The 110,865-nt window shown below is 41.1% G+C and overlaps 3 protein-coding genes across 6 annotated transcripts; 2 read left to right on the plus strand and 1 right to left on the minus strand.

Annotated features, from left to right (window-relative positions):
- The first annotated feature begins 864 nt into the window (after nt 1-864).
- RAG1 (recombination activating 1) lies at nt 865-12,791 on the plus strand. Its single transcript, XM_032359447.1, has 2 exons — nt 865-987; nt 6,262-12,791. The coding sequence occupies exon 2, from the start codon at nt 6,276-6,278 to the stop codon at nt 9,405-9,407; it is 3,132 nt and encodes a 1,043-aa protein (XP_032215338.1). The 5' UTR covers nt 865-987; nt 6,262-6,275; the 3' UTR covers nt 9,408-12,791.
- A 6,343-nt stretch (nt 12,792-19,134) lies between these two features.
- RAG2 (recombination activating 2) lies at nt 19,135-26,702 on the minus strand. 2 transcript variants are annotated; one of them, XM_032358598.1, is made up of 3 exons: nt 26,507-26,702; nt 22,987-23,196; nt 19,135-22,152 (listed from the first exon to the last, which is right to left on the minus strand). In XM_032358598.1, exon 3 carries the CDS (start codon nt 22,122-22,124, stop codon nt 20,541-20,543), a length of 1,584 nt encoding a protein of 527 aa, XP_032214489.1. In that variant the 5' UTR covers nt 22,125-22,152; nt 22,987-23,196; nt 26,507-26,702; the 3' UTR covers nt 19,135-20,540. The 2 variants fall into 2 exon arrangements, with proteins under 2 accessions (XP_032214489.1, XP_032214488.1); XM_032358597.1 differs by lacking the exon at nt 22,987-23,196.
- On the plus strand, nt 22,448-86,549 carry IFTAP (intraflagellar transport associated protein). Of its 3 annotated transcripts, XM_032358600.1 has the most exons (8): nt 22,448-22,591; nt 26,040-26,116; nt 39,336-39,491; nt 62,202-62,359; nt 64,189-64,260; nt 65,642-65,708; nt 77,578-77,717; nt 86,310-86,549. In XM_032358600.1, exons 3-8 carry the CDS (start codon nt 39,359-39,361, stop codon nt 86,451-86,453), a joined length of 714 nt encoding a protein of 237 aa, XP_032214491.1. In that variant the 5' UTR covers nt 22,448-22,591; nt 26,040-26,116; nt 39,336-39,358; the 3' UTR covers nt 86,454-86,549. The 3 variants fall into 3 exon arrangements, with proteins under 3 accessions (XP_032214491.1, XP_032214490.1, XP_032214492.1); XM_032358599.1 differs by lacking the exon at nt 26,040-26,116; XM_032358601.1 differs by lacking the exon at nt 26,040-26,116 and having other exon boundaries at nt 65,642-65,702.
- The last annotated feature ends 24,316 nt before the right edge of the window (nt 86,550-110,865 follow it).

Consider the following 110,865-nt stretch of genomic DNA (forward strand, 5'->3'; position numbering starts at 1 on the left):
CAGACTGGCTTTTATTATTCCTTTACAGTGGAGTGGAGTGCTTAAGGAACCTGCATTCACCAGCTAGTAGCTGTGTGACCCTGGATGGGTTCTCCATTGCTCTAAACGTGTACTGCTCCTCTTTAGAGATAATAATGTCAAATGTATAGATTGCTGGGACAATTAAATAATACGTAAAGCACTTAGAAGCCTAGCCTAATGCTCGGGGCTAAAATGATCAATCCAGTTCGTAGATGAGGAGATTCTGGCTCCCAAAATTTAAGTAACGTATTGAAGACCTGAGGCATGATTCAAATCCAGGCCTGTCGACTTCAAAACACGTTTAGTCTTGTTGAAACCCAGTGTTGTTGCAAGGAGCACAACCTTCCCTGACTGAGAATTGCCCAGGTAGGAGGATTCTGGGATGGGTTTGGATCTTATTTAAAAGTAAGAATAAAAATAATCAGAGTTAGTATGTGGTGAGTTTCTACTAAAGGCAGATTCCGTCCCCCACATTTTCCTGTGATAATTCTCACTGTATAATGTCGCTGACTCTGAGGTATATGCTGTTAGCCTTTCTATCTTACAGATGAGGAGACTGAGGCACAGGGCCATCGCTGCATCTTTTGGCAGAAGCCTGAACTTCTGTTGACAAGTTCATGTCCAACCCAGACAGGCTTGGGGAGTGAACTGGCAGCTCTGGCAATGTTCCAGCACACCCCCATGACACTCGGGTCCCCAGCGAAGCTTCCTGAAGAGCCAGGTGCCAGCTGGAGCTGGAGGCTCCTGGCCTGTGATTGGCTGCTGGCTTGTGTGGTTAGCCCTCTGTGGTGGGGGGAGGCTGGGAAGGGCAGTGGAAGCTGATAAATAATGCCGCTGTCTGCTCTGGGGGCGTTGAGAGAGCCAAGAGGGGGAGGAGAGCACACTTGGCCTTCTCTTTGGTTATCACGTCATATCAACCGAATTACAGACATCCCAACCCTTTGGCCAGGCAGCCTGCTGAGCAAGGTAACGCTTGTACTTTCATGCCCTGAGCCACAATATTTATTACATTTTTGTGTTTCCAATCAGAAGGTCTTGGGCTTCTTTTCTTTGCAGGGGATGAGGGGAGGGATCAAGGGAAGCTGACAACAATTTAATTTTTCTTTCTAATGCGTAAAAACTGGAAAGGGATAAGAAGCCAAGTTTAGAAAGACAGCGTAGGTTCATAGAGAAGATACAGATCTCCAAATTGCTGGAAAGGTGTATGGTGAGCAGAAGAAACCTTTAAGGAGTGCTTCTCAAATAAATGAGTAAATAAATTATCAGAAGGAAGGTGTGACTCTTGGGAAGAAATGTGTTTATCTAGGCATGGTAAGTAATCAGCAAACAGAATTTCAGGGTGGGAGGAAATGTAGTTTCCCAGGTACTCCCAGTATTGACAGCAATTTCCTGAACTCGATTGGAGTAAGTAGGACACCAGCTTTTCTCAAAGTGTGATCATGGACTACTCCTCACAGCAGAATCCCCGAAATGCTTAACAAATGCGATTTCTGGACTCCATGCTTGATAAGCTGAATCAGAACCTCTGGAGCCAGATGATCTGCATTATTATTATTATTATTATTATTATTATTTTACACAAGCTCCCCAGTGATTCTAACACATAATAATTTTTAGAATTGCCCCTGTAGAGATGCTATACCGAGATTATGTCCTTGAACTGGGATTCCAGACTAGGGTGTGTGACCGTGCCCTTTTCTTTCTGAAGTAGTTCAAGCAAGAGGTTGCCTGGAGGAAGGGAAAGAATCTGAGAGTCATTTTGTGGATGCCTGAGACTTCTAAAAAGGCTGCTGTTGCTGCTGACTTTTTGATGAACATGTTGGGCAGAAAGTAGAGATGGGTACTTATGGGGTGAATGGTTGGGTGCATGAATACATGAGTGGGATAGGTGTGACAATGAGGGGTCCCGCTTGGGCACACAGTGGCCACTTGGCCATTGTACACAGACCAAGTCGAGGATGTGAAGAGGGGAGACTGTGGGTCAAGGGCTTGGATGTAGGCGTGTGTAAGGCGGGAGCCGGGCTGGGAGTGGGAGGTGGTGCTGCTGTGTGACTCAGCCTCTGAAACCAGCTTGTCGCGCATTCACCACACTAAAGCTTTTATCCGGGCCACGCTATCCCAGCCTGCTTTGTCCAAATGAATCTGTGCCCTGTGTTGACAAAGACCCCACAGCTGTGATGGCAGGTGACAGCCACATTGAGATGGCAGTGCCTCAGGGGAACAGAGCTGAGCCTGTAAGCGAGGCTGGTCTGCCGCTGAGATCTTTCGTTAGAAGAGAGATCTGGCATTTGTAAGATTCCCGAGTGTCAAACGATGGCCACACAATGACTCTTACATAATCCCAACTTCGTGCTCTATCGAGGTCCATATTTTTGTTGGCTTTCTACTCGTTCACTAGAAAAGAAAAATGAGGTTGCTGATCAGATCTGAGGCTTAGCCAGGTCTTAAAACTTGGGGGGGATTTAGGAAGATATAAAGAAAAATGACAATGGGTACATATGAATCTCGTTTTTTTAAAAACATTTTATTTTTATTTATTTATTTGATAGAGAGAGATCACAAGTAGGCAGAGAGGCAGGCAGAGAGAGAGAGAGGAAGAAGCAGGCTCCCTGCTGAGCAGAGAGCCCGATGTGGGACTCAGTCCCAGGATCCTGAGATCATGACCTGAGCTGAACGTAGAGGCTTAACCCACTGAACCACCCAGGCGCCCCATAAATCTAGTTTTTAAAACATTTTTTCCCTAAAGTAAATTGATCACAAAACTTAAAAAATAATGCATATTTGTGATAAAAAATTAAAATGATGTAAGAATGAATAAAACAGAAAATTAAGGAGACCTTCTTACAGTATCTCTGTTTTTGGAGAATAAACATTGTTAAGATTTTAGGGCGTATCCTCCCAGAAAGTGTGTGCTTGTAGATGTGGGCAAATGTGCGTAAATGGAATCCTGCTAGCTCTTGTTATCCTGTTTCTGCATTGTCATGTGGGTATCTTTCCGCATCATTGATGCATAGAGAAATTGCACATATGCATTAAAGCATATGGCAGTGTTAAATGTCTGTGTTGTTTTCCATTGTATTTCTGGACCAGAGTTTACTTAATAATGTCCTATTGGTGATTATTTATGCCATTTCCTTGTTTTACAGTGGAGTGGAGTGGAGTGCTTAAGGTTTTTTTTTTAAAGTAACAAATAATTTTTTTTAATATAAATCTCTTTCTTTGTCTCCATCTCTCTCCATGCAATATTCACTGTGGGAATAACTTATGGAATATTTATTCCCACACAAGAAATGACCTGTGGGAATGTTTCTCTAGAATAACTTCCTAAAAGCAAGTTGATTGCATCAAAGATATAGTTAAACTTTTTAAAAAAATGGTTAAATTGTTCACTAGAGATATTATATCAATTTATAGTCCTCCCAAGAATGTATGAAGACACTTGCATTTCCCCATATCTTCATTAATGTTGAGTAGTAGTATTTTCAATCTTTGTTAACCAGATAGATAAAACATACCTCATTAGATCTAGTTATTAAAAGTTCTGTCTTCTGAAAGTAATACATGTTTATTTCAGAAAAAGTAGATATCATAGGTAAGATAAAAAACATAAAACATCTATAGCTGGGTTTGACTGGCTGGCTCAGTTGGTGGAGCATGTGACTCTTGATCTTGGGGTTGTGAGTTCGAACCCCACGTGGGGTGTAGAGATTACTTAAAAATAAAATCTTTAAAAAAAAAACGATAACATCCACAGATAATCACGATTAGCATCTTGGTGTATATTTCCCTCAAAACAAGAATAACACATCCCTTCTACCCCCTTCTTGCTTCTAGTTAGGATAAAGTTTTAGCAGTTGCGCTGAAAACAACAAATAAGTTTGATTTGGATGTCAATGGCTAATAATTGATTGGTGATGGCATGCTTTCTCTGGGAGTATTTAAATGAATGTATTTTGGCAGATTTGGACATAACAGTTCAGGCCAGTGGGAGTCAGAAGGAGAGTGGGTAGGGTAGGAAGAGAGTTCTAGAGATCCCTCCAACATGCCTGTGGTTGATTTACTCATTATGAAAGTTCATTATTTAACTCCAGTGATGGTGATGCAGTTTTTTGAAAATAAAAACTCAGAAGACTATCTTGGAAATCCAGAGAACAATCATGATACACAAAGACTGGGTAGGAAAAGTTTAATGGAATAAAAAGACATTTGAGAAGGAGTTCTAGCCAATGGGGCCGGGGAGACCTGGGAGGTCTTCACCCCTGACACAGGACAGAATTTAGGAACATAACTGAACCCTAAACAACAAGCCCAGTGTTTGCTGGGCTTCAGGTGAAATACTTTGGAGATTAATGAGACCTTGAAGATGATTGAAATTGTTTAGATTTGACACGGTCCTGCATATAGAACAATTGAACAGGATTTCCTTTTTAACCATGTCTTGGAAATTGGCTTATAGTTTTCATGAAGAACATCAGCCTCTGAAGCCTAGAGCATGCACGATGGACCAAACTGTAGTTTAAAGGGATGACTTGAAAAGAAGCTTTGGTAGAGCAGTCAGTATTTACCGCTGCACCTCCTTCCCCGCAAGCCCCAGCCCACCTAGCTGTTCATCGGATGATTAGCCTCCATGACCACGTGACTCTATAAAAACATCATCAGCTGCACCTGGGTGGCTCAGTCATTGAGTGTCTGCCTTCGGCTCAGGTCATGATCCCAGGGTCCTGGGATCTGGCCCCACACTGGGCTTCCTGCTCAGTGGGGAGCCTGCTTCTCCCACTCCCCCCGCTTGTGTTCCTTCTCTCACTGTGTCTCTCTCTGCCAAAATAAAATCTTAAAAAAAAAAAAATCAAGTTGGTTAGTTAATTTTTTTAAAAAGATTTTATTTATTTATTTATTTAAAGAGACAAAGAGTATGAGTCCGGGGTGGGAGCTGGGCAGAGGGGGAGAGAGAAGCTCAAGCAGTTTGTGCTAAGCACAAAGCCTGATGTGGGGCTGGATGTCACGACCCTGAGATCATGACCTCTGCCGAAATCAAGAGTCGGATGCCCAATAGACTGTGCCACCCAGGCTCCCCAATCTAGGTAGCTAATTAATTCAGGGGGAAAAAGTATTGCTTCACATAATTTGTGGGTCAAGAGTGTTAACCCCAACACATCTGGGATAAGTAGATTACGGATTGAAACACAGTTGCTGCTTTTCCAGTGATGTGTACTAAGGAATTTTGAAAATACTGGGCTAAAAGGATCAGGAGAGGACTCAAATGGCATTTGCAGATTTTTTTTCCGCAGCCCTACCCAGATTGGTAAGGTTTCCTGGCAGATGTAATTGCTAATATTTTTTATCAGAAGAAAAATATTACTCCTACCTCTTCTTATTACAAGCTATCAAGCTAATGACCATTGTCTAGTAATGACTTCCAGGATGACCTGTGTTATTTTTTACCTGACACTACTTGAATTTTTCATTTTAAAAGTCCTTGGGAATCTTTGTAGGTTCATACTATGGCAGCTTTAGAGAGTTCTGTGGTATTTTGTTTCTAATGTAGACACAGCCTTATAATTTACAGCAGTGTTCACTAATTAAAATTGTAAGCATAATTACTATCCATGATACTTATTATTAGTTAGCATTCATAAAGCCTCAAAATACACTTCATCCTTTCAAGTAGTGAGTAATTAGTTTCTTTGGGTTTGTAGCTTTATCATCCCTTTATGACCCGCTCGGAAGAAATAAACAAACAACCTCCTGGGAGACTGCTTTAAAAAGCTGGAAATATATTGTCCAGCTAGTGCAATGAGGCTAATACAATGCAGGAAATATGACTTTTCCATGGTTTTACTAGCCAGTTTTTCCTTGTATTTATTCCACAAATAAAAAAAATATTCAGCCCTAGTATGTACTAGGAATGTTGGAGAGATAGAGATGAATCACTCAGAGAGCCTGTCCTCAAAGACCTTAAGGTTTTGGTAGCAAGAAAATAAGATCATACAAATATACATAAAATGAACCACAGAGGTGCATGTTGGTAAAGATGACCATGGACATGGTCAAAGCAGAGAATGACTGTTCTCTGCTGTATACTCAGCACCTAACAGAGTATACTAAAATAAGAGGTTTAATAAGTAACTTTTTGGATCAATGAATGAATGAATAGTTGAATGTATTAATTTGCATTCCTTCTAAAATGCATCAGTGGGATATCGAATTTTTTCTTCATCTGACTTTTTTCATTGTTCTCAGGAATCTCAGCCAGCATGGCTGTCTCTTTGCCACCCACCCTGGGACTCGCTTCTGCCCCAGATGAAATTCAGCACCCGCATATTAAATTTTCAGAATGGAAATTTAAACTATTCAGGGTGCGATCTTTTGAAAAGGCACCCGAAGAGGCTCAGAAAGAAAAGAAAGTTTCCTCTGAGGGGAAACCCTCTCTGGAGCAATCTCCAGCAGTCCCGGACAAGGCTGATGGTCAGAAGCCAGCTCTGAGTCAACCAGCAGTAAACATTCACCCTAAGTTTCTGAAGAAATCCCATGATGACAGGAAAGAAAGAGACAAAGCCATCCACCAAGCCAACCTTCGACATCTCTGCCGTATCTGTGGGAATTCTTTTAAAACCGATGAGCACAATAGAAGATATCCAGTCCATGGGCCTGTGGATGGTAAAACCCAAGTCCTCTTACGAAAGAAGGAAAGGAGAGCTACATCCTGGCCAGACCTCATTGCCAAGGTCTTCCGGATGGATGTGAAAGCAGATGTTGACTCCATCCACCCCACTGAGTTCTGCCATAACTGCTGGCGCATCATGTACAAGAAGTTTAGCAGTGCTCCATGTGAGGTTTCCTTCCCAAGGAATGCAACCATGGAGTGGCACCCCCACACACCATCCTGTGACATCTGCCGCGCTGCCCGCCAGGGACTCAAGAGGAAGAGCCATCAGCCAAACATGCAGCTCAGCAAAAAACTCAAAACTGCGGTTCACCGAGCTAGAAGAGCCCGTCGGCACAAGAGAAGAGCAAAGGCAAGGATTAGCAGCAAAGAAGTGATGCAGAAAATTTCCAGCTGCAGTCATATACATCTTAGTACCAAGCTTCTTGCTGTGGACTTCCCGGCACACTTTGTGAAATCCATCTCCTGCCAGATTTGTGAACACATCCTGGCTGACCCCGTGGAGACCACTTGTAAGCACGTGTTTTGCAGGATCTGCATTCTCAGATGCCTGAAAGTCATGGGCAGCTACTGTCCCTGTTGCCAATATCCCTGCTTCCCTACCGACCTGGAGAGCCCAGTGAAGTCCTTTCTGAGCATCTTGAATTCCCTGATGGTGAAATGTCCAGCCAAAGAGTGCAACGAGGAGATCAGCTTGGAAAAATACAATCACCACGTGTCAAGCCACAAGGAATCCAAGGAGACTTTGGTGCATATTAACAAGGGGGGTCGGCCCCGCCAGCATCTCCTGTCCTTGACCCGAAGGGCTCAGAAGCACCGCCTGAGGGAGCTCAAGCTTCAAGTCAAGGCTTTCGCGGACAAAGAAGAAGGTGGAGATGTGAAATCGGTGTGTCTGACCTTGTTCCTGCTGGCGCTGAGGGCCAGGAATGAGCACAGGCAGGCGGACGAGCTGGAGGCCATCATGCAGGGACGCGGCTCTGGCCTGCAGCCAGCTGTCTGTCTGGCCATCCGTGTCAACACCTTCCTCAGCTGCAGTCAGTACCACAAGATGTACAGGACTGTGAAAGCCATCACTGGGAGGCAGATTTTTCAGCCTCTGCATGCCCTTCGGAATGCTGAGAAGGTCCTCCTGCCGGGATACCACCCCTTTGAGTGGCAGCCGCCTCTGAAGAACGTGTCCTCCAGCACCGACGTGGGCATTATTGATGGCCTGTCAGGGTTGTCCTCCTCTGTGGATGATTACCCCGTGGACACCATTGCGAAGCGGTTCCGCTACGATTCAGCTTTGGTGTCTGCTCTGATGGACATGGAGGAAGACATCCTGGAAGGCATGAGAGCCCAAGACCTTGATGACTACCTCAACGGCCCTTTCACCGTCGTGGTGAAGGAGTCTTGCGACGGAATGGGAGACGTGAGCGAGAAGCACGGCAGCGGGCCCGTGGTTCCAGAAAAGGCCGTTCGGTTTTCGTTCACGGTCATGAAAATTACGATAGCACGTGGCTCTGAACATGTGAAGGTGTTTGAAGAAGTCAAACCCAACTCTGAACTGTGCTGTAAGCCCCTGTGTCTCATGCTGGCGGATGAGTCTGACCACGAGACCCTGACGGCCATCTTGAGCCCTCTCATTGCTGAGCGGGAGGCCATGAAGAACAGTCAATTAATGCTTGAGATGGGAGGCATCCTTCGGAGTTTCAAGTTCATCTTCAGGGGCACCGGCTACGATGAGAAACTCGTGCGGGAAGTCGAAGGCCTCGAGGCTTCTGGCTCAGTCTACATTTGTACCCTTTGTGACGCCACCCGCCTAGAAGCGTCTCAAAATCTCGTCTTCCACTCCATCACCAGAAGCCACTCCGAGAACCTGGAGCGCTATGAGGTGTGGCGTTCTAACCCGTACCACGAGTCCGTGGAAGAGCTGCGGGACCGGGTGAAAGGGGTCTCATCAAAACCTTTCATCGAGACGGTCCCTTCCATTGATGCGCTCCACTGTGACATTGGCAATGCAGCCGAGTTCTACAAGATTTTCCAGCTAGAGATAGGGGAGGTGTACAAGAATCCCAACGCCTCCAAAGAGGAAAGGAAGAGATGGCAGGCTACGTTGGATAAGCATCTCCGGAAGAAGATGAACCTGAAACCGATCATGAGGATGAACGGCAACTTTGCCAGGAAGCTCATGACCAAAGAGACCGTTGAAGCAGTCTGTGAGTTAATTCCCTCTGAGGAGAGGCACGAAGCTCTGAGGGAGCTGATGGACCTTTACCTTAAGATGAAGCCTGTGTGGCGATCATCGTGTCCTGCCAAAGAGTGCCCCGAATCTCTCTGCCAGTATAGCTTCAATTCACAGCGTTTTGCTGAGCTCCTCTCTACCAAGTTCAAGTATAGATATGAGGGCAAAATCACCAATTATTTTCACAAAACCCTGGCACATGTCCCTGAAATTATTGAGAGAGATGGCTCCATTGGGGCATGGGCGAGCGAGGGAAATGAGTCTGGCAACAAATTGTTCAGGCGCTTCCGAAAAATGAACGCCAGACAGTCCAAGTGTTATGAGATGGAAGACGTCTTGAAACACCACTGGCTGTATACCTCCAAATACTTGCAGAAGTTTATGAATGCTCATAATGCATATAAAAACTCCGGGTTTACCTTAAGCTCGCAGGCAGGCGTAGGGGACCCCTTAGGCTTAGAGGACTCTCCGGAAACTCAAGATTCGATGGAATTTTAAGGAGGGCAGCTGCTTTTGAGTTGGTTTTGCAAATCAGTTTTCTTCTGGGTTGCACTGAGACCCCCTCCTCACATGCTTCAGTCCTGTGTGTAGGGTTTCGCCACCCAGGCAGTGGTAGACGGGAGAGGCCCGCGGTGCTACATGCATGTCAGGAATGGATAACTGATGAGCTGATTGCTGGAGCCGTTTAGGGAGTTCAGAAAAGCAACAGGAGAAATCAGTTATTTGAAAGCTCAGTAACTCAGAACAGGAGTAACTGCAGGGGACCAGAGATGAACAAAGATGTGCATTGTGTGTGACTGAGTGACATGGAAAATCATAGCCAAGGTTGTCAAAAAACAGCCCAGGAAGCCAGGAAAGGAATTTGTTTTGTGGTTTCCATTCTCTACCCCTTCAATTTATTATACTTTGTATTGAGATACACATGTTTGTTTGTTTGTTTTTTTATACCATTTCTGGAGAATTCTTTATTTTGTAAATTTTGCAGATCTGGGCTTATGCCACAAGATTAAAAAATCTTTAAAAGCTTTTCAGATTTCTTTAATAAGAACATCTTACACACTTGTATGACATGATGGCCTTCGCAGAGTGCCTCAGTGCGTTTTCTCACTTGGTACATTTATGCAGAAATACCCTACATCCAGGAAATTTTTGGAAAGTCAGCCCTCTTCTGGGTTTCAATGATGTCACCATGGAGTGACCTTAAGAGTTTAGGAGGTCATCTGTGACTATGACTTTTTTCAGGAATAAAGTTGGAAGAATAAAACTGTTATCTACAGTTATTTATTAAGTTTCTGATCATTCATTTTTACCTAGCTGTCGGTAGCCAAGTACGATTTTTATTTTTGTTTTTTAATTTCATTTAATTTAGCATCTCTGATGCTCGTTTAGAATCTTAAAGCCACAGAGGCTTTTAAGATCTGGGTTGACTCACTGTGTAAAAACAGGTTTAATGTTTTACCAAAAATTTCTGCCAGATTTTTCTCCATGTGAAACCTGAGTCAGTTTTACTAAATCCAGATTTCATGGAGTCCTTCCCTCTGAAGTGTGTTACTCTTTCTATTAAGATCAGTTTACTTTCAGTCCATTCAGATTTTTGGAGCAGGATACTTTTGTACTTTTCTCACCTGCTAAATTTAGACGAAGCCTGTTCATAGCACAGAGGAAGAGTTAACATTTGTTAGAGTGTTTTTTTCCTCATTTTTAAATATTTTCACATTCATTTTGCTTTGTTTCTCCTCACAACAACTCTGTGAGGGTAGACATTGTTACTATTCCCACTTGAGGGAGAGTTAAATAATCTGTCCAAAGTTACAGTGATAATAAATGTCTAATCTGGAATTTGAGCTCAGGCCTTTTGTCTCCAAATTCTATACTCTTTCTACTAAAAAAATTAACCACCATCTTTTTTTTTTTTTTTTAAATAAGGCAGTGTCATAATTCTCTTAGGATCCCCAACTAATCACTGCAGTTTACAATTCTTGGGAGTGGGGATGGTGGGTTGATAAGTCATTATTGTGCTTTGGGCCTTTTGATAGGAGAAAGTGATGGGAAAGCTCCTGAGAGCCCCCCCAAAGCTGGGGTGTCTCCAGTTATTTGGAGACTATTGTCTTCATCCTTAGAAATTTGGGAATTGCCAATTGCTGGCAATTTAGAGCAGGCATAGGATTTTATATGCTAGTGAGTCATAATGATATGTTAGTGTTAATTAGTTTTTTTTTCTTTCTTTGATTTTATTGGCCATAATTGCCACTATTCATACACAGTATATCAAAGAGCTGTGTAATTTAGTTGTCAAACGTGTGTCAGAGGCATTATCCTAAATGATATGCATTTGGTGCTTTTGCAGGGATTGAACCCCCCATTTTCCATTAAAAAATACAGCAGTTTCCCTTGCTTTTTATATACAACATATATAGAAATTACAAAGACATTTGTAATTTAGTTGTCAAAAATATATACACATTTTAATTGTATTTTTCTCGAAAATGTCAAGTTTTGTACTTGGCAAACTAATGGGCTTCTGGGCCACCCCTTCCTTTCCTCTCATTTAATCCTTACAACATGTCTCTGCACTAATAAACAGCTAAATTCATGTAATCACTCATTTCCCGAAGCATGCTGGTGCTGGTTATTTGTAGACCAACCCCCCCCCCCCCGCCCGCCCCATTTCCACTCTCTTGTCTGATTGGTAGCACTGTAAATACTTTCTGGTATTAAATTTTCCTTTTCTAGCATTGTAGGAACTATTTTGAATGCATATGGCACACTGTATGATTTATAAAACAACCTTCGCAATAATCTCTTAATCAAATGCCGTTTTGATAAGCCCCAGGAACATCTGGCCGCAAACATTTCAGGATGTCGAAATGCTGCCTATGGTTGTGTTAGCCCTCCTTGTTGAGATTGCAATATCCAAGGTCTGGTTTTATCCTCAGGTTTTATTTTTGACAATGCCCATTGTAAATGTGGTCACATACTCCAGGGAAATTAACCACACAGGATAGAGCTTTTTTTTTTTTTTTTTGGAGTATAGACTGGGGCTTCAGAAGGGCAATGCATTTTCCTCCTGTGAAACCTGATTCTACAAGTTTTCCTGCCAACCCATGGAGGCACACTGCAGGGACCCGTATAATGGCTGATGAAAACCGAGGAATGGTCCAGGGGAGGTCAGAGAGTGCTCTGGGATTCATTAACAAGCACTGAGATGCCAGAGCAGGAGAAAAGATACCTTTTTCCAGGTGAGCTGGAATGTAGTTTTTCCTCAATTTGTTTTCACACAATATAGATGAAGATAAAGATTTTGTTGGTTGAGTATGCAGGTCTCGCATTATATCAAACAGAATTCAAATTCTGCACAACCAGGAGACGGCACCAGTGGTGTTTGGGAGGAGCAAATCACCAAGTGATGGGAGGGATTGCTGAGTGCGGATAATGTATGTCTCTTCAGTTTTTGTGTGAGTGATGCTCCATTCTTGTACTGTTAAGACATTTTAAGTAAGGGTGGATATTTTGTTCTCTTTTATTTTATTTTATTTTTCTTTAACTATAGTAATCTACATAAATACACCTTGGAAATCATTTTTGGTAAGATTTTTTGTGCAGAAACCGCCCTACAGTTTGTTTTCTTAACAAATAATCATAAAGTTTGTTTAATGGCTCTCAAGAGCCTTCTTTTTTGTGTTTTAGGGAACGTTCAGGTGCCAGAATGCAATGGCATTTATTTGATGTTGGTGACCTGTGTTTCCATGTCAAATGTTTTGAAATTAAATAAAGTATGTGTTTCAATACTTGCTTTCATATTTTAATATTTTTTCTTCTTATTAATATTATGGTTATTGTTAACAATTTTATGCTTAAGTATTTGAAATAAAGGTTTAAAATTTGGAAATAAGTGTGTCTTGTGATTTATATTCAAATAATACTCTTGAGTGCAACGTTTGAAAAAATGAAGTAACGCATATTTCCTGAGGGAAATACAAAATAAATTTGGTGGCCTTTAGAATAAAGGGCAACAGAATAGTAATTAATAGATATCATTTACCCTAATATCAGCTGAGACCATTTGTTTCTGGATATTTGAAGTGAATAGTAAGCTTTTCGAAAACGTAGAATTTAGGGGCTCCTGAGTGGCTCAGTCGTTAAGCATCTGCTTTTGGCTCAGGTCATGATCCCAGGGTCCTGGGATCGAGCCCCACATTGGGCTCCCTGCTTGCAAGGAAGCCTGCTTCTCCCTCTCCCCTTCCACTGTTTGTGTTCCCTCTCTCACTGTGTCTCTCTGTCAAATAAATAAAATCTTAAAAAAGAAAAAAAAAAAGAAAAGAAAATGTAGAATTTGAAAATCAATAGTTTTTTATTTTATTTTATTTTATTTATTTGTCAGAGACAGAAGGAGAGAGAGCGAGCGAGCACAGGCAGACAGAGAGGCAGGCAGAGAAGCAGGCAGAAGCAGAGGGAGAAGCAGGCTCCCCGCCGAGCAAGGAACCCGATGTGGGACTCGATCCCAGGACCCTGGGATCATGGCCTGAGCCGAAGGCAGCCGCTTAACCAACTGAGCCACCCAGGCGTCCCAATAGTTTTTTTTTTTGTTTTTTTTTTAAAGATTTTATTTATTGGAGCACGTTGTGGCTCAGATGGTTAAGTGTCTGCCTTTGGTTTAGACACACATGGGGTTCCTTACTCAGCAGGGAGCCTACATCTCTCTCTGCCTGCCACTCCTCCTACTTGTGCTCTCTCTCTCTCTCTCTCTGACAAATAAATAAATAAAATCTTTAAAAAAAGAAAAATAACATCCTAGGATCATGACCGAAGACAGACGCTTATCCTAACGAGCCATCCAGACACTCTGAAAATCAATAGTTTCTGACTCTTTTTGAGAATCTGATAAAAATATGGGCCTGTTCCCCAGAAAATTCACATTTTTCATATACTCAAAATTTTGATCAGAGTGGTTGACTTGTCCATGGTCACAGAGAGAGTGGCAGTACAGAGCTGGATCCCAGGTTCTTTTGTCCCGTGGTGTTCCTGATGGCAATGATGCCGGTGATACTACTACTACTAAAACAACATCTGCCCCTTCGCGAACAGGGTCAAAGGAATTGCCATTGGTTTTCTCACAGATCCTCCCTGTCGTGTGCGTGGTCACTGAAGCTCCGCTCAGCCTGCGTGGGGGCAGAGCCACTGCTCCGGTTTCCCCATCCAGTCCTGCCTGTCTTACCGTCCCACGACTGGGTGCTCTCCTTGTCAACCATGAGTTTTCAAGCATCTCAGCACCACCTTTGCTGGAGAGCTCTGAGTTCTCTCCTGCTCAGAACAACGATTCAACCTGGTGCTTCTGTGCCACCGTGCCAGTTTTTAAAATACAGAAATATGTTTGTACTTGTAGGCAAATAGCTTGTGTCCCAAAGGCCCCAGGACCCTTCCCATTCTGGCAGCCTGCCCCATCCTCTACGAACTCCAGATCCAGCAAGTAACAGGTTAATCCTAGCACCTCAGGGAGCCTTCAGGATTGCTCCCTCACTGTTTTCTTGGCTTGGTTACTTGGTTTCTTTTTTACCTGTTATCCTTGCCTGGTTTTATTTTGTTTTTTCCATTTTCATTGAGACGTAATTGACAAACAGAATTGTATATCATATGTACGACATAATGATTTGATATGCATTGTAAAATATTTACCATAATCTAACTGATACATCCTCTCACATCATTACCTTTTATTTGGGTGTGGCGAGGGTGTTTAAGATCTACTCTATAGAATGTCAAGTGCATAATACAGTATTGTCAGCTGCAGTCAGGACACTGTTCTTTAGATACTCAGAACTCTCTCATCTTATCATTGAAAGTTTGTGTCCTTTCACTAAGTATTTGAATGTTACCACTGCATTTGAGAAGGAGGCATCTCTTTGCCCTTTAAGGCCCAGCTAAGTTCTATATTGTTCCTGGTACCCTTTCTAACTACTTCAGCCTTTATTTTATTTTAATTTTTTTTAGAGAGAGAGTGTGTGCATGAGTGGGGGGTAGGGCAGAGGGGGAGAGGGAGAATCTCAAGCAGGCTCCACACCCAGTGCAGAGCCGACATGGAGCTCCATCTCACGACCCTGAGATCATGATCTAAGCTCAAGTCAAGAGGCAGACACTTAACCAACAGAGCCACCCAGGCACCCTGGAGCCCCTCAGTCCATATTTTAAAGAAATATGTGGAGGATGTCTTCTACACCAGGCAGTGTGTGCTTGGCACTGGACATACAGTGGTGAACAACACAGTTTCTGCTCACAAAGAACTAGGTGGAAGTAGAAATTAAAACCACAGTAAGCCTAACAAATGCATCACAACACACTCTAGTAGGTCTGAGTACAGTAGGACAATGGAATTTAAACTGGGAGATCAGAGAAAGTGTCTAGGAAGAAGGAACCTTGAAGGAGAGATGGGTAGAGGGAGTGAGGTGGGGGCAGATGAGGGGGGATGGACCTGGAGCCAACTTAGCCTGTGGGAAGGCTCTGAGCTGAAGAGCAATCAGTGGGGTCTGGGAACAGAAGAAAGTTCCATCTGGCAGGGGCAGAAGGAGTGAAGGCAGGAAAGGAGTTGCATGTCTGGAGAATCAGGCAGAGGCCTTGTTATGCAGGATGCGTGGGCTGGGAGAAGACTTTGAACCCTACCCAGTGCAAATGGAAATCTTTGAAGAGTTTTAAGCAGACAATGGTTGTCATCCATGCCAAGTCAGGGATGGGACATGAGTGAAATGCTTTCGGAAGGTCTAACTGTGAGGGGATTTATCTGAGATTGAGAAGGGTCATGCATATATATTTAAATGACAAAATAGTAATTTCAAACTTTTTTTTTATGTCAATTATACATGGCCTGCTAATTCACATATCTCACTCCTTCAGACGACTGTGGCCAGCCCTAGGCAGGAGAGCACGAAGGGAGGTTTGGCTGTACCATCATCTTTTCATGAATTTAGCATTTCTTCCCATGACAGTTTTCCTTCTTCTTTGTGGGAAGTTCCTTTTCTCCTTGGCTTCTATACAATCCTTTCCCCCCTCCTGATAAGTGACAATGTATCTCTGCCCTTACAAAATACACACTGAGTTACTTGCAGGCCAAGTATGTGTATTTTTATGCTAAGGTCTGATCAAGGTCTAAATAAATACCTTGAGGTCTGTCACATATCTTTCCATTTTTGTCTTCGAGAAGTTCATTGACATGTTTTTACCCACAGTGATCAATTCTCCAATTCTCTAATACCTACTGGATGTCCCATAAGTCCATTCAATTATGACATTAACTATCCAGAGTTAGCCTAGACTCCCAGTTGAACGGCTCAGTCCCATAAGGCTGCCCCCCACCTTGATACCAGCCATAAATGCTGGTGCTCAGTCTGCCCATACTTCTGCCAGTCAGCTACAAATCTGGAGGACCCTATAACCCTTTTAAAAGGCTGATGAGGGAGACCTGAGTGGCTCAGTTGGTTAAGTGTCTGCCTTGGACTCAGGTCATGATCCTGGAGGAAACAGGGGATCCACAGAGCCTGCATTTTCCTTTTTATTCTAAAAATTATAATGTAAACCAATACACGTTTACTGGGTTGATATCTAGAGACAGAATAAGCTGTTAGCTCTCTTAGTAATAAATGTGCTTTATTAGATGTTTCCTGACAGAACTAGGTTTGGGGAAATGTGATATCATTTATGGTACATTCCAAGCCAAAAGGCAATATTCTATACTAGAGTGGAATTTGGTGGCATATACATAATGTGGAATTCTTGTCACTGTAGATTAGAATGGCTGCTTATTCAATCTAAATTTATCATGAAATGCTCAAGAGTGGTACAAAAACAGCTGAGTCCTAGGTGGCCTCACAGAGACAACTGTGGCCACGCTTGGAAAGGAAGGGGCAGAATGATCTCCTTATTATGTGAGCCCACTAGGGACCCAAAAGCAGCTAAGAGAGAACTAGATCTAATGATTTCTTGTGGTTAAGGCTGATACACAACTTAGGAGTCATCATTAAGCTGATATCCTCAGGCCCCGTGGGAGCGTGGATGTTGTAGTGGAAGCTAGTGAGAAGGATGATGACCTTAAGAATCAGACGCTTCACCCCCAATCATTCCTACTCCTGGCAACCAGGCATTATGTTTCTCCCTGGAACTCAGAAAAAAAGTTGGGTGAAGAGAGAGGACCCTAAATTTATTGAAATGTAATTTCCAACCCACAATAAAAAGGATGCATAGTACAATATAAGTTACAGAAAAATACAATTTTGTTTCTTGTACTTCTGAGTATATAAGCAGAGATTTGCTAGAGCCCTCAAGGAGGTGATGGGGTTCAGAGCAGTCTTCCCGGGAAGCAGGCATCTGAACTGAGATGTGGAGTGGGCAGGAATGGGCCAGCTGGACTAAATATTAGCCGGAGTGATAAAGCACAAGAGGAAAGGTATGCCCAGTAGAGAGGATGGATTTGTCAAAAACCCTGAGTACAGAGACAACTAGGGGTTCTCACTAGAAATGTTATCAGTTTAGCATTTCTAGAAATTGAACACAATAAAAGAAAGAAAGCAGTGAAAGAAGTAGTGAAACAGGAGGTACAGGGGACAGGGCAAATACTGTGAATGAAGTTGTATGTGACTTTGTTTTACTAAGGAAAACCACAGGGCCTGGCCCTTGCTTCTCTCTTTAGGCTCAGGACATTCCATACTCCCCTTGTTTACTATGTTTTAGCCAGACTTACCTTTCAGTTCCTCAAAGGTGATGACCTTCATCTCACCCCAGGGCCTTTAGCCTATTTCTTTTCCTTACACTTCCCTTCCTCCTGACACATTAAATTCACTTGTACTTGTAGACTAAAATGATCACCTTGGAAAGCCCTATACTTATTTATTGATACTATTCTGCGTAAACCATTTCCAGACTTATCTTTAGAACCTATTTATGTGCCCTATCAGAAAGCCCATCTTGTAGCTTGTACTCAGAATTTCTTTTTTTTTTTTTTACCTAAAGTGGTAATATAATACTGAGCATTAGACCCTACTAGGCTTTGGATGATGTTTGTCTGTTTCCAGAAACCAATTCCATCTCTAATGGTGGGAGAGGGGCAGTTATTAAATTTCTTCAAAGAAATGAACCATGAGGGGGCACCTGGGTGGCTCAGTCAGCTAAGCGTCTGTCTTCCTCTCAGGACATGATCCCAGGGTCCTGGGATTGAGCCTCACACTGAGTTCCCTGCTTAGTGGAGAGCCTGTTTCTCTGTCTCCTTCTGACTGCCGCTCTGCCTACTTGTGCTCTCTCTCTACCTCTCTGTCAAATAAAAAAAATAAAACCTTAAAAAAAAAGAGAGAGAGAGAAATAAACCATAGCCCTGAAGGTGACTGAAATGTGAGTCCTAGAAATGTTTTAACTATGGGGCGCCTGGATGGCTTAGTTGGTTAAGCTCAACTTGTTTGACCTTGGTTGAACTCTTGGTTTTGGCATAGGTCATGATCTCATGGCAGTCGTGGGACTGAATCCCACATTGGGCTCTGTGCTCCGTGTGGAATCTGCTTCAGATTCTTTCTCTCTCCTCTGCTACTCCTCCCACTCACTCTCACATGCTCTCTCTCTCAAAGAAATAAATAAAATCCAAAAAAATAGAGAAATGTTTTAAGCAAAAGCAGTACATCACTGAAGTGAGTACTCTTCTAATGTGATTCAGTTGAATGTTTGCATATGACTATTAGAACAGAAGTCTCATTATCTTTAATGTCACATTTGATGGACTCACTGGTGAGGTGACTTAAAAAGACCTATTTTTACTCAAATAGATGGTAAGCAAAACCAAAGTACTTGCTTTTGTAACATATATTCATATACCACACACACACACACACACACACACACACCCCACAGAAGGAGCTATGCTGGTGGGATCTGAGTTTAACTACAGAACCCAGTGGGCTCAGAATTAAATCACTTGGTTATCATATCTTCATCTCACTGACTACAAAACAAATGTGGTAATAATTCTTTAGGTGCTTAGTCACTATAGACAAGTCAAGATAATAGAATGTATCTACCTCTTGAGGAAGTAGCTCTTTTGAACTCTATGAAGGTTATTTCAGTTTTAACGTCTACCACTTCCTATTAACAGAAAAAAAGAAATCAAATAGAGTGATCCTGAGAAAATGAAATAGTAAAATTTTGTCTATAATTGGGAGAATTAATAACTGGAGGAAATCAATACCAATGGAAGACATTTTAATGTTCTATTAGTTTTACATAGGTGACAAAAACAACAAAAAATGAAACAGTGGTATAATAAATGGTTCAAAAGGAATATTCATTAAGCAACATTACTAAAATGAACTGAACGTGATTTAATTTATCCAAATTACTTTTAGTATCTAACACACAGAACTGGTGTAGATGAACTTGTGTTCCGGGGGTTTATCTCCTATATGGTCACGTTTCCCTAAATCTGGCCATAGTAATTCACACATACACTGTGGACTTTCAGTGAAGACTGATGAATAAGAAGCCACAGCTTCAGCTCTTAGGATAGGGTGAGAGGCTCTGCCAGAAAAATACTCCAAAAGGAACGACATTTCTTTAAGATCATCTGATTATCAGTTGATGTCTTGGACCCTCAAAATGAAGTCTTCTTAATTTTCTTTCAAGAAAGTATCTAAATGAACCATTGTAAGCACATTGATTTTATAATTTTCATTGGCAGCAAACTCCACATATCAACTAGATGCATACACACACAAATTTGGTTTTCCCCATTTAAAATCGTCTACCTATTAACTTTAGAAAATCTTCAAACTTTTTTTATTTGGGGGAAATAATACTGTTGCTCTTTATGAGATTTAATCAGTGGTCCTTTCTTAGTGTGCTCTCACTTTTATTCTCTTTTCCCAGAATTCTAAGTAGCAGTGGACTTCAGTTTTCATTAAATCTCTCAAAAAGAATTTGTTCAAGTGACTGGCCTTGGTTCATCTTCCATGCACCAGATGGTGGGGGGGATCCTCTGAAGAAAGTTCATGCAGGTAACTTGATAAAATGTAACAAATTTGCTGTAGATGCCTTTCTCTTTCTTCATGTCAATGGAGACTGTCTGTCTTATAGTTTAAATAAGCTATAGGGACCTTCTTCTGTTCACATGCATAACTAAGACGCCAGCTTACAGTTAGAGGTGTACAAAGAGCACTAGCGTGAGATATAAGTGATTTTGGTTTTAATTTTTGGCCAACCACCAAATTGTTATATTGTGCAAAATAATTTATTTAATTCCTTTGGGTGTTAGTTTCTTGAACAGTTTAACTTCGTCTTAAGTACCCTATAGCTTACTTGTAACCAAAAATCCTGTGTGGGATATAAGCAAATCTTGATTACTATTACTGCTTCTGATTTAAGATTCCCTGGATGAAAAAAATCAGGTTAGAAATTCTCATTTAAGATATCTTTGAGTAAATGATTTTCAAGTATTTAGCACTGTATTATGAGCACTTTTCCTTGGCACTTAATTCATAAAACTAAAAAAAAAAAAAAACCCAGACATTTTCAATTAAAAAAATAGAAATATAATTTTCATCATTGTTATGATTCTTTAAAATGGGTTTAAAATTTTGATGCATGTGAATTTGAAAGGCTTTTGTGAAACTAATCAAACAGCCTTCTAAGAAAAGATTTCTTGGCAGGAGTAATAATTTTCCCAGAACCTTTTTTGTGGAGAGATTTCAGTGGAGGCTTTTTTAAGGGTAGGACTCTTTTGGGGGTTTGCAGTGCTCTTGCTATCTTCACGTGCTCATTGCAGTAATATTTGTTGCTTCCTTCTGACAGTTGAATGAGCGTGCGTTCTGCCAGATCCATGCACTGGGCATGGACCCAGTGCCCATCTCCATGAGAGCAGTAGATCATGGCAGGTTTGTTGAGCTCAGTTGAATAAAATGGTACCCAAGTGTTGATATCCACATCGCAAGTAGGGCAGCATGTAATCCAGTAGCCTGTCTCAGACTCATCTTCCTCATCATCTTCATTGTAGGTGTCAAACTCATCGTCACCATCAAAACTACACGCTTCTGCACTGAAACAAAATTCTTCTGAGTCTTCAAAGGGAGTGGAGTCCCCTGGGTCTTCTGTTGATGTCTGAGTATTCGTGAGTGTTTTCTGATCTTCATTCACATCGTCTTCAGCACATTTCAACATATAGAAATAGAAAGCTTCTGAAGTAGCCTGTTTATTGTCTCCTGGTATGCCGAGGAATACAGTTCCATTTCCCATATTGCTCCCAAACCAGATCTTGCTGTGCTTAATATCTGGGGTCCAATCTGGGGTCTCCATCTCACGAATGTCTATCTTATTGTCCTCCAAAGAGACGATGTTGCATACCATTCTCTTTTGATTTTCAAGCTGATAGCCACCAACAATAACAAATTCATCACTGTTTGTTTGAGTCAGGATCGCACTGGAGACAGAGATTCCTCCTGGCAAGACTGTGCAGTTCACAGCTGGGCTACCCAGTGGGAGATCAACCTTTATTCTGTATAGGTTGGCAGGGCGCATGTTACTGGCAAGTGAATGTCCTCCTAAAATATAAATGGTATCATTTCTGGCAATGGAAACATGAAAAGACAGCCCATCCTGAAGTTCTGGAAGTAGGTATGATGTAGAGCACCCAAATTCAAAATCCACCAAGAAAACATGGGGCAGACAGTCAGCTACACTATTCCATTTTTCTGTGGTTCTTTGGGCAGACGGAATGTATGACCGTCCTCCAAAGAGAACACCCATACTTTTCCCTCGACTATACACCACATCGATGGAATGACCGTATCTGGCTTCAGGAACATCTCCCACCAAGTCTTTCTCTGTGCAGCGAAAAGTAACCTTTTTGTTGCTCTTGCCAACAAAGGACATGACATAAATCTTATCTGAAAGCTCATTGTTTGGTGTTTTCCCTCCATGGATGATGTACTGTTGCTTTTCAGATTCTATGCCGCTTCTGAATATGCAAGTGGCCGGGTAACGAAGAGGAGGAAGGTAGCAGGAATCCTTAGAGAAAACGACAGGCTTCAGTTTGAGATGGTTATGCTTTACATCAAAGTGGAAAACTCCAGTGGGGCAGGACCTCTTTGGCCAGCCTTTTTGGCCAAAGAAGAAAACTTGCCCATCAAAATTCATTAGTGAGAAGCCTGGTTGAATTAAGGCCATGTTATTACTGACTGTTACCATCTGTAGTGACATATTTTCTGATCCTGTGGAGATCTTTTATCTGAAAGAATTAAAAAAAAAATGACATATAGCTCTCCAAACAAATCACTGTTTGGATCACCTCACATGTTAAACTTGCTTAAAAAAAAAAAAAATTTCTTCAACAAGCTTGTAGTGGGACTAGCAAAACCCGGGCAGCTAGAAGCACAGAGCCACAGAACCTCTCTTCCTAAGAAGATCCAAGCAACTGGGACATGTTTTAGACATGGACTAGTCTCCCTTAGATTTCTGGGAATTGTAGTCCTTTTTCTCCTCACAGACTCACCGCTTGTTGGCAGAAAGAACTACATTTCCCAGGAATCCGTTGTCCTCGAGCTACGGAGCTACGATTGTTTTTGATGCTACAGGACGGGAGACTCCTAGGATGCCTCTCTGAATAAAGACGCTCAAAGTGCAAAGTGACTAGATGGGAGCTAAAGCGGAAAACTAGGGAATGGGAGGTGAGAGTGGCCGACGCACACCCAACATCCGGGTTCCCGGAAGGCCGCAACCCCAGGAGGGGCGTCAGGCAGCCCGCTGCGGGCTGTTGCCGGTTCCTCTCCGGGGTCTCTTAAACGGGTGACCCAGTAGGAGGCACAGCAGCTTCTGGCTCCAGTGGGGTTGCCTGGCAACCGCAGCCTGAAGGGACAGCCCGGCCGAGGCGTTTTTGCAGACCCCTCCCGCCGGGACGCTTTGGGGGACTGGACTCAGTTGCAGCTCTGAGTGTCCCTAGGTTGCTGGGACGGGGGGGTGGGGGGTGGGGGGTGGGGGAGGGCGTGGACGAGGGGGACACGGAGGTCACAAAGGCTGACTATTTTGACTATTTTACGGAGGCCAAGGACCAGTCTCTGTTTACCTGGAGTGCAGGGTAGAAGTGACCAGATAATGGTTTAGTAATGGAAACACTGTAATTCGATTTTAGCAAGCGTCGCGCCTTGCTAAGGCTCCTTGTTTTCCGCAGTCGCTCTTGCTCCGGTGTTTAGGATTCTTTTAGCGAAGCAGAGAAGACTCCTAAACACCTCCCTCCCTCCTCCATTCTTCTCTTCTTCCTTCTCCCACTCTCTCTCTCTTGGAAAAAAAAAAATAGTGGCTGTTATTTCAGATTTCTCTTTTCAGCCCAAGACATTTGAAATAATTCTTAAGTAATTCTGTAGTAAGCAGGCGCCAAGCAAAGAGGTGCCAGAATTATTTAGGATTAATACTAGTATTATAGTACTTTTTTTTAAAAAAAGATTTTATTTATTTGACACACAGGTCACAAGAAGGCAGAGAGGCAGGCAGAGAGAGAGAGGGGGAAGCAGGCTCCTCGCTGAACAGAGAGCCCCATGCGGGGCTCGATCCCAGGACCCTGAGATCATGACCTGAGCCGAAGGCAGAGGATTAACCCACTGAGCCACCCATGTGCCCCAGTATTATAGTACTTTTTAAAAAGGTATTTATTAGATGAAGGAAACCTAATTAAGTATTACTGTTACTTACCTTCAGAGATTCCAGGAGCTTTAAAAGTAAGCTCCCTGTTTGTAAAAGTGAAGTCCTAGACACCAAAGGTTAGAGGAAACAAAATAGTACAGATTCCTGACTGTTAAGAGTAAATTGTTAATATGCTTCAAAAACAGTTTGAAACAGTGTCTCTGAATATGGCTCTCAGTACTTCAGAGTCTGGACTCTGCAAGCTGGTGGACCGTATTCAAATCCTGTCTCTCACGACTAATGCTATGAGCTTGTAATTTTACATCTCACTATCTCAGTTTCTTCATCAGTAACATGAGGTAATTACTACATCCTTGGTCGGGGTTATTTATGGTTAGTAAATTAATACACGTAAAGCACTTAGAACAGGGCTTTGCACACTGTGATAGTTTTTATAATTATGCTTTAACTTACCAAAGGGAAGGTTGTTAGTACACAATTACCTGCAGTCACGGCAGATGATATAACGTTGGAGATGCTTAGAAGGGAGTTAGGATCTGGGATTTGGTCCATGGGTTTAGACTGATTAATTTTTTTGACTAATGAGAATTGGATAAGCATATCAGTGGAGCAGCTAGTGGTGAGTTCAGTTTAAATAACAGGAAATAATTCATTTATTTTTGTTACCCTTTCTCTAACCACTCATTAAATAGGCAGACTATGAAGTCGGAGTCCAAATCCGGGCTCTGAAACTTAGTTACTGTGTAACCATCTTGGGCAAGTTATTTTTCCTCTGTTCTTTCTTTCCTGTAAAATGGGAATCATATTAGTACGTATTCATTGGATTGTTTTGAAGGATAAACGGGATAACACATGTAAGTCACAAAGCACAGTGCCCGGTATATAATGAGCATTTAATAAATGTTAGTTGACACTGTATTTTTATTCTCCCTGCAAAGATTCCTTGGACCATTTAGAATCTATGATCAGTCTTCGTGACATCTTGGAGGGGGGTGCTTTTGCCTTGAAGCACTTCTGTAGATCAGATGTAATTAATTGCTAAATGTTCTCTTCTATTTAGTTTACTTAGGAGATTCCTCAAGATGTGATATTTTAATAATCATCTTGTGGGTTTTTTTTCCCCCCCATCTTGTTTGTTATTAAACCAAATGAGGACATGGTGAGTGAGAAGCATTATTACTAAAGTTGCAAAAGCAAGCCTGTCTCTTCTTTAGACCATGATGGTTTATAGGTTCAGCAACTTGGCCTACTTACAAAATAACATGGGTGTTTTCTTTATTTGGGGCCTATCCAAATATACAAAAGAGAAGACTTCTGGGAACTAAGAAAATGCTCTCCATAGGAATTAAAAAGAAATACTGTTAACCCTCAATTCAGTAAATGAAAACCATAAGTGATTACACTTAGCATGATATGTGATGATTGTCAGAGAGTTGTTTATTTTTTGGTGGAGTGAGCATTGAAGCCAAAGCCTGTTTATCTTAGATACCTCTGAAGACTGTTACTGGGATGTAGAGCAAGCCATACAGGGGTAATGCATTCTAGATCCCAAGGGATGAACATACACCAAGAGCACTTGCTTTTAAACAGCGAGGTTTTTTTTTTTTTTTGTTTTTGTTTTGTTTTTTAAAGTGTTCATTGTGGCCTATTGGCTTCATTCTAAGGTTGTCATAGGGAATTTGGCTTCTCATAAGTGAAAACATGATTACTATAGATTAACAGACACATTTTCTTAGGCAAGGCATAAAAAATAGTACCCATTTTTTGTAGCTTAGTTTGGGTCCCTAAAGATTTCTGACCTGTCCTTCTTTTGATGCCCCGCTCTTGGTATACCTCATGATTTTAGGGTCCTAAAAACAGTGGTGAGGCTTATTACTAGTAGGATGAATTATTTCCTCTGGTGACACACTTTAAGTATTTGTGCATTTAATTTTTAGAATATCCATTTTAAACCATGACCAGATGACTTAGGTATTGAAAGAGTAAATAGGAATATTGAAACACTGAAAGTGTTTTCATATTATTCTGCCATATTTATTTAGTTTTTCAAATTTGCTTTATTAACTTAAATATGTTTTCACTGGAGTAGACTATTGTATATTTCCCATGGTCTTAATATGACTATATTAATCACATCTTGGTTTTTAAGAGTTTTTGAAAGGTTATACTAGAGCTAAAATAATCTACTTTCTTTAAATAGGCTAGATAAAAAAGGTAGATTTTGAAAAAGAAGATACTGTTCTTCAACTGAAGGAAGTTTCAAAGTTGACACATGAAAGATTCTTTTTAAAAGACAGAAATAGAGGACCAATAAATTTATACAATTTTCCCAACCCCATGCTAACATTCCTCAGCAGGGAGGTTTTCATTTATTCACTGTGAAGCTGGGGCATAGTTGAGAATCAAAAGAGAACTAATGGTGTGAGGTCTGGGTTTGTAGTTTCCTGTGTCTGAACTAACTCTTTTTTCCTTCCAAAGAAAGGTACTGTACTCGGAGGCATTAAATCTTACTGATCGGTGTTGCCCATGTTTTCCTGATCACTCCAAAATAGCAGGTAACCTTATGTAACTGTAGTCATTCCGTCCATGAATTAACACTATCTTGCACAGCTAATCAGGTTCCAGGCATATATTATTTGATTTTTTTTTTTTTTTTTCCAGGCACTGAAACCAGGATTAGGTCTTTTTTCTGACACTTATGCCAGAGAAACATTTATGTACTAAGATTAGCACATGGACTCTGATGCCACAGGAATTAAATCCTTGCAGTAGCTTGACACCAGAAAGCCCCATAGTTCCGAATTTTGCAGCATCCCCTCCCCGTCTGGACACCCAGTCCATCTGTGACTAACAGACTGTACAGGGAAGCATCACCTTTCCCTGAAAGTTGACAAACGTGGGTGCCCATCTATTAGCTTTGGTAGAAATGAAGGTTTTGGACCTACCTGAAGGCCAGAAGGGCTGCTCACCCCTCTCTGAATCTTTGCCGCTAGACCAGGTATTAAATGTCAGCACTTGGGGAAGATTCACTGACTGACCACTCTGACTGTGGCAAGCAGGAGGCTCACAGTCAAGAGAGTGTGTAAATGTGCCTACAGATGTTCCAGTGAACACTGATCTAACGGGAGTAACTGACTGTGACCTTTTTTTTTCTTGTCTTTAGATGGTTGAGGGAGATATCCACCAGGGTATACATACGCTCAAGATTTAACTATTTCCTTACTGAGCAACAATAGAAACACAATCCACTAGTTGTAAAGACCAAAAAAAAAAAAAATAAAATAAAATAAAAAAATCCTGCCTGCAACCTGATTTATGTTTTTGTTAAAAACATTTTAGAAAAATATAGAAAAGAATAAATATAATTGCTGTGACTTTAATACTATTAGGAATACAGTGGTAAATTATTTTTCCTAAAGTAGAGACCACCAATACCAATGCCAATCATTTTGATTTTGAACTGCTCTTTAGTAGTCTCATTTTTTTTATTTTTTATTTTTTAAAATTTATTTGACAGAGATCACAAGTAGGCAGAGGCAGGCAGAGAGAGAGGAAGGAAAGCAGGCTCCCTGCTGAGCAGAGAGCCCTATGCAGGGCTCCATCCCAGGATCCTGGGATCATGACCCGAGCTCAAAGCAGAGGCTTTAACCCACTGAGCCACTGAGGAGCCCCAGTCTCATTTTGTTTAATGCAAAGCTCAGAGGTCATTCCAGTTATTGGAGGCCTCCTTTGTACAATTTTATATAGGAGCTGCGGTGTAATATTGTACAGCGGAATGATTACGAGAATGGGCTTTGGAATCAAAGTGATGTGGTTTTCTTTGCCAGCCTGCCATTTGCCTGTGGAGTCATCTTAATCTCAAAGCCTCTGTTTCTCTGTCTCTGAAATGGGGATAATAGAAGTAGTCACCTCAAAAGATTGTTAGAAAAAGATTAAGTCAGCTCATGTCTTTAAAGTGCTCAGTGCCCAGTAGCAATGAATGGGAGTTTCTGTTGCCGTACATCCTTGTCAGCATTTGGTGTTGCCAGTGTTCTGGATTCTGGTCATCCTAACAGCTGTGTAGTGGTATCTCATTGTTGTTTTAGTTTGTATTTCCCTGATGACGTATGATGTGGAGCATCTTTTCATGTCCCTTTTTTGTCATCTGTATATCTTCTTTGGTCAGTTGTCTGTTAAATTTCAGCTCATTTTTGTTTTGTTTTGTTTTTTAAGATTTTTATTTATTTATTTGACAGAGGGGGAAAGAGAGATCACCAGTAGGCAGAGAGGCCGGGGCGGGGTGGGGGGTGGGGAAGCAGGCTCCCTGCTGAGCAGAGACCCTGATGCGGGGCTCGATCTCAGGACCCTGAGATCATGACCTGAGCCAAAGGCAGAGGCTTTAACCCACTGAGCCAACCAGGCACCCCTTCAGCTCATTTTAAAATCAGATTGTTTGCTTATTTTTGAATTTTAAGAGTTCTTTGCATATTTTAGATAATCAGCTGGGTTTCTGGCAAATATTTCTGACAAATATTTTCTCCCAGTCTGTGGCTTTTCTTTTTATTCTCTTGTCAGTGTCTTTGGCAGAGCAGAAGTTTTTTAATTTTAGTAAGGCCATCTTACCAATTATTTCTTTTATGAATTATACGTTTGGTGTTGTATCTAAAAAGTTGTTGCCATTCCTGTGAACTCTGAACTTTATGGTTTTGCATTTTTTTGTTTATGTCTGTGGTCCATTTCAGCTAATTCTTGTGAAGGGTGTAGGTCTGTGGCTAGATTCATTTCTTACCTATGGAGATACAGTTGTTCCAGAATCTTTGTTGAAAAGACTATCTCTGTTGTACTGTGTTGCCTTTGCTCTTTTTTTTTTTTTAAAGATCAGTTGATTTTATTTATGTGGGTCTGTTTCATTGTTCTCTGTTCTGTTCTATTGATCAGTCTATACCACTCATTAGCCCATCAACTAATCATCAAATTTTTTTTTATTTGTTCTCTACTATGATGTTTATCTAAATATATATACATTTTACCTGGTTATAATGAGAGTACATTTAAATTTCATTTTATCTTTTTAATATAATATTTCATATACACTATAATCGTATATTTTATTTTCACCTTTATAATTTTTAATAACTTCCTAGAATTCCATTAAGTAAATGGAATTGTTGGTCATTTAATCAGTTTCCATGTAGCTTAGATGATAGAATGCGTGATCAAAGGAAAACAGGTCTGACTTTGAGTCTCAGTTCTGCCACTTACTAGCTAAATCATCTTTTTGAGCTTCAGTTCCCTTATTTCTAAAACAGAGGTGCTACCTGCCCTATTGTAAGGATTAATGGATATAAAGTGTTTGGAGAGTGTACTTAGTAAATCTTGTCTGATGATGGTACTATAAATACATGTGAACAAGTGACTATTTTAATTCTTTGCAAAGTTTTAGGATATAGTGTCAGGGTTGACTTTTTAAAAACGGATGAGTAGCTCAGTTGTTTGGCTGGTTTTCATCATTTGAAGTGTTGGTCCGTCCTTTAAAAAAGCCTCGTCATCTCTCCTAGTTACTTCCATGATGATTTTTTTCTTTGTCTGCAAAAGAGTATTGGATTATTTCCCTAACCTGTTTATTGTGTTATATAATGATTGTAGTACTTGAAATTCCAGCATCAATGACAGCTCTCATAAAATTGACATATTGGATATCTCCATAATAAATGCAAAATAAGAAATGTAACACAGAAACCATGGGTATGTTTATGCAAGTATTTTTGCCTTTCTATTTTACTACTAACATAAAAAAAAAAAAACAGGTGGTTTGTTGCTGAATGGGTTATTTGTTTCCTGAAGCATCTGGAAATTAGCAACACATTTGGAAATGGGTTTTAAAGCCCTCAGCCTTTGCCACACCATTAGGAGGACATTGAACTTGCAGTGATCTTAATCAAGATCCTAGTTTGCTTAAAGTGCTCAGCATAGAGACTAAATGTGAAATAATCAACTGTATTTACTGATCATCCACTATGTACAGAGGCACTGGAGAATGAGAAAAATTATGACAGACACAGGGCTTGCCTTTAAGGAACATACATGGTAGTAGGACGAAGCAACTTTACATCCTTCTTACACTCACCCTTAAAATTCTTAAAAGTTCACCAAGAAATCGTAATTATAGGTTGCTCAGCTCATTCTTAAACCTTGAGGCAGAATCAAATTTAAACTGAAATATGTTGGTTTGCCTACCTTACATCCAAAACCAGCGGATAATGAAAGAATGCTAGTCCGTGCAATTACAGAATAAAATATTGTTTATTTAGCAGCAGGGAGATGAAAGTAGCAGGCTGTACTGACATAGTAAGCGAACAGTTAGGAAGCATTGTTGGAGAAAAACAGAATGCCAGTGATGGAAGACAGCTTCAAGTCCAGTCCCTCTAGTTGTGCATTCAAACAGCTTAAGGCCAGAGAAGTTAAACCATGCGACAAGAATAACACAGCTGCAGGGGTGTTATACAGGGTGGGTTGAGGGGAGGCAGGGGAGAAGCACTCTTGTGTGAACTCGTGACTGTTTTTGTGCAGAGTGCCTCTCAAGCATTTCCATCCCCGTTTTATAAATGGGGAAACAAATTACATGGTTGCTTGATGAATTAGTTAAGTGTTAGTGACAACTTTTCATAGCATTCCGATGGGAATAGATAATTTTTACTTTTTAAATAAGTGGCTGATTTTTAAGGAAATAATATAAATAGCATAGGAAAAGAGATACTTGTAGCTCCCATAATGGGAGCTACAACTGAAACTGGCAAAGAGGAGAAAAGAGGAAGGAAGAGGAAATATATAGAAGGAAGCAATCTACAGTTAGTGTGATGGATTGTCAAGAGAAGAACATGACAAGTGACTTGTCACTTTTTACTTAGGGCAATTAATTAAATATGGCCACCTGACGAGAATGACTGGTATTTTCCTATGTTTCATTGTTCTGTGATTTAAGGTGCACTCTTTGCCATAAAATAAAATGGAGAAAAATTTCAGAGGTGATTTACAATGTTGTACTAGGAAAAAAATTCACTTCAAAAATTTTTATTTTTAGAGAAGGAGGTATTTTATGTTTCTTAGTTACTCTCTTTGGATATAGAAGCCATGTTGGTGTATGTATGTTATGTTGTATATATTGAGGTAAAATTACAAATAAAATGGTGAGATTAATTGGAATCTGGGAAAGCACTGTACGACCTCTGAAAGCTCATTTATTATTCCAGCCATAGGAATTTAGAATAAAAAATAGTTGGGAAATGCATCCTTAAAATCCTGTTTCTTTTAAGAGAATGTCAAATGAAAAGGTCGATTTTATTAGCAAGATCTGGCATTTTGAAACACTTAGAAATTAATTTCTGCAAGCAGACTTGATTTAGTTGGGTTTGTCTACACCTGCTCCTGACTAGCTGTGTGGATTTTGCTTTAAAGCAAGCTTTCTGGTGTTTTAGAAGTATTGTGCAGTATGCAGGCTCAGGAAACTGGCTAGAAGGGGACAACTTTAATTAAGAGTGTTTGCCTTTATGTTAAAGTTGTTCTGCAGTAGAGAAGACATAAGCATTAATGGGATATTAATGCCCCACATTAATGGGGCATCCCATGTGAAGATGGGATTACAACTGAGCTAAAAAATCTCTTACAATTGAAATACTAATGAGTGATTATAGAGCTCTGAAGTTGACCCAGAAACTACTGCGTCTACTGGATTCACAGCTTTGTTAGGATCCTTGAGGAAAAAATGTTCAGTGCAAGACTTAACTGTTATCATTCATAACTCACTGATGTAGTTGATTACATTTCTGAAGATAGGAGATCAGTTTTGAATGTGGTTGAAAGACATGTATCGAACATTTTTCTTGATAAATGTGCTAGTCTAGAATTAATGTACTTGTAGGATGTTTATTAGGGGGTGAAGACAGGGTATTTACTTGTGATCATCCATAACTTGAACTTTTTCAACAAATGGGATAAACAAAAGTGATAGTGAAAAAGAAGTCTGATTTCCAAAATAGTAGATTTTCTGAAATTTGTCTTATGGGTATATCCTTCAGATACCATATCCACTGGCAATTTGCTTTTTATAAAACAATAGGGATTGAGTGGGAAGAGGAAGTTTGAATGCTTAACGGTTTGCATTTTTCTTTGTTTAATGGAATTAATAACTGTGTAATTGAAAACAGTCTAATACTCAGTTGACCTGCCTCGGTGAGTCAATGCATACATTTGTGGATTGGCTTAAACAGCTTGAAGGAAGAGTATATTTTGGGGAAATAAAATTGATTTTATACAATCTGCTGATGAACAGCAAGGCTTAATGAATGATAGCCTCAAGAAATCTCATTACGGTAGCTTGGATGGATGAGCTGGAAAGGCAAGCAAATTTTTCAAGAGAAAAGTTCCTGCTTAAACATGTTATTTTATAGATTAGTGTTACTCCCATCCCCCCAGAACTTTCTGCAGGGGGGAAGACAATCAACATGCATGAGTTCCAACATTCTTGGTAAACTTTTAGTGATGATTTTCTTAAGTCTTTTTTGCCTTCATTGACTTAGCCTTCTTCTGCTGCTCCTCTTCCCCCCCACCCACCTGTAAACTTTTAACTTCAAAATAATTACAGATCACAGGATAGACTCACGTAAAGTTGCCAAAAAAAAAAAAAAATGCGTAGGGACGTTTTATGCACCCTTGCTCCAGCCTTCTGCAGTGTTAACATCTTGTATATCTGTAGTATAGTATAAAAATCATTAAACTGATATTGGTACAAAACACAAACATATTCAGACTTCACCAGTTATATATACACTAATGTGTGTGTGTGTGGTTAAACTATATCATATGTGTAGCCTTGTATAACCACCACCACAGTCAAGATACTCAGCTGTATCACCACTACCCCATTCATGTTACCCTATTTATATCTGTATCCATCCCCTCCCCCATCCCTAATCCAGCAACCATTAGTCTCTCTCTGTCTTGATAATTATGTTGTTTCATGAATGTCACATGAATGGAATCAAACAGTATGTATGTAGCCTTTCAAGATTGGCTTTTTTCACTAAGCACAATTTCTTTGAGGTTCATCCAAGTTGTTGTGCAAGTAATAGTTTGTTCTTTTTTTGTTGGTGAGTAGTATTCTGTGGTACGGATGCACCATGTTTGCTTGACTATTCACCCATTAAAGAACTTTTGGGTAGTTTTCTGGGTTTGCCTTATGAGTAAAGCTGCTATGAACATTCATATACAAGTTCTTGCATGGGAATAAGTCTTTATTTCTCTGGGATAAATACCGAGGAGTGAAACTGTTAGCTTGTAGGGTATGTCCATTTTTAGTTTTGAAAGGAACTGCCAAATTATTGTCCAGAGTGGCTGAATCCCCACAATTTTTCTGATGATTTTTCTCATCCATTTTGAGGAGTGTGTAGTGATAGCTCACTGTGGTTTTAACTTGTATTTCTTTAATGGCTAATGATACTATCTTTTCATTAGATTATTTGTCATTTATATATCTTCTTTGGTAAAATGTTAATGTCTCTAGTTTTTTTAATTTTGATTTTTCTTGAATATTGGGTTTTGAGAGTTCTTTAAATATTTTATGTGCTAGTCCTGTATTGTATTTGTAATTTATAAACATTTTCTTCTAGTCTGTGATTTTTCTTTTCCTCTTCTTCACAAGATCTCAAAAAGATCTTAAAGAGATCTTCTTAACAAGATCTTTCATAGAACAAAGTTTTGAATTTTGATGGGGTATAATCTATCACTTTTTTTCTTATAGAGCATGCTTTGAGTGTCAAGTCTAAGAACTCTTTGCCTAGTCCTATGTCCTAAAGATTGTCTGTATTTTTTTGTGCTTCTTTTATAAAATCCACTATTTTACCTTGAGATGTTTTTATTATTCTTACTCCTATTACAGCCTTCACTTAAAAATACTTTCACTCAATTCCTTATTGCTCTAATGTAAAACTAATCATGACATGAGCACATTAGAGCAATTCCATACATTAGAGCAATTCCATATTGCTCTAATGTAAAACTAATCACGACATGGGTCATCAGAGTCATTCCTGTTCCAAAAATGGAGTCCTGTATAGGATGCATAGGTTATAATCCTCTTTAGGATAAGAAACAAGATCTGTTTCTATCAAGGCAGCTTTTGCGGGATCTGTGTTCATGGTAAGCATGTATTTAGTCCACATTTTTTTTTTTAATTGGATAAAGTTTTTAGAATGGGTGTCTGCTTTTTCTCTTTTCCTCACGGTGAGATTTGTCAAGGAAAAAAATGTACCTGAAAATGCCTACTACTAAGACCTTTGCTTGGATGGCAGTACTGCTTCTGCCTTCATAAGCTCTGTAGTCAATAGTAATCTCCAAGCTTTTCCCAACTCCAAGTATTTCCTTTAAAATTTACTGCAGAAGTGTACTTAGAGCAAGCGTTTTTTTGTTGTTTTTTTTTCAGAGGAGGGAAGGAGAGAGAGGAGAGAGAGAGAGAGGAAGTGGCTGGGGACAGAGGGAGGAGAGGGAGAATCTTAAGCAGGGCTCAATCTTACAACCTTGGGATCATGACCTGAGCCAAAATCAAGAGTTGGACACTTAATGGACTGAGCCACGCAGGTGCCCTGGGGAAGTCGTTTTATAGAGGTCAAGGGGCGTCTGGGTGGCTCAGTTGGTTGTCTGCCTGGCTCAGGTCATGATTGCAGGGTCCTGGGATGAGTCCCACATTGGGCTCTCTGCTCAGCGGGGAGCCTGCTTCTCCTCCTCCCTCTGCCTATCACTTCTCTTCCTGGTGCTATCTGTCTCTCTCTGTCAAATTAAAAAAATAAAATAAAATCTATATAGAGGTCTAGATGCTTATGGCATCAACATTTTGGTGATAATGAAGAATTCTGTGCCTTTAAGTGTTAGGAAAAGGTCATTGGGAAAAGTTTATAACTTAAAGTACAGCATATTCTTTGATGCTAGAATGGCATGTTTTTATCTCATGCTGATAAAACACAGTAGAAGAGTTACTGTGCCCATGCATGCACACACGCGTGCACGTGCGCGCGCACATATTCTTTCCCTTTCTTTTCCTCAGGGTGTTTTGCATGTTACTGGGTACAGAGTGTTGTTGGAGGCCTGGGTATACCCATCTGGGTGAGATTGCTGCCTTTTCCTTAATTTCCTGCCGACTTTATGTATGCCTTGAAATTCATCATCAGAAGCACGCTATTACTACTTTTGATATGAGAACCACATTACTGTTTCTCATCAATAGTCATTTCTTGACAAAAACCCTTCCCAAAGTGTCTTTCTCAGATTTATTCTCTATCACTGGATTAGATGGCCTTCAGGTTTCTCTCAGCCCTGAGAATCTGTGACAATTTCAGTCATTGGATTTCTTTCTCTCTTTTTAATACGATCTAAAAGACATGAAAAATATTAAAGGATGTAAAATCGGTGTCGTTCAGTCAAGGAAGAGGAAGTCAGTTCATACTGGGTCTCTTCTGTCCCATGAATAAATCTGTACACTTGCTATGTAATTTGGTCTTTTTGAGATTTGCCCATTTTCTGAAATATAAAAGGAGACCCATCCTGTGAAGTACCAAGGTTGTTGGTTTCATTTCCGTAGGCAAGGTGAATTCTTTTGATAATATTCCATCTTACCGTTCAGCACACCAGGAGATTCTTATTGAGCAGAACTACGAAAATTTGAGAAAGGGGATTTTGACAGCCTCTGCACAACTCTTTAAAAATGTGTTATTTATTATTTTAGAATATCAGCAGTAAACCTTGCAGTTTAAAAAAGACAACCCTATTTTTACCAACACACAGCTCTCTGTGCTGTTAAAAAACAGGTTACACACTTTGAGAGGAGACTAGTTCGTGGCGACTTGCTTCCAAAGATTTAACCACTCTTGCTTCTGAAAGTTGCGTTTTCTTTAGGTGGGTTGCATTAAGCAGAGATCCGAAGATAAACATCAAAGATGCGTTAAATCAATGGTGAGAATTCCACATGCCATATTTTCATAATGATGTCCTTTCGGAGAGCACAGAACACAAACTAATTTGGGAGGTTGTTAGTTTCTTTATTCAGTGGTAGGAACAGGACTCCAGGAAGATTAATGTGATTTTTCTCTCCATTTCTCAGTGACTGGAGAGGAAGAGAACCAAACCTGTGGTCTTCCTGTGAAATTTACTAGTCCAAGTAGAGCAAAACATCCTCCCTGTGTCTCCTCCTAATGGCTGTGATTGTAAAAGTGTTATGTGTGATTTACTGGTCATTATTTCTACACATTTACTTATCTTCCCAATATGTTCTGGGCCTTTCATGAAGAGCTCTAAGCCTTAAAACATAAAAATCAAACCAAAACAAAGAACCCTACTACGGGATAGTGTCTCTCCCTTTATTTTTTCTTTTAGAAATAATACTTCACGATAACACAAACATACATGAATGGCAACTGAAAAAACATTACTTCCTTCTACAAAACCACTGGGATTTGCATAAACCACTTTGGCTGTCTGGTAAATGATTATCTGCTCTGTCAGTCCTTGGGGACTTTCAACATTGGGTTATATGTATTTTTATAGATAAGGAAAGTTATGAATTTGCAGGTGGGTATTTGTTAAACTCTTCAAATAATGACCGTTTAGGAAACTGGATTTTCCAAAAGTCTTTAAAAAGTCTATAAAAACATTTCTTCTCCTGTATTGTGATAACCACATGAATAAAATTAAAGGTCTTGAAGGAGTTTGAATGCGCGCTGTGCATAGCTTGTTAATTGTTTCCCTTTGGTAAAACTGAGATGTGTTAAGGCTAAAAACCTCAAAATATACCACTTTGAGAATTGGAAAGGAAGTTTGAAAGAATTTCTATTATCACTTTTAAAGCATCCACAAGGAGACATTTACAGCGATATAAAACACAACCTGGCTGCTTCTGTTTGGTATTTGCTTGCTGAAGGAGATTACCCAAGATGGTTTGAGGGAGAGATTGATGTCTTTCAGAGTTGGAATTTTGCTGGGGTCCAGTTCTGGAAAAGCAGATTGACATTAACATTCCTGTAATTAAATACATGTCCTACTGACAGGGAAATAACAGTCACCTTCAAATTTATTTATTATTTTTTATCTAGTAACTGCAGCATAATTTATTAAACTTTGGCTTGTCAAAGCCTGGCTGTGTTACAGGTAAATTTGCATAAACCCTAAGTGATGCTTTTTCCTATATTTAATTTTCAAGTACAAATAGTTTGAGATCGTTTCTTTGGTTTTGAGTTCATCTACAGCTCTGTAGAAAATTTTCATTTTATTTTATTTTATTATTATTATTTTTTAAAGATTTATGTACTTGACAGACAGAGATCACAAGTAGGCAGAGAGGCAGGCAGCGAGAGAAGGGGAGGGAAGCAGATTCTCCGCTGAGCAGAGAGCCCAATGCGGGGCTCGATCCCAGGACTCTGGGGTCATGACCTGAGCAGAAGGCAGAGGCTTTAACCCACTGAGCCACCCAGGTGCCCCTATTATTTCCATCTTATTTTGGGGGTTCTGCAACACCATATTTTTATCTAGAGGTGTAAACCATGAGTGCTTATCTTATCTTTAGGTGACATTGGTGCCCTCAGAGGCAGACGGGTCACAGTCAAAGCAGGTCAAGGGCAGAGTATAATACTAAGTCTGATCTGTTACCATCATGATCATGGTGGCCGGCAGTTCTGAAGGGCCGTGTGTGCCCATTTGATCCTCAGAGCGATCCTGTGAGGGGTGTGTGGAGTCACAGTTGCTTATTAAAAACCCTTATGGTCAGATGTGTTTCAGAATTCAGAATTTTTTGGAGTTTAGAAAGATAATCAGGGATAATACCACATATGACACAAAATCTACAGTGGGGTCTGGGAAAGCACCTCAAAAACAAGCTCGTTAAGATTTCTTCAGGGAAATGTATGAGCAGTCACCCTGAGTAGAAGAAATAAAAGCCGTAAATACTTTCATGTTAATTCGAATCAGGTCTTGCCCCCAGATGATGTTAGATGTCATCTTATGAGAACACTTTTGTGTCTTTCTGAACTTTTGGTAAATACCAAATAAAATGAGTAACAAATAACAAAGTTTTCTCCTGTTTTAGAAAAACAGAAGAAGCTCGGCCCTTTCTCCTCCTGCTGTACACTGTTGGAGAACCCCCTCCTTTTTATTATCCCCCGCGAATTACACTGACTGTGTATGCAGTAAAGACTCTTCTGCTTTCTGTAGATAGTAAATTTCTCAAAGCTATGCAAGAATGATATTTCATACCGAATGAATGGAATTTAACAAGATGAAATATCACAAGGGAAAACTAAGTTCGAACTGTAAGGATGGAAGCATTGTGTCTCAGCTGACAGGCATTTAGCAGTGTGTTAAACGAACTGACAGTGCGAGCAGGCTACCGGCAACGTGGGTGCGCGTCGGCGACACAGTGCAGTGTTTGGAATGTGAGAGTTAGTCCAGTTTCACGGGATCCAGACCATGTCTGGGATCTTGGCTTCATTTTTGGATGGCATTTTTTTTTTTTAAGATTTTATTTATTTATTTGAGACAGAGTGAGAGAGAGCATGAGAAGGGGAGAAGATCAGAGGGAGAGGCAGATTCCCTGTGGAGCTGGGAGTTCCATGCGGATCCTGGGACTCTGGGATCATGACCTGAGCCAAAGGCAGTTGCCTAACCAACTGAGTCACCCAGGTGCCCCAAGAATTTTATATTTTGAAGGGAGATGCAGACAGTATGAAATCTTTTCCAGGTAGATTGAGCAGGAGGGGGGAAACACTTGAAGTTATGTCATGTTAGGCATAGGTGAAATAATTGGGTGACTTTAGTTGAAAGTTTTGCCAGCTTCTAGCAGTATTTGACTACTGTACCTGCTTAAATGAGTAATTTTAGCTTCATATTGATTGATTGCCAGCTGTAGGCCCCATCCTAAGCTGTTAACATTTGGAGTACAAAAATGAAAAGACGGGGGCCCTGCCTTTCATGGGATTTGTGTCTAATTGGACACAGAAATGTACACAGCTATTTCTAATACAATGTACGTCGGAGTCCAGAAGCAGCCCAGAGAAATTATGATCAGCTCTCTGGGGTGATGGGAGATGGAAGGCTAAGAGAGAAACCGAATTCTGAGCTGGGTTTTGAAAAAGAAATTTAAGTGAGTGAAATAAAATTGAGGAGGGACAGCATAGGCTTGTTCAAATATTTGGAAAGCTGTCCTGTAGAAGAAGGATTGAAATTATTCAGTATGATCTCAGGGGCTCAGGGACCAGTTGGGGAAATGTACAGGGAGAGAGTTTAAAAGAGGTCTTTAATAGAGCTGTCCAAAGGTTTCTTTGGAATGTTCAGAGTTCCGAGTCGCTGGGTATGTTAAAGCACAGACAAGTCAATTGTTTGGCCGCAACAGTACCATAGTACATGGTGGGGGCAGAGTGTCACGTAACAGATAGAATGAAAAACATTGTAAAGTGTGTAAGGGCATGCGTTCTAAGGATCTGGCTCTAGAACCCATTACTTCTACCTACTGGCTCTGTGACCTGAGCTCAGATTGTTACAAAGTTAACATTATCATGCTCAGAACAGCCCTTCATACATAGTAAATGCTAAATAAGTAGCTTATGAATATAAGCTGTTATTGTTGTCATTGGATGTGTGGTTGACATACTTTGAAATCCATCTCACCTTGAAAGACTGAATATCTGCAGGTTTCTACAGCATTTTCAAGGAGGCTGGTCCTGCACAACTCTCTAGTTCGTGTTTTTCTTTGTCTCCTAGGTAAAGTGGCCTTGTGAGAAGGAATGCCTGCCCCAATATCAGATTTGGAGATCATGGATGAAGATCAATTAATTGAAGAAGTCTTGGATAAGTTTGTAAATTGCCATGAACAAACATACGAAGAATTCCTGAGCACTTTTACTCATCTTTCAAAAGGTAAAATGGAGAAGTAAACTTTCTACAGCAGTAGAGATAGATTTTATTATAATCTTATGTCTTTGCTGCCTTTTCAAAAAGACTGTGCAGTAAGCATCCATTCCTTTCTTTTAATCAGGTGTTTGAGACAGATGGATATAAATACCAACATTTTTATACAACCAAGAGTCAGAGCCATTGCATTTGAAAATCAATAGGGACCTGAGAAATAATTTTGTGTAATTCCTTTATTTTTGAAGAAATGTAACTGCAAAGAGTGGAGGTTTTTTTAAGTGTATTTAAAACTTTTAAGACATACAGCATAGTATAGGCTATGGAGTTACACTGTATCCATTTGGATCCTGGTGTTGCCACTTTCTGGGCACGTGACCTTGGCAGAGGGGTTTGAGTTGGGGTTGGGGTAAAAACAGTACCTTAAAGGATGAAGGTTAATTGAGGTAATTTCAAGTCAAACTCTTGAGCCTAGTGGCAAGCGCGTAAATACTTAATGAATGCTAGGTATTGTGTTCTTGTCATCGTTATGATGATGATGCTAGGGTTTCTAGAGAATGGAAACAATCCTTTAGATCGGAAGTGATAAATTGAAGCCTAAAGGCCATGCCCATATTGCCTGTTTCATTATGTCTTGTGTTTTTTTTTTTTATTGAGCTAACATTTAAAGGATGGGAAATTTTACATAAAAATATTGACTTGCTTTGTGTATTTCCAATTAAGAGAGGAGACCTGTTACCTCTTATTTCCCTGATGGCAATAGCAGCTAGAGTTCGGGAGCCCTTGCTGTATGAGCTCCCCATTTGTCACACCCTCTGGCTCTCACACATGGTAAAAATGTGTGCATGTGCCTCACCTGCTTCATTCACCCAAGTGGTGCCTGTAGGCGTTTGAGTTTGTCCTCTTCGTTTTGGGTTTCGCTTCAGCCCGCCTGCTGCTGACCTGCTCTCAGTCTGGTCCTTTGTGGGTCATCAATCCACATCTGTGAGGCAGTATGTTCCCCCCTTGCTGCACTGTGGACTCAGCGGAGGGTATTGTAGAGCGCGGTGATTCTGGGGCCCCCTCAGAGTCTTAATGGGGGCCCAGAAACCCGCACTTTGTAAAAATTCCCCCTGGGGATTCTAATGTGTACCTGACTGAGAATAGGGAGTTTCAGAATCTCCTGAGGTGGTGACATTTGTCAGGATACTTGACTTCATGATTTTAAACCATTTATCCTGTGTCCTAACAAATGTGTAAGAAAGGTATTTACAGTGAAGAAAAGGAAAAGTTATTGTACCTTGCTTTCTTTTTTTTTTTTTTTTAAGATTTTATTTATTTATTTGTCAGAAAGAGAGCACAAGCAGGGGGAGTGGCAGGCAGAGGCAGAGGGAGAAGCAGGCTCCCCACCGGCGCAAGGAGCCTGAGGCAGGACTCTATCCCAAGACCCTGGGGTCATCACCCTGAGCAGAAGGCAGATGCTCAACCAGCTGAGCCACCCAGGCGTCCCTCTACCTTGCTTCTTTTGCAAGATAGTTGTGATGAAGTTTTAGAATGTAGGTGAGGTGCAGTGGGGTGAAGTCTGGAGCTGATGACCAAGAAAGAATTCTTCAGACATCTTTGGTGCAAAAGGATGGTTTATTAAAGCACGGGGACAGGACCCACAGGCAGAAAGAGCTGCTGCCCCGGGGTTGTGAGGCGTGACAGGTTATATACGATGGAGAACTTTTCATATGCTAAAGAGGACCTATAGAATACTGGAGGCCATTAGGCCTTGTCATTGTCAAGGTCTTTTTTCCCTTCTTAACAAGGTATTAACATTAACATAGTTGGGAGACTCCTAAAGAATGTCACACTTGTCCCACCCAGGAGTTGGGGGAGGAGTAGGGTGTCAGCTTTTGCTTTGCCCTCTGCCAGCCTTCTGTTCCCTCATCCACTGGAATATCCATATTTGTTTTGTTTACAATTTTAAACTGCGGACTGTGTTTTTGTTTGCACTTAATGGAAAAATTAGGTAATATCTAGTTTACTTTGGGGTTGTGAATGATCTCCTCTGACAGGATATGTGGATCCAACTACTCTTGATTCATGGCCAAATCATCTTTTGGTCTGTGACCTTGGGTTTGGGAAGATGTTTGCCTTCCCTGAGCCTAAGGATTTTGTTCCATGCTCTCTGTACCTAACAGCGCAGCGTGAATGGTTGGGGTGGGGTCCTGGAAACAAGTAACACTAGCAGGATTAATACATTCTGAATGCCAGTGGCATTTTGATAATCCAAATTATTTTTGGAAATTAGTTGTAAAACTGACTTTATTTTCATACTCTGAAAAAGTAAGAACTTCTTGCAAGCACGTGGATATTTTAAAGAGGTTATAATGTTTTTGTTTTGAGGCCAAGGGGTATATATTCTGTTCTCAGATTTCTTTTAGGTCATTGCATGCTGAGAAAGAAACTGTTGCAGATATGGTGACTTCATTGCAAGTTCAGTTTTGGTCTCCAAACTGAGCTGAAATAAATGATGACGCAAGTCACATAAACTGCATCTCCAAGCGCACTTTTTTTTTTTTTCTCCTTTCAAAATATCCCTAGGCGCCAGTTCACATTATAAACTAATGACCTGAAAAAATTCTTCTTAAAGCACAAAGAATCGTGAGTGCAAAAATGTGTCTTCAATCAGTAAGCGTCCTTGTCCCCCCTGAAACATTTAAGTACCTTCTGAAAAACCAAACAGCCCTTAGGGACAGCCGGAGCATCAAGTGACAGCCTGCAGAATTGATCGAAGTGATTGTGATTCTGTTTTAAGGAAGACAGGAAAGCTGTTTCTTCAGACTTTGCCCCTTCTTTCCAGCCCTTCGTCTGTCTTCGTATGCTCAGTTTTGCTAATGTGTAGAATCTTCTCCCTGTGAAAGTGGTTATCAATACACTATCATGTACATTTCTTTAGAGTTTGGTTTCTCAAGTCTATTACGATTTCCCCTGACTGACTGTTCTATTTATTTTTATAATAGTTATATGCCAGAATGCTTATAGGATTCATTTTCTTTCCAAGAGTGTTAAAAGGGTCAGTAATCCTATTAAAAATATTTCCCTGGAAAAAATTTAACTATAGCCTGGTTGTAAGAAACTCACATCATTGCTTCAGACTGTTGGAAAATCACTGGAAACTGTAAATATTGTAGCAAAATCTTTGCTCCAGTATGTTGATGTTGATCACATTTGGCAGGTTTTTTTTTTTTTTTTAAAGCAATTCTGTTTTTTTAGATCATGGTACATACTTGATAATAAATACAATCTTCTATCAAAATGTTTAAAGAGATATTAATTATTTATTTTAAACAAACAGTTCAAATTGAATTCTCAGTATTGTCATCAGTTCAAGAGAGTAAGACCAAGTTGCAAGATTTGTATTAGAAAGTCAGTGTGCAGGGGCGCCTGGGTGGCTCAGTGGTTAAGCCGCTGCCTTCGGCTCAGGTCATGATCTCAGGGTCCTGGGCTCGAGCTCCGCATCGGGCTCTCTGCTCAGCAGGGAGCCTGCTTCCTCCTCTCTCTCTGCCTGCCTCTCTGCCTGCTTGTGATCTCTTTCTGTCAAATAAATAAATAAAATCTTAAAAAAAAAAAAAAAGTCAGTGTGCAGAATTTGGTTTTATTCATTATTGGTGAAGATGTTATTATGTTGTTGATATTATTGTGGGTAAAGATAAGAGGCTAAGTTTCAATTTTTGGCATCTCAGTTTCTTTGTGAATGTGATTAATTTACAGGTTAAATTTTTTTTTAAATTTATTTATTTGTCAGAAAGAGAGAGAGAGCACAAGTGGGGAGAAGGGATAAAGGCAGAGAGAGAAGCAGGCTTCTCACTGAGCAAGGAGCCCTATGAGGGGCTTAATCCCAAGACTCTGGGATCAAGACCTGAGCTGAATGAAGGCGGAGGCTTAACTAACTGAGCCACCCAGACATCCCTAATTTACAGGTCTTTCTAAACTATACATCTAGGGGCACCTGGGTGGCTCAGTGGGTTAAAGCCTCTGCCTTAGGCTCAGGTCATGATCTCAGGGTCCTGGGATCGAGCCCCGCATAGGGCTCTCTGCTCAGCGGGGAACCTGCTTCCCCCTCTCTCTCTGCTTGCCTCTGCCTACTTGTGATCTCTGTCTGTCAAATAAATAAATAAATAAAATCTTTAAAAAAAATGATTTAAACTATCCATCTAAAGGAAAAACACTCTTTTCCCTCCTTTGTCTGACATATATCTGTCATTTGCCTAAGTTATAAAAACACAGATTGTGAAAACGTATTTGATTTTCTGTTAATACCTTTATTCACTTATTCATTAATCTGTGTCTCCTAATGGTCTATGTATTGTTTTAGGTGATGAGGATCCAAAAATAAGATATAGGTTATGTTTTCAAGCTCATAATCTAGGAGGGAAGATGAATAAGTAGACAAAAAGTTACATGAGTGTATGATAAGTACCAGAATGGTGGAAAATACAGAATTTTGTGAGAGCTCATAAGAGGGACATACAGCCCTGACTTGGGCGGGGAAAACAGTATAATCTACCCATTGAAGAGGATGCCTATAGTGAGTCTGCAGTAACTGCTGAACCAAAAATTGCCTTGGGTCCTAAGACATAAGTAAAATAGAATGCAGGAAGTTTTGGCAGATAAGAGCCAAATTGAAAGATGTTCAAAATGCCTCCATTGTTGATTGTCCTTTAGATCATGTTTCCATTTGTTTTAGTGCTAATATATATATTCTTTAAATAATATATGGTGGAGGTGGAGATGGAGCCTTGTTTTAGTAAGGGTGAGAGTTATTTCTAACTTTCTTTCACACCAAGATTACCGTACAATCGGATTTGGGAGCCATCTGCTCCCAGTTTTTAGAGTGCTAGTTACTACTCATATTGTGGTCACACAGAAATTATATATTTAAGAAGCCAGTGACTTAGAAATGGACATTCAATTGTTTCAAGTCCATTTGTTACATATAGTAGAAACCTTGGGGGGAGGGTTATAGTAGTTATACCCAGATCTTAACATTTCTCTCTCTCTGCCTCTCTGTCTCTCTCTCAGACACACATAGTGTCATTGTTCTGATTTTGTTCTTCAGGCTGCATGATTAATTTCCATTAAAGTTACCCACTCTGCCAACTGTTTAACTTAAAATAGTTTGGAAATGGAAATGAATCTACTGTGATTTTTATGACTGTTAACTAATTCTTTGTTTTTCATTCTCTCCTTTTAATCTTAGAACACGTTGGACCCTTCCCCAGTGATTCTACCAGTTTCTATATTACCACATAACAGCTCTCTATGCACTGCTGTGTTTATCTACTCTAACCTGTTTTCCTGTGTCTAGATCAAAGATTTTGTTTCTGATTTTGATGTGTGATTTCATTTCTAGTTCTCTTGATGCTCTTCTCATTTCACTTGCAATACTTTGTGATTTTAGGGTTTTATTATTCTTTCAATGCGTCTTTGAAAAAAAAAAGCCCATTGACTCAGCCTCCCTCTTCTTTCATACTTGTTAAATTCCTCCTGAGGGTAGGACATTCAGGACAAATGGCCAATGCCTGTGGATTTATAAACTGGTGGTGGTCCGCCCTTTGATTGTTCCAAACTCTTAGGGTTTCAAAACCTCTAAATAGGTTTCAGTTTATCTTAGATTTTAGTAATCTTACGTAATCATAAGAGAGTATAATCCATATATATATATATATATATATATATATTTTTTTTTTTTTTTTTTTTTTTTTTTTTTACTTATTCACATTTAGTTCTATAAGGAGCTATGCCAATGCTCTGTCACCATTGCAAATTTCAGGAAGGTACAGTTACCGTATGATGTGATCACTAGGTCCCATTGTCAAGTACGGACCACTAGCCCATGTGCCAGGCAGTTGAGTACTTCAAGTGTGGCTAGTGCTGCTCACTGAGTTTTAAATTTCACTTAATTTTAATTAGTTTAAGCTTAAATAAAAATATTGCTTCTCAGTTCAGTTATTGGAAAGCTTTTAAATGTTTTTGGGACAACTTAGATGTGTGAATCAATTTTTTCAAATGTAAATTTTGTGAGATACATGGTAGTTCCTCCCCACCCCCCATCTGTGGTTTCACTTTGTATGGTTTTAGTTACCTGTGGTCAACCAGGCTTTGGAAGCAGATGGTCTTCCTTCTGAATTATCATCAGAAGGTCCTAGTAGCCCAACACTACATCACAATTGCTGCCTCATTCAGATCACTCCATCTCTTCCAATAGGCATTTTATCATCTCACATCATCACAAGAAGAAAAAGGGTAAATATGGTATAATAAGATATTTTAGAGAGACCACATTCACATAACTTCTATTATAGTATGTTGTTGTAATTATTCTACTTTATTGTTGTTAATCTCTTACTGTATCTAATTTATAAATCAAACTTTATCATAGGTATATATGTACTTAAAACAACCAGTATAGATAGGGTGCAAAATATACACAGGGGTGTGAAGTCTTAGTATGAGAACAGAATGTAAAGTACCTCAATAACATTTTTATTTATTTTTTTAATTATTATTATATTTTTTTAAGATTTTATTTATCCATCTGACAGAGAGATCACAAGTAGGCAGAGAGGCAGGCAGAGAGAGGGGGAAGCAGGTTCCCTGCCAAGCAGAGAGCCCGATGCGGGGCTTGATCCCAGGATCCCGAGATCACGACCTGAGCTGAAGGCAGAGGCTTAACCCACTGAGCCACCCAGGTGCCCCTCAATAACATTTTTATTTTAACTACATTTGAAATGACAATATTTTGGAAAATTGGCTTAAATAAAATACATTATGAATATTAACTTCACTTTCAAAACTTTTGAAAATGTGGTTGCTTGAAAATTTAAAACTACACCTGTGGCTTATGTTCTATTTCTACTGGGCAGATCTGCTAGAGACCAGTGGTTCTTAAAGTTGGCTGAGTATCAAAAAGACTTTTACAATGTCAAACTTGTATAAGCCTAAAGATTTCAAAAAAAAAAAAAAAAAAGAAGAAGAAGAAGAAAAAAGAAAGACTAAAGATTTCTAGACACTATCCTGGGCTTATTAAATGAGAGGCTCTATAGTGAGGGGTCTAGGAATTTTTACATTCATAAGGCTCTTAACTAGTAATTTGGCTCCACTAGTTTTGAGACTACAGTTCTGCCAATGCAGTCCCCTACACAGAGAAGCAGACAGTGCAAGTGATTTTGCAAAGGAGGGGAGAAACATTGGAGTTAGGGAGCCCTGCAAGGACCCTGAACAGAAATACATCTTTAGGGATATGGACCAGGAGAGGGGGACAAGGAAAGCAGGGAAGGCTAATGAGACCCTGAGGGCACTTGGCAACAAGAGTCACAGAGGACAAGGGAGAAGAAAGAGTCAAAGAGAAGTCACAGGTGTCCTGCCTGGGAGAGGCCAAGCCCACAGAGGCAGAGGGACCTGTTCAAAGGTCCATGGTTCTCGTTTTCAGGAGGCTTTTGTTTCTTTTTTTATTGGGTGTTACTTCTGTCAAGAGCTTAGAATCCTGAGCTGGGATTTGCTTCACTCCTCTGACTGATAAGTTTTGAGTTGTCAGTTCAGGCAAAGGAATATCGCTCCGCATACTTGACAACCTCTAGAAAATGTAATTAAAAATGAAAGTGGTGACAGCACATAAAACAACACACTTCCGAAGCTGACATATCATTTTGGTCCCCAAAGCTACTTTGAATGGGAACGTTAGAAAAACACATCTTTAGACTTCCATAGGGGTACAGAGAGTCTTTTCCCTGTCTGAAGGATGCATTTAAGGTAGGCTGTTGAAAAATACCACAGAGAAAAAAATAGCGAAAGCAGCTGGCCCTCTTACCAATCTCAGAGCAGGAAAGAAATTTCAGTGGAGCATAAAAAACAGCTTTCTCTCACTCGTAAAAGAACACACCAAAACAAAAAATAATCCTTGCTGTGTAGCCTTTTGTGGTTGTTTTCAGTCGGTATTAGACAAAGACCAGCGGGCTGAACATTGTTTTGATACCCTTGCAACTGGCCGATCGCCGGCTAGAGGAAGCTGGAGCGGACGGCCGGCTTTCTGCTTCCAGGTGGCACGCGCGCCCCAGTTTCTGGGCGGTTGTTATCAGGCACTTTTAATTCCCTACTGAATATTGAGTGGTGTTTTCAGTTCACAGGCCATTTGCAGTCTTTCTGTTTTTCCTTTTTTAAAAAAATTTTCCGTTAGTCACACTGAGGGGAAAAAAAAAAGGCTGCTTGGGAGGCACGTTTGGAAATGGGAGTTTAACAGCGAAGCCCACGGTGGAAACAGCCCAGCAAATAGCAGCCACCATCCTTCGACTGAAGACAGGCCACTGGGATGTTAACCTCAAGGGAAAGTTGTAGGAGACATCCTAGGAGGACTTGCTAATGAAAGCAACCAGGTGATTAAAAAACCCACTAATTAGTCTGGCATCTTGGCATCTCAAGGGAGAGAATAAGGAAGCCCCATCGAAGCTTTTCATTGACTCTTTTTTTTTTTTTATTGCTAGAAAGAGTGGGAAAAAAAAAAGAACATGGTTTTATATTGATATAAATCAAACTTATATAAGACTAAAGCTTTCCAAAAAAAAAAAAAAAAGAAAAGAAAAGAAAAGAAAGAAAGACTAAAGATTTCTAGACACTATCCTGGGCTTATTAAATGAGAGGCTCTATAGTGAGGGGTCCAGGAATTTTTACATTCATAAGGCTCTTAACTAGTAATTTGGCTCCACTAGTTTTGAGACTACAGTTCTGGTAATGCAGTCCCCCACACAGAGAAGCAGACAGTGCAAGTGATTTTGCAAAGGAGAGGAGAAACATTGGAGTTAGGGAGCCCTGCAAGGACCCTGAACAGAAATACAGTTTATATTGGTTTTATATCAGTAGCCATATGTATGTGACTTCTTCATCAAAATACAGTACCAAAAACCACCTAGAAGGCTGAAGGAGGAAAAAATGTTGAACGAAGTGAAATCATTATGCAGAGCCAAGCCTGGTGGGAGAAACAGCCCCAGCAGCACTACCCTACTCTTTCTCTCTGGGGGAACATCTGTAAACTGTAATTAAGCAATTTTCATTTTTTTCTCTATTCCTTTTGTCATCACTAAATCAGTACATTTAGGGAACAAATTGACAAATTAGGAAACACAGAAAACCACTGGTTCGTGATAGAAGGAAATTTCTCCCCTCAAATTACGATGCATTTTGAGCTGATTAAGCTATTTTGTTTCAGATATATTAGCGTAAATGTTCAGCTGTGGTTGTTACGATTCATATTCTCTCCATGAATATTTGGCCCATAGATAATCGTTTGTTTTCTGTGCCTGCTATAGTTCAGGTGTAATTGCATAAAGGAGAGAAAATATGTTTAAGTATTTACAACATTTTGAATTATAAGCTTTAAATTTATTTTTGGCAGCGTTTTTAACGCATAGTATTTTGTTGCAATAAATTTGTTTCTCAGTGAAATAAAATATTATGAGCTTTTTAATTTGGTTGGCCTATAAATAAAGAATAATTTTCTTTGATTCTCTGTATATGTTTTCAACATGTATATATTATATATATATTTTGTGTGTGGATATAAATGAGAGAGGTAAATTTTCTTAGGCAAATGGAATCTTTTTTAAAAGATTTTATTTATTTATTTGTTAGACTGAGAGAGAGCACAGGCAGGTGGAGTGGCAGGCAGAGGCAGAGGGAGAAGCAGGGTCACCGCGGAGCAAGGAGCCTGATGCAGGACTCCATCTCAGGACCCTGGGTTCATGACCTGAACTGAAGGCAGCTGCTTAACTGACTGAGCCACCCAGGTGTCCCAGGCAAATGGAATCTTGAACTTCTACAAAAGACAAGCAGAAAACTGCTAGTGGCCAAAGAAACTTTAAAGATGGTCACAGCCTTTTAGAGGCTGATGAAAACAATACTGAGTAAGTGCACAGTTGTTTTGTATGCATTGGTCTTTAACTTGAGACTTAATTTTTATTATTCATTGTTAAATGTACTGTTACGTTTGAAAAGAAAGAGTAAATTGTGTAGCTTGGAACTGAGGTGGCTTTAAGACTGTATCCTTTGATTCAGTTGAATGGGTCTGTATTCAAATGTGTGTGGCTTTCAAATCTGGAATCTCTCAGCCGTAGACCAATAATATTTTCTTTGAAATGGTCAGCTAAACCCAAAGGGATACAAACAGGAAACTTTATTGCAGCCAAACTCACATCTTCTTTGTATGACAATCAAACCACAGTCTGTCTAGTTTGAGATTGTTAGTGTCTTTTTTCTTCCCCCTCCGACTTGGATTCCCTCCAGATGAGAAAGGTTTAAGTGGCACCAGTTAACTCGTTCTCCTTGAAGCCCACTGCTTCTTTAACACAGAGAAGAATCATACCATTTTCACGTGTTTTTTGAGCTTAGCCTGACTTTGCCTTAGGTTTTATAGTGTATGGATTGCTGATTAGAAAAAAAGGGATTGTGGATCAAGTGCCACATTTTCCTCCTCTCCATCAATTATGCTTTGTGTGACTTGTAGCCAGTCATCTAATTTCTGAGTATTAGGCTTAGTCCTCAATTAAAGTGTCACTGCAGTTCTTCTTGCAAATGTTGAAATCATTTCCGTATTGACTGTGTTCCTGCTGTATTTTAGGCATTGAGCTAAAATCTGGGAATATAAGATGAACGAGAAAGAGTCCCTAGTCTGATACGTCATTCTTACTTATTTCTGTGTGCTCTGCGTTTCAAATGCTCTAGATGTGTGAAGGCACACTGGCAGTCAAGCACACTATAGTTAGAGGTCAGTTGGTAAGCTAATACTAACCACTCTTTACATAGTGCTGATAAAACAATATGCAGAATATTGCCTTTGGTCTGGGGGACTCAGTTTTAGATTAGAATAAACCCTCTGTATGAGTTTAAAAAAGAGAAATCAGAATGATTAGAACAGTAGATTTTTCAGACTGTTTTTTCTCCTTTTTTGACTTCAAGCTTTTTATTTTTTTTAAATGAGGGACACCCTGAAGTGCACTGGGGAAAAAAAAAAAAAAAGAGGGAATGTGAGAGACATGTACAATTTAAGTGTGTTCTTGCATTGCCCCAATGCTTTATACCAATGAATGGGTCCTGGATTATTGCAAATTTGGGCAGTTTGAAGACTCCTAAAAAGCATTTATTTGTAAAAGGGTAGAAAAACCTCGCAGTTCCTGACTTTCTCCAACCTGTGTGCATAAAAAAGGTTGTCTTAAGTTGATGTATCACTGTGTAGGCAGGCAGAAGGAGGGTATGATCTCAGGGTGAAGGAAGATTTTTTAGGTTGATGGGATTTGGTTTTATGAAGAGTTTAGTGTACTGCCCTTTTATTTCTCATTTTGTTGCGAGCAGGGCCAGTGTTATGGAAAGGGTTCTCTTTGAGCTCAGGATTCAGAAGACCTGGTCCAGGCACTTATTAATTCTTTGACACTGCAGGCCTGCCGCTTATTCTCTCTGAATCTGTAAATGAGGGATAATTCTGCCTGCTCAGTATGTCTCATATGGTTGTGAGGTGAAGCCGATGAAATATACATGAAGGTACTTGGTAGGTTTTAAAAAGATGTACTCTGGTGTGGTTTTTATTTGTGGAGGCTATTTATGATTTAAAAGGGAAACATCAAGGTTAAATAGTAAAAAAAAAAATCTTGAATCTACAATATAAAGAAGGTAAAAGTATTGTTTACAGTGTTAGCTGTCCACACCCTTGGTGGAGTCAAAACGAACTCTGTATGGTATATATTGTGTAGTATCTATGTATAGAGTCTCTCGTACAGTGTAAGACTGCACAGTTCAGGGAATAATCCTACACTGGCCTCTGGTGGATAGACTAAATAGTATGTCTACACAGAACCTTGAAGCAAAGGTATTTATATACTTTGACAAAGATATCAGATACTACATCTTTTTTTTTAAATTGAAGTATAATTGACACACAATGTTACATAGTTTCAGTTGTACAACATAGTGATTCAGCAACTCTGTGCATTGTAATGTGCTCACCACATGTGTAGCTATGTCACCATACAATATTAAAATTCCATTGGCTCTACTCCCCGTGCTGTCCCTTTCATCCCTGTGAACTTCTTCATTCTTAATGAGAAGCCTGTACCTCCCTCTCTTTTTAATTCTCAATTTTTGCATTCTACTCCAAGGAACCTTTCCTTGGGAGTCTTACCTCAGGTATCATTTAAAAAGCTTATTAAAATGTGGATTCTTGGGGAATCAGTCCCCAAATTTTAGTTCAACAGTGCTAGTGTATGGATGGACCAAGAGCCTTGACTTCTAGACCAACTTTCAGAAATATGTTCTGAATGAGATCAAGGAGAGGAAGGGGGAAATGTTTGTGTTCCATAAAATTCTCTGCTTTTGTATGTACTGCATTTTCCCAGGAATAAGGTCCACAGCTTTCATGAAGAAATCATCTACATGCCCTGCCCAGGGAGTAAGAACTATTATTTTACTTTCACCATAATTTTTTTTTGTTTAATGTCACGTCACCATTTTATATTATTTAAAAAGGAACTTCGACAGTAGACAAAGAATGATGGGTTAGAGGAATAATTTTACTGTGATCTTGCTGATCTCTGATAGGGAGAACAGGGTATACTTGCTTACAGAATTTTAAGGTGAGTTTTGGATTAGCGTATATTCTGTCCCAAGTCTGAAGGATTGTAGAGCATGTGTGAACGGGCCAGAGTTATTCCATCACAGCGAAAATCTGGCTACTTGTGTTATTGCTGGAAGAACTATGTTATTTATGAGCATTTTGCCATTGGCAAGTGCACAGGCAACAGTGTTGGGAGACCACATAGGCATGAAGGTATGTTGTCACCTGTACTTCTAGGAAGTGTTCCTCCAGTAATTTCAGTGCTTTTTGTACTTTTTTTGCTGTGTATTTTATAAATGAAGGTACTTTTAAAACTTATTGAGATGTAAAATTTTATGATTAGATAACTAGGATTTAAAAGAGGGACATCAAAGTTGAATGTTAAAAGAATCTTGTGTCTACAATATAAAGAAATGTAAATGTGAGATATTATGTATGTATATGTATTCTTTTCTTAGTATTTCTAGGAACAACTTTTTAAGAAGGAAGGAGATGCTTGTAGGTATTCTCCCTAGATTAAAGATTGGAAGAGACTTGGTTAGATAAAGTGCTTTTCACCTCTACCGATAAGTTTATTTTTTTGTTCATGGTAGGAAAGTAAGAAAATAAAAAGGCATGAACACACACACCCTCACACACAAGCAAAAAATACACTTTTTCTATAGCAGTAACATTTTTAGCTGCTGCATGGCCCCTCAGAATAAAGATGACATTCCCGAGTCTCCTTGCAGCTGGTATAACTGTTTGCCCAAGTTTGTGCCAATAAGAAGGGAGGGGAACTGATATGTGTAACTTCTGGGGTGATATCTTCAAGAAACATGGCCTAGGCTCCTTTAATCTTTTTCTCCCAGCCGGAAATAGACAACTGTGGGAGTGATCCTTAGACACAGAGATGGAAGCCATGTGCCAAGGATGGCACAGCATCCCGCCAGCCCGTGTGCTTGGACCATCTCATGGAACACAGCCTGCCCACTTGCCCTAAACTATTACCTGAGAGAGAAATGAAATTCCTGTTTGAGCTGCTCTGTTTTGGTGCCTCCTTGATAGAAGAGCTTAAACTATGCCTTTGCTAATGACAGAAGGGAACAGAGGTACACACTTTCTCCTCTTTATCCTCTTGCATAGAGCAAGAGTGGGTCGTGCACCATTGTGTACCATGTTGGAGAAGGGTGGTGCCCTAGGGATGGCAGAAAGGAAGAAGTAGCCCGGGTTCTAGAATAATTCTGGGAAGCAGAATAACTATGTTATTATGGATTCTCTGCATCTCTGTATTAATGCATGAGAGAGAAATAAACTTCTATTTCATTTAAGCCATGCTTACTTGAGGTGTCTGTTTCATAAAACTAAAGTGGTATCCAGTTAACTAATTAATAAAACTGTGATCCTGTGTCTTAGAGATAAACCATGGGTGTATACCTCCTTGCTGAATTATTCTATTAGTTTGTGTATAGATGCACTTATTAGCTATGAACATGTGACTTAGAGACAACCAGGATTTGAATCTGAGCTCCGCTGTTTCCTAATGAGGTGGTCTTGGGAAAGTTTTTAGAATCTCTGAGTTTCAGTATTATCATCTGTAAAATGGGTATAATAACCGCTACTTCACAGTTGTGTTATTAGGATTAAATAATCATATATACAAAAACCACACACATATTTTTATATTTATTTATATTAACAGTACCTAAATTATAGTAAGTCTCAACCTAATATTTTCATTCATTTATATATTCAGCAAATTTATTATAATTATTGTATAAAAGTGATATCATACTATGCATACTTTTTGTTCCTTGCTTTTTCACATAATATATTATGAACTTCCCAATTAATAAATATGAAAATTTAATAGAATTGTTAGACTGCATAGTATTCAATTGTGTGGATATGCTATAATTTATTTCGCCCTTCTCTTTTTTGTTGGACATTTAGTGATTTCCAATTTTTGGCTATTACAGATGATGTTGCATTGTCTATCCTCATTCATTTAGTAAATGTTTATTGAACACCTACTGTGTGCCAAGTAATGCTCACATAAGTGACCAAAAGAGACAAAGGTCATTACCCTTCAGGGAATTTGAATCCTAGCAGAGGGAGAGAGCAACGAACAGTAAACATAATAAGTAAGAAAAATATGTATGTTAGAAGATACTAACTGTTCTGGTAAAGACAAAAAAATATACTGAGCAGGATCTGAGGGTCATGAGTGCTGGTGGGGAAGCGTAGGGTTGCATTTTTATGTAGAATGATGCTGTTAGGCCTCCTTGGGAAGGTAAAATGTGAGTGAAGATTGGAAGGAGCTGATGAAGGAAAGCCCGTGGATTCTTGAAGGAAAGGCATTTGAGGCCAAGGGAACAACCAGCGTGGAGGCCTGGTCACAGCAGCGCTGGGCCTGGTTGAGGAGCAGGGAAGAGGTCATTGTGGCCTGAGTGGCAGGAACAAGGGTGAGAAGGGGGAGCTGAGGTCAGAGGGTATGGAGGGCAGCTGAGGCGTGGACATGGCTAGCCTCGTAGGTTCCTAGTAATGCTTTTGGCCTTATTTATTTATTTTTTCAGTAGCTACATCTTTGTACGCTTTTTTTTTTTTTTCTTTGTACCCTTCTTATTTATGGCCTTTGGATACATTTTTACACATGGAAATTCAAAGATATGCAAAAATTTGAGGCCTTGATTAAGTAAAAAATTTCAAGGGAAAATATTAGACATTTTTGGCTTTGTAGTGAAATCTTTGCCCACATACTTAATTATTTCTTTTGGATAAATTCTTAGACATGGAAATGCTGGCTGAAAGATATGCAAAATGTTGTGCCTTTGAGTGAGTACAAGTTTTAAGAGAATAAATTATATGTTTCTCATAGACAAAGGCCATGTCTTATAACTTTCTTTCCTTTTTTTAAAAGATTTTATTTATTTATTTAACAGAGAGAGAGATCACAAGTAGGCAGAGCAGCAGGCAGAAAGAAGGGGAAACCATGCTCCCTGCTGAGCAGAGAGCCCAGTGCAGGGCTCTGAGATCATGACCTGAGTGGAGCTGACCATCTTATAACTTTCTTAACTCTTCCTTGAATCTTCCAGCTCAGTTCACACAGTGAACTCCCTGGTGGAAAGGTTGAGCATCACTCTATGTTCGGTCTTAAATGTTACATGCCCTTTGGAGTGGAGAATGAGTATTTTCCTTTGCAGGAACTGTGAGTAATTTCCTGACCAAGAGGTCCCTGCTTTCCTTAGGCTTACGTTACTGGGAAGAGGTAGACAATGAACAATAAGAAAGGTAGTTTCAGGTGACTTCAGATAAATAATAGAGTGGCCTCATTGTAAGGCTGTGACCATGTGAAGAGAGATGATAATAAGAGTTTCAGCTTCACTGAGTATGTGCATTCTTCCCATTGTCTGGGTGTGGAGGGAGGCTGGAACTCTGTCTTTTGTTTCGGCTTCATCCTGTAGTGGCACAGCACAGAACTGGGTTAGCAGTCGTGGTCCTTGATCAAACTCAGCCTCAGAATCAAGGGGGTACAAGATGTGGAAAGCCCCAATTGTCCATTCACTGGTGAATGGAAAAAACAGAATGGCATCTCTCCACACAGTAGATAAAAAAGAGCGAAGTACTGATATATGCTACCACGGGTGAAGCTCAAAGATGTGTGCTAGGTGAAAAAGTCAGGCTCAAAGACCACATATTGTATGATTACATTTATATGGAAGGTCTAGAAAAGGCAGATCTATAGCTATAAAAAGTAGATTAGTGGTATGGTTTGCCTGCAGTTAGATGTGGGAACAGGGGGTGACTATAGATGCGCCCCAGAGACCTTTTTGGGGTGAAGGACGTGACCTAAAGATTTAATTGTGGTGATGGTTGCACAACTCTGTGTTGATTAAAAATCATTGAATTGTACATTTAAAATAAGTGAATTTAGTAAATTATACGTCATTAATGGAGAAGTAGAGCTACTCTTCATGGATACTTAGATGTTTATTGTAAGTTTTTCACTAGGTGAGTCTATGGCCTTGTGACTCTGGATTTGGCTCAAGAATGAGGAGAGACCTGTTTGTCTGTCCTCATATTTCCGACTAAGAAAATGAAGTGTATGTGCATAGACTTGGAAGTTTTAAGTAGGTAAGGATTGTGATAGAAAAAGAAAGGAACTTCTTGGATGTAACAAGATCCTACCTTGTGTAGACAGTGTCAGCAGCAGCAGTCACCCTGTTAAGGATTCTGGGAGCTAAGGAAAGCTTTGTTCAAAGTTGCCCTATCTGCTGCTACTGCGGGCCACCTCACTTCTGTGGCTGAATCCACTGGGAAGGTGAGCTTATCTTGTGGGGTGACATGTGTAGCCTCTTTTGCACCAGAGTGTAATCCCTTTCACAGGTTGCAAGCGTGCTGTATTATCTACTTCCATCTTCACAGAGATTGTTAAAAAAAAAAAGTTACTTAGGGTGTGCCAAATTAGAAGAATAGTACAGATTCCAGTGGGAAGATAAGGTGAATATTCTGAGTTATCTACAGGGAGGAGGAAATATAACCACTTGGAGATAATGTCTTCATTTCCGTCTCAGAGATGAAAAAAGAACTCACAAAGGGAGTTCTTTCTTAAATCCTTTGCTCAGGGTCCCTTTAATTCTTACCTGGATTACTACCTTGACTTTCTGTTGCTCACTCCAGTGTCTGGTCTACAATGCTCCCTTCCACTCATTTCCTCTCCTTAGAGCGTAGCTCTAATTGTGACTCTCCAAGGCCTAGATAAACTGCAGAGTTCTTGTCAGGCCCTCCAAATATCAGCCCTTCCATGTGTCACAGCACATGTGCTCCCATCTTCCTGGAATACTTTGTGACTCTTCCTCAGGGGCTTTGCTTTCCCATTTTGGGGGCTTTGTTCATGCCATTTTCCCTCTGTGGGATAACCTCAGCAGTGCTTGCCTGTTGAAATTTGTTGCGGTCTCTCAAAGCCCAACTCAGATGCTCCATGTCTATGTGAAGCCTCTTGTGATTCTCCCAAACCTGTTGTGATTTTGCCATTCTCTTACCTTGGATTCCCTTCCATTGTCTTCCATGGTTGTGTTCTCTTCTCGTGGTTGACATACTTGGGTTAACTTCTTGGTGTGTAAACTCTGTAAGGGCAGGGACTGGGGCTCCCCATCTTTGTCACCTTGCATATAGTTGATGCCTGGAGTATAATTTTCCAGATTGAACGGATTGTATGACTCAACGGCCACTCGGATTTTCTTCCCATAAATCAACTTTCAACCACTTTACACTCTCTTCACATTTTTCTCTCTATGAGTACCTAAAACTGGATGTTTCAACAATGTTAACTTACTGCTGTTGTGCCCCTCATCTTGGGTTTTGACACACACTTTTTTTTTTTCTGGGCCAGGGTTGTGCATTTGTGTCTTGGCAGCTTGAGAGCTATGACTGTGAATAATGAGTCAATTATCATCCTGCCTCGGGGAAAGCACAATTATTCCTGACTGGCCGGGCTGAGGTAATCCTCTCTTCCCTGTGCCCTTTCAAATGAAGAACATAAAACAGTTGGAATTCAGAACACTGCGAAGGGAATTTAGACAAAACATTTGTCTGCTGAATTTAGCTTCTTTGGATTTATTCTGATTTATGATTGATTGGTTTTTAAATTGCTTATTTAATCCTAACGACTATCGCTCCAGGGGAGGCCGGATACCAAGGAGCATGTGATCAAGAAGCAGTGGAGTGAAGTAGTTTGGTTGGACAAATCAAGAGCAAATATTATTGTCCAGAGAAACATTGCTCCAGGCTAGGAATATAATGTGAAAATCACCCCCTGACTTTCAAAGTACCCAGCCTTGTTACCAGCATGATTGCTTAGCCCCTATTCTCTTTGCAGAAGGCTTTTTGCAAATATCCAGTGTTGCACAGAATTTCCCCCCAAGAAGTTTTCTTTCCTTCTAGCCACATAGTCAATATCTCTTCACGATTGAGAACGTGCTCTTGATTTACATTGCCACTGACCCTGGTGCTGAAGTAAAGACACTGGAGGTTGTTGTCGGGATTTGGTCATGAATTCTGATGCTGGTTGTGTTGATTTGTGAAAACTCTCCTGCCAGTGCAGTGATGTTTCTCCACACCTGGGGTCTAGTCTAATCTGACTTCTGTATGGATGGATTTGAATTTTTAAAGCTTTTTTTTTTTTTTTCCTTTCAAAATGGAGTTCTTTGAAAGCGGTCACGTTCATCCAGAAGCTATACAATCAATATGCGATCAGTGTTTAATTTATCGAGGCATCTGTGGTTTCGACCTTTTCAAGGAGTGAAATCTTTCTCCTTGGCCTGAAATTAGACACGGTGGGTCTAGTTGGTGGCCTTGAAAGGGAGATCTATTGGAAGCGTGTCTGTTTGGTATCAAAAGAAAATTGAAATTCCATTGCTTCAGAATAATGCAACCTTTAGGAGAAGAAAAAAACAAAACAAAACAAAACAACAAACAGCCTTTGTTTCATCTGTATTGAAGTTTCCACTCAGAAATACCCAAAGAAACTCTCTTTCAGGTCTCAGTAACCTACTTGTGCTCTGAAATATTGCTGCTAGATTTCTAAAGTGTATTATGTCTGACACTTATTTCAAAGCAAGGAACATTAGGGATAAGATGAAAGGGGGAAGAGGGCTCAATGGAACACAGAAACAGAAGGAGATGAGACGGACACTTGGGTGGCACGTTTGGAATGCCACCGGGGTAACTCCAGGAGGCAGCAGCTGGCTCTCTGATCAGGCTGTAGGCCACTTTGGATTCTGGGCTGTGCCAGCATCTGCCATTTTGACATTATCATATTGAAAAAAAAGAACTTTTTTTCCTATTTTATTTTGCCAAGAGATTTATATTTTGCTGCTTTTTCAAAAAAAAAATGATAAAAGCCTTTATGAGAAGCACTTCTGGGTCTTTGGAGTGATCAAGTACATATTCTTGTGGAACGATTTTCAAGGTTCAGGAAGGAGGCCTCAACTATAGGTTCTGTCAGAGAGAGAACACAATCTTTTCTGAATCTTCTGGTATTTTTTAAATGAAAGCTTTATGTTTACAAAATAAAGTTTTAAAAGGATGAGCCAAATATTTTGTTAGATCTGAGACCCCAACAATAGTCCAACGTCGGCATCAGAACCTGGGACTTTGTGATACATTGCTTTTTATTTTGAAGGAGTTTCATCGGGTTATCTGTCAAATAACCTGCGTGTTTTATTGGAAATGGCAGAGGTGTACATTGAGTGATTATGAGAATAAATAGAGCTTGTCCTTACAGAGCATCTGTTCTTCCCAGACATCGCTGTGCTTTTCAGGTTCTTAAGTCAATAGACTATTACAACAGTGTGCCGGGACATAGTGTTTTCTTAGTCAATACTAGATTGAGGTTGTGCTAGACATAAAGGATGAGCAGGGAGAAGGGAAACTTCCACCTCCTGTGAGAACAGTGCACTGAGGAAGAATGACAGGTAGTCACGGGGAGTCTTCTTGCCTCTAACTTTGATGGAGTTTGAGGAACTCCTCCTGTTTCTACGCTTATCTCTCTCCACCCCGCTACCATCGCTTATCTTGGCCCTAGGACTGATGTAGGACCCCTCGGTGGCTGTCAAAAAAGTCCAGGAGGAGAAGTCCCATGACCTTCTGTACCTCACTTCTCTGGTCTTTTATAGTACCTCAAGCATTCAGCCTGTGGATTTGGAAGAGAATTTTTTGTTGTCGATTACTCCAGCAGTATTCTCGGCAACCCTCCCACTACCTCATTCCCTCTCCCCCTTCCTACCCCTCTGCTCCCTCACTGCCCCCCTGCCAAGACTAGTGCTTCACATTCGAGTTTCTACTGTGCCCGTGGAAAGCATTAGGAGTCACAGATGTTGGTGCCCGAGTCAGTTGAGAGAGCTGGCCTGAACTTGTGTTATTTCTTAATTCTTTTTAAAGAGAAAGTGGTGCAGTTAGTATTTGCATTTTCCCTCACTGGCTTATAGACTAGGTCACGTTACCTCTGTGCTCCAGCAGTATCTCTGTGTTCATGTCCTATAGGTACCCCCACATGTCTTAACTCTGCCGGTGATGGGGTAGAAGGAAGCAAACAAAGGACTCTGGAGTTGCACCCGGCTGTGAACAAGAATCTCACTGACTCTGAAGCCGAGCAATTAATAGCTCAAGAGAAACAAGCTTGGCCACTGGGCTGGGTTAGGCTGTCTTGTAACGCCTTTAGCAGATACCTGCCTACAAAGCTCACAGATCAGACAGTCCTTGTGACCCTGGAGCTTTTTCATGGTGGAGTACCATAAGGAGATGGAACAGGTTCTCCAATCTGCTTGTTGCTTGATTTCTGCCACTTGACCTCTTTTGAATCTCTTTATCACTCTTCTGTTGATCACTACATAGATTCCTGCATTTGCTCTGGTCATTTGCAGCAAGCCACTTCTGGTTTGGGAATGTACTATGCACTCTTGGTTCTTCTGGTGCTATTGTAAACTTCTCTTGTCTCTTTTCCAGGATTTTTTCTTTGTCTTTTCTCTGCTTCATTCTTCTGTTTTCTAAGGACTCTTTGCCTTTATTTGCTATATTACTCCAGTTGGCATAACACTGTGGTTGTGAGTGTGGATTCTGAGTCTAAAGGCCTGACTTCAAATCCCCACTGTGCTATTTGCTAGCCATGTAACTTTTTTTTTTTTTTTTAAAGATTTTATTTGGGACGCCTGGGTGGCTCAGTTGGTTGGACGACTGCCTTCGGCTCAGGTCATGATCCCAGAGTCCCGGGATCGAGTCCCACATCGGGCTCCCAGCTCCATGGGGAGTCTGCTTCTCCCTCTGACCTTCTCCTCACTCATGCTCTCTCACTGTCTCTCTCTCAAATAAATAAATAAAATCTTAAAAAAAAAAAGATTTTATTTATTTATTTGACAGAGATCACAGGCAGGCAGAGAGGCAGGCAGAGAGAGAGGAAGAGAAGCAGGCTCCCCACTGAGCAGAGAGCCCAATGCGGGGCTGGATCCCAGGACCGTGGGATCATGACCTGAGCCGAAGGCAGAGGCTTTAACCCACTGAGCCACCCAGGTGCCCCACTAGCCATGTAGCTTTGAGTAAGTTACTTGACCTCTCTGTAGGCCTTGGTTTCCTCATCTGTAAAATGGGGGTACTAATGGTAACTACCTATAGGGTTGTTTCGGGCTTTAAATGAGATTTATGAGTGCTCATAAAAGAGTATCTGACACACAGTAAATGTTAACCCTAATGATTAATTCTAATATAGAAAGCAGTTTTATGGCTTAGACCATTATCTCAGTGTGATTTTTAGCAGATATTTACCTATTGCTGTGATATCTCTCTCACATTTTAGCCTGCATTTGCAGCTGCCTCTGGGACATTTCCCTCACAATTTCTACTGGCACTTCAAATGAACATGATCAAAGCTTAATTCATTATCTCTCATCTGAATTTATCCCCCACATTTCTGTTAATGGCATCATGTTATCATAATTTTCTCAATCTCTTAATTTAGGATTAATCTTAGACTTTCTTTATCCTAAGAACATAATCATGAATATGCATAGATTTAGTACAAAAGTATTAATTGTTTATAGTTTTAAATAGTCAAGGATAGTCAAACATTGCTTTTTAGAAGTATATGGATCCACAGATAAAATACGAGAAAAATAGCCATTGAAAAAAAATTGTTATAGCTTTTCTGTTTTGCAGAATTATTTCTAATTTTAATTTTTTCTCTTAAAAACTTTCTAAAATGACACATACATTGCTTCCATATAAGGAAAACCTCCCTTCAAATTTAGGGAAAAAATGAGATAATTAATGCCCAAGAGTTTTTCAAATACCATACTTCATTGACCTTTTAACAATGGCTGAGAACAGTGCTGGGTATAATAGTAAGCACTTAGTATTTGTTGAAAAGTGAGTGAAATAGTGTTATCGTTCTATGAATTTTTAGAAAAAATTTTATAAAGTTCAGAGTGCTCAGTATCTCAAACATTCTGCTTGTAGACTTTGAAGAGCATTTGTTGTTGTTATTGTTTGGAAGAAAGACTCAGGAAATGCAAAATAAGCAAGACTGGGTGTTTGTATATTTTCTAATGTGTAACTTATCATTTCAGAGGATAATGTGACCAAACGAGGAGCATTTGGAACTGATTCTTCAGAAAACGTATTTCCTTCAGTAAGATTTGCTCATGAAAATGAACCAAATGATCATCATCTTAGAAGCAAAGCCGTCTTTATTCATACTTCATCACAATGTTCAGAAGACGAACAGGTAATGTCATAGCACATTTATAGAAACAGGAAAAAGCATTCTTTATGAATTAAAAAGAGAAAGAAACTGTAAAAACATAAGAAACATTGGACAGTTATTGGATCAGTAACTTAGATTCTTAATTCTGGAAGGAGTGCCATTGGGAAACTTTATTAAGAGTCATTATTATATTTCTTTTTCCTTTTTTAAAAAGATCTATTTATTTATTTATTTGAGAGAGTGAGAGTTGGGGGAGGAGCTGAGGTCACGCAGGCTCCCTACAAAGTGCAGAGCCCAACGTGGAGCCCAGTCCCAGGACTCATGAGATCATGACCTGAACTTAAACCAAGAGTTGGACACTTAACTGGCTGAGCCACCCAGGCACCCCCAAAAATCGTCATTACATTTTATGATTTCAGCAGCCAGTGTTTATGAGGGTAACTTGGTTAGCCCCAAGTTTTTAAGTTCCTTTAAGGAACTGCCATCTAAAAATTCTTGTAATTATTTACATATTTTAGCTTGTCCTCTATTTGGGACAAAAGAATTGCTTTTTATAATTCTCTGTGTTAAATGGGAGTTTCTATTATCTGCTCTGGATTCATCTCTTAAAGTAAAATCTGTTATCTTATTTTTTCCAACATTTTGTTATTAAATATTGGATGCTCTCTTCCTAATCTTTAAGACTTAATAGACAATATTTATATTCTCCTTAGCTATGGTTTTTTAACTCTCAAGGAACCCTAGTGGAAGCTGTTGTATTTTTTACAACATTTGAGTTTCTACTTTCTTTCTTTTTTTTTTTTGAGATTTTATTTATATTTGATAGAAGACACAGCGAGAGGGGAACACAAGCAGGGAGAGTGGGAGAGGGGGAAGCAGGCTTCCTGCTGAGCAGGGAGCCCAATGTGAGGCTCGATCACAGGACCCTGAGATCATGACCTGAGCTGAAGGCAGACACTTAAGGACTGAGCCACCCAGGTGCCCCAGTTTTCTATTTTCTAGCTCATCATATCTTCCTGTGTTATCGTGGACAAAATTGTATGTGAGATGTGGTTTCATATGAGGGAACAAAAGTCTCTGTATTAGAAAAGTGTTTCTGTATGGCAGAGGCCTACAGTTTTTAATTCCAGAACTTAACATCCAATGAAATGATTATGGGATCAGAACTTTTTCTTTTTTAAAAAGATTTTATTTATTTATTTGACAGAGAGAGCGCACAAGTAGGGGGAGCAGTAGAGAGAGAGGGAGCAGGCTCTTAGCTGAGCAGGGAGCCTGGTGCAGGGCTCCATCCCAGGACCCCGGGACCATGACCTGAGCCAAAGGCAGATGTTTAACCAACTGAGCCACCCAGGTGTTGTCAGAAGTTTTTTTTTCCCCCTAGAGGATTCACTTTATACTGGCTATTGCTGGCAGTTGGAGAGGCATTTTCTGTTGAGTCTTTAACCAGCATGTGGAGAGGCAATGAATTGTTCAATGATATTGTTTCCTAATAACTTGAAAATGTTGTATTAGCATTCTCTGGTTTGTCCTTGAGAGGTGCATTGGGGTGGGATGGGGGGTGGGGTAATGAGGTGGGGAGTGTTCCTATTTTACACATGAGAAAACTGAGGTTAAGTAATTTACTCTAGGTTATTCTGTGGATGAGTCTACAGGCACAAGTAGAAGTCAGACCTCCTGAAAACTATTCCCTGACCACTACTATGGTTTAGTGGATCTGGTCCATCATGCATAGCTAATTAACAAAAACCGGAAGGGGAGTTTTATTGCCTGAAGGGCTACAAGATCAGCTCCTTTATTTTTGGTTGTTTCATTTTCTCATCAAGATGTCCTCACTGGTTTTTTTTTTTCAGATAGTGATAGATGAAGGCCAAAAAGTTGGCAGTTCCTTTCAAGGTGATCTGAATCGGGCTGGAAAGGTGAAGGTAAGGGATGATTCAGTTTTCTTCCATGGCAAAGAATACAAAAAATTGAAAACAAAACAAAAAATCCCAAAGGACCCATTTGCTGTCTCTCATACAAAATTGGAGAATTTAGCAGATTTTGTCTTTCTCTCTCTCATATATATATATGATTTTTAATTGGTGTTTAAATATCTTAAACTATGTTCAGTTGGCCGGGTTCCAGATCTTTCTTCCTCAAAGCTTAGCAAATGGAATGGGTCCTTTAGTACAGAAACATGACTCCAGTCACCCTGAACATACACCATCAAGAGAAATGACAATTTAGCAGTTTTGGCACTAAAACCATCATGGGGAAGATAAAATTTTGCTGTCACTTGGATGCCAGGAAAGAACCGCAATTATGTACGTGCAAGCAATGGAAGCTACCATTTGTAATTCGTATGTAAGAGCCGTGGTCTGGGGTGTAGAACTAGGGGAAGAAAGACCTAGGCTATGTTTTGAATTCCACTTAGGAGATCTAAATTTGTAATTTTATGGTATTTTGTTATGAACACGTTTTAGGTCATGAGCATAAAAGGCATTTCGACATTACGCCTTTACTCTGCTAGGTCTCCTTTGTGCCGGTGGTGAAATCATTTTCTTATTTACACTCTTTGATATTCACCTGAGATGAATTAGTTCGTGTCTGAAATGTTACCGTTTTGTTAATATGAAATGTCTCATTGTCAGCTTGCTGTGGAAAGCAGTATTCCACGTGGAATAGTCTTTCATTGAAATGCTGCTATTGTGGCTGTAAAGGTCATTTGCTCTGCTTTTTACCTTTGAAGTAATTTTCAGTTTTATTTGCTGGAAAGAGAGAACACTTGATTTTTGGCCCTGCTCACCTCTTTTGTGATTTACCTGGGGCAGGATGATTTTTGTTTCGAATGAACCTTTCTCTTTTGCTTTCTTTAGTTTCTTCTCTCTGACTCTGTAGAGTGAAAAGCCCATTATGGTAATAGCCAGACCCACCACCATCATTTGCTTGAGAAGCAAAAGCAATAAAACGAAAACAAAAAGTAGAGACTGTTTTGGACTGTTTCGGCGGTGGTATATATCCTGGGAGAGAATCTGGGAACAAAGTCCCTTTTCAAAGACTCCTCAGACTGTTCTTTCCCTTTCAGTATAGAGATCTTACTATGGTGCCTACGAAATCCAGGCCAACTTCCAAATTTACTGCTTCTTTCAGATATCTCTGGGAAACCACAGTGAACACAAAGACCTTTAGCTGGGACTCAAAAGTTAATGAGAAAAGTGGATTCAGTTGCACACTTTGAATGCTGTGGAAGTGGATTCTTTGATTCTTAATTGCACTTTTTCATTAGGTCTAATATACATAACAATGATGTTAATCCTTTTCTAGGTAGACAATTTCCTAGATTTAGAAGATTTGGATGTGGATGAAGAGACTCAGCCCCAAATGAGTAAGGGTATGCTTTCTGTTTCCTCTATCTATACTGCTTGACCTCTTTCCAGAAACTACAAGTAAGACTTTTAGATAGCTTTTTCTTCTTTTTTTTTCTTTTTGGCAAGCCCTACTTGCGCCTTCCCTGACTTAGGGAAAACTACAGTCCTGCGATTTCTTTTTCAGTAACAAAGATTTCAGCCGAAAGGTCAAAGCATGATGAAGGTTGTGAAGTCTTTGGTCTAAAATGAAATAAAGGTGCCCCCCTCCCCCGACATGCCTCCACATTGTTGAATTTTGGATAATTTTCTCAAGGAGTGCCATTTGAGTCATACTCTTTATATCTTAGAAGCGCCGTGTAAATTGAGAGATAACATCATATAGCAATTGATCATAAAAATAGCAGAATTCATCATAAAATAAAAAATAAAATCAAAATCTTGACTTTCATAAGTATTTGTTAAACAGATAAGCCAAACACTAAAGAGTACAGACATATTGTAAATGTTTCTTTGGGGCGTTTTTTTCCAGTTGAGCTGGACTGGGAGAGGCTTAATGCCAGTCCAGTGATGTTTATGCATATGAGGCCTTTTTCCTTTCCTGCTTGACATTACTGTGTAAACATAGGTATCCTTTGTTGCTCAAAAGACCTTTGAAATATGTTCAAAATTAGAGTTGTTTGTTTTGAAAATTCTCATTCCTAATTTAATGTGCAAGAATATCTCAATGTTGATAGTGAATATTAGGGAAGGGGCTGTTTTCCTTGGGGGTTTGGTTGCTGGTGTTGAATTGTTGGTTATAGGCTTTAGCATAAACATGGGTGCTGGTGTTGATGATTGGGGAAGGTGATTTGTTTATAATCACACAGAAGTGACAGTGCTGGGTGGTGGTGGTTTGGGAATGGCTCTGGCTTCTCTGGTTGCCCTAATTTGAGAGGCTTTCGAGATTGGAAGCAGTTAACATTTTTATTCAGCTTCCAAACATCACATTACTCCACTGAAGGTATTGTTTCTTCTGCCCTCTATTAACCACTAGACTTTGCATGGAATTTTTCCTTACTTAACTTGGTTCAAGTGAGATCAGAGATCTAAAGGAATCACAAGCTCCAGGGAGAGGTTCTCTTAACTGTAAAACCCCAGGCAGCTCTGAATTTCTCTATGTAAGCAGCTTAGGGGGTCCGATTGGATCAGAAGGGATAGCTAAGGACTTATCAGGAAGCTGGGTTTGCAGAGCAAGCACACTATTTGAGGGGAACAGGAGATGTTGAAAATGCAGATTCCTGGGTCCTGTTCCTAAGAGAGAGTCTAATTCAGAAGGTGTTTGGTGACAGCATTTTTTACCACTACCCCAGGGGATCTTGATATAGCTGTGTCCAAGGAAGACACTTGGAGACAAATGGTTCTGGTCTGCATGTAGTACATTTGCAATATAAATTTAATTTTATAGGAAGGCACCAAAGTGTACAGGTTGGGTATTTTTTCATGGCTTACATTTCTTGCTTCCTGGCATTAATGAGAAAATCTGTATACTGGCATAAACCTACATAGGCAACAAATGTGATTATAGTTATATTAGTCTTTCAGATTAGCCTTTTTACCTTTTCCATTATTTCCACATTTTTTTAAAAAATATTTTTCAAGTTGTGTGTTTTTTTGTTTTGTTTTGTTTTATTACCAGATCTATTCAGTAGCATAAAAAACGCTCACTACTACGATTTTCCCAGCAATCAGATAACAGGCAGTGTTGCTGTGGTGTTGTATAAGAGGTTGCTGAGGCTGAACCAGGTCTCTGTAGAGAGAATGAGCTAGTCAAGCCCATCCCATGTGTAAAATAATGTGGACAGGCGGGGCTGAAAAGCAACCCAGGCTTCATTGACCTATTGCAATTACTGAAAAGACCACCAGGGCTTCACAATTTTTATAATGCAAGATCTAGGTCATTTGAAAGGGAAAAAAAAATTAGTTTGTGCCAAGGTAGATTTTAGTTTGGGCCTAATTTGTATTACACTTTAGGAATGTGAGCAGACGGCAGATATTTATATCAGATGGGGAAATGTGACATTTTAAATAGGCAAGTTGCTTGTATAATTTTGGCAGCCGAGAGGTTTACTGATTAGATCCTGTTGTTATTGTTTAAGCAACAGATTTGCCCAGGGCAACGTGGCAGAGAGCTGGGTATTGTTTTTCTATCACTGAATTTATTTGTTCCCTGTATTTGCTTTCATAAATATTCCCCAAGATTCAGGAGCATGATTCTTTCCCAGGATTTGGCTTATCATTTGGGCGGCCCAGGCAGAGATGGTTTTTCAGAAGAGCCAAGGCAGTGCAACTGAATTGAGCAGTTGTTTGAGGGTAGCATTTACCAGGGAGTTTGGTGCCCTGTGTTTATTTGACATCGAGTTAACCACATTTTCCTCCTTTGAATTCAAGGTCAGGTAGTTAACCTCATGGTTACTGTCATGCCCCAGACTGTTATCCAGAAAAATGATTATTTGGAATAGGTGTTGGTTATTATGCTGAGGCGTTAGAGCAGGAAGAATCTTCTGGACATCTTTATTTATTTTTCCCCTTATTCGGCCGAGCAGGTGCCCTGGCTGAGTGCAATTGACTGCATGGAGATGGTCTTTTGAGGTCTTATTCTAGAATCATCTTGTCTTATATAGGTCTCTCTCTTTTTTTTGTTTCCCAAGATTTTATTTATTTACTTAAGAGATATAGATCACAAGTAGGCAGAGAGGTAGACAGAGAGAGGGGGAAACAGGCTCCCGCTTAGCAGAGAGCCCGATGCCAGGCTTGATCCCGGGACCCTGAGATCATCACCTGAGCTGAAGGCAGAGGCCTAACCCACTGAGCCAACCCAGGTGCCCCTTATACAGGTCACTTGACTGGTGGCGGGCGTGCTTACACTGTGGCGGATCGTGTTGGGTGAGAACAGGCAACTCAGCCCTGTGCAAAGACTGGCAACCTTATTTGATTTTCATTTTCAAGCTGTCTGATACTCCCAATTCTAATGAAGTCCCCAATCAGCTCTTTTTAAAAAAAAAAATTCTTTCCTTATTTGCAACTTTGAGCAGCTTTTGCTGCCAGTGAATGGCCTGGGACTGTTATTCGACAGACCTGGAACAACGCTGGCCGGAGCCTGGAATCTAATGAAGAATACGCAGATCCGGCTTCTGTCCTCACTGAATTCATTAATCAGACATTCACCAGATAATCACTAATACAGGATTCTAAACTGTTCTGGGTGTCACGAGAACCTATGGCAGGGGAACTTCAATTTGTCCGTAGGATCGGAGAATGCTGAGAGCCTGCGTTATAAAGAATGAGTCGCTGAAGGTCCTGAGCTCAGAAAGCCATATTTCAGCCAACTTGTAATTTAGGTATTTTGTTTATTTTATACTTAGTACTTTAAAAATCATTCTTTCAGGGATGCCTGGGTGGCTTAGTCTCTTAAGAATCCGACTCTTGATTTCAGCTCAGGTCTTGATCTCAGGGTGTTGAGTTTAAGCCCCATGTTGGCATCCATGTTGGGTGTGGAGTCTACTTAAAAGAAAAAAAAAAAATCATTCTTTCATTGCCTAGAAGATCACTGAAAACATCTTGAGAGAGAAAAATATTCCTTCCTTCCAAATTCTCCTTCATCACTCTTCCTCCATTTTTTTTCCTGTTCCTCCAATTTTTTTATGTGCAAATTTCTCTATGAAGGCCCAGCTTGAAAGTCACATCCACTACAAGGGCAAACCAGTTGCCCGAGCCTCAAAATTATACAAGGAAACTTGAACTCCATTCCTGAGAAGAGCACAGAACTGGGAAGATACTTCTGCCCTTTCCAAATCCTCTGCCCGTTTCTCCCCAAGGGAAATGTAAGACTTTATCTATGTAGAGAAATTGGGAAAAGAAACTATGTATTTATGGATCAGCCCCTTTGTTTCTTCTTTTAGGTTCATGCTCTTTGGAAGATGTATGTCTTCTCCTCTGTGTCTGTGCCATCTTTCTTATAGTAGACACACCTCAGGTGGGCCCAATGCCTACCTTATTCAATGGTTTTCAACCTTAGAGATGCAGTAGAAACACTTAAAAAAAAAATTAGATACCTAAGTCCTGCCTTTGCGATTCTTTTTCAGTAGTTTGATATTTAAAGCTTCTCAGGTCATTCTCCTATGCAGCTGAGGCTGGGAACCATCTCTAGGCAGACATCTGGAGACATTACTCGCTGAAGCCTGACTTGAAGAGCTCTAGGGAAGCTATTCTTATACCTGGATGGATCCGTGTCAGCTGTGTGGACTTCCTGTTAAATGGAATCCCAAGGTCTAGACTTGTAGGAAAGGTTGATACATAAGAAGCCCAAATGTGACTGCTGGACAAGCTCTGTTTTCAAATTCAGCTCTATTAGTTGTAAAGCTCATGTTTTAATCCTCATCTTTCTGACTTCTGTGTTTATTCCTCTTTTGTTTCTATATTTGAGGATAGAGAGCTATGATTTATTGTCACTGTCCAATGCCAGCCCCACCCAGTGAAGTAAGTCTTGCTTCATCATCACTATCTTCTCCTCCTTTTCACTTCCATTTTTATTTATTGTGCATTTTTTTTCTCAAAATAGGTGTTAATGTGTCCCTTGAAAGCAATGTATGGTTTATATGTATGCATCTATACACACACATTCTAAAATTTTGTCTTTTATTTAGTTCATTTACACTTAATGTAGTTGCTGATACCTTTGGCTTTATACCTAGTACCTTATAATTTTGTTTTCTATTTGTCCTGCCAGTTTTATGCCTCCCCCTCCCCTCATTTCTTGCTTATTTTAGATTAATCAGCTATTATTGTATTATTTCATTGCCCACTATTTTTGCTCAGTTGGGAATTCTAGGTTTGTAATTGTTTTCTTTCAGTATTTTACAGATGATAATCTGTTCTTTTTGGTATTAATTGTTGCAAACCAGATGTCAATCTATTGGTTGTTCCTTTGATGATAACATATTTTTCCTCTCATTTCTCTGCTTTTATAAGTTTCTCTTTTGTTTTTCCAGTACTTTCACTGTGCCTTGGTGCTATTTAATTTGAATTTATTTTGTGTGGGGTTTTTAGAGATTCTTATACATACTGGGAAATTCTCAGCACTTGTCTTTTCACCATATTCCATACATCTATCTTTTATGTTCTTTTCTGCATTTTCCATCCTTTTTAATTTCCTTTCTTGCTTCAGTTAAAATATTTTCTACCATCAGGATGCCTGGGTGGCTCAGTCAATTGACCATCTTACCTTCGGCTCAAGTCATGATCTCAGGGTCCTGAGATAGAAACCCCACATCAGGCTGCCTGGTCAGTTGGGAGTCTGCTTCTCTCTCACTCCCTCTGTCCCTCCCCCCAACTTGTATGGACTCTCTCTCAAGTAAATAAATAAAATCTTTAAAAAAAAAAAAAAGTATTTCTACCATCTGTATTCTAGTTTACTAATTCTTTTTTCAATTGTGTCTGTCTTCTGTTAAAAGCCATGAATATTTCAGTTATTTTAGCTTTTTTTTTTTTTTTTTTTTGAGAGACAGACTAGGGGCAGGGAGGGGCAGATGGAGAGGAGAGGGAGAGAATCCTAAGCAGACTCCCTACTGAGTGCAGAGCCCAGTGTGGGGCTTGATCTCTTGATCCTGAGATTGTGACCTGAGCCAAAATCAGGAGTCCAATGTCTAACCAACGGAGCCACCCAGATGCCCCTCAGTTATTTTAGCTTTTAAAAGAGATCTAGAATATCTGTTTTGAGATATTTCAGTTCTGTGGTGAAATTCTCCATTTGTAATGTATTTTGGGGGGAACATATTAGTCAGTTATTTTAAAATTCATGTCATTTTTTTTTTTTTAAGATTTTATTTATTTATTTGACTGAGAGAGAGCTAGAGAGAGAACAAGCAGGAGGAACGCCAGGCAGAGGGAGAAGCAGGCTCCCCACTGATCAGGGAGCCCAATGCAGGACTTGATCCCAGGACCCTGGGATCATGACCTGAACCAAAGGCAGATGCTTAAATGTTGGAGCCACCCAGGTGTCCCTAAAGTTCATGTCTTATAATGCTAATACCTGGGATCTCCTGTGGGTCTATTTATATTATTCATTTTCCTTTTGATTTCATGTCTTTGTATATGTGGTAATTTTTTGTTTAAATGTTGAACATAGCATATAGAATATATAGGGACTGGATGATGTTATCTTTTTCTAGCATAGCTTTTGTTCAACATTTTGCTAGCAATTAGAGTAGTAAAAGGTCACCTTCATCCATTCTGGGATTGGGCTGATTTAGGACTGGGGTCAAGGCCTTGTGGGGGCTGCTCTACTTCTAGTTCTTGCTTACTTCTAGGGTGTGGCCCTTCAAGGTAAATCATAGCATCGCCTTCTTGGAGACCCTGAACTCTAATTTTTGTCTTCACAACACTGTGATTTCTGTTGGCAATTCTGCTAAGCTTCTGAGCTTCTTAGCTTCTCTCATCTTTATTTTGGCTTCTCAGTTTCTCCTTGAAAATCAGTAAATGCCACGAGTTGAAAAGCAACTTAGACTCTTGGACTCACTTCTCGGTACTTTCCATCTCTCTGGGATCTTGGCCGCTCAAGTCCTAGGCTGCCCTGGTAGCTTACCAATGCCTTTATTTATTTATTTATTTATTTGACAGACAGAGATCACCAGTAGTCAGAGAAGCAGGCAGAGAGGGAGGAGGAAGCAGACCCCCACTGAGCAGACAGCCTGATGCTGGGCTCGATCCCAGAACCCTGGGATCATGACCTGATTTGGAGGCAGAGCCCTTAACCCAGTGAACCACCCAGGGACCCCTCACCAATGCCTTTAAATAGTTGATTTTTTGGTAACTTATCTAGCTTTATTATTTTTATTGATCAGAGGGTTAGATGGTATTAGGTAGACCAGCAGACCCCTGGGGATGTGGTCTACGAACTCCTAGGGAAACTCTGTTTCCCTAGGGAAACTCCTAGGGAAAGCTTTGTGCTTAGCAGGGAGTATGTTTCTCCCTCTCCCTCTGCCCTACCCCTCACTGGTGCTCTCTCGCTCTCTCTCTCAAACAAATAAATAGAATCTTAAAAAAATAAAATAAAATGAGTGCTATTTTCCATTGAAAATGTTCTTGATGAATTGGTAAAAATTATTAATTTTATTAAATCTTGATTCTTGAATACACCTTTTTTACTGTTTTATGTTCTGAAACCATAGGTATGCACAAAGCACTTCTGGGACATTCTGACATACTTGGTTGTCTCATGGAAAAACACTTGTGTGATTGCATGGTATGCTGAACGAGTTCTTTTTTGCCCCTTACTTTCATGGAATAACATTTTTACTTAAAAGAATGACTGACAGACAAACTATAGTTCTCAGAATGAAAGAAGCAAGCCTGTCCCTTCAAGAGAAACACTGGTAATATTCGTTGCCAATGATAAAATTGGCAGTAGATCAAGTGAAAATTCATTTTTGGAAAACTTGTATCCAGTACTGTGAGCTTGACAGCTTCCCAATATTTGATGACTATTCTGATAAAATTGGTGATGTTAACTAATGTGATCCTTATACTATATAATGAAATGTGTCAACATTTGGAAGACCTACATAAAACAGTGAACCAGTATTTTCCAAATGACCAATTTATGATGTTACAAAATTATGCATAGGAGAAAGATCTATTCAGTGTGTAAGATAGACCAATGAATTTTAATGTAACAGTATGAAAAATTCACTGAAATAGTTTCAGATTGCACACTGAAACTATTTTTTAAAACTTTATCGTTTGTCAAGATCTGGTATAGCATCAAAGAAAAATATCCACAATTATATAAAAAGACTATCAAAGTACTCCTTTCTTTTCCAACTACATTTCTGTGAAGACTAGATTTTCTTCATTTACTTCAACTGAAACAGCATATTCCAAAATTGAATGCAGAAGCAAATATAAAACCTAGATTTTTTTTCTCCTAAGGCATTTACAAAATTTTTAAAATGTAAAACAGTGTTTCTTCCTTACTATTTTCTTTGTTTTTGAGAAAGAGATTTTTCATAAAAATATGTATTTTAACATATAATGGTATTATTGTCAGTGATTCAGTAAGTAAATATTTGCAAATTTGTCAGTTTTAATTTCTAATATGATGAATATTGAGTGATTATAACCCACATAAACAAAAGCTCTTTGGGGTCCTCAAAAATTTTGAAGAAAAAGAACCAGTGAGATGGACTATCATAACAAAAAACCGTGTGCTGAAGAGGCCTTATTTACTAATACAGTTCTTATCTATATTCTTTTTAGTTTTGGGGAGGGCCCAAAATTTCAGAAAATTTTGGCCATTTCTACATAGCAACAAAGGAACAGATTGGTTAATTTTTATAAATGTGCCACTCAGATTAAATATTGTTGTCCAAATTATGAGATATCAGGTAGATTGCTTACTTTTTAATGTTATATTAGATTATCTGATTATAGCTTTTGACTGTTGATTATTGACTTCATACAGAAATACAAATGGCATAAACACGTAGTTTGTAAATGTTGACATTCTTATCATGGAGTGAGAAAGAAGAGATGGGAGTGTTTTCAACCAGGCTTGCCATGGAACATGAACATTCGCTTCTGAGAGAGGGCTGGACTGTGCAATGCACGTCAGCCAAAATAATGGTGTGTAGTTAAGATGAAAACAAGGCCTTTGGTTGTTTCAGAAGCAGCAGTTAATAAGATCAGGTTAAGGGGCGCCTGGGTGGCTCAGCGGGTTAAAGCCTCTGCCTTCGGCTCAGGTCATGATCCCAGGGTCCTGGGATCAAGCCCCGCATCGGGCTCTCTGCTCAGCGGAGAGCCTGCTTCCTCCTCCCTCTCTGCCTACTTGTGATCTCTATCTGTCAAATAACTAAATGAAGTCTTTTTTAGTATATGTGCTGCCGAAGCGAGCACTAAATGAAGTCTTTTTTAAAAAAATTAAAAAATTTTAAAAAATAAGAACAGGTTAAGTTTAATAAAGCATTTCAGTTTTGGAGAATTTTACAAAGGACTTCAGACATTCCATTTCCCCTCCCCCCACCAATGAATAGAATAATTTTTCTCTCTGAGACACTGTGAGTGTATAAATAAACCGATGCGTGATTTTAAAATGGCTGAAAGATAAGGTGGCCTTCTTCATAAAGTACATCTTACCAGACTATCCCTGTACGTATTAGTGTCACTCTTTTATAAATCCATCCTCTGTAGGGCTAATGCTGTTCAATTTTGCTCTTGATTACTCTCGGATTGACTGTATGTGTGAAAATCTTACCCCTGTAACAGAATTTAGTGTTTGAGGGTGAGGACTCTATATAGACATCTACAGTGTCTTCCTGGCAGGTAACTCTTGGTACTTACTGTTCGGTTTAGAAGGGGAGGTGCGGGAATTCATTTCCCGTCTCAAGTATCTGTTGAGAATTTGCTGTGTGTCAGGTGTTGTGTCAGACATTGGTGAATACGCATTTGCGCATTTTGCTTTTACACTGAAGAAACAAACAGCAAGAATTTGAAGTGTAGGGGAAACTGAATCTTGTTGTTTTGAGGGAATTGTTTCCATGGCAGTAAAATCTTTAGGAAAGAAACCATTTCTGTTGAAAATCCTCCCTTCTCTGCAAACATATCGGGGAGGCAACGAGCTTCAGCACAGGAATTTGAGAGTTGTCCTCCTCGCTACGTAATATTGTCAGTCAGATTTTAAATAGCTCTGAAAGCAGAACTGATTTTGATTCACGTCTGAACTGATGTTTTGTGCTCTCAGCCGGTCGTCTCAGAGGTACCGGTTTTCCCATGAAGAGGTTTTCTCTTCTTGCCTTTGTTGTTGGCAGGCCCCTGACCACACTTGTGTCGGTCCTAGGCGGTTACAGCAGGGAGCTCAATGAGGGAGGTGCGTTGGAATAGGTATCTTAGAAAGCCAACCTCTCCATCAGCCTTACTGAGTTTAAAAACATGGCTTCTCTGGGTATAAAATATTTACGTGTACTGACTAACCATGCTAATGTGCTATGGTAGTGACATTCCTTGTCTCTGAGTTTGGTTGTATAATCTGATAAGTTTAAAAAATTTATGTAATGAAATTGCTTGTTTAAAAGAAGTTCCTGGGGGCGCGCCTGGGTGGCTCAGTGGGTTAAAGCCTCTGCCTTCAGCTCAGGTCAGCCCCACATTCGGCTCTCTGCTCAGCAGGGAGCCTGCTTCCTCCTCTCTCTCTCTGCCTTCTTGTGATCTCTGTCTGTCAAATAAATAAATAAAATCTTTTAAACAAATAAATAAATAGGTAAAAATAAAAAGAAGTTCACGGGGACACCTGGGTGGCTCAGTTGGCTAAGCAACTGCTTTCGGCTCAGGTCCTGATCCTGGAGTTCCGGGATCCAGTCCCGCATCGGGCTCCCTGCTCAGTGGGGCATCTGCTTCTCCCTCTGACCTCTCCCCTCTCATGTACTCTGTCTCTTTCTCTCTCTCTCAAATAATAAATAAAAATAAAATCCTAAAAATAAATAAATAAATAAATAAAAGAAGTTCATCATGTGGCATGTGGGCAGAGTATGGGCTCTGCTGGCCGACTTCCCGGCTCTGACACTTTCTAGCTGTGGCCCTTTGAACAAGGTTACTCTCCTTGCTCAGAGCTCCTTGCCTATGAAATGGGAAGTAATAGCATCCTTGGGAGGATGAGCTCAACTGATGCTTGTAGAATGTCAGCTCCTATACGTGTTGACTGTTGTTTTTATTTCTTCTAATTCGGTCATATTTTAAGGATCCAATAATGAATCATAGTAGAAGTATCTTCTTCACGATCTCCCTACCCACTCACAGGTTCAGTTTCTAGGCTGACCATGTTCTGTTGCTGGAGTCCTAAGAATTTTGTAATTAACATGTTTTTGTGCTGGTGTTATCTGCAGTTGTGAGAGACGTATTTCAAGTAAGTTTCAGTTTTTGAATATCAATACCTGCTTAATTATCTCCCTATATATGCTGCCATTGGCAACCGCCAAGGCACGCCTGTTGTTCATTAATCACTTCCACTGAGAACTTAATTAGTGTCTTCATTAGGATCATCATCGAGTAGCAGGCAGCATGGTCCTGAGACAGCTGCAAGTTCCTGGCCAGCTCCAGCAGCCCTTCTGGTCCTATGAAAGCCCGGATCCATGAGGAGGCCTATTGTGCTTCTATTTGTTTTTCTTTTTTGTCCCCCTTAAAGAAAGCTGTGGAAGATCTAATGGTGATGCCCCATGTTCCGTCACACATGCAAAAATAAGGCCACAGATCCACTTACAACGGACAGATCAGAAAACCCAGATTGGTTATTGAATTCTTGTCATGGTGCTAAACAAGCTGGAAACAAGTTGTTTGTGGGATCGAACATCAGACCGTGAATTCAGCATATGACAGAGCACTTCATTTTTCTGCTGAAAGTTAAAGTCCTTTCCTGCTGGCATCACTGTTTTATATATATATATATATATTTTTTTTTTCCATAGTGTTACAGGATGAATTCAGCACTTCATTTCCTTTCTTTCCATCCCTCAGGAAAATGTGGGAAAATGAGGCAAAGGTAGCATTTGCCTTATTTTCCTGCAGAGGTAGAAATTGGGTTGGGGGTGAGAGGGGTGATCAAGTCAGTCCCTAAACAATCCTTCTCCCAAACCTTTGGATCGAATGTGACCTTGAGACAGTAAGATAAAAATAAATGCACAAATGACTTCTATTTTATGGAAAAGGGAATCTCCTGGGTAAATCCCCAAATGAGGGCAGGCATTGTCTCCAACGAACCTACTTTATTTGAGCATTTTTACTTCATTCTTTTGACTATTGTAGGCTTTTAGGTGATTTAGGTCAATTGTGAACTTGATGAAAGCATCACCTGAAATATTTTGTATCCAACAGATTTGCTGCTGCTTCCAGGGGAAGTGGAGGAGGACATCTACCCATGTGTCCCTTCTTACATTCCTTCTGCGGCCCAGCCCTTCGCCCCTGGGGTCAAGCCAGGGCCTGCTGGGAGAGGAGCCGAAAAGCAAACAGAAGAGGTACTCCATAGGGAGTTCAATCAGTTTTGAAATTGCCTTGATTTTGTAACTTGTCCTTCCAGTGAAATGCTGCCATATCTTTGTGCTTTTTTATTTTTCTTAGATTTGGAAAAATTTAGAATTCATGTTGCTTAATCTAGTCCCTCTGACTGCCATCTATCTCTAATGTGCAGATTTCTTTTCTTTTCTTTTCTTTAAGATTTTATTTGACTGAGAGAGAGAGATTACAAGTTGGCCAAGAGGCAGGCAGAGAGAGAGGGGGAAGCAGGCTCCCTGCCGAGCAGAGAGCCCAATGCGGGGCTTGATCCCAGGACGCTGAGATCATGACCTGAGCCGAAGGCAGAGGCTTAACCCACTGAGCCACCCAGGCACCGCTGCAGATTTCTTTTAAACACGGAGAGCAGTTATGTCTTCTTTATGTGGAAACTATTTTTGTTTCATGATGTAGGCCATGCTGCAGGACAGTGTTATCTGGGGACTATGCAATAGATTCTCTCTTTTTGTCTGGGCTGGCCGTTTGCTTTTTACTCTTGTATTCAAGGTCCTATAAACATCTTGTATTGGTTAAGGTAAGGCCAAGCTGTTGCTGTAGAGAATCCCAACAGTAAGTCAGTGGCCAAAAGGAGATAGAACTTTATTTCCCTCAGATAACAGTCTATGGAAAACTCCTTCTTCTTCTTTTTTTTTTTTTTTAAGATTTTATTTATTTATTTGAGAGAGAGAGAGCACACATAAACAGGGAGTGGGGGAGGGGCAGCAGGAGGGGAGAAGCAGAATCCCCACTGAGTGGGAGCCCAACATGGGGCTCAATCCTGGGACCCTGAGATCATGATTTGAGCCTAAATCAGATTTCTTAACTGACTGAGCCATCCACACACCCTATGGAAAGCCTTTAAAGTGAGTGTTTTCTCTGTTCCCTGGGGTCACCAGGGGCCCAGATTCCTTCTCTCTGGATCTCTGCTGTGCCTCAGGACATTGTCCTCCTATGAATGTTCCAGCTCAGGTCACCGTCCTACTATAGGGGCAGCAGGGAAGAGTGTGGGAGCTGCACATTTCCCCAAGGCTTAGGACTCAGGACTTCATTTCTGCTCACAGTCCACTGGCAACCACTTCACCATATGTTCCTGTCCAGCCACTGGGGGCACTGGGAAGTGTCACCTAGCCAAGCGCTTCATAGTCAGGGGGCACAGAATCTCTGCCATGCCTTTCCTGTCCCACTGGCACACCTAGAAAGTCATCATTTGTCGTTGTTTGCAGCTCTTCTGCACATACGTTAGAAACACGCACTAACTAAGGCTGCTGGTGGTGTTGGGTGTGACCTTGATCACCGTATTTACTCCCAACAGAAGAATGTATCAGGCACAAGAAGTTGTGAAGGGCTCTTTATTACTGCTTCCTCATAAAACTCCTAGGGATGGCCTATTTGATCATTCAGGTACTACAGATCTTATCACTTAAAGATATTCTGTTACCAGGAGGGGGGTGGGGGGGTGCCTCGGTCATTAAGCGGCTGCCTTCAGCTCCTGTCATGATCCTAGTGTCCTGGGGTGGAGCCCCATATCAGGCTCCCTACTCAGCGGGGAGCCTGCTTTCCCCTCTCCAGCTCCCCAGTGCTTGTGTGCTTGTGTTCCCCCTCTCCCTCTCTCTCTCTGTCATAAATAAATAAAATCTTTAAAAGAAAAAAAAGACATTCTGTTATGGAAGCAGTCGTTCAGTCAAAGGTAATCCACATGTTCCCATTTTAAATTGCCTCTTTGTCATAGAATTTTTGTTTACAGACATCACAGAAGTGTGTCTGGGAGGCTTGCAGGCTTGTATTAAACCCCTGAATTGGTTACCAGATAAACTGGTAGGGGGGACAGCCACTCTTCAATGTGCTTTTTGAATTACAGATTGCTTTCTCCAAGTAGTAAGAAACTAAAATTGCAGTGTTATTTCTAGCAGGAATCAGTTTCTTTTTAAAGACTTGTTCATGCTCTTGACTTCAGTTGTGACCATACAAATTGCTGGGCCAGCCAGTGGCCATGGCACCTAGTGCCATTATAGAAATTGTTATAAAATCGTTTCCATTGGTGGGTTAAAAAAAAAAACAAAACTGAATGATTCCTAGAATCCATCAAGTAGCCAGTAAAAAATGCAGGTTAAAAACTTGGATATGATTGTATCTTGAAAAGGAATATCAATTTCTTCCCAGAAAATGTGAACATTTTTTAAATTTTGGAATCAAAATGATCTGAACAAATTTTGTGTTGGCAAACTTAGAAAACATAGATGGAGAGCTTTTGCTGGTTTTCAAATACCTAGACTATCTTGGCTGGGATTTTTATTTCTGACCACGATTTGTTAGAGAAACTTTTCAGAACTGTCTAGAATCCTAATACTTTACCAACTATGCCTTGGTTAATCTTATTTTAAAGCACTCACTGCCAGTAAAACATCATAATAATCAATTTCTAGCAAATATATCCTGTAAGGACCAACCAAGGGGCAATTTGGGGCTAAATATGGTAACTTCTTTCTGTGATATCAGTCTCAAAGATGAAAATGAATCCTGGATGTCTTGACCTCCTCTAAGTAGAGGCTCTGACTTCCTGATACAGATTAGACCAATTTAATTTTTTTCCCCAATTTTGTCACTGGGGTTTTATATATGTGCACCTCCCCCTTAGAGTCAGACATTTGCCAAGGATGTTCCATCTTTCCGTTTGTGAATAACTTGTTGCCTTAGTAATTCTGTCTCAGTGAATTTAGTAACAGCTTTATAGTAACATTGGGAAGATGAAAAATTGTGTGTTCCTCCTCTACCCTTTTCTCCCAGCCCCAAATCATAGAAGAAACTTTTGTGGTATTTCAATGGGAGATCTCCTTTTTTTCTGGTTCGTAATGGGACTCTAAATTTTTTCACCTATAAAGATGGTTTATTTACTATATTACTTTGTCAGATAGCCTACAGCTAAATGCTGCTCTTATTGATTTGAGCATTAGTTCTGTTTTCTCTAATTTGCCTGTGTGATACTATGAATGAAAATGATTTCTCTGGTAACAGGGTCTCTCTTTGAATGAGTCACATGAGCAATTTTAAGGAGACTAGCCGTTTTCTAACACTGTGCAAATTCTATTCCCTGAGAGGCTACGAAAAGATTTCAATTAGATTTGAAATGAGACCCCTCAAATCCACATATTTCTCTCAGCTCCTTAGGCAAAAATAACAAGTTAATAACTTAATTCACAGTTGTTTTCTTTTTAGTAGCAGGGGATTTGGTTTTCCATTGCATCCATTCTCCTCTTTGAAATAAATGAGAATTTCAGTTTGTAATCCCAAAGCCTTGGAGTCGTACAGCTTAGAACCCTGAAACGAACCTAACCCGCAGGAAGAGAATTCCCAGCGTGGGCTGCAGTAGCCGAGAGCCGAAATACATAAGTAGAATTGCAACTTGACTGCATTTTAAAAGCTACCATTTTGAAGATCACAGTGATGTCTTCTGAATTGCAGTGTACCTCTGCTTTGGATTACATATGTGGCCCTTGTCTTGGAGGACTCTGAATTCACTGATGGGTGTCTTCATAAGCTTAATTAAAAAGCAGAAAAAGTAGGAAGTAGTACCGCGTTCAGTGCTATCTGCATATGGTAGACATGCAGTAAATACTGAATGGACAAATAAATAAAAGAAAAACCTCATTACCCACCGAGAGTGTTGTTCTGCGACAACAATACGGTCAGGGCCATTCTCTCTCTCCTTCTCTATTGCCTCATTCTCCTCACCATGTAAACATGTTCGAGTCTCTCCCATCCTTAATGAAATGAAGCAAAACAAAAGGAAAGGGAAAAAGCCTTCTCTCTACCTCAGGCCCTTTTGGATTACGGTCCGTTCTTCTCCCTCTGTTCTCGTCTAGACTTCAGTAACTATGAGACTTGACCCCACTCGTTGACTCTGCTTCTTTCCCCCTCATTCCTCATTCAGTGTCCTGTAGAAGGTCCTTGGCTCTAGTCACCTGCCTGGATGTATTCAGAATAAAGGTACCACTTACTCTGTAACTTCCAGATCTCAGTGGACACTTTCCAGTCCTTTTTTTTTTTTTTTTTTTAAATAAAGAGAGAGAGTGAAGTGGGGGGCAGAGGGAGAGGGAAAAAATAGGGCTCCATGCTCAGCACGAAGTGCTATATGGGGCTCGATCTTACACCCCTAAGATCATGACGTGAGCTGAAATCAAGAGTCGGTCGCTTAGCCGACTGAGCCACCCAGGCGCCCTAATGGATCGCTCTGCTGTGCCTGACCCTCATGGTCCTCTGGTTCTCACTTTACTGCTCTCCCCAGATTATTTGTACATTTCTCTCTTTGTTCTTTCCCTGCCTCCTTTGGGGGCTTCCCTCCATCCATCCCTGAGTTGGTACTGCTCAGGGGTCCGTGCTAAACCTCTTTCCATTTAACATACTTGGATCCATTTTCCTCTCTAGGTTTTACCTTTCCTGCTTCTGTCCTCAAATCCGCATCTCTAGCTTCAGACCTTTCTCGGAGCTTCAGGTTCTGGTTTTCAGTGGCCTGTTGATATCTCTATCTAGATTCCTTTGGGTGCCTTCAAATCAACATGTCCAAAGCCAAACTTGTCTTTCTTTGCCTGCTTCACTTCATGCATTCTTGCCTTTCCAAATCCAAATCAGTCCTCAAGTGGTGCCAGTTTTGCTTTCTTATATTTTCGTATCTCTGCTGTCAGCTTCCTATTCTCGTTCTCTCTTGCCTGGACTGCTCTATCAGGCTCCTAACTAGTCTCCCTGACTCCAAATCTACCCTCTTCTTACTCTTCACAGTAACCCATCTGGATGTAATCTCCATGAGGGTAGGGCGTCTTTCTGGTTTTCACAAAGCAGTCCGTCCAGCACTTGCCTCATTGTAGTTGCTTGGTTAAAATTCGAAGGAATGAAGGAATTTACCTGAAATGCATGGATGACCAAGTATCTACCTTTCTTTGAAGAAATCCTTCAATGACTTCATCATATCTAGGATAAATAGCATCTAAGATTGTCGTGATCTGGCATCTCCTGTTTCTCTCTCCCTTAACACTTAACTACTTGCAGATCCTTACATGTGAAACTTGGCATCTTATTTCCTTGTCCTGCTCACTAGAACTCCCTTTATCTGCAAAGTTCTTCCCTCAACCTTTTTAACTAATATCCTTAAGATTCTGCTTGGATATCAACTCTCCCAGGAAGCCGTCTCTGATTCCTTCCCAGTACCTTATAGTCCGAGTGGGTTTAGGTGTCTCTTCTCTGTTCCCATCACCCCCAACATTCTGTTTGTACTTACTCCGTTTTACTCTACTGACTTGTTAAATGTCTATCTCCTTTCTCTCTGATGTCAGACAAGACTTCATCTTTGTATCCTCAGTGCCTGTCGCAGTGTCTAGAATTTCATAGGCGCATAGAGTTTGTGGAAAGAATGGAAAGTCACTGAATGGTTGCAGGAGGGCGCCCCTCTGACACTGTGAATCAGGGACATACTGGCCACATTACAGGGCTACCCTCAAATGGTTTGAAATGTCATGAGTATCATTACATTTGGCATTGCAAATATGAAATTACTGCTCTTCTTGGTTTCTTGCTTTTGTAGTTCAGCACTGAATTGATTGCCTAGGGAGTTAATTTAACAATAGCTGCCATTATAACTCCATTTCCAAGTGAAGAAATTTATATTTTTAGGTGTATTTTTGTAACTCTAAATGTATTATAAATGAGTAACTCTCGTGTTGCCATCAGATTTATTGACCAGCTAAAACCTTTATTCCTTGCTATTGTTTTGGTTAATACTGAATGACCAATGAAGGGAATCATACTCCTTAACAGAAAAAATTTAAGTGTATTAAAAAAAAAAAAACTTACAGGAAAACAAGATTTTTCTACTTAAGGATAAACTTCTACATCTCTAGTACCACGGTGTTGGATATTACAGCTGCAAGTTATGTTGGGACCTCAGACAAGGCAGAGGAATAAGGGTGTGATGGATTGGGCCATTTGTAGAGCTAAGTGGGCCATGGGAGTGAGCCCTTAGCAGAGAGTCTAGAAGTACGGCACACAAGCTGTTCTCTCTCTGGGTTGCTAATACGAGGTGGGTCATGAGTTGGGTGTTGAATGAGGAGGCAAGTGGGATTTTCTGGAGAGTAGCAATGCCCAGCTGAGGGTAAGGTAAGCCTCAGCACTTCCCCTCTATGTTTTTGCAACCCCTCTTTGCATTTCTCTGTTGGAGAGCATGGCACACGATGTAGAAATTGTTCATTTGCTCTGTCTTCTCCCTGAAGGGAGGATACCAGATTTTGCTATTTTCATCCCGTGTTCCCTGTATCTAACACATATTAGACACTCAATACATGTTTATGGAGTGAACAAGTAAAGGGGAGGGAGGTGGGAATGTGAGGGTTGTTTGTGTTGTATAGAGAGAATGTGAGGAGGATGGTCTGGTATCACCGGGATTTTAGCCCAGCAAAGAGATTTGTCTCCTATTAAATGCATTCCAGCCTCAGAGCGAGGTGGGTGAAAGCAAAGTGGCTGCACCTAGAGAGTGGCTGGTACGGGGTAGGTAAGGTTTTAGAGGCTGGGGGTGGGGCGATGGTTCAAATTCCTAGTGCGATGGACCCACGTGGGTACTTGCAGCCTGAAACTTGGCTGATAAGTGGATGCCAGGCCTCGAACCAGCCATAAAAGGGCAGCAAGAATCCCATCAGGCTGGATACACTGGTAGAGAGGGGACTCTTTCTGGTCCTCTCCCAGGATCTGTTGGAATTGGCTCAGGGTGGGGTGTGTGGGGTGTGGCCAGGCCTGCCAGCCACAGTGCTCCCTGCTGAGTAGAGATGGAGACGACAAGGATGCTTACGTTCAGGAAATGAACATATTGTGTCACTGTTTATGTTTCCTCCTTTGAGCTGTTCTTAGCCGTATTACCACTCTGTCACTTCCACTGTGGAGATAATTGTAATCTTAGAGCGTGACCAAAACGGACAGATCGGTCACTCTGTAGACTGATTGGCTTCCTGTGCACGCACGCTCTTTTCAAGACAGTCATGGTGTTACATGGAGCCTTCGATATGGATTTTATGATAAACCGTGGGAATTACTTAGCTTATTTGGAAAAGGTCTTTTCTCCGCAAGAGCCGTCTATGACTTGGCTTAGTGAGAAGTTCAAGGTTGAGTTTTGCTGGTGTTTTTGTTGAGAGGGTAAGCTTCATCTGAAACCGATTGCCCTGGGTTCCAGTCTTGCTTCTTTCCCTTACTAACGATACAGCCCCAGGCTGGTCACTTAACCTTTCAGAGCTTCAGAAGAGGGGTTGTTTGAAGATTACTGCTGTTACCCACCCCATTCCTTGTACTGGGGCGGACATGAGGTGGGAACTCACTCAGTGGCAGCTCCCATCATTGCCTTTGTCAGGAAAGCCTGCAGACAGTTTCAAATACAGAGGAAATGAACAAGTCTCTGAAGTCTGTTCTCTTGCTGGTTTTACTTAGAAAGGATGGTAGATGGCTACATCTTTGCTATTAGCACTGCACACCTAACTACAAGATGCAACTTGCCAAACAGATAGGAGATACCGACTTTTCATGTTTTCCCCCCCACCTTTAATAACAGCACATGGTTTCTCAGCTACATGGTCTGTTTTTGAGAACATTGCAAAATCCACTCAATGAGATAATCTTGAATGCAAGAATATTTAAAGCTGATTATAGCTTCAGGGCATTTTTTTTTCATTCCTCCATAAACCATAGTTTTCAATTATTTTAGCATCGCCATACATATCATAGAGTTACATAGAACTGCCAGGTAATTTTATTGTATTACAAAGCATTTGCTTTCAGAGCAGCTCTTTAAGAGGTGAATACAATGTGATTTAATGTGTATTCTCTTTTCGTTTATTGGAAAATATCTACCTTCCTCTAGGAAGTCTTTAAACTCACAGATTATGAATAAATAGGTACAGAATTATTGTGCCGCTTTGCAGCTACTCTGACTTGTAGATAAATTCTGTAATATTTTTTAAAATTCTTGAGAGAAGAAAGAGATCCTAGAATTTTTGAGGAGATGGTGTGTGTTTTAATTCCCACTGTTATTGGCTGCAGAGTTACAAGTATTATCTGAAGAAGTAAGTATGGTAAGTGTAGAGTATTTTTATCTTTGAAAGTTGTTGTATAGATACAAGTCTTTTTTAGTAAATGGTGAAGGTGTGTTGAAGGTTGATCCAAATCTCAAGGTATATTTTCTCACATTTTAAAGTAACTCTTAGTTTTTCCATATGCCTCAAGCCCTAACACTGCAAGTGGTAAAAATGTAATGAATGTGTGCAAGAGAAACTCTCTGATTCTTGCCGTGGGTGGAATTAGTTAATGATATTCATTCCGATGCAGGATGGTACAAATGGGGCACATTAAGAGACTTAAATTAGGTCAAATTGAATAATTGAATTTATTCCTTTACGTAAAAACAGCTTAATCAGCGGAGAGTGCTGAAGTTCTAAAAAGAAGTTGAATTAAATATTAATAGGGAGTTTATGTTTTCAACTTTTTCCTCATTTACAGCGATCGTAGGATTTTTCTCCTTCTACCTTTTACAGATACTTGGAGATGAAGTCCAGCCCTTCTCACTTGACGAAGAATTTGATTATGACGCTGTGATGCTAACCCCCAAGTTCACTCCTGCAGAGATTGATGCGATCACACAGCTGTCCAAGCAAGAGAGATCACCGACACAGACTTAGAGGAACCCTACGGCTGATTCACGGAGACATCTTTGTGTTCGTGTTTATTTTGTTGTTATATAAGCAACATTAGAATAAAAGGTAAACCTACTAGGATTCCCTTTGTTGAAATTTTCTTGTGCATGAGTTGATCAGAGTTTTTGTCAAGAGGGAGCTATGACTAACAAGACCAGGGAGATCTGTACACTTACAGGATTCTCCTCTGTCGTGTGTTGCTAAATCCCATGGCAGGCGAGGGGAGATGGAGGTGGCCAATAGGGACAGGAAGCAATACCCACAGAAGAGTCCATTTTTTTAAATTAATTTTTTTAAATTTGCGTGTAGTTGACACAGAATGTTACATTGATTTCAGGTGTACAGCATAGTGATTCGACAAGTTTATACCTCATGCTACGCTCGCCACAAGTGTACCAGCCATCTGTCACCATACGACGCTATTATGCTATCGTTGACTATATTCCCTAGGTGGTGCCTTTTATTCCCCTGACTGGAAGCCTGTATCTCCCACTCTCCTTCACCTGTTTTTGCCTGTCTCCTAAGCCTCCTCCTCTCTGGCACCCCACTTTAGTTTCAGCTGTCCTGCCAGGACCTCCTCTGCTTGGAGAGCTCAGGGACTTGCTGTCCCACATGCTGCCTCACCTCCAGCCCCCCTGCCAGGGCACCCCTTGCACAGAGTGCCCTGGGACTCCCTGGCCTGTGCCCGCTTCAGCGTCACCCGTCCTGCCAGGGTACCCACTGTGCACGGAACAGAAGGGTCTGTTCTGATGATAGCACAGCAGTTAGGTAATGTGGGCTATTGCAACAAAGATGGGAAACATCATCCCACCTCCTTGGGGGTGAAACACTGTAGCACATAGAGACAAACTGACACAGTGGTGTGGGGGGGTCACTGGTCCCAGCTCTCCGGAGACTGGGGTGTGAATGTGCGTGCTGAGAGGTTGGGCTCCTAGGATCGATCAGGAAAGGCTTCACTGAAAAGGAGGCATCTGAGAATTGATTATATGTCATATATTAAATTCTTGTACTTTGGCATTGCCATTAAGCCTTGTGTGATGATAGTTACAAAGTACAAGGAATGGTGTCTCTATCCAGAAGCTTAGAATAATTTAAGAAGGCAAGACTTAGGTAGAGAAAGTAACTGGAGGATGTGGAAGCATATTATGAAGTGCTCATTGGGAAGGATACCCATAAATGTGTTCACGGAAGGAGGAAAGAACAGGGAAGGCACAGGAAAAGGGGGAATCGTATGTATGAAGTCATTTTCATTATTAAAGGAATCGGTAACAAGTCCAGTGTGCGTGGGCTTAATGAGTTTTCATGCAGGCCTGTGCTTGTGGGTGCCACTGATATTCCTTACAAAGCACATTCTTGTTTTAATGTGATAGAGTCAAGTGATATCCACATCTATTTTTTCTTTATCTAGTCAACAAACTTTCATAAAACACTATTTTCGTGCCAGACCTTAAACCAGGCAATGGGGAAGAGGCGGTAAATTAGACGTGGTCTGATTTAGTTTGGAAGATAGATGCGTACACTAATTCCAGCAGAGCTGTTCTGTCCGATGGAATAGCCACGAGCTATTGACGCTGCGTGAGGCTGCGCGAGGCTGCTGAGCACGGGAAGTGTAGCTAGGATGACCGTGGGACGGATTTTTAAATGTTAATTTCCCTTTGATGTGAAATAAAAAGGTAATGTAATGTTCAGCATGGGGCATATAGTCAGAAACATTCTATTAACTTTGTAAGGTGACAAGTGGTAGGTGATTAGACTTATTGTGGTAACCGTTCTGCAGTGTGTACGAATGTCAAATCCCCATTTTATACACCTGAAACTAATACACTGTATGCCAATGACAAAGAAAGACAGGGCCCCGGTCTTTTTTTTTTTTTTTAAAGTCGATATTTGATAGAGTTATTATAAAACTTTCAGGTATACATTTGAAACAATGTAGGTATGGGAATCTATTTTTTTCATCTTTAAATTTTATGACAGGTAAATATAGATCAGTTATTTTTGATAACAACTTTAGTACCTAATTTAAAATATGCTATAAATGTGAAATGCATATTGGATTTTTGAAGAATTAACATGAAAAATTGTAGACTCTCTTCTTATTTTTTTGTGTGTGGATGACATGTTAAAATGATATGGGTCAATGCTATGGATCTCTCTGGTTAAATAAAATATTTAATTCACTGATCTCTCCTTCCCTTTTTAGTGAGGCTTCTAGAACATTTAACATTCCACACACATCATGCATATTTCTATTTGCCAGCCCTGCTGTAGGGGGCAGCCTGTGTTGGAAGAGTGGTGTGCACTGAAAGCTACTGGGGCAAAGTGAGTGGAGTTATTTAATCAAGAACAGAGAGCTGAGGAATCTTCATCAAGGGGTGACATCTGAGTTTGCTCGGGAGCAATCAGGAGGAGTTTTTGGTTGGATACTGTTGGAATAGTTTGCGTAGGAGATGATAAGAGCTTGAATTAAGGCGCTGGAGGTAGAGGTGGAGGGCATGGATGTGATTAGAGGTTTGGAAGTAAAACAAGTAAGGATTATTGATTGATACGATGTGGAAATGAGAGAGCGTCTGCGAGGTTAAGACAAGATTTTAACACACGATCTATATACACACTGCCTTGAAGACAACACATCGTGATCTAATTGTTCACAAGACCGGACTCCCTTGTCTCAGCATATATGCAGCATTTTGGTGTCGTGAATAAAGAAAAGACTTCACCATTAAAAAAAATATATTTATTTACTTGATAGAGAGAAAGACAGTGAGAGAAGGAACACAAGCAGGGGGAGGGGGAGAGGGGGAAGCAGGCTCTCCACTGAGTAGGGAGCCTGATGTGGGGCTTGATCCCAGGACCCTGGGATCACGACCTGAGCCGAAGGCAGAGACTTTAACCCACTGAGCCACCCAGGTGCCCCTATTAGGTCTTATTATTAAGTCTTACCAAGAATTTTCTAGAAAACCATTTCTCCATAGATGAATGAAAATCCATATTCTTCACCATGGTCTTCCCAGCCCTTACATAGTCTGGGCCTTGCTTCCTTCTCCCATCCCGTCTTGAACTAATTTATTTTTTGTGATGCTATGACCAGTTGCTATTCTTTTTTAATTTTTCAAACACACCACCTTGTTTCCACCATCAGCCTTTTTACTCTTGTTCTTCTTTCTGCCTGGTACCCGCTGGTCTTTGTATGACTGGGTCCTCTCATTTTTTTTTTTAACGTTTTATTTATTTATTTGACAGACAGAGATCACAAGTAGGCAGAGAAGCAGGCAGAGAGAGAGGAAGGGAAGCAGGCTCCCTGCTGAGCAGAGAGCCCAATGTAGGGCTCTATCCCAGGACCCTGAGATCATGACCTGAGCCGAAAGCAGAGGCTTAACCCACTGAGCCACCCAGACGCCCCTGGATCCTCTCATTCTTCAGGTCTCAGGTGGACTGTGTCTCCCCAGAGTCTGTCCCTGACCACCCTATCTAAAGGAATTCCTGTCTCACAACCTCCACCCTGTCGCTGTGCATCCCCTCACCTTGCCTTGTTTATTACCAGATGCTCCCACGAGGACACAAGCTGCAAGCGGGTATAGACTTACTCTTTTTATTGATGGAAAGGCCTGGAGTAAAGTGGGTGTCCAGTAAACATTTATTGAATGAATCAAGCCTGAAAGGACAAGTTTATCAGTTTGAATAACCTGGAGGTCCATTTCATCATATCAGTTTGGTTAGACATACGTTGAGCAATTTTTGTAGACACCTTTTCAGTTTATATATGGGAATATACAAGTCCTTACTTCCTAGACTCATGGTAATGTGATGGCCACCGCCAATTTGGGACGCCTCGCTTGACTGAACAGAACTGTTCCGTGTTCCATGTGCCTTCTTTTTTTCCTCACCATAACCTTGTGGAGAGTTGAGAGAATCCTGGTTCACATGGGAACTTCACCCACTTCTCAGCTGCTCTTTGGAAATTTTGTTACGATTTCTTCCACGAAAGATCCCGTTCAGGAGTAATTCATGTGGGAACTGATTCGGCCAACCATCTGCGGTGAGGAGTATGGACTATGGACTACAGCCATACCGGGAAGGGAAAGGAAAACAAGCCTGGAAGAGAGAGGTAGGAAGAGGAAACTCCCATTTGGTAGCTGTCTATCAAGCAGAATCCTTCAGCCCCTCATTGAAACATGTTGATACACCTAAGAATCATCAAACTTTAAACGTGTCTTAAAGTCCAATTCCCCCGTTTTCTTTATATTTTCATTTATTCCAAGTGCAGTGCAATCCACAGAAGGGTTTAAGCAGAGGAGGGACATGGTCTGACTTAGGTTTGAGGGGAGGTGGGTGGAAAGGGCGGGGTGGGCTGTGTTATCCTGGGGAGGGGTAGGCATGGAGAGGAGGATGCAGGGCTGGGCTGTTCGTGGTTTTCTCTCTGGAAGTGTATGTAATCTTGTTATCCCCAGTTTTCTGAAAATGTAGGCTGTTTATTGGCACAGGTCTATTTTCATCCTTTGATATTAGGCACTCAGTAGGCTTTTAGTTTAGAAAACTACATCCAGGAGGCGCCTGGGTGGCTCAAGTGGGTTAAGCCTCTGCCTTCAGCTCAGGGCATGATCCCAGGGTCCTGGGATGGAGCCCCACATCGGGCTCTCTGCTGAGCAGGGAGCCTGCTTCCCCACTCTCTCTGCTTGCCTCTCTGCCTACTTGAGATCTCTGTCTGTCAAATAAATAAATAAAATCTTTAAAAGAAAAGAAAAGAAAAGTACATCCATAGTTCTGAGAAATTGTCTTGAGTAAATTTTTTGATGATTCTCTTCCTTTAGTTCTCTTCCTCTTTTCTTTCTTCCTAGAACGTCCACATTTCAGATGTTGAACTCCTTAGATTGCTCCTGTAATGCACTCGCTCTTTTCCTATCCTATACTCCCTTCTCTCCTGTTTTCCTCTTTTTGTTCTGAGATCCTTTCAACTTGATCATCCCCATCTTTTATGGCAGTGGGTATAGTATCTTCTTTTTGCATTTTAGACTATTTTTAAGTCCATAAAACAGTAAAACCATTTCCATGAACAGCCAAACAAAAGACAAACACCAAGAAAACACATCCTGTTCTGCCAGGAGTCGGCATCGGGCCAAGACCATCAGAACCGGGAAGGTGAAGGCGGTATGTGTTACCCTCGGTCGTGTGTTGAGAAGAGTTGCTTCTTGAGGGGACGCACTTGTGCTTACCATGTTGAATGAACGAGCCACAGGAAGTGGGGTGAGATGTCGAGAGGGTCATGGATATTCCTGTCGTGTGTAGAAAGCGCCAGGCGTGAACATGGGGTGGCTCGGATCCCTGTTGTAGGATCCTTGATCTGAGGGAGGGGCGAGAAGACAGCCCAGGGTGGTGGATCTCCGGCTGCCGGCCTTCAACATGTACAAGCCGCCCCTCAAGCGGCTCCTTTTCCCCTTTCTGATGTTCTTGTTCCTGTTGATGGCACCACGTTGGTCGCCAAAGTTTGTTGCTTTGGCCTCTGCGCTACCTTCTCCCTGCATTCCCTTCCCTGTATCCTGCTCGCTGTTATTCAGACCTTCGTTTTCTACTTCCCTTCTCCTGGAAGCCTCCCTCCTCCCCGGTTAGACTCTACGTGCCCCTGTTCCTGCCACTTCGGCTTGTTCTACACATTGCTTTCATATCCATCTTCATGGCATTTATCTTGTTTCAAAACTACCTGTAGCAGCTCATTGTCTATTTATTTAAAAACTCCCCCAATTGGCATTCCAGCCCCGTGTCTGTGTATGCCCGTGAAGCCGATGGAGCAGACCACACGCAGCTGCCGAAGCTTCCTTCCACCGTCACGCTTTTCCTTCCTACTGTTCTCTCTTTCTGGACGGTCACCCTTCATTTCTGCCGACTGCGTTTCTGCTCGGCCTTGAAGATGGACCCCAGAGTTCACCCCCTTCATGAAGACTTCAGTCTCTCACCCAGATATAATTTCATCTCTCCCGAACCCTGATATCATCTGTCACACCGTGAGCACTTGCCTCATTCTGCCTTGAATTAGTTGTGTGCACGTATCCCTCCCATTCCCGACGGCAAGCACCAGATCCCACTGCTCTTACGGCGTTAGGAAGCCCTGTTTCTTGAACATCGTGGTTCTCACCACGGGCGTCACTGACTTACACAATCCAGGGTGAGTGCCCTAACCATGGATCAATGAAGATTTATTCATTCAACTAATGTTTTTCTAGCATTTGCCTCCTCTGCTGCCGTTTGCTATAGAAACAAATAGCTAACGTCATGACTTACTAGTCCATTGAATTGAGGGTAAAGAAATGAATGCAAAATATCTGTACAAGCAAGGCTAGCATGTTGAGGTATTGAGAGAACAATTAGAAAAAGTAATCTCATCCAGTACAAAAGTTGGGGGGGGAACCCACAACGATACAATTCTAATGTTAGTAAATGTTTCCTGAACAAGTCTAAGAGGACAGTTTAGTATCAAAATAATGGCAAGTCAGTACTAATGGCTATGGCACATGATACATAATTGTAATACTTTTCATGTCTATAAAAATGGCCAGTCTTTCCAGAGTTTTGTTGTTGTTGGTTCTACTTCAGAGGCCAGTGGATTATCTTCATTTTGTGCACTTAGAATATTGACATCCCTGTTAAGATTAAAAAAGTAAATCCAGTAACTCTCCAAATTGTGTTAATATTGGCTATATTCTCAGAAGAAATTAGCATCAATTTTAGTTTAGATTGAAAAGTCTTTTCAGAGGACGGCTTATGCGCAAGTGGCGGTAATGATGCTTGAAGTAATTAGGGTGTTTAACAACCAGGCAGAAAAAAATCACTAATTATTCTCTTCTTCCCCCTCCATTCCCGCCCCCACGAGGATGGGCAAAACCTGGGAAGGATTTGAATCCTACACAGACTGGGGCATTTTTTATTTGAAACCCTGGTCTCAGATGCCTTTGCAAAAATGATTTCCTAAATCCTTGGGTTTAAGAAGGTCAGTGTCTTGGAAAATAAAGGTCAGCTGATTCCTGAAGAGGCTTATTTATGCCTCTCTTGAAATCAGTTGGATAAAGTGTCATCCTGTAATTGATGCAGATTTGCATATATTTTCTATGTCTGTGTATATATGTTATTTTGCAGTGAATCTGACTTACGTTCACATGTCAACAAATTTCACAGATTGGTCTGTGTGGCTGAAATGGAGTTTGTTAACCTTTTTCAGGAAAAAAAAAACCATGCAGCATTTGTTTTTACTCGACTCTTCCTTTCTATTGTTCTGGGCTGTGGCTTTGCCTGTAGCATCTGTGTCTGCTTACCCCAGTCCACCGAGTGTAAGTGTAACGTAGAGAGGCACATGTTGCTTGTTGTGTTGTGTTGTGTTTAAACAACTGAACACCTGGCTGCCCTTGTGCAGGTGCACAGAGCTCTGGAGAAGGGGGTGCAGTTTAAGAAAACAGAAGAATGTATGCAAGTTGCAGAGGAGGTCTGGGGTGCTGGCCTTGAGATGCTGCTGTGTGCAGAAACACTAAGGACATGTGAACTGCCTACATGTCAGGGCCTGCGTAAAGTGCTGGTCATAGCACTTCTGGAACGTGTCTTTGCTTCCATAATGGCTTCCGTATTTGTCACCCCGAACAAGTCTATTGTATCCTATTTAGTCCTTGTCTTGAATTTGCAAGGATCACAGAGGGTTTTACCCAGATGGCACCTGAAGGGGTCCCTTCTCATCATCCTGAAATTAAACTCTAATATGCTACATAACAGATAAATACCCAGTCTAATGTCGTCACAATAGTTCAGACTGAGAAATGAAATACCTTTTGCAGAAAGTGTGCTCCCATGTTCATGTCCCCAAAATATGACAGTTACTGCATTTTAAACAATGATTGACCAAAATAGAAAGTATGAAGAAAATACAAAGTATCACTTGAGTGTCTACTGCATGTCCAGCATCATCTCAGGTGAGATGTCGGAGAAGGAAAAAAACCCAAAAAACAAATATATACTTTATGACATTACAGAGTGGCCCATTTTGACAGGAAAGAGAAGTCAATGCAGTATCCCAGGAAATCCAGGGGTGACCAAGTGCTAAGCTAGCTAGACCCACTGCTTCAAATCCTGTTTTTTTTGCAGCAAAGAGCAGAAGTGAAGCAACTTGCTTTATAACTTTCTACAAGTTGAGCTCGATGTTCTTTTGGGGAAAGATGGCTCATCTCGATTATGTATCATCAATGACAAATAACATTTGTCTTCTGCCTTCTGCCTGTGTTATTGTTATGGTTATATTTTCTTAGCCTGTCCTGGTTCCCTGTTGGACACTTTGTCCCTGTTGGACACTTTGCTAGATCGCAGATGGCACATGTTCATCATGTGGTACTGAAGGGTTGACCTCAAAGGCAAAGAAACCCTTGAAATCCATCCCTCTCAGCCCACAAGAACAGCTTCTTTCTGCCACAGTGATGAAAGCCCAAGATAACAGGGGCATTCCCACCGCTACACCCTCTCTTGTGGGCACCCGGCAGTTAACACAGGTGGGCGTAAGGTGCTGCCCATCTTTTGAAGGTTGTCTGTTGAGGGGAATGCCACCCCTTTGGGACCAGTGCCCTGCTTTGGCACATGGAGCTGCTTCTGAGAAGTCACCAGGTGGTGAATACCTGCCCGACTTTTCAGAAAAGCACAGGTGGCTGTCAGGAGACCCATGATCGTTCAAAGGCTGGCAGGCAAGGTGGTGAGTCTTTGACGAGCGGCCGTTTGGGGGCCCCCCTTGATTCTTGCATTTTTCAGGGGTCAGATTAGATTGCTGAGCAGCTGGCTTGTCTATCTCCTCCCCTAAGTAGATGGGAGGGAGGCTGGGTCTGTTCAACTTGGGGAGTGCTTGGCTGATGTGCAGAAAGAAGGAAGCAATTGTTAAATGAGTCTGCCATTCGCCACGCAAACATCGTTTCGTCTAAATTACACTCTGCTATTTTATCTTGACCCACAACCAAATGGAACTCATTGTAATACATTATCACATACAAGAAAGTGGCTCATTAATAAAGCCCCAGGATGGAGACAGGGGTAAACACTGGAAACTCCCACACGTTAGCGCCATAATGTACTACAATATTTTTCCTTCTTTTCATCAAAATCCTCCGTGTAATTAAATCTCAAGAAAGTCAGCAAACAAATCCCTCAGTTTCTTTTACTGCACTCTTTTTTTAAAAGTGAATTCATTGTTCTTCATACTAAGTAGCAACTCAGATAATAAATATTTATTGAGTGCTTATTATAGGCAAGGCCCTGGCATTCTGCAGCGAAAGCGGGGAAAAAGACATAATGCCTATTACTGACAAATGCTAGGAGGAGTATCCGTTCGGGTGAAGTGGTGGAGAGCATTTGGGTGGGACGGGCATGCCTCACGAAGGAGGTTTCAGGGGAGCTAGGAGTGGAACAGTAGGATGGAGCCAGTTTGCAGGGACCTGGAGAGCGTCTTCCTGGTTGACCCAGGCTTCAGGCTAAAACCCTCAAGGGGGAACATACTCCGTGGTCAACGGAGCAAGAGGAAAGCCCATGCGGCTGGGGTGGAAAGAGGAGACGCAGAGGTTGTTGGAGGTGAGATCGGACAGGTCGGGGGGATCCAGAGACTGTGGGTCATGGTGGAGGCTTGGATTTCCATCTCAGTGCTATGGGAAGCCACTGGGTTGCTTGTTAAACCTTTGAGGTGATTTCTAGCTTAAGAGCTCCATTCTGCCTGATGGGGTTGTCCTGGGTTTGGGAGAAGAAGCACGGGAACCAGCCGAGTGGCTGGCATTGCAGTAACCCGGGTGGGAGGTGATGGTGGCGGGTGGCAGGATTCAGGACCTGCTCTGGAGGCAGAGTGGATCGGGACTCCATGAGGGCTTAGCTATAGGCAGGGTGAGTGGATGAGAGGGCCTGAGGCCAAATCTTAAATTTTTACTGTACAGGGTTCTCTTAACCGCCCAGGGTTAAAGCCAGGATAAAGAGAAACATGTTGATAGCAGTTTGGGATTTTTCTAGAACTTCCAAACACAGCATTGCACGATATTATAGGAGGTTTTGTTCTCTCCTAAACATCATCGTCTGACTTGGTTGTGATATTTCTCAAGCCACATGCAATCTTCCTTCTTTTCGAGTTAAAACCTATGGATTATTTAATAACACTCTCACTTTGAATGGGCCCAGCCTCATTCGGATTCATCTCAGCATCTGAAAGAGGTTTTAAGCCAGTCATCTAAATATCATTGGTGCCCACAGCACCTAGCACAGACATCGGAATGGCCTAATAAATGTCTGGAATTGAATTGAAAAGGGATTTAGAGCAGTACCGCTCTGTGTGGGCGGCCGTCCTGTGTGGTTCTGTGAACTGTTTGTTCTGAGCGGTTTGCTGGAGGTCTGTGGCAAGACAAATTGGGAAATGAAGAGTCAACATTTAGAAACTTTGATTGCAATTTGAAATTGCCGTGACACCCAGGCAGCACTTCATTCCCCACCCACCCCCCCGCCAGTAATTCACTGTTATTCTATTTTATAAACTCTCTATCTGAGATGGATGGGAAATCAAACGGACAAACAAAACTGTCCGCCTCCCCCCCAGATAGTTTAAGAAGCACTAGTCAAGGCCAATAGACAATGTCATTGTGCTTCCAGGTGCGGAAGTACAGGGAGCAACATGACATGACGTGGCAGGTGGAAGGCGTTGCAGGGAAATCGAGCTGGCTCTTGCTCTTTCCCCCTTCCGCTTGTCCCCCATCACAAGCGGGTTATGGGGAGTCCAGGGCTCCTGTTTTGTCTGTAACACTTGTGGGTCCCCAAAAAAAGCAGAAGCAAGAAATGACTGGGAATTCCAGGAGTCCACACTACAGGGAAGCAGGAAGCTGAGCTTGAACAGATCATGGAAAACCCAAGTGTGGAGAGGACCGATTCTATCTACATCTCCTTCCAAGAAATGTTCTATAAGCTGCTCTCCGTGGGCCATTTAAAACTGTTTTTGCCATTTCAGAGAGACATAAAAGTTGGAATTGGAAGGCACTTGGAGACTGTTTAGTTCCATTCTCTCATTTTACAGATGAAGTAACTGATATCCTAAGGACATCTTTTGAGAGGAAAAAGGCCTGTAGGGTCTCGAAGCCCAGGATAAAGGACCCTCGATGATCTTTTTCACCCCAAACTGGGCTGAGGCTCTGTGCGTGGCTTTCCACAGTCCCCATTTTCCAGTGTTGTGATTTGATGAACTTTCTTTACAAATCCACGTCTCTGTGAAATTGGAGTTTGTGCACCCACGTTTAGCCTCTTGTTTTGACATAAACCAAAGTCCCACTTCGTGGTAAATTTGGCTGGAAAAATACAATTGTGTGTTACAGCAGCCTTCCTCGGTTTGCACATCTGTCGTTGGAAATATTTGCCAAGAAAACTTCATGAGGTGCCTTTGACGAGGAAAGCAAGCAACACGCCTGATTTTTCTTTGCCCCCTCTTTAATCCACTTCCAGTAGCGTTCTCCAAGCATTTCACTGTTTTGATCAAGGGTCTTCAGGACTTAGTGGGGCAAGAGGAGGAGTTGTGGGATCAGGAGGAGCAGAGTTTGACTTCGGCACGTATTAGGGGATTCTGTGAATAATGTACCCTTTTTGCGCTTACTTAACCGTTCTTCGAATGGGGGTAATACTACTTCATGGTGCTGTTAGGCTTGTAAGAGGTGCTTGGAAGCACTTAGCAGGGCGCCTGGTACAGAATAATTACTCAGTAGTGGGATGTTGTACAGATGTTGCTTCTGATGGGGGGAGGGGTAATGAACGCAGAGGATCAGGTGACAAGATAAGCTGCCCAGTCAAGTCCAGTGTGAGGACCGCCTGTTTTTCCACTGTGACAACAGATGCCAAATCTCCAGCGTTTACTCGGTACTGAGCCAGGTGAGGGGACACCCCAGATGGGAGCTGTTCATCTGCCAATACCTTCTTCTGCTGGGTGGGCATCCTCTCGGGCCGGATGTGCTGACATAATCCTCCTGGGAAATCTGAGAGCGAGCCTGAGCTCCCAGGCGGTAGGTTGAGGGAGATGTGGGTTAAAAATCCGGACAGAGGCCAGGCCATTTGTTAGCAGAGGAGAATTTGGGGCTTCAAGGAGACCAGATGTCTATAGCCGGGATTTGAGTCTGGTAGGGGGCTCTTGGTTTTTACCTCTGTGCCATGGAGCATAATGTTCCATCAAATGGAGCTGGATTAGCTTCACTAACATGCGTGGATCTGAGCAATTTTCTCAGTGTCTCCATGCCTTATTTTTCTCTGGTGTAAAGTGATTAATTCCTGCCTTGCAGGGTTGCTGTGATGACGAGAAAAAAATGCGTATCAGTCTCTATCACGGTGTCTTGTAGGTGCTCGATAAAAATGGTGGCTGTTATTTTTATTACTAGTGTCTCTTCTGATTTCTAAGGGGTACAAAGTACCTAGGAGTGGAGTGGTCCAGGAAGAGGACATGGCAGTCCTTTCCATGCTCAGGTAAGTAAAATGGTTTACTTAGACCAGCATGTCCAAAGGTGAGTTCCTCAAGTACTTGACATACTCTACAGTGAAAAGCTTCTATGGTCAAACGTTTAAAACACATTCATTGGGATGTCAAATCACACATTAGAACATTAAAGGCTCTGAGAAGTCCTGCAGTAAAGAAAACTTTTTTTTTGTTTAATCTTGTGTGGGGCATCTCCCAAACCCTGAGGTCTCATTTTCTTTTCCTTCCTCCTTTCTTTCTTCCTCCCTCTATCCCTACCTTTCCTTTTTTTCTCTTTTTCTTTTCCTACTTCTCTCTCCTTCTTTCTTTTATTTTCTCCTTCCTCCCTTCTTTCCTTTTTCCCCTTCTTTCCTTCCTTGCCTCTCTCTCCTTCAGTTTCCCAGGATGCCCCTACAATCTGGGGTGGAGGGGAGCTTTGACTAAGCCCTCCTCTGAATGTCTGAATGTCCCAACACAGGGACTCATCTCATGAGATGCCCACAGTTCTACATCATATTTAAATGAAAGACAAATCGCCTGGAGAATAAGGTTCAATCTTACTCTTTGTCAATGTCTGAAAAATAGCTTTCTCTTTGGTGGATGAGTATGAATCTGATTAGATTTTTTTGAGCAATGTTTCTCGAACTCTCTTGTGCATGCAAGTCCTCTAGAGAAACTGTGACAATATGGATGCTGAGCTAACAGATCTGGGGTGGGACTTGAGATTACCCTAACAGGCTCTCCGGTGATGCTTGTTAGGAAAGCAGACTCTCAGGCCTCGCCCTAAATCTCTAGAGTCAAAATATATACTTTAATGAGATCTCCAGGTAATTTGTATGTTACAGAAACATTTGAGAAGCATTGGTTCAAATCAGGGTTTCTCCAAATCTTAGTTCTATTGACATTTTGGGGCTGTCTGATGCATTGTATGTCAGATGTTTAGCAGCATCTCTGGCTTTTATCCACTAGGTGCCAGGAGCGCTCCCCTTCCAATTACGACAGGCACCATTCTCTGAAAACTGACAAGACTGCCCTGGCTGGGCGAGGTGGGGTGGGCAAAGTTGATCTCAGTTTAGAACTGCAGGTCTAGATCCATCAAACTGTCTCATATTTCTGTTTCTGGGCCATTGGGAGATATTTTTTTTTTCCTTCTTCCTGTTAAATGGCTTGTTTCTTTCATTTTTTTTAATTGAGGTAAAATGGACATATATCATTAGTTTCAGGTATATAAAGTGATGATTTGATATTTGTATATGTTATGAAATGACCACCTCAGTAAGTCTAGTTAATATCCATCACCATACAGAGTTACAATGTTTTTCTTGGGACAAGAACTTTTAAGATCTACTGTCTCAGCAAATTTCAAATAGGCAACACAGTATTATTTGCTATAGTCACTATGCTGTATGTTACATTCCCATGACTTACTTATCTTACAACTGGAAGTTTGTAACTTTTGACCTGTTTAGAGATATTTTATTTTTTAAAAGATTTTAAAAATCTATTTATTTGACAGAAAGAGAGAGAGAGAGAAAGTGAGCACAAGCAGGGGGAATGGGAGAGGAAGAAGCAGGCTTCCTGCAGGGAGCCTGATGTGGGGCTCACTTCCAGGACCCCGAGATCATGGCGTGGGCCAAAGGCAACCACTTAATGGACTCAGCAACCCAGGCATCCCCCATTTGGAGATATTTTAAATGAAATAACCAAATGATATTTTCATTTAAAATAATAATAAAGTCACCAATCAGTAGTTCCCAAAGCTGTTCCACATCAGAATCACTCAGGGGAGAATGGCAGATTCAGATTCACTAGAACTGGGGTGAAACCTAGGAATTTTTTTTTTAAATAAATATAATAGTTTAGACTTAGGTAACACAGTCTGTGTTAGGCACTGTTCTAGGAGCTTTACATAATTAAGTCATTTTAATCCTTATAAAATCCTATAAAGTAGGTGCAGGTATTTTCTCTAATTTAAAAATGAGGAAATCATACCACAGAGTGGCTTCTTAAGAATAAAGAGCCAGGGGAAAAATAAAAAAAAGGTCATAGAGCCAGTATTGGAAACTGATGGAAGCAGGGGGTGTCTGTCTACAGAGTCTGTTCCCAAGTGCTTGTGGCCCTAAGCTTGGCTGGCATGGGGATTGCACAGCCCAGCTGTCTCATCTTCTGGATACTTATCCATATCAGCACTTAGAAAGATCAGGCCACTGTCAATTTCAGAGATCTTTCTTTATGCCAAGATTACTGGATACTTCATTTTCTCTGGGCATAGTAACATTGTTTAGCAGTTAGGACATTTTGACCTATTTCCCCCAGAAATCTGATGGAACCAATGGACTTTTCCTGCCCTTCTATTACTGCTCTCTCTTCCAACTGCATGTCTTCTATCAGACAAAAGGTCATATCTTGAGTTTCCAAATAAAACGGGGGGAACATTATTGAATGAAGAAATAGTCATTTTAAAAGATCTAGATCAGTGTTACTGAAACAGTCTGCTGCAGATAACTTGTATTTGTTTTCATCTCACCTGGGGCAGAGAGATGGTGTTAATGGTATGATTAATTACACTGGTGAGAGTCATGTGAAAACAAGATGAATTACTTATTTTTTTAAAGTGTTTAAAAGATTTATTTGTTTATTTGAGAGAGAGAGCAAGTCCACATGCTCGAGCAGGGGGCGCAGAGGAAGAGGGAGAGAGAAACTCAGGCAGAGTCCACGCTACGTGCTGAGCCTGTCACAGGATTTGATCTCACAGCCTTGATCTCACAACCTTAATCTCAGGACACGGAGGTCACAACCCTGAGCTGACATCAAGAGTCTGACACTTAACCAACTGTGCCATCCAGGTACCCCAAGGTGAATTTTTAAAAGGCCTCTATGTAAAGTCGTTCACGAGATCCAAATATCCAGGAACATAAGTTTCTAGGAGCATTTCCTGGAGATATTTTGAGAAATAAATTTGTTTAAAAAAAATTTAGAGCTAATGTAAATTAGCATTTACTATGTTTCAGTGTTATAAGTTCTTCATATTAACACATTTAGTCTAACAACCCTATTGGTTGGTACTGTTATTACTAGCAGCTTACAGATGAGAAAATTAAGGCACAGGGAGGTTGTGTAACTTTCCCAAAGTCACACAGTTGGCAAGTGACAGAACTGGGATTCTAGTCCAGGTGCTCTGGCTCAAGAATTTTGTCTCTAAACCGCTCTTTCTGGATTTTGGTTGGGATTACATCAAATCACTGTAGTGATGTTGGTAGTTCTGTGCTGACCATAGCTTACACTGCCATTTTCTTTGTCCTGTATTAGTTAAAAAACATAGGGAACAGAGGATTGTTAATAAATGCTATTAGTTTGATTGGCACACTCCTTCGGTACATGGACTCCACAGACGTGTGTAGAAGCTATAATAAAAGGGATCCTTAACTGTCAAGATACCGGGCAAACATGCATGATGACTGTTCATGGTCTTGTAATGTTGCCCTCCCACAATATTTGGGTCAGAGAGGGCTTCCCTAGAGTGACTCAGAAGTAAATTTAAGGGGTTATGGAAATGCTAGCTAGAGATTTGGGACCAGGGAAACCTTTTCAAATCCCCATTGTCATGACAGTTGTGTCTGCTGTCTAAATAAAGCTCTTATTTGGCTCTTGGCAGAGGGTACCAATCCTCCTGATAATTGCAGGTGAACAGTTTTGTTTTTCTGCCCCCGAAAATCAGAGATGAGCAAACACGGCTAGCATCTTTCATCCCTGGTTCTTCTCCTATTCTAAGAGCTGCTAAGGGTCTCGCCTCCACTTGCATGGTTCAGATGCGTTGCTCCAAGCTTTCCTGAGAGGATATGTTTTCATTGTTCTTCCTGCCCCTTTCGGCATGTTCAGCAGGAATAGTGACCAAGAGTTCCAGGAACCCTGAATGTAGCAGCAGGTCTGCGACAAATGCACTAAGTGCCCCAGTGTCCTCCACAGCCTGGGAGCTCTTTTTGGCAAAAAGTGTGATCTCCTTTGGAGAAGTATTTCAAAGCTCCGCTGAGTTGAGACATTTTAGAAAACCCAGTCTTTCGGAATCCTTATTGGAAACATTAAAAAAAAATATATGAAAATCAATTAACTTCATACATGAAAAAATTCCTCATATGGTTAATCTTCCTTTACATAATTTCTTGATTATGTTTGGAAGTCAATTGCCTTGATTATACCTTGGATGGAAAGAAATGTCTTTTAATTAATTTGAAACGTGCTATCGTGATGCTGATTTGTCCCACAGAATGATGAATTGGGTGAGAGCAGTAAGCCTCTCTGATAGGAGCGAGCTGCTGTTGAGTTTTTATTTTATTTTTGGCTGTGTGGTGGATCCAGAATTCTGATTTCTCTCTTCTTCTTCTTTTTTCAAGATTAATTTGTTTATTTGAGAGAGAGACAGGGAGAGAACGTAAGCAGGGAGGAGCGGAAGAACGAGAGGGAGAAGCAGCCCCGACCCATGCGGGGCTCAGTCCAAGGATCCCAGAATCCTGACCGGAGCAGAAGGCATCAGCTTAACCGACGGAGCCACCCGGCGCCCCAGAATTCTCATTTCTTAAAGGGACAAACCAGAAGGTCTGTTTCTTATCTGGAAGCCAGGATGAGTTTTATTGGCTTTTGGTTGTACGATCATTTGTGAGGGCACTTTGGCAACTTCTGTTTTGTTGCTCTAAGAAGACAAATTACGAAGGTCATGAACAGAGACACTGGCGACTGCGCAGCCAAGAACTCTGATCCCTTTGAATGACAGAGCTGGATGGGGAAGTTATGTTAACAGTACGAGACGCTACTCCTCCCTGACGGTAGTAGCTTCTCTGATTTTAACTCCCTTTCACCTGAGGAACCTCTGCAGCGAGGTTAAATAACCTGACCAAACTCCCACTGTTAATGGCTTATCCCGGTTTTAAAACCAAATCTCTTTGCTTCCAAATCTATGGTCTTTTAATTTATTTTATTATTATATTATATTATATTATATTTTTGAAAGAAAAAAAGCTTTACAGATAGGAAGGCCTATCTATAGTTGGTGTGTGATTAAGCCAGATGTTTACTGTACTTTGGAACATACTGAGAAGATGTTTAAACATCTTCTGAATCCTGTAATTGATTAACATACGTTGCATAATCCTCCTTGTTCTGATGGAGAAACCAAGGTCTATAATAATCGGTTTTGTTGAAGAGGATCAGAATATTCCAGAATTACCCATCCTTCCTGATTTAATCCCTATTTGTTTAATCCAGAACAACTAAATAGCATTCAGTTGTGTTTAATTTTTACATTGATTCCATGGTATAATATTAAAATATTTTAAAAAGCAAAAACATGGTAAGTATTCAAAACAGAGAGTTTGGAACATTTAAAAAAAAAATAAAGGAAGAAAGAAAAACAAAGCCTCCTGGCAATCCAGTAACATCTCCACAAAGATAAAAGAGAAAACAGTTTTTTTAAATTAAGTATTAAACTAGAATGTGATGTGCATCACAGGCAATCTGCTAAGAAATTACAAAGACAGAAAGAAAACTCACACTTTTAAATTTTTTAATTTATTTGTGAGAGAGAGAGCAGAGTGTGCGAGAGAAACACAAGTGGGGGGAGGGGCAAGGAGAGAGGGAGAAGCAGCAATGCGGGACTCGATCTCAGGACGCTGGGATCATGACCTGAGTGGAAGGCAGCCGCTTAACTGAGCCATCCAGGTGCCCTGAGAACTCACCCTTTAATATAGCCAAGCAGATACAACCCATTACATACATGTTCTCAAGAGAAATGATAACTAGTCCTCAAGTAAGAGGATGTTGACAGCACTTTTTGCCACATATAGTTCATCCCAAATCCACCTGATAATTGGAATGATGATTTGTGTTTGCTAGGTGCCTTTATTCAAAGGAAAAATAAATTTCTAATATCTTTATGACAGAAGGTGGATTTGTAATATGGATCCATGAAGTTAGGCTCTTACCCTTCCAGGAACGTGAGATGGGGCCCTATCTTTCTTGATGATTACGTTTCAAAGAAATGACTCCTTGGTCCTTGAGGAAACATTTCTGGGTTGTAAAATTGGCAAGAAACAGGGACAGAACAAGGGAAGAACAAGGGAGTGGGGGAAGGTCTTTTTCCATTTTCCTCCCCTCAAGGAGAATTAATTTTTTTTTTAAAAGATTGTATTTATTTATTTGACAGAAAGAGACACAGTGAGAGAGGGAACACAAGTAGGGGGAGTGGGAGAGGGAGAAGCAGGCTTCCCGCCGAGCAGGGAGCCTGATGCGGGGCTCGATCCCAGGACCCTAAAATCATGACCTGAGCCAAAGGCAGACGCTTAACTGACTGAGCCACCCGGACACCCCAAATTAATTTTTTTTAAAGATTATATTTGTTCATTCGACAGAGAAAGAGAGAGACAGAGAGCAAGTGACCACAAGTTGCAGAGGGAGAGAAGCAGGCTTCCAACCCAGCAGGGAACCCAATGTGGGGCTCGATCCCAGCACCCTGGGATCATGACCTGAGCCAAAGGCAGATGCTCAACTGACTGAGCCACCCAGGTACCCCAAGAATTAATTTTTTTTTTTAAATTTCAAATTCATATTTACAGTTACAAGAACATCAGCATCACTTAGGAACTTGAGCTGGAGATGCAAATTCTCAGATCCCAACCCAGACCTCCTGAGCCAGCAGCTCTGGGGATGGACCCAGCAATCTGTTTTCATGACCTCCTGAGGTTCCTTGAAGCCTGAGGATCTTCGCAGAGAACTGTGGACAGAAGGTCATGTGAAAAGGACGTGGGGATGGTGAAGGATTTTATCTTACTTGAATTATAATTCGAGTAAAATATATTTCAAGTAAAATTCAGCTGCACTTTGCATTAGACAGTCACCTGTTCCGCTAGCGCGTTACCCTCCATTACTTGGCAAGAAATTAAGACATCTGACACAAAGATATTAGATGAACTTGAACCAAGAGAGCCAAATATTAACAACTTGCAAAGTAGAAGGGGAACAAAAGCAAAAACATTATGAAAAAACACCAACAACCAACATTTATGTTCTTTTGTCCGTAGCATGCATTCGCTAATTTAATATATGAAGAGTTGCCTGACTTTCTGGCAAATCACAAAATTCTTAAATGAAGCCATAAAAGCTGAGCTCAAGAGAAATGAGATGACTATGTACGTCTTTTATATACACCCCCTCTTCAATTCACCTGCTTCTCTCCTGGGGACCAAATCTATTCTTCATTGGTCTTTGCAATTTTGGATGCAAACTGGAATCTCCTGAGGATATATTTAAAGCCAAAATAGCAGCAGAGGCTAGAAGAGCAGCCAGGGAGGTGGGAAGTGAATTTTTCTGGCTCCTGAATTCCCGGGAGCAGTCTGGGCAGTGAGCCGGTGTCCCCCCTTCTCAGCAAGGGCCAGCGCCTCCGTGGACCTTAAAGAGAAGACCTTCAGACGCTTTGTTGATATTCGAGGCACAGGACTTAGGAGGACTATTTGGAGAAGTTTAGAACTTTCTCATTTAAAGGGTCTTCCCTGAGCAAATATTTTTGTTTGTTTGTTTGTTTTTCCTGAGCAAATAGTTTTTATGCCTCAAAATTGACCCATTCCTGAAAGACAGCCCTAATAAATGGGCTCCTGTGGCCCCTGAGACAAAATCGGGTTGCAAACCAGCCTCCCACTGGAAATGAAGCTCATGGAGCTTGATGTCGTAGGAGTGGAAAGTGTTTGTGTGGAGGACATTTCGCTGGGCGCCCTGAGGCCGGGATCTAGCTCGCCCGGTGGCCCCTGTGCAAGGAGGTGCTTCTGAATAGCCAGAGGCCCTAGATGCTCTGGGGAAAGTCCTGCAAGGGGAGAACTTGGAATGGAAAAGCAAGTATGAGCAGCGTTGGGAGAGATGCCTGGTGATGGGAAAAGATCGCGGATGGGTTTACAGGGATCCTAACCACGTGATGGAGGAGACACCGGGACAGGAGGAGCTTGACAAAGTCAAAATTCTTTGAAAGAAAAAGGTCCCCTTACTGCAGATGGGAGCTCCATGGATAAGTCAGTCTTTGATTTTTCAAAGGAAACAGAAGGAGGTGATCAAAGGCTATGCCATGAGTGCAGAATCGCTAGAACAGTGTGTAAAGGATGACCTCCTCCAAGGGCACCGACTCCACTCAGGAGGACCCCGCCCTCCTCCAATTCTAATCACCTCCCAAATGTCCCACTTCCTAATAGCATGACACTGTGGGGTAGGGACCCGGACATTGAGACCATTGCGAGATCTGTTTGCTGGAGAAGGTCATTGAGCAAAAGGATAAAGAAAACCAGGGAAGCCTGTGAAGACCAGAGTTTGGGGATAGAAAACCTTCTTGGGAAGTCCCTGATCAGTGACCTTCCCTTCTTCCTGTCTGTCATCTGTCCTTGGGACCCTGTCAGCATGTCTCCTGTTCTTCTCGTGGTGTTGTTGTTTTCCTTTTGGTGGAAATCTAAGTGATCCTCAAAACCACTGTGGAAAATCCAGTAAAGATATTTTGGCTTCCGAATGTGACTTTTCATGCTCTCTTTGGCTTATTACATGTTGTGGCTAATCCGAAACAAGGCACGAAGGAAAACACACACACACACACACACATACACACGAGCCAAGGTAACTCCTGGAAACATTTGGTTCTGTCCTTTTAAGTCTTCGGTCTACCAAAGTTGACTTTAAAAAAAAATCAACCTCTACCATTCTCTGAAGGGGTCTTGCTGAATTAAAGCAGACAGGTCAAAATCCTCGATGTAAGACTTTTCTTTCCGTGGACTCTATGTCGCATATAGAAGACTGCATGGGAAGGAGACATTTTGCATAATATTTAATTAGTGGCTGTTTGCTTGGTAAAGCCTTATGTGACCCGTGAAGTCATCAAAATAATTATAGGCACAAATTGCATATGCAGTCCTGATACGGGGCGGGGCGGGGGGGGGGTAGGTGTCCTTAGCCACTCGGCTTCTACTCTGGGGAATTTCTCTTCCCGACAATAGGGTTGTCTGCAGACATGCGCGAGCAGTGGCTGGCTTTCTCTTTGCTTCAGTGCTTTGCTTTCAAGCAGCGGAGAGATTAAAAACATAAAGAACTTCACAATAGCAGAAATGGAAGGGAAATCGGGGGTCGGGAGAGTGCCTTTTGAACTGCCAGTTAGAGCTTTTATTGACTTTACCCCTCGTTCAGGCAAGTCAGCTCTTACCTTTTATAACTATTCAAGAGGGTTTCTTACCATTAGATTGAAGTTTCCTTGAGGTTGGCACCGCACCTTCTCTTTCTCCTGTACTTCCTGTAGCACTTCTTCTAATCTTGAGGATGGTAGCAGGTACTGGGGAAAGATCTGGAGAATTTAACCGAAGAGCTGGGGGAATATTACAGGACAGGTTGATGTTTTGAAATTTGTTTTAACTTAATTTTGCATTTCTCTAAGCATCATCTTCTCCCTAGATGACTGAGGCATCCTCTTAACTTCTTAGAGGGGTTACCAGAGGCCTCCAAAGGGAAAAAGTTAATATTCTGGATTTGGTATTTAAAGTAGTATTTTTTGGTATTTAAAGTAGTATTTTTTGATTCTGCAGCTAGATAAGGCCTCTGTCGAGCAAGGAGAAGGTTTCCTGAGCCCCTCCGCCCCCCATGAAGAGGAGGCCTCAGTGGATTAAAGCACAGAGATTTCCACACCCAGAGGCTCTTCCCTCTGCCTTGGGCAGGTAGGGCGGACTTGATGTCCAGGAAGATAATAATTTGCAGGGAAAGTGGAAAATTTACAGTCTACCCCTCAGGCATGGGGTAGAAACACACGGTTTTGAATTTCTCTTTTCTGGACCTGAGACCTGGGGAAAGAGAGAGAGAGAGAGAGAGAGAGAGAGAGTATAACACTTGCTGTGGGTTTGGGATTCTGGGTCTATCTGGGCCATCCTGGGTTTGCAGGATCCTGTGGGTATGATCACTAGAGGGCACTGGTCAGCACATCCCGGTTAGGTGGAGGAGGGCCTGGCTCTTCTAAACCAGCTGGAATTCTCAAGTGGCCTGAAGGGACCTAAGAATTCCTCATGTCCCCAAAGCGAGCCACTCAGTTGGTTCTGGATTACAGAGCCTGACTCAGGAGCTTGGTAGAAAGAGGTTGCTTCAGTGGGCAGGGCAGCCGGTGTTGCTGAGGATAGCAGGTCAAGGCTCTCCGGCCAGGCCTCAGGGGTATGTGTGCCACGACAGCAAGATCTGAATGTAGATGGTCAGGCCAGCCATAGACTTCAGAGGCATCAGCAGAATGTCCAGGGAATGGGGTCAGGCCTCGGTGGTCTCCATCCCGGGGTCAGCCCAGCCTGAGCCCGCGGCAGCAGAGGTCAACCCACATCTTAAGGACCCCAGCTACCTGCCCTCTGTCGCTGGAGGTCACAGAAGTCCCATGGATCTTCCCATCCTCAAAGGAGCCATCCTAGGAGGAAGAGGGGATCAGGCTCTGAAACACTGAGCATGTTATCCAAGTCATCCAAGCAGAGAGGTGCTACCCACAAAAACGAGGTTACTAGGCTGGACAAACATTTCTTTTTTTCTCCCCCCGCCCCTCCTGCTGTCAACTGGGTGCGGGTCTGTGAAGGAAGCCAGATCAATTACAGAGGAATAAAAAGGCTATTTGTTTTTGTACATGTGAGTATAGTGTAAGTGAATATTGATCGTGCTACAGTGTGTGTTTTGTGTTTCTTAGAATTCTGTAGGAATGAATATCTCCCAGCTTTCTCTGTAAGCTCCCAGCTCAGACCTCTGTTTACAAAAGTGTCCGCAGGAGGCAGTGCCTCCCAAGGTGGAGGGAATGTGGGAGAAAAGCTTCCCAGCTGCTTCAGAGCGTCTGGGAGCCTGAACCAACTGGCAGGAGGTTTGGCTAGAGCTGTTAGCAAACAAACAAAACATGCTTATTCCCATAGAACAGTCCCCTACACTGCCTTCTCCTGGTCAGCCCAAATGTCTCAATTTACATTCAATGCCAACTCATCTCCAGGCATGAGGGTAAAAGCCACTTTGAATTTAACTTATATATAAAAAAAAGAAACACTAAAGCTGTCAGCCACAGTATGGGAGTGAAAGAAATTCTCCAACTCCCATTGCAAATAGTGCACTTTCCCAGACACTAGGAGTGTGTGTGTGTGTGTGTGTGTGTGTGTGTGTGTGTATTTAGCTTTAAAAGCAAGTATTTTGAGAATTAGAAATAGCCAATTTTGAGAATGAGAAATAGCATGGGCAAGGAGGACCTAGCCAGGTCCTGATAGGCAATAGGGTTCCTAATAATATGGGGGTAACTGTAGAAATATGGGATGACCAGATTTTTCTGGGATATTCAGTTAGCCTTCAGTCTTTACATCCACACCAGCTACAAGGTCAAATTGCATGAGAAGGTGCTATGAAGGGACCCTTGTTATTAGAAGTGTGCTGGTTGAAGTGGGGGAGGGTCTACCATTCATCATCCTGTGCCAAGAACTTGTGCATGCTTTCAAGAAATACCACCATTAATCCTCTTACTATCCCCCCACGAAGTAGGGGGGATTATGAACTGATTCTATTGCTAGGAAAACTGAGCCTTCAAGAATTGAAGCGACCTGCCCGAGTCCCCAGCTTGATGGGTGGGAAGGTTTGAACTCAAATCTAGATCTGATTTAAACGCCATGCTCTTCTGGCGATCCTGTACTGCCTCCTCTTGGGAGAGATGAGAAAATCCCCTAGGGGGGAGCTAACCCTTATATATTGTACTTCTCCTTTGTCGAACGGATCTCATCTACCATCTTTTAAATTAGGGGCACCTGGGTGGCTCAATTGGTTAAGCGTCTGCCTTCAGCTCAGGTCATGATCCCAGGGTCCTGGAATCGAGTTCGCATCGGGCTCCCAGCTCAGTGGGGTGTCCGCTTCTCCCTCTGCCCGCCA

Source organism: Mustela erminea, chromosome 9, assembly GCF_009829155.1.
Source record: "Mustela erminea isolate mMusErm1 chromosome 9, mMusErm1.Pri, whole genome shotgun sequence".
Classification (NCBI taxonomy): Eukaryota; Metazoa; Chordata; class Mammalia; order Carnivora; family Mustelidae; genus Mustela; species Mustela erminea.

What these genes read in the sequence shown, in the direction of transcription:
- RAG1 (XM_032359447.1), top strand. Translation starts at nt 6,276, where the DNA reads ATGGCTGTCTCTTTGCCACCCACCCTGGGACTCGCTTCTGCCCCAGAT.
- RAG2 (XM_032358597.1), bottom strand. Translation starts at nt 22,124, where the DNA reads ATGTCACTACAGATGGTAACAGTCAGTAATAACATGGCCTTAATTCAA.
- IFTAP (XM_032358600.1), top strand. Translation starts at nt 39,359, where the DNA reads ATGCCTGCCCCAATATCAGATTTGGAGATCATGGATGAAGATCAATTA. An exon ending in TTTTACTCATCTTTCAAAAG is followed by an intron (nt 39,492 to 62,201) that starts GTAAAATGGAGA and finishes TTATCATTTCAG; the next exon opens with AGGATAATGTGACCAAACGA. An exon ending in TCAGCCCCAAATGAGTAAGG is followed by an intron (nt 65,709 to 77,577) that starts GTATGCTTTCTG and finishes TGTATCCAACAG; the next exon opens with ATTTGCTGCTGCTTCCAGGG.